The sequence below is a fragment of the Pogoniulus pusillus genome, chromosome 9 (genome assembly GCF_015220805.1).
Source record: "Pogoniulus pusillus isolate bPogPus1 chromosome 9, bPogPus1.pri, whole genome shotgun sequence".
NCBI lineage: Eukaryota > Metazoa > Chordata > Aves > Piciformes > Lybiidae > Pogoniulus > Pogoniulus pusillus.
In genome coordinates this window covers 28,140,419-28,262,024 of record NC_087272.1, presented here as the reverse complement: position 1 = coordinate 28,262,024, position 121,606 = coordinate 28,140,419, and the positions used below count along the sequence as shown (strand labels likewise).

The following is a 121,606-nucleotide window of genomic DNA, read 5'->3' as shown; positions in this document are numbered from 1 at the left end:
CTATGAAGCAGAGACTTTTTCTGCCATTCCAAGCAGCCAATTTTGTATAAGCTACAGTAAAACATCCTGGCAGAGGATCTGCTCAATAAGGCAGATACTCCAAGAAATAGATATTGACTCTGTTAGCAAGTTTTATTATTATTTGTTTTAAATGTCTGCTCCATTTTGGTTTAGTTTGGAAGTATTTATTTTTCATATGCCTGAGGCATAATATTCTAAAAAATATTTTAATCTTGAAAACCAGAAGTTGAGAGAGTCTGTTCATTTGGTGGAAAAATGCCACAGCATAATCTGTTCAAATCAGCAAATTTGGTCACCTGTCTTATTTATAATGTTATGGTTGGGTTTTCTCATTTGTGTTGCAATTGTGGTCTTAACATAAATGGGCCTCTGTGCTGTACAGTCATATGCTGAAAGATTTAAAGATCTGTCTCATGGAGCTTTTAATATCTTATTTGACACTGTCCACATGCAAATTATTTTATGTCTATATATGAAGCTGCATTAAATCAGTTCATTACATAACTGCTTCTATGTTGACCAGTTCTAGCTATTGGTTAGGGTAGGTGGGATTACCAGTTACAGCTTCCCTCTGTTAAATCCTGAATAAAATAATAAGAAGAAACAATAGGTCACTGTTGCCAATTTTGACAGGAAATAATTTTAGCGGTAAATAATGTTTCACATTTACAAATTTGCAGTGTTTCAGCATGTGCAGCTTCCTGGGAGTTTTAAAGGCATTCTCCACTTGCCTTTAAGTATACAAGCAAGGGGTTTCTCTAAGTGTTTGAAATCTGGAAGAATAAGAAATGCCTCGATTATGGTGTTGTGTAGAAGTTGGTAGAACAAGGATAATTTTTTGCCTTTAACTTTCCAATGTATCATTAATTTTCAGCCTGTGAAATTCACAGGCATTTCTACAGTATTATCCTCAAATATTGCTTTAACCCTATGAGGAGAGGCTGAGGGAGCTGGGCTTGTTTAGCCTGGAGAAAAGGAGGCTTAGGGCAGACCTCATTGCTGTCTACAACTACCTGAAGGGAGGCTGTAGCCAGGTGGGGGCTGGTCTCTTCTCCCAGACAACCAGCAATTGAACAAGGGGACACAGTCTCAAGTTGTGCCAGGGAAGGTATAGGCTGGATGCTAGGAGGAAGTTGTTGACAGAGAGAGTGATTTGCCATTGGAATGGGCTGCCCATGGAGGTGGTGGAGTCGCTGTCCCTGGAGGTGTTCAAGAAAAGACTGGCTGAGGCACTTAGTGCCATGGTGTAGTTGACTGGCTAGGGCTGGGTGCTAGGTTGGCCTGGATGATCTTGGAGGTCTCTTCCAACCTGGTTGATTCCATGATTCTATATAATAACTTCAATTTTTGGAACCTTACTAAGTATTTATGATATTTGTTCCTTTTATTTTTCCAGATGACAGATAAGTGTTTTCTAAACCTTGACAGCTGGTAGTTAAAGAAAACAAAAGTGTTGAAATGAAATATAAAATCTCAAAATAATGACAAATGATAAAATTAGGCACAGTGCCATTAAACACTATTTTTTCCTTGTACTTTGTTATTCTCTTACTCATAGAAGTAAATTAATGGAGTAGTGGACAAAAAAGGTGAATAAGCCTTTAAAATCAAAGCTAAGGGGAAAAAAATCATAACATAAAGTTGTTTTACTGAAGTTAATAAACCCCACATTCTGAGACAAATATCCTCAAGCCATTTGTTTAAACAAGCATTAAGTTTAGCAGTACTACACCATAACATGATACTCCAAATTAAACTTTTGCATCTCAAGTGACCTTTACAGCAGTTTTACAGTTCATAAATTTTTTACAATAGTGCTCTGTGGAGTAGTTTTAATAAATCTTGATTGTGCTGTAAATGTTATAGCACATACTTGAAATGGCATTTCCAGTACCAACAAATACAAGTGTGGAATGATCTCCCTATTCCATATGGAGAATTTTCCTTCAGCATTCATGAAATATTGGGGAATATTCCAGTAATGAGAGGGAAAATGTCACAAGTAACCCAGTCCTACTGGAGAAGAAAAACATGACTAATAAACGTAGCTATCAAAGCGGATGAAAAGCATACCAACTCCTCATATACCTATAAGAAAATATTTTTTTTTCTCCCAATTTGCAGAGCTTCTGAACTACTCCAGGATACTTGAATAAAGACAGGATTATGGTTTTAGTTTTCTGTTTTGTTTGCAGACTTGATTTCTTGCCTAAGTGTCAGATCCATACAAGTGTAAACTGTGTGGTCTGTTTAGGTCCCTCTAATACGCTGGGATGTGTGCCTGGTTCAACTAAGTCTGCTTAATCTTATTGATCGGTTTTACATAATTCTTTGTTTTTATGGGGTTCTTCTGTAAGAAGAAACTTTAGTTAAATAGTATACTGAAAGCACTCTGGTAATGTGTTAAGTCATGCATTGATATTAAGTGGATGTGTAGCCTTTCTTTACTCCAGCATTTTATTTGCTTATTGACTCCTAAATATCTTGTAGTTACATTTGATGAAAATTTCATCACCTCTGAGACATCATTTTGAAACAATCTTCTACCTTACCAACTTACCTAAGAGCTTATTTATGTATATCTTTTCTCATTCTTGTATGTAGAATGTAATTTCTTGTTTAAATCTCCAAGAAGCTTTTGTATTGCTCATAATTTTCCTGGGGCTTTTTGTTCATTTTATCTCAGTGCAACTTTTTATCCTCGATATATCCTTTCTTTCTTTTTCTGCCAGACACGAGGACAAAACTGTCCTTCAAAAGAGAAAAACCATTCAGGAATTCTAAATACAGAGAAGTTTAAATAGAGAAAGAGTGGCTTAAGGTGAAGGAACTGGGATGGAGGGGAATGCTGAGGAGGAACAGTAGCCCAGGGGGACCTCTGGGCCACCAGAGAGGGATGGGTTTAAGGTTAGCTTATTGTTTTTCTTACTAAAATTAGCCTGTTCCTTTTCCTCCCATATAGTGTTAAATGCGTTCTCCTCAGATAAATTTAAGCATTTCATAGAACCAACCAGGTTGGAAGAGACCTCCACGATCACCCAGTCCAAATTAGCACCCAGCCCTATCCAGTCATCTAGACCATGGCACTAAGTGCCTTATCCAAGCTTTTCTTGAGCACCTCTAGGGACAGCGACTCCACCACCTCCCTGGACAGCCCATTCCAATGCCAGTCACTCTCTCTGGCAAGAACTTCCTCCTAGCATCCAGCCTGTACTTCCCCTGGCACAACTTGAGACTGTTTCCCCTTGTTCTGTTGGTGGTTGTCTGGGAGAAGAGACCAACCCCCACCTGGCTAAAACCTCCCTTCAGGTAGTTGTAGACAGCAATGAGGTCTGCCCTGAGCCTCGTCTTCTGCAGGCTAAAGTTTTCAACTTGTTTCAACTAACAAGTTTTCAAACGTTCTCTGTAGATGTTGCTGTTGAAAGGAAGCCAGGCTTGAAAGAAAGAAAAAAAACTTCCACATTTCCATGAATGTTAAATTATAGATTTTGAAGTAAGAACTCAAAGCCATAAAAAAGGTAATAAAAAATGCACAAGTTAATGGTGAATTAGTTAAAAGATAATCAGCACCATGTATATTCTGTTCTCTCTCTAAAATAAGCAGAGCCTACAAAGTCTGCAAACATCTCTGCTGCTCTGATGCAGGATGTGACTTTCTGAAAACACAATTACCAGTCTATTAATTTGTTTCATAAACAGCCATCAATACATGCAGTGTTTCACAGAGAAATGAAGACAGTATATTGGATAGACAGATACAATCAAACTGAAATCATGAATGCTAAGGTCTGATATAAATAATTAGTACATAAAACTCATGAGAGAAAAATTATTATAAGTGGTCCTGTAAGAAAATGTATAATGTACTATTAATGAATCTGAGTTACAGACCCATTATTAGTATTGGAGATGTTTTTTAGCAGTAGTTAAATCTTAATCTTCAAAGATAGTTTAATAATGAATGGCAGAGAGCAAAAATGATCTATTCCTCTTGAGGATGGTTATATGCAGATCAAGATATCTGTCTGAGCAATTTAAAGAAGACAGAGGTTAATAGACTTTCCAATTGCCGGAACCTGAGATGAGTAGTTAATCCAAACAGGCAACTCTTTCAACATATGGCATCTATAAATTACACCACAGTATTAGGAGTGGGTGTTGATTTAATATATTGTTCTGATGATTTTGCCTATAATTATGGAATGTGATTTTTCTTCCCCCATCTGATGTAACACTTTACAGTTACCTTGTACACCGTTAAGAACATCTGAAAGGATTATGACCACAGGCAGCAGAACATAATGTTTAACAAAGATGGCAAAATCAATCTATCCTTGATTTGTTTTCTAGCTATTTTTTTGACTCTTAGTGGGAGTCTTTGGTATTTAAAAGTTTCTAGTGCCACATTTTTGCCTTTATGCTGAGTAGAATTTTCAAGTCTGCTATCCTTAGAATTAGCTATATTCATAGAATCATAGAATCATAGAATCAGCCAGGTTGGAAGAGACCTCCAAGATCATCCAGTCCAACCTAGCACCCAGAACTAACCAATCAACTAGACCATGGCACTAAGTGCCTCATCCAGTCTTTTCTTGAAGACCCCCAGGGACGGTGCCTCCACCACCTCCCTGAGCAGCCCATTCCAATGGGAAATCACTCTCTCTGTGAAGAACTTCTTCCTAATATCCAGCCTATACCTACCCTGGCACAACTTGAGACTGTCCCCCCTTGTTCTATTGCTGGTTGCCTGGGAGAAGAGGCCACCCCCCACCTGGCTACAATGCCCCTTCAGGTAGTTGTAGACAGCAATGAGGTCACCCCTGAGCCTCCTCTTCTCCAGGCTAAACAGGCCCAGCTCCCTCAACCTCTCCTCATAGGATTTGTGCTCCAGGCCCCTCACCAGCTTTGTTGCCCTTCTCTGGACATGTTCCAGCACCTCAACGTCTTTCTTGAATTGAGGGGCCCAGAACTGGACACAGTACTCAAGGTGTGGCCTGACCAGTGCTGAGTACAGGGGCAGAATATCCTCCCTTGACCTACTGGCCACACTGTTCCTGATGCAGGCCAGGATACCATTGGCTCTCTTGGCCACCTGGGCACACTGCTGGCTCATCTTCAGCTTACTATCTACCATCACCCCCAGGTCCCTTTTCTCCTGGCTGCTCTCCAGCCATTCAGTCCCCAGCCTATAGTGCTGCTTGGGGTTGTTGTGGCCAAAGTGCAGAACCCTGCACTTGGCCTTGTTAAATCTCATCCCATTGGCCTCTGCCCACCCATCCAGCCTGTCCAGGTCCCTCTGCAGGGCTCTCCTACCTTCCAACAGATCAACACCTGCTCCTAGCTAAATAGAGTTGGATTAATGTTAAGCATCTGATTTATATTTTGTGACACAAAAATTGTCTTGGCTTTGAAGTTAAGTGAAACTTTTAAACTCTTTCAACCTTTATTTTGTTGGTTGTTTAGATGACAGTGGTTCCAGGAAAGCTCAAGTGAGACTGGATTCTGAATGTGCTAAGGAAGTACAGGAAAAAATACTGGAAATTGCTTCTGTCCTGAAACAGGTGAGGCAGAAGTGGGAATGGCAGCATGAAGAGACAAATAATTTACATGAATAGTAAGTATCACTTAAGCTTTCTATTTAATCAAGGCAAAAACTAGCCAAGTTGAGGTTAACTGTTACACCACCACAGTAATCAAGCCTGTTGGCCAGAACCACTGCAGAGCTCAGACTCTGAGACATAGAGATTTGTGCAAATTAGCCATTTCCTTTTGTAAATATTACAATATTAACAGATTATTTTCTTCCAACACTGATTAGTCCTGAATAGAAATTAAAGAATCTCATCTGCACTTTGATATTTGCTTTATTTCCCTGCTTCATCTTTCCCCCTCCATTTCTTTTCTGTGATCTTTTTTCTCGTTTTCTTTCCAAACTATGTTGTGTAATCTCTCCACTCTCTATACTCTTTCAGTTAGTTGTTAGAACTGTTAAGGACTGATCTGTGAGAGGTGAAAAGAACCTAAATGTAGGAAATTCTGAGGTGATGAGGTAGAGTGCTCATAAAAATTGTCTCCTTTGCAGAAACTCAAATGTTTACACATTGATACTCCTAAAACTAGAAAACCCACAAAAAATCAATTCAAACTTGATGAATTGAAAGAGAAGTTGTTTAGCTTTCCATAAAGGAAGTAAGACTACACAACCCTTGTTGCTTAGCCAAAGCAACTTCTGTACATAAATCTGCCAGACTTCAGTACAGAAGCTGCTCTTCAGGGAATGTGAAATTATAGGCTCAAACAAAAGTAGATTCTATATTAGGAAATATTTCTGCCAGCTTTCAATATATAACACGGAATCAGAACTATTCATAAGCCTACTGATACCTTTTTTTCATCTGTGCAATATCCCAGCTGGTCATAAAAAGTGCTATATATGATACCCAAACAGAAGCCTAGTAACGTTTTCAGAATGCTACATTCTATTAGAACCTACTGAGTGGAAAAAGATATGACTGAGAACAAGATATCTGGAACAAAACCACGGTGAAAATGACACTTTTATATGCAGAAAAGAGCCTTACTAGACTTCCTACTGAGAAAATGTCCAGACTTTATATCCCTTTTAAGACACATTCCTACTAAGAAATAAATTCAACTTGCAATAGAAACCGTAGCCTTGCAATACAAACCTTTATGCTTAGTGGCAGTACCAAAAATACGAACCATTTCAAAAGCCATCAATAACAAGCATATGTCTAAGAAATACAGTTCTTGACAGGAAAAAGCAAAATACTTGACTCATTTTGAAAGATCTCTTTTTAGTGAAAAGGCACTAAGATTGTGCTGGAAAGTAGTGCCAGTTTTATGTCATTTATTTGACTGTAAAATATACTCAAAAGGGGAGCTTGTTTATACTGAAAGACAAATGAAGAATTCTTGCTACTTATGGTTATGAACTGTTTCTAAAATTATCCCTGAATTAGGAACATCCATTAAAATGCACATTTTGGAGATGCTAATTTTGCCAGCGTTGTTCTTTGTGCATACCTTTCACACAGTAATGCAAAACCTGAATGATATTGAATACAGTTTTCTATGAGAAACCATGCTGACTGAATACCACCCACAGCTTGGATAGCATCTAGTTAAGTCATCATCTTCTCATTTATAACCATCACTCACAGAACATACATTCCAAAACACATACAAAGATTTATAGCAAAACTAGATCACCTAGAATATGTATTAAATTTAAATATAAGCTACTCTGAGGCTGACTGACAGTCTGGTTTTGCTGCCTAATAATGCAGAACGTGAAATGTGCAGAGTGGCAGGTTTTACCTGGCTAATAATAAATAATTGCTCTACTTCACATGGAAAAATATTTTGGAACAGATTGTATGAACTTATCTTCTTGATGACAAAAATTGGTTTAATCTCCCACCAGCACAGAAATTGTTCAAGGAAGAATCATCTAAGTATTGACAAAATTGTGTCCAAGCACTAAGAAAACAGCTTTCTGAAATATGACAGTGCCAACACAAGAATAGAGAGGAGCCTAGTTTCATGGTTCTTTCTTTTGTCTTGTAGAAAGGATTCAGCATCATAACCTTCTTTAAGAAACTCTATTGCATGGGATTTTTACAACTAATTTTGGCTCTCTAAGTGCAGGAGAGCTTTGCCATATTTATTGTAAAATGTTTTCTTGGGTTATTTTGGTAGCCTTGAGAATTCAGACGATTTAGAATCCTGCAAAGTACAGCGTTTAGGCAAGAATATGTTGTTGCCTTGAATTGAACAGGGGAAAATCCAGCACTAAGTTGTTCTGGTTTTGATGCCTTTGGAATTATTTGTTGCCTTTGTGATTCACTGACCATTCATCTATTCCCATACAAAGGAAATGGAGAGTAGAAGCTGTGTTACCCTCAAAGTCAAGACCTGTCCAAGGAGGGTGAGGAGTTGGGGTAAGTTATTACACTGAATAAATTTTCATTTACATATAAAAAAGAGCTAGGGAAGAAGAGTTTGATACTCATTTGCTTCCCAAAATGCAAAGTGAAATTTAAAGCAAAACAAGAATGACTTGCTCATTAGTCTTTAGAGATAATTAAATATATAGCTAGCAAATGTGATAATTTGTGCAACCCCATTATTTCTCTTAGGAGTAGTATTTGTCACCTTAGTGCTTCTGAAGATGATAGCCCAGCCCTGCACGTAGATCCAAATTGCTACTTAATTTACTGTTTTGTATTCCAATACATATCCTGTGACAGAACACTGATGTGAATGTATAACACCGTGTGATGGATAAAAGAAAAGTTAGTAAAAAGACAAACAAACAAATGAAACAGTGAAAAACCTAAACAGTAAAACAAAAGGATAAAATCTGAACTTCAAAATGAAAAAAAAGAAAAAAAGGGAGAAAATAAAAATTAAAAAAGCTAATAAATTCTAAATAATTGTTTTCTGACTTCTGCTTCTCAGTGAAATGTAGTTTGTAGATGCTCCCTTTCATATGAGGTGCACTGTACCTGGGAAAGCTAGGCCCTGACTCCTCTTTTCCTTACTTTAACAAGGAGATGGGACACCCATGGATGTGAATAGAGAACTCAATTACCTATAATTAATTTAATTTGTGTGTGGATGTTCTGCTAGAGATTGAGGTTACACCACTGTAGGAAATCTGTGTAGTTTTTGACACACATTCCAAAATGCATGCTGTATCCTTCACTGCATCATAAAATTTGCAAAAGCACACTGGAGCTAAACATAAATATTCTATTGCTATGCTTTAACTGGGCACTCTGTATTCATTGTGACATGAGGATAATGCAGCTTTCTGTACATGAAACTGTTCCCAGATTAATTTTGTTTCCTCTTCTCTACTACTGCAACAGATTTCCAAAACTATGTTCCTCCAAGCACAGTCTCCATTCAGAGCCCAGTTTCTGGGAGCTGAGGGTAGACTTGCACTTACTACTCTTTTGGGTTGTTTTAATGCTGAAAAGCTAGCTCTGCTGAAAAAGCTATTATCATGTTAAACGTGATAATAGTGTTCAAATACATAAAAGTTTGCTGCAGAAAGAGAAGGGATAAACTGATTTCCATATCTGGAATACATGTGACAAGAAATAAATTAAAGCAAGGTAGATTAAGGCTGAAATACATTGGGAAATATTCTATCTTTAACGATCATATTGCTTTGGGAGACTGTGGAAGGACAGAGACTGGGTGTTAAGACTGTATCTGTCAAGCATGAACAAGGTGCACTTGATTTTGGCTTGAGGGAAAAAATGGAGTAAGATAATCTCCTAATGCTACTGCCAGTTGTGTTTTCCATTATTCTTGGTGACTAGACACCAGAAAGAAATCATGTGTGATTTATCTGTGTGCCAATGGATACACTGTTTTCTTTCTCTTTCAGTGATCAATTGTTCTAACACAAAGTTCCCAAAACTTTATGCTGTAGCTGGTGATGCTTTGTACAACTAAAAAGCTGTTACAATTTGACATCCAAACTCACTTTGAAACAGCATTTAACCAAGATGTTTGCAACTTCTTTTCTTTTTTTCCAAATTTCTTATATGTATTAGTAAAAACCTTATTTTTCACTTTTTTTCCCCCCTTACTCCCCCACCCCGTGGATGCATGCAATAAATTCCTCATTAGCATGTCAAATTCTACATTTGTTTCCCTTCAGAATTTTAACAAAATAGATTAATTATTCATGAATACTACAAGCACTATAGATAATGGTGTCTTAAGAGACTGATGGTAACAGACATGTACAAGTTGAATACTGTAGCTCATTTGTGACTGACTAGACAAGCTTGACTCGACGTGGGATGAGAGCAGGATGCGCTCTGTTTCCAAATAGGAGTGCAAAGCAATGTCACTCCTTTCATAATGGTTTAGAATTTATAAAAAAGCTTTGAGTCCTTTCCTTCTGATACAAGAAAGACATTTTTCTCATTGATCATTGGTAGAATTAGCATAGCATCATGGTTCCTATGAAAGTAGGTGGCATTTAACTGGATAATTAATTTGCAGAAGGGAGGATCTCGTCCAACAAGCAAATTAAACAAAGAGGGAAACCTAAGTGGTTCAGGAAGGGAGGGAAGGTTGGGAATGAGTAGTAATTCAAATCTGCATGACAAATTCGTGGCAAATGGTGATTGGAGGTCACAGTAACATTGCAGAATACTACATATACAAACTTATATGATCAAAGCATAGTTCCTGAAGTGTTTCCCTAAGGCAACACTCTCAAACAGTGGGAATGTTCCACTTTCTAGATATGTTTGCATGAACAATTCAAGGCAAAGCCATTACTTCAACTCTAAGTCATATTGGTAGTGTTGGAATACCAATGCAAATATTTTATTCCCAAATTCTGATCTTCATTAAAGAAAAAAAAAATCTTTTAGACTTGTGCATGCAGTACAAAATGAGTCATTTATTACTGATGATTTATTCCTAAATCCTAGTATTAAGAAAATATGAACCACATTGTTCTTAATTATAATTGCAGTGCTTGCTGGAAAAAAAAATGTAGCTCTGAAGAAACTTGTGTTTTGCAGCAAAGGAAACTCCTGGGAGGTTGCAGCTGACTTGAAAGATGTCAAGATTATATCATTTCTTTTTCTCATTTGTATATCAGGAAGAAGATATTACTGTTTGTGAGACTCTCGTAGTCATAGTTTGCAAGAGCTGGTTACAGAGTTTTTACCTTGCAAGCCAGATCTCACTATTTAAAATCTGCATCTTGATCTGAGTCAAAAGATTGCTATCCAGAAGGCTTTTTGGGATCTTATGAGTTCAATCTAGCAGAGTGTAAGTCTAAAATTCCTGTAACTGAAGTAATCACAGTGCTTGAAAAGTCATACATTGTACACATTTGATTATTTTCTTCTAATTTCTAATGAACTTAAACAATGGGGGAAAACCAAATAATGTGAAATAAGAAACATTTTTTTTTTGTTTGATAGTATTGTATACTTTCTTTTACCATTGGGAAAATTTCAAATAAGCAGTAATTTTAGGACTTAGAATGGATTAATTTATTTATGTCACAGTAAGACTACATAAAAGTGATGTAATTCAAATTAGAGCCAGTAAAATTGCTCTGGCTAAAAGTAATAACAATTTAAGTGCTCCTTGTTCTTATCTGGTTAGAAAATCGACTTGTATTCTGAAAGAAGGCCTTTTAGATACTTCTAACAGTTAAAACAAACAGACAAAACTCTAGACAGGTGCATGGTTATGGTACTTACAGAATATCAGACAAATGTTCTAGAGAACCAGAATTATTTAAGGAGTGGGCTTCAGACTTTTTGAATCGCCTCTTACTGTCCTTTCAGAATTAGACACCGACAGTGATGTATAAACTTCAGAGGTAAGTCCTTTAGGATGATAACATGAGGAAGGCAGTTCTCACACAATAAGCTTTGAAATAAGCAACATGTAGACACTGATTTGTTTTTGACTATGACCTAAGGTTTTCAGTTAGCATATGACAGGTATCCTTTTTCCATTGTCACTGTGTTAAACTAATCTCTTCACTGTGTACCGCAGCACAGATTTACAGCTGTATGTCTGGCCCTCTATGAATCAAACATAACTGCCACTGGCTCTAAAAAAATCACAGCACTGCTGTTCTAACATGCTGGAAAAAAATCGACCTGCTTATATCAGGAACTGCAAGGGACAATTATTTCTTTATCTTGGTCTATATTTCTGAAGAGCAACATAATGCCTCACTTTGAGAGACAAAAGTTCAACTTCATGGTCAGACAGATCTATTTAAAGGTAGAGCAGAATTAATTGGGGAACAGGACTATATCCACTGTATTTGCACATCACTGGACTGCAAAAGTAAAATTGTGTTGAACAAATATCAATTAGCTGGTAATCCCCATCCAGCAGGGTCTGGGTGAGAATCTGGGATGGGTGTGATGGTAGTGGTGATGGGGACAGTTGTGTGAATGGCTACAGGGAGGTCAAACACCAAACAGCCCCAAACCATGACCAAACTCAAAATTTTCCTTGCATAAACTCTTACTTATTTTCCTTTCCTAAACTTCTCTTAGTTTTTTGCATACTCCATTTCCACCTCCTTCTCTATTACATCCTTATTCTTGCTATTATCCAATAGCAAAGAGAGAATGATGAGAAAAATAAATGTCTGGTAATGTTCTGGGTAAATTATCTGAATAATAGTGGCTGACAGATGTTATGATTATTATCCTAGAGGTCACATTACAATCTGTGCTAAGAACAGGCCACAGTCCCAGTCCTTCTGTTTCTTGTTCTTAGTTTTTAAAGGAAAACACTGAAAAGGTGAGTTTTGACCACAACATGTGATATAAGATACTGATAAATTATACTTATCTGGTGTAACCGCAGGCCTGTCAGTCGGACACTATCACTGCTTCAGCCTGTATGGTAAAAAGAGTAGGACTCTGCAAAGAACTTGAAATTTGCAAATTGAAAGGCATCAGAACAAGATATTAATAGGTGTGAAACAGGATGGCTTACTCTCTGACTCTATCTGTTCACTATTTTTTTTAATTTTTATATTAGATTTGCTTTCTTTGGCATATTTTGTATGTTACATGAAAGTTTTCAAGGCTAATTATGGCTATTCAGAGATCAGATTATACATTACAAAGTGATTTTTTTTCCAGTGAATTATCAGTTATTTTACAATTCTTAAAATGCTGTCCTCTCTGGTGTACACCACCGATTCCTGATGAGAATTCAATATATTAAATGTTGGAATTCAGAGAGCTTTTTATGGATAGCTTTTTTGTTTCGTTGTTTCCATAAGGAACTAGAGAGCAGATACAGTCTTTTTCAGTTTTCTCTCCTTTACTGTTAAGCACCAAGTCTATATTTTGATTTTCTCCTGCATTTGGGGAACCTTATCTTGTTTCCTTTTATGTTCCTGTGCTTTTCTGATCTTACCCCTAAGGGGCTTGAGATGTGCTTTTATTATTCACATTCAGACATGTAATCTTTCCACTTTTTGTTTGACTCTTTGAATTTTCAGGTCACTAAAGACATTCTGATGCTTCTACAATAGTTTTGCTTACTATTCTGCTATTCCTTGTTTTACTTGTGTATAACCTACTACTATGTATTAAATATGTTCTCTTTTGAGAACTCCCAGCAGTGCTGCACTCCCCTTTTAAAGTCTGTTCCCTTCCCTGTAAAGTATCTCCTCTACTCCTGGAACAAGTGAAGTTTCTCTCCACCCTAAGCTGTCACTTTCCTTGAAGGCTAATCCTTTGCCTTCAAATTAATATTACTTCCCATGGCTTTTCTGTAATCTTTCACTATTTTAGTTGCTGAATGTATCTTTAGTTTACATATTCTATCACTTTTGTTACTCAAAACAGGATCTAAACCGGGAGCTTCCTTTGCTCTCCAAACCAAAATTTACCCTGGAATATTCTATGGACTGAATACATCATACACCTTTCCTCTCTTGTTCTTGCCCCTACTATTCCTAAGGAAATTGCAACTCTATTATAGTAATAGTAAGGTACCCCTGTGGTTTAGCTCATCAGCTTTGTAGGATGTCATTTTCATTTGATTTTGACTGTTCTTTAATATAGTTCTTCCCACACACTCCCGTATTGGAGCAGCTGTGCAATAATACTCCAAAGGTTGGTTGCCTACTTGATGCTCTCATGACTATATTAGTGATTCTCCTCTACCTAAATTTAGGTGGGAAAGTAGGCTTTTGAGGGCTTTTTTTGTGTGTGGTTTTTTTTTCTTCCATTTTCCCTCTCTTCACCACTGAGATTTTGTCATTGATCCTTATCATCTGTTTTAAAATCTCCTTCCCTGTGTGTGTTTGAAGCTGTCTTTCTTTTTTCTTTTTATGTGCATGTTAAATTTTTGTCCTTGCCTCCTCTGTGTAAGACCATGCCAGACATCATGACACCTACTTATGCTCCTTAGTCTTGTGAAACACACATCTTGGAGTCATCTGTTTCCACCTACCTCTATGATCCTTATCATGTTGTGCTATCTCCCATTCCACTAGTGCTGTAAGATGCTTGCAGTCTGTTTTGTGCTCCACATGATTCAATATAGCAGTATCATTAGGGTCATCTAAGTAACATAATGAGGTAAAACAGAGTGACACAGATACTTTGCTTGTCTTTTTGAAGAAGTCTTTATTTGTGGGTACAAGCAGGAGCACCTTCCTGAAATGTTGTCTGCACTGTAAGGTACCCAAGGTCAGGACATTCCTGAAGCCTTTTAAGTAATGATTTTTCTTTGCAAATTGTCTTGGTACAGGCACAGGCAAGAAGTGATCTAGGGATAGTGTTCCTATTTTAGAATGTTCCACGTATGAGCACTTTTTCTTTCAAGAAGAGGTAATAATAGAAAACTAAGAATAGAATGAGTCAGACAGAATTAAAATGTAACCTTGACTTTCCTGCCTATTAGCCACTCACAAAATCACACGCTGATTGCACAGATTGCTTAGTATTTTCTGTTGCTTTATTGGAGCCCTTTTTGGGAAGCAGGAGTCATCCTGTCTTTGCTGTTGCAGGGGTGGGCAGCTAACTCCTACCCTGGAAGCATGTGAATAAGAAGAACCTCAGGAGAAAAAATACCTCTGGTGCAGGTAATTACATGATTTGTAATATGCTTTCCTTTCCAGTGTGTATTCAGTTTCTGTTTATTGAAGTATTTGGCCATTGACCTCCTATGGTGATCTGCTTGGAGCAATACAACAAACAACTGTGGAGCAAAGAGTTTAGTTTTTAAATGCATAAATATGCAGCTGTACAATGTCATGGATTTCCTGTGGTTTTTCACCAAGTATATATTTTGAGTATAAAAAATAAGAACTTCTCTTGTATCTAATGCATAGTGCCATGTTTGCTGTCTTCAACTACCTGAAGGGAGGCTGTAGCCAGGTGGGAGTTGGTCACTTCTCCCACGCAACCAGCAACAGAACAAAGGGACACAGTCTCAAGCTGTGCTGGAGGAGGTATAGACTGGATGTTAGGAGGAAGTTCTTCATAGAGAGAGTGATTTGCCATTGGAGTGGGCTGCCCAGGGAGGCAGTGGAGTCGCTGTCCCTGAAGGTGTTCAAAAAGAGACTGAATGAGGCACTTAGTGCCATGGTCTAGTTGATTGGACAAGACTGGGTGCTAGTTTGGACTGGATGATCTTGGAGGTCTCCTCCAACCTGGTTGTATCTGGCAATATTTACATTATTGTGGGTATGTGTTATGCAAGCTGTTAAGAGTATGTCAGTTAATTCTATATTTCCAATTTCATACCCCCACCCTTCTTTTTTTATGTGTAGTCTAATGACACTTTGCTCCAGGCTAAAAATTCTCTTATATTCTCACCACCAAGCAGTTTTATTTTAATTAAAACTTCCATTTAGTTTTTTAATGATTTTATATTGACCATACCAAACTAAAGTTAAGATATTACTTGCTTAGTCTGAGGCTTTTGTAATTTTCTATATATCAATAAAAAAGGTAAAACAAGATAAGAGTTTAAGCTAGCAATTAAAAAGCCCAACACATGTTTTAACATTTTCCATATTTCTGCATTTATCTTGCAGTATTTCCTGCTAATTGACTATTTTGCAGTGAGAATGATATTTCTAATATATATATATGGTGGTGCTATTCATGGTAATTTTGATGATCTCATTTGACTAAGCCTTTCTAGGGCATTTCACAGCTTTCTAAAAGTGTGTTGTGCAGCTAAAGGTGAGCAAGTATATTCAGGAGTTAAACACTGAAATCATCCATTCAGGCCAAGCCCCCACATTTTAGTCACACACTTAAGTCTTTTACAAGAGAGTGTTGACTGTATAATTTATTTCTAATTATCTAGTGCCATGACGGTGGCAGAGCAATCACACTGAGCAGGATCTAGGGCAGGGTTTGCCTGTGTTACTTGACCTGAGTGTTACCTGCTTGCAGAGAAACCTGCTGCTCCCTGAGTGGCAGATTCTGGTTCCAAATTGCTAGTTATTTCTTAGCTCCTTGTGCCTATTTCAATCCGGATGCAGGCAACATTAAGACCATTGTTAGAGGTATTATAAAATCTTCACTGTAATTCCTCTTTAATTAGCATCCTATTATCTTAAATAGCTCCCATAATTTTGTTGCTTTTTTATTTTTTTTTTTCGTTAAAGCTCCTCCATTCTTTCAGTAATACACTTTGTGAAACTGCCTTAGTATTTCACCACTGGTTGGGTCTGCTACAGTTTTTTACTTTGTCTGCTAATAGCTTATTCAAAAGGAAAGAAAAGCACAGTGAGCTCTTGGTAGAGTGCAGTAATATCAGTGTTGGTGTTCTCAGGGTTTTTCTTTCTCTGGAGCACAATGGTTGAACTAAGTCTTGTGATGAAGAGCAAATCTACTGGGCTAATGGCAATAAACTTGCAAACAGTGAGAGACTTGTTCCCTCAAGTTCAACATGTGAATAGGTCTGTGCAACTCTAATTAGGCCCCTGCTTCTGAATAGGTGATTCAATGTGAGATTGGTTATCTGAATGATGGGATTAAGCTTAAAACATAGCATTTATAGGAAAATGCACAGCTCTGCGTTTCTCTTGGCTGAGTAGCATCACAGTGAATCACACTTGGAGTACCTTCAAAGGTGCCTATGTGAGACAGAAAGAGACACAGCTGAAACTTAACATGCGGTCTGTGATGAGTCTCTCATGGCAATGGTGCAGCTAAAGCTTACACTTTATCTTTCAGAAAGATATTTCTTGGTCTTTGAAAAGATGAGCATTATTATGTATCAGTAAAAACAAAAACAGTGCATTATTTCACACGTTGAACTGTCTATTTTGACACCTCTCTCTCACTCCCCTACTCTCAGTTATTTCATGCCCTGCTAAATGTGACTGCAGTGTAGGATGTGCATTTGCGCTTTAAGAGTTGTTTCTCATTTGGATGGGAATGTTTATTTTTAGTAATCTAATCACCTAAAGCAGATACTTTAAGCTCTCATCTTTTATGAGGTTGTAAAACCTGTGGAATACCTTTGGCTAAACCCACCTTTGAAGTTTCACTGCTTCCCAGGGGGAAAACCTAGTTCATGTTTTTCCCCATCGCATTAATATTTGTTCATGTTTTTCCCCATCGCACTAATATTTAATCATTTTAAAGCATTTAAAGATCTTTTCAGGCATTTTGTTTGTGTTATGCTTTCTCACAATACTCATGTTGGCATAGCTGCATAGACAAGCACCACAGATTGTAAGGCCAGGGATGTCTAAGTACAAAAAACCAAGCTGAAGGATACTTTTGGAAATTTTACAGGTATGCAGTAGCAAATACTTCTTACTATTCTGTGAAACAGCATTTCCCATATTCTTCTATTTAGAAGACACAAAGCTATTTGTGCTCTGTGTCAGAATAAAAGTTAATTGATTGTCCTGGGTTTCGTGAAAATTAGGAAGGAGAATGAAATTGCCTGAGTGGCAAGAAGCGATTGGTAAAGACAAAGGAAAACCTGAACCGTTTCAATGCTTCAGGCTGTACGTTCTTCCAGACACGTTGGTGTGCCCTTACTTCTTACTCTTCACACTTTGCTTCATGAACATTTTATTTTATTATGTTTCTACAGAGCCTTCTAGCCATTTTCTTCTGTTCATTGAAAATAATTCAATTACAGTAAATTTCATGGGTTTCTTCCTTCTGCACCAGCAGGCAGGTTAGATGAGATGGTGTGTAACTATTTGCCTAATTTTTCAAAAATCATTAATTCCAAGAACAGAAAATGTTATGATTACCTAACATGGCTGGGTTTGGGGTTTTTTTGTTTGTTAATTGCTCTGGTAGTCTAATTTCTAGCTCCATCCAATAATTCAACATAAAGTGTGATTGAAATCCTGATTGCCTAGCTCCTAATACTTTACAACTTCTTTCTCTGACCAGCCTCAACAGTTTTTAAATGTTATGGTGACAATGGCAATACATACCAGATATAAACCATTTCTCATGCCCTTATGAACCATGGCTTAGCAATTATTAATGTTTTTCAAGATGTGCACTGATTAAAAAATTGATATATATGTTTTATACTCAGCTTTATGAGGAAATTGTTGATGATATTTCAGGAAACAGAAGATTACACAATGACAAATAAAGACAATGTACTAGAGGCATTCCCATGTAAAGTAAAAGCAGTTGGTAATTCAGTTTCCTGAAATAAATACTCTCCTGAAAGTCTCTGTGGCACTACAAAGTTCACTTAGTGTCAGTGTGAATGAGAGGAAAGTTTAAAATACCAGAACAAAGACAGCAATTTATCTTTTCACATTTTGATGAAAATTAAAACTTATTTTAGATACCACTTAAAATATATATATTAAAGCATGCTTGGAAGAGTATAGCTACAAAGATAAATGAAAAGAAAAGTTTATACAAATAGATTTATTTATCTTGATGTTCATAAGCACTATAATTTGTCATCTTTACTGCTGTATTTCTTCAGTATTGTGAGGTAATCCTCTGGGACTTTTCAGTAGAACCTGATGTATGAGCTCCCCTTATCAGATTATAGTAGTGACACTTATTTTGCCACATGAATACATTTTTTGAGTACTTCTCATAATAGAATTGAACACAATGATTGAATATGACTTTCAAAGGTTTCTGCACATATTGTACTGTAAGTTAAGATCAATTAAAGTATTTTTAATGATATATTTGTTGTGAACATCAGCCCATGTAAGCACTAAGTATAGATGTTTTTCCTGTAAGGTTAAAAAAAGTAGTGAAGTATGTAATTTTATTTAAAACCTGTAGGAGATAAAACAGGATAAGATTTATTGATAAGGATAAATTATATATCTATCTTCAAGATATTTTTTTTAATTCATACAACTAATTGTTTCTAATCAGTCACAATTTTTATTTCACAGGATACACTTTGTTAAAATGTTTAATTCATCAATCATATGTCACATAACTAATCAAATGTAATGGACCAACTTGATTTGAAACAGAAGGTATCCTTTGAAACAGGGGGTATTAGATGAAGAATGATCTTCTAATATAGGATGGAATGGACCTAGTGCCACTAGACCATAATTTGATACTGTTTGTTTCTTGGTTCTTCATAAAGATCTGTGGAGCTTCACCTTAAAAGTGAAGATCAACAAGTGACAATACATGATGAAGAGATTCTCAATATGCAACAAGTTCTGTCTTACAGTGAGTGTTTTCACCCTTGCCACTGGCAACATTTAGGGCATGTCTTTATGATTTACCCTACTACATTTTGGATAATATTTTAAGCAAGACTGCCTGGGTTGTTCTACATAGTGTTTTGGAATATGGATAATGCCCCTCTCCCAGAGGTGTGTGATCTGCAGACATCTTTGGCATGTTTGCTTTTTTTCTCAAGACTGATGTTAACATTAAGAGATGTGATTAAAGATTTTTCATAAAGAACATAGAAGAGCATAGAGGTACTACAGCAGATACTGGGAAACTCCAGTAACACAGCCCCCATCAAGCCATCCATGGGAAGCCTTGGCTCTATAGGCCATGGTGACACCCATGCAGAGAGATCAACCTTGCTGCTTCCTGGACTCAAGGAGATGGGGCTGCGGTAGTCTTGCATCTGTTGGGCCAATGGATTTGGTACCTCCTAACAAATATGATTGATTTGTGAGGAAAAAACACTCTTCTCTTTCTGCTTAATGCTTTCCAAGCCCCAGGTACATTTATACTAGCTAGCTGTATAACTGAATACTATCATCTGTGGTTCTTTGGAGCAGACTAGCAGGAATAGCTTTATGTGGCACTTAATTTAAGTGTTGGGTTAATTGTAAGAAGATGTTGTAGCAGGTCTGCTAAATAAGATTCTGACCTTCATTTCACCTATTCCAGATTCAACTCAGAATAAATAAATGTTCCTCTTTTCAGTAACTCTATTCTGAGCCCCAAACAGTTAACTTCAATTGATGCCTTTGTAATACAAGTTAAATCTAAAGAGCTTCTTCAGTTATTCCAGGAGTTAACCAGATGACTAAACAAGGATTATATGACTATGCTGTATTCTTACCTGGAATACAAGCTTGAATGAAATACCATTTCTTAAAAAGTGGAAAGGATGGGGGAAGGATGGCCTACCTGTGTCATTTCCTATTAGATACTGGAAACAAAGATAAGTAAGCACCCCGGAATTGTTTCTTCTGTTTAAGACTAATCAGACAAAGGACACATTCCCTCTCCTCCCCTGCCTTACTTAAGTGGCACTAAACCAGACAAATGCAGGCTCTGTGGCTCAGCAGGTGATAATTGAACCCTTACAGTTTAGAAGTGCTTATGTCCATTTGCCTGGGGTAGTGCTCCATTTCAGAATTAATTTTTTCCCAATTAAAAAAAAATAGCACTACGAGCTAGCCATATAATTTGAAATTACATGTGATGGATGCTGGATGGAATCTGATTAAATATGAAAAACATGAGTTCAGCTGAGGAGTAATAATAGTGAATTGACTGTAAAGCTGAAGTAAAACCCAAGAGGCGTCAAGTGAAAACCATGATGTGTACCTGCAAGTCTGACAAATCAAATATTTTGGACATGTGAGACAATGCCCTGAGTTATACCTGAGCGAAATAATAACAAACAAACAAATAAAAGGCATGCCTATGTTCCTCTATGCCTAGCACTTCTCTCTTCTCTGCTCACATCAACATAGTCTGAATGCTATCTACCTGCTGTTCCTGAAAGTCTTCCTCTCTGTTCCTTTATTACAATAATTAATATTTACTTCTTTTCACTCTTGAATTGTAAATATGAATTGCTACTCCTAATACTATCTCTGTAATGCCACTGAAGAAAGGAAAATTAATATCTATGAGAAGCTGGGTTCTTACAGATACTGTTGATCTATGAAAAGAGTATACAAGCACAACTTTATTATTGGTTTGCACAAAAGTTTTAGTGTGATTACAGTCAAGTTTTGCTTCTGGTGCATCCATATAATTTTTAATCCGATCAGATGTATTTATTTCTTTGATATTAAAAGTTACCCAATCTATTTCAAAGTAGACTGATGAAAAAAACCCCAAACCCTAGTTCTTATTGGGATTACAGTGTAAGTCCCTTGCAAAGTTATTTTGTTATCCCTGTGGACTGGATTTTTTTCCTTCATGCCTCACAGAGGAGAAGAAAGTAATGCAAACTTCTTTTTGTAGCTTTCTGAGAAGATCTGAGCCAACTTCTTTATTTTCTGTTTTCCATTTACAAGATGTTGTTCCTAATTTGTCAGATGTTTGGTAGAATACGTGAGCATGTGCTTGCATATACGAGGTTCTGAATCTAATGAAGTTCATTCAGTGCTTTAGAGAGCAGTTATTCACTCCTTGATTGGAGTTGAAAACCTGAAGCATCATTACATGATTTCTCAAATTGATGCACATAAATCTAGCTCTGCTGTGGTTATTCCATGCCACATGCATAATTTCTGTATGTGCCAATGAGTGTTTTGGACACCTTTATTGAAACAATGTAGGCTACCTCTAGGCTACTATGATACAAAACAGCCTTGTATCCCTTACCAGCAGAAATATTTCTTCTTCACTGTCTCTGTATTTATTTACACAGACTACCTTTCACTGTAATTGACACAACTCCATTTGTTTTTCTTTTTATTTTTCTTTTATCTTTTTCTTTTTGCTTTTCCTGAGTCTAAGATGCAGACTCTTGCCTCTGAAGAGCACCACAAAATCAACTATTAGCCTTATCAAGGAAGCCCCATAGAGCCTTCCCTACTAGCCACTAATAAATGCCAGAGCACAACTTCTGGTCTCACAATTGCCATTACAAATGCACAGAACTGGACAGATCACTTCTGTCACCATCTTTGTCATTTGAAAACTAACATTAAGAAAGACAGATTGATCACTTCTACTCATGCACTAACACTACACAACTAGATTGCATTTCTTAGCTTTAATTAAAGAAGAGTTTATGGAATGATCAAGCCAGTTAGAGAAGCCAAGTGAAGGCTTTGGGGTATGTTGTCAAAAGACTCCTTTATCAGCGTTCAAAGATGACTTTTACTTGAAACTATGCCATGAGTTTGTAAACTCAAAGTCCTTAAGCACAACAGGGTGGGCCAGGTGAGACAAAGCAAAGCATCAGATTGTTTGGAAAAGTGAGCATATTGCTTTTGGGCTACTGTAATAGCAATGTCCTGGAGACATTGTTCACCAGGATCCCAGAGTCACACTGCAGAAATATATGAGAAAAAAACAACCCAAAACAAACCCCAAACACGCTAAAATAAATCTTACTGATTCTTCTCTGGAAGATATTTAGTAAATATCATCCATCGAGATGACCAAAACCAGGGGAAAATGATAGGGTTTGTTTTCAGCAATAGCTTAGGAGATGCCATCTTCATTGCTTTTTTAGTAAGCATTTATAAGAGCATGTGTCAAACATAGTTCTTCAATTTGCAGCAGAAAGCCCAAATTTGGCAGAAAAATTGAATCAAAGAATCAACTAGGTTGGAAGAGATCTCCAAGATCATCCAGTCCAACCTAGCACCCAGCCCTAGCCAGTCAACCAGACCATGGCACTAAGTGCCTCAGCCAGGCTTTGCTTGAACACCTCCAGGGACAGTGATTCTGCCACCTCCCTGGGCAGCCCATTCCAATGGGAAATCACTCTCTCTGGTAAGAAATTCCTCCTAGCATCCAGCCTATGCCTCTTCTGGCACAACTTGAGACTGTGTCCCCTTGTTCTGTTGCTGGTTGCCTGGGAGAAGAGACCAACCCCCACCTGTCTACAGCCTCCCTTCAGGTAGTTGTAGACAGCAGTGAGGTCCCCCCGAGCCTCCTCTTCTGCAGGCTAAACACCCCCAGCTCCCTCAGCCTCTCCTCATAGGTCTGTGCCTCAGACCCCTCACCAGCCTCTGCTGTCTCTGAAGATAGTCCTCTCTCTCTCTCCCTATATATATATATGCATGTGATGATCTTAAGAAAGAACTACTTACTAACCTACTAACTCTTTTGTTAGCTGATCTTAGGTGGTCTTGAATCTTCTATCTTTGCCTGTTATTAGGAGTCAGTAGTAATATGTTCAGCAGGAGTCAATAGACTTGAACCCCAACTCAGCTGAGACATCTCTGGCCTCATTATCGTGTAACACTCATTTAGCTGTTAATGTGGGCAAATATGTTCATTATTTATTGTAGTTCTGACAAGACAGACTAAGGCTCACTTTTTCTCACAAATATTGAAGTCCTTTTAACTCAACCCTTGCTGTGACTTCTCCACTAGTTCGGTGTAGTGAGGTGTTTTGTCATAAGGGGTGTCATTTACAATCTTGTTTTCACACATTTTCCTAGCCATTTCTTTGCTCTCTAAAGAATGATAAAATCTCTGTGTGTTATTTTTTGGTTTTAATAGAATTAATTTTGTTGCCCATGTTTTCAGGAATTTATCATCTAATGGAATTTAGAAAGAATTTAGAGTCTAGAGGGAAACAGATATAATTTGTGAAAGCTCCAATTACACATGTGATTAGAAAGATTTTCTTTTCCACCATGTAAGTATATATTTGTATAATAAGAGAAAAACAAACAAGCAAACAAAAAAAAACCCCCAAACTACTTAAACTTGTGATTCAAGGAAAGGAAAGGAAAAAATATTGTGGGAGAGAGCTGAAGAACTACCTAAACTAATTACTGCGTTAAGGCTTTTAGAGTGATAGCAGAGTTATGTCTTGCAGTTTTAGCAAAGCTACATACATTTGGTGCTATATAGGAAGTTTAAAGTCATGTTTAGAGATGTAAACAGAAAAGGGCTAAGGAAAAGTCATGCTTGTATGGTAAAAATGGTGTACAAACTTAATATTTAATAATTTTTGTTTTCTTTCTTCTAAATAAAGATAGAAATTCTGCAAGGGGAAGGAATGGCATATTGTCACACCAAGATGAAAACAAAACTAAGGTTGTTGTGCCCAGCCTGGGTAGAAAAGAGAACTGCTGCTCCAGAACTATAAAGGACCTGGCAGGCTGTTCTGAAGATGAATGGGATCAGTTATAAGTCAAATTAAAGACTAAGTAAGCACAGTGGCTGTAGTCTGAAGGGAATTTGCTAACACATCAGTTTATCTAGTGATTATGCAGGGGTTTAAACATTTTTGGAAAGAATTGCTATTGTGAAAGTTAATAGAAGATCAGAGACATTTCAGCTGTGATTAACTGAAATTCAAATTAGTCCACTATAGTTTTGCCTGAATTTTATGTTAAAAATGTAGTATCTTTTCATAAAGATAAAAAAGACATTTGATATATAAGTATATGCTGGCATAGTGATTCTTGTGAAATGACACCTAAAATGGGGAAGATTGTCCTTATTAACAGTGAAAAGTATTTGGATTGAGTATCTAGTCATCTTGGGATAAGTCACCTAGAAGCTGGGCTTTTATTTTTGCTGAGAAATCATCTCAGCTAAGCTTTTATTGACCAGGCTTGTTAGCTTGGACATAGCACCAGAGTAAAATTGCTCTGTGCTTCATGAAACAGAAATATCTCACCTTGAGCTGCTAAAGAACAACTGGAGCATTTTTTCAGTCACTTTTTCAAGCATCTCTACTTTGCTGTAGTCAGAGTGAAAACAAAAATAGCACTATTTTTATTTCTTCTATATCAAGGCAATTTATATGAGAAAGCGAGTTTCTCTGAATGAAACTGATAAAACTCAGAGACAATAACATTAAGATAGCTTAATTTTGAAGTGAAGTTGGTTTAATCAGTCTGCCTTTCAGATGTAGGCCTTTATTCCTGATTGCAATGATGTAAATGAAGAGCAGAGAATGTGGTATCAGAATAAAATCAAATTCGTTCTATTCTCCATTGCTATTAACATAAACACAACGACATCATTCTGAAACAAGACATTAAAATATACAACACAGCAGAGAATTGAGTCTGCTGATTTTCCTTACTTTCCAGTGGATCATATTTAGGAGGGAATTTGCTTTAAGCAATATTTCAAAAAGAGTATCAAAAAGAATATCTTTAGATACAAACATACCACGCTGCAAATGATTTGGGTAGCCATCAAAGCTTTCTAATTCAGGTAAAACCAACTATTTCAATACTGTTTTTCAGCAGAGTCTTATTCTTTCCTTTCATCATTAACAGCAATGCTTCTCTGGAGGGAGGTATACAATGAGATTGAAGTGTTTGGAATGCCATTATTTATAGAAATCAGTTTAAGACAATAAGTTTGAGAACTGATTTTTATTTTGTGCTCATGTGTTGAGGAATGGCTAAGAGAGAATGGGCACGGAGGATATATGAAATTGGTGGGTCAGCAGAATGAAGAGATTGCAACATGCTGATGTGACAAAGTGACCAAGGACACTGTCCTTGGGCAAAGTGGTAAACAAGGGGAAAAAGGATGTGTTTCCTGTTGTGAAGAAGGAACACAATACTTGTTTTGAAGGAAAGGAACACACAAGTGCATCCCGTAGAGCTATAGATAAGCAATTGCTGACAGTGGAATACATTAGCTGCTTGCTATAAAAGAACGCTACTGCTCCAATAAAGTTGTCACCTGCTTATAATCCATATTGGATTGGCTGCGGTGTCCATTTCTTTCCTTCTCCCAACAGTGGCGCCCGAACAGGGACTCCTCATTCGAAGGGGTTAACCGAGAACTGGGAGAAGACAGGACCGGTGAGCGGGCACCGGAGCGGCGACGCCGTGGCCGAGAGGGCGGTCGGGGACCCAGCGGGGCCCGGGGGTGAGAAACAGCTCACTCCGTCGCAGAGCGGGAGGCGTGATTAAGGCTGGCCAGCATGGATAAAGAGGTAGCGCTTTCTTTGCTCAGAAGCTTTTTAGAAAAGCGAAAAGTGGACTATAACCTAAGGTTATTGCCCGGCTTGTGTGCCTATGGTTGCACGAAGGGCTATTTTAAAACCGGGGACGCTTACTTTGACGAAACCGAGTGGCGAGCATTCGGGAGTGATCTATGGGATGACGTTATCAGTGATAAGAGGGAGGCTAAGAAGCTCCAAGTGCCCTGGCGAGAGACGATAAATGCAATTAAGAGATACAAGGCAGAGAAGGACCTTGCCGCTGCCGTAACGCTGAAACTTGATAAGCCTCAGTGCCCGGAGGGCCGGCCAGGGGGAGTTCTTCAGCTGCTTGCTCCTGGCCCCCCCTCCGTGGGGCTACCGGTAACGGTTGCCCGAACTGCGGCTGAAGCCGGAGCTCTGTCTTCAGCCGCCACCTCACCACCGCCGTATTCATCAGAATCGCCGGCACAGAGTGAGGAGCCATCCACCTTCCCCACTGCCCCGCCCCGCAATAATCCCTTCCTCACTGAAGCGACCACTCAGACCTCGCTGCAGGGGTCGGTCAGCGGCTCCACTGCCCCGTCCGGCTGCGGCGATCCGGACAGCACCGCGACTGATGGGAGCAGTAGTGATACCAGTGAGAACGAGGGGGTAATGGAAGAAGTGTTTAAAAAACTGTTTAAAAAGCGGCGGCGTAAAGACAGGGCGTGGGCAGTGCGTGCAGGAGAGGAGGAAGCTCGGGAAGAGGAAAGGACAGGAGAGGAGAAAGACTCAGGGACTTCCGTGCACAATCAGCTGCCCCCACCGAAATGCCAGCCGTGGCATCTGATAGCGAGACAAGCTGCAGCCGCGGGCGATATGGAGGCTGCTAATGAGCTGCTCAAGGCGTGGCCAGTAGTGTATCAGCCACAGGCGCGGGGCCAGTTACGGGGGGAGCATGAAGCCTTTGACTGGAAGCTGCTAACGCAGCTCCGGGAGACGGTTAGGCAGTCGGGGCTGCACGGTGAGCCCGCTCGACAAATGTTGCAGTATGTGTTCTCAGCAAGTGGGACATTAGTGCAGGAGGACATAAAGCAAGTAGTGCGAATGATTCTAACCCCGTCCCAGCAGATGCAGTTCACCACTCAGTGGGAGAGGTACTGTCAGATGGCAGCCACGATCCCTCGGGCACAAGGGGACCCCCTGGCAGGAATGACGGCAGAACAATTACTGGGCAAGGGCCGCTATGTAGGGGTACAGGCTCAGCTAGTCCTACCCCCAGCTGTGCTGCAGGAAGCTATGAGACTGGCACAAGTAGCATTGAAGGATGTGAAGGTAGGGACCCATTCTCCCTCTTACCTATCCGTCAAACAGAAGCCAGGTGAGCCCTATAGCAGTTTCCTGGACAGGCTGCATGAAGCCCTTGCACTATCGGGTCACCCTGAACATGTAACAGACACCCTTGGTAGGAAGTTAGCATTTGAGAACGCCCTGCCACGGGTTCGGGAGGTCCTGGTTACTCTGCCGCAAGATGCCTCGGTACAGGACATGTTAGAGCGCGTCCAGCGGCTGGAGAGCGTGGGGGGTCAGTCCGGTCCGGGAGCATACCAAGTGCAGGCTCAGGACCCAGCTACAGTGGGGGCAGGGAACGCCCTGGAGCGGGTGGTAGAGACGCAGGTTGAGAAAGTCCTGGCCGCGCTCGCACCCCTGGTGCAAGCGCCGAGGAGGTTGCCACGGCGACAAGAGCGCTGCTTTCGGTGCGGACAGCCGGGACATTACAAGGACCGCTGCCGAGCTCAGAGCGTCTTCTGTGACCACTGCCGAACTTCAAACCACGCTACGCTAGCATGCCGATCGCCGGGAAACGGGAAGCGGAGCGCGAACGGCCCCCGCGCACCGACACAAGTAGCGGCTCCGGTGACCTACAGCCAGCAACCAGGGGAAGCATCGGCTTGGACCTGGCAACGGCAGTAGACTGTACCCTAGTCGACACACGCCCGACCAGGATTGCCACCACGATAAACGGACCCCTGGTCATTAACGGATGTCAAGTCGGCGCATTGTTATTGGGACGATCTAGTTCTGCAATTAAAGGACTGAGCATTGTTCCTGGCGTCATCGATGCAGACTACACCGGCACTATTGAAATCATGCTGTACACCTTGTTCCCACTTATCCACATACCAGCTGGAAGCCGCATCGCTCAGTTAGTACCGTACCCTCATCTTACCGGTCACCTCCAGCCCCTGACACAGACAGAACGGGCGGCTCAAGGATTTGGCTCTACAGGAACAGCTGCTATGCTGACAATGAACATGAGGCACCGACCAGAAGTCACAGTAACCCTTTCTAATGGAAGGGATGGACTGCAGCTTACCATGCTGATGGACACTGGTGCAGACATCACCATAGTGGCAAGCAGAAACTGGCCCAAGCACTGGCCTTCCACTGCAGGTGTAAAAGGGGTTGAAGGTGTTGGGGGCACAGCCAGTGTGCAACAATCGGTTGAACAGCTCACCTTGACGCTAGATAGCCGAAGTGCCCGCTTGCATATCACCATCATGCACCTGCCACATGGTGTCAATGGCCTCTTGGGCCGAGATGCTCTTTCTCAACTAGGGGTTCGACTAACTAATGAGACCCCTTTTTAGCAGTGGCCACTGTCGAGCGGTCTTTCCCCATACCTTTGACCTGGCTAACCAACGACCCGGTATGGGTGGAACAGTGGCCTCTTAAGAAGGAGAGACTGCAACAAGCCCATCTATTGGTACAAGAACAACTTGCTGCTGGCCACCTGCGGCCATCAACAAGCCCCTGGAACACACCCATCTTCACCATACCAAAAAAGTCTGGAAAATACAGGCTCCTACACGATCTCCGAGCCATCAATGCTCAAATGCAAGCAATGGGGGCACTGCAACCTGGACTGCCAACACCAAGCATGTTGCCAGAGGATTGGCATCTCTTAGTAATTGACCTCAAGGACTGCTTTTTTACCATCGCGTTGCACCCTGACGACATTCAAAGATTCGCCTTTACCCTGCCAGCAATCAATCGCCAAAGCCCAAATGAACGTTATGAATGGACAGTATTGCCACAGGGGATGAAAAATAGTCCCACCTTATGCCAGCTATTTGTGGATCAAGCCTTGCGGCCCCTTCGGCAACAGTGGCCTTCTACATTGATCTATCACTATATGGATGATATTCTCTTCTGTAGAAAGGAACCCTTTGCTGACGCAGATGTGACCACCATTTCCACGATCCTAGCAACTTCTGGCCTTCAAATTGCCCCAGAGAAAGTTCAGAAACAGCCACCATACAAGTACCTTGGGTGGCAAATCACGGACTCGCAGATTCGACCACAGAAGCTTACCTTACATCTTGAAATTTCCACCCTGACTGATATGCAGAAACTCATGGGGGATCTGCAGTGGTTGCGTCCTGTCATTGGGTTCTCCAATGCTGATCTCGAACAGCTGCGACCACTATTAAAAGGAACAGACCCTGCCACTCCAGTAACACTGTCTCCCCAACAAAGCAACCTCCTGCAGAAATTAGCAGCTCTCGTCGCAGACCGATGGGTGAGTCGCTACAATCCAGATCTGCCAGTGGACATTACTATCCTGCCCGCCGAGCACACGTTGCTTGGTGCTGTCACCCAAGCAAAAAACAAAAAGGGGGAGACTACTAGAATCCTGGAATGGCTACACGTACCGCTGCAACCCAAGACTACCCTGCAACGAAAAATCGATCTACTTGCAGAATTAATACAAAGAGGACGAAGACGAACTCTGCAAATAAGTGGCACAGAACCAGCAATCATTCACCTTCCCATTCGGAGAGCAGACCTGGAGCATATGATCACTGAAACCCCAGCCCTGCAACTGGCTCTATTGTCCTCGGGAGCGACTTTGCAGACTGCAGCACTCTCTTCACCCACACTGAAATGGATGGCACAGGGTGAGTGGATCCGTCGCCCACGACGATCCGAGAGACCACTCGAGGGTGCAATAACTGTCTACACAGATGCGGGGAAGAAGACAAAACGAGCTGCAGCAACCTGGAATGAGGATGGAACGTGGCATCATCAGATTTTGCCAGGAGAGCCACAAGATTCCCTGCAAACTCTTGAGTTACTTGCTGTTGTATGGGCAGCGAAGAAGTGGATGCACCATGCGCTGAACATTGTTACTGATTCCCTTTATGTTGCAGGCATCGTACAACGAATCGAGGATGCCTACATTAGGGACGTTGCCAATCTACGATTGGGGGAACTGCTCAGACAGCTACGCAGTGCTCTCCAGCAGCGGTCTGCTGCATACTGTGTCATACACATCAGAAGTCACAAGTGGCAGGATGGTCTGGGGGAGGGAAACGATAGGGCAGACAAACTAGTGTCAGTAGCTGCACCTGTCGATACATTTCAGGCAGCGCGACAGTCACATGACATGTTTCATCAAAACTCTAAGGGGTTACAGAAGCAGTTTAACTTATCAGTAGGAGAAGCTCGAGGAATAGTACAAACATGTCCCATTTGTAGTCACCACGGTCCGGGTTTAGGCACGGGAGTCAATCCAAAGGGATTGGCAGCCCTGCAATTGTGGCAAATGGATGTCACACATGTAGCCGAGTTTGGAAGACTCAAGTATGTTCATGTTTGCATCGATACCTATAGCCACATGATATGGGCAACTGCCCAAGCAGGAGAAAAGGCATTGCATGTTGTTAGGCATCTAACTATTTGCTTTGCAGTGCTAGGAGTGCCACAACAAATCAAAACCGACAATGGCCCTGCATACGCTGGGGAGAGGGTTCGGAGGTTTATGCAGCAGTGGGGTGTGAAGCACATTCGTGGGTTGCCTAACTCCCCAACAGGGCAGGCTGTGGTAGAGCGTGCAAACCAAACGCTGAAAAATTATCTAGAGAAACAAAGACATATAGCCGACATAGGGGAACGGCTAGCCCGCGTGCTCTTTACACTTAACCACCTATGTATCTTTGGGGACAGTCAGGAAACCCCGATGCAACTCCATCAGGCTGGGGTGGGTAAAGAAAAACAGCCTACCATGAGCGTCACCTACCGGGATCCCAAAACAGGGATTTGGATGGGTCCTGCCAAGGTCATTTACTATGGCAGGGGTTATATGTGTGTGCTTACACCAACAGGCCCATTGTGGGTACCTGCGAAATGGACCAGGGTGGCTTTGGATCCCGATCCTGCTGATGCAAACCTCCCCCAGCGTGACACACCTAACGAAGATCAACCAAAGGACCAATATGTGGGTCACGTGGGCCAATCAGACGGGTAACCTGGACTTCTGCCTCAGCATGCAGACGGCGACTGGACCATTTAAAACTTGTTTAGTAGGATCCCCTGGGTTTGACCCCAGAGATTTTAGCAACTATACCACTGGCAGCTGTATCAACTCCAAAACCCCTGCTGAGTGTGCAACCACCCTCTTGCAGGGGCTGAATGTCTTAATGCCTTGGGACCCTCAAGAGCTGCAACTATTGGGCTCCCAAAGGATAGGACATCAAAAAGAGGGGTGGAGCAAGACTTGCTTTGTATTTGGGGACAAGTTTAGGGGTATGAACGTTATGATACATGTAGCCCAAATGCTGGGTGTACTGTCTAAAAGCCCTGAGAAAAATTTCCAATGGACAGACGCGTCACCTGGGCCACCTTATGATGACTTCTTATCTCTTGGTGGGTACTGTGGCACTAGTATTTGTAATGCACACAGTGGATTTCATGCCTATAATTGTAGTACAGGAGCTTATGGGGCCACCAGTGTTCTCTTCAGTAATACTGAGGACATTAGGAAAAGTAACATACCCCTGCTATGGAACAACAAGACAGCCAAGGCCTTACCGCCCAACGTGTTTCTAATATGTGGCGACAGAGCATGGCAGGGGATACCGAGGAATGCCTATGGTGGGCCCTGCTATTTAGGGAGGCTTAGTCTCTTTGCCCCTCACCATCGGGATTGGCTGAACATAACCAAACTGTCGGGCCTGGTAAGGCGGGAGAAACGTTCAATATCCGCGCTAGGTCCAGACTGTAAGGATGATGTAGAGCTTTGGTCTTTCACCGCTAGGGTGTTTGCCTCCCTTTTCGCACCTGGGGTTGCTGCTGCCCGGGCATTGCGACAAATAGATAAGTTGGCATGTTGGTCAGTCAAACAAGCCAATGTAACGACCGACATTTTACAGCAGCTGCTAGTAGATCAGAGTAGCCTTAGACACGCTTTGCTTCAGAACCGCGCCGCTATAGACTTCCTATTGCTTGCCCAGGGCCATGGGTGTGAAGATTTTGAAGGTATGTGTTGCTTTAATCTGTCAGATCATAGTGAGTCAATTCACAAAAAACTGACATGGTTGAAGGAACATACGCAGAAGGTAAAGCAGGAGACGAGCCCCTTTGACGAATGGCTCCAGTCTCTTGCTGGTGGACTCTCACCATGGCTCCTGAGCCTTATTAAGGAAGTGCTTCGCTTGCTAGGAATAGTTCTTCTTGTACTCTTGATTATTAGGATAGCCTACTCATGCATCTTGCGTGGTGTGGAGAAAGCAACCCGGGCACCCATTCTGCTGGCCCAAAGACAAAACGGGGGAATTGTTGAGGAATGGCTAAGAGAGAATGGGCACGGAGGATATATGAAATTGGTGGGTCAGCAGAATGAAGAGATTGCAACATGCTGATGTGACAAAGTGACCAAGGACACTGTCCTTGGGCAAAGTGGTAAACAAGGGGAAAAAGGATGTGTTTCCTGTTGTGAAGAAGGAACACAATACTTGTTTTGAAGGAAAGGAACACACAAGTGCATCCCGTAGAGCTATAGATAAGCAATTGCTGACAGTGGAATACATTAGCTGCTTGCTATAAAAGAACGCTACTGCTCCAATAAAGTTGTCACCTGCTTATAATCCATATTGGATTGGCTGCGGTGTCCATTTCTTTCCTTCTCCCAACACTCATGAGTTATTTTAAGCTTTCAGATTACTTTTGTATCTCTTGTTTCTCAGGCAGTGTAGTGCAAAAAGCTCTTAAAAATAAACTAAGTGAAAATAGAAAAATAAGTTTACATTTCCTCTTTGTTTCTTAGCTCAGACACTGGCAGAACTGTGGACAAAATGACATAAACTGGGATCAATGCATTATGGTATTCTAAGATGACCATCTTAATAATCTGATGTGGAATTCAACCAAAGAAGGCACATCTTAAATAAAATAATACAGGTTTGTCTTAACTCCAAGAATACAGTATTTATTTTAATGCTAGGCACAACCTACAAGTGGTGTACTATGCACTGCAGAAGACACTAGACTCAGTGTCTGAGATTGCTGTCTGTATCATCTTCTTTATTAGTCCAAAATTTGGAAGTTAACCAGCCTGTCTCAGATCTCAGCTAGCCAAGCAAAGCTTAATAAGAATCAGTACATATGATGTTGAACTACAAATTGGGGGGCATAGAAAAATCACTAAATATTCTTTCCTCCTACCAGTGACCAAGTTACTGTGGATCTTCAGCACTCATAATGGCAGAAAATTATGTCACTAGGTTAAATACAGTATTTTGCTGTAACTACAAGAAACAATCATATGAGAGACAAGTATTGATTTTCTGGGGAAAATAGTACCTTTCAGCTATCCTACATTGCCCCCATGCAGGGGAAATTACTGAGTGTAGAAGCCGTGCCTTGTGCTCTGAAGTAGTCTGCACATGAATTAATGCATTGCTGGGACTTTGCCTTGCAGCACAGGGTTTTACATACAGTAGCTCTGAACTCAGTACCGCACAGCTAACAGTAGACTCTGAGGGGACATTGAAGTTAATTTTGTTGTGACTTTCTGTCAAAAATTAAATGTGGATCACATGACAGAACAGTATGTTTTCACAGCCATGTTGTTCAGGAAACCTTTTTGTCTACAGTAAATGTCAAATATATGAATGTTTTGCAGGTAGAAATGAAAAAGGTCACAATTTCCTCACATGTTGCTGTCGTGCATTACAAGGAAGAAAGTCTGCTTAGTGTGGTCATATCACCTACCCCTCAAAAAACCAAGATTAATTCCTCAGCCTGAGCTCCTTGCTTACAAAATTGAACACCATGGTTTAAAACCCGCCTTCCCCTTATAATATTTTTTGTCTTGTTATCTTCACACTGATTTGAAGTAAGTAAAGTCAGTTAACCGGGTTAGTAAAGGCAACAAGAGGTGAAGGGCTTGATGGTGTTTTTGGCACCACACACTACAGTGTCCAAAAGCCACAGCAGAAGACTTGAGTATGCCAGAAACAAGCAGAGCTTTGCTACCAGCAGTTGCAGTTTTAGTGTGGTTGAGTGTCGATTTCTGTTGCTTTGCAAGTCCCATGCATATCTCCAGTATCAAAATTAGAAATATTCTATCAAATGTATGCAACATTCACTTGGCACACACAACACCACGAGTAGGTGGTCTTTCAATCAGAGTGGTTTTGCCAAGTAGCTTTATGTTCATAGCTCCACTGTCTCCAATTACCCTTTCTTCCAGTATTTACATCTGGTGCTACAACATTTTCCCTTTAGCTTTAAAATGCTTTCTAGTAGTTTTAATATGGTGACAGTGGTGAAGCTAGCATGTTCTGGGTTTTCTAGGACATTTTTTCTTCTTCTTTTGTTTTTCTTTCTTAACATTTTTAACCATCCTATCCCTAACTCTTTTCTTTTTCTCGTTACCTAACAGAAAATACAACACTGTTGCATCACATTGTTGTCTTTATTGTCTAAGAGTAATGAGCAGGAATATGAAGTAGTCATAGGTACTTAGACACCAGACAAGTGGAAAACATCTGTGGTGACTTCAGTTGTGTTCAGAATAGCAATTAGTGCATTAAATAAGAAAATATGTTAATTGCAGAGGCCGTAAGTTAAAAAATATAGGCATGTAATAGTATTGTTACAATGTTAAATGCATAACTTTTGTGGTGTGAATTAATCATATGTTATGATGGTATGAATTAATCATTTATTATTTTGGTCATCAATTAATTCTCTTTGCACAGATTGTCAAGTTATTTGCTTCTATTTATGATATTGCTGTTTTGTTAAATACAATGAATAGCCTCACAAAGAAGGACAACAAATCATTCCCAATAGAAATGAAGCAGTTCACCTTACCTCATGAAACTCCACTCTCTAGTCTATAGACCATGTAGACTATATCTTCTACTTTAGTCACTCACTCTAGACTGGTGCCTTTGTGTGTCTAAAGTCAGAATTACTGCTTATAACAGCATTATCTAACCTGAGTTAATTGTTTTTATGGATTTGTCTAAACAAGATAGGAATTGCTATCTGAGACTAAATGAAAGTTCATGACATCAGCATGAAATAGAAGGAAAAATGGAGCTCCAGCAGCTCACAAATATGCTACTGATGCCATTGTTCAGAAAACTAATATGGAAGTCAGGGGCAATTTTCAAATTATCATTGACACAAAGAGACAATCATTCTGAACAGCTGACATAAAATCTTTTGTTACTTTCCTCTCACATGTATCTCTTGCCAAATAAGTGGAAAACTTTAACAAATAACTTTTTCAATTTAAGAAAGATGTTGAGATGCTCGGATGTGTCCAGAGAAGGGTGACAAGGCTTGCAAGGGATCTGGAGCACCAGCCCTAAGAGGGAGTGGCTGAGGGAGCTGGGGTTGTTCACCCTGGATAAGACGAGGCTCAGGGTAGACCTTATTGCTCTCTATAACCACTATAACCTCTATAACCAGGTTGTAGCCAGGTGGGGGTTGGTCTTTTCTCCCAGGCAACCAGTGACAGAATGTGAAGACACAGTCTCAAGCTGCACGAGGGGAGGTTTAGGCAGGACATTAGGAAGAAGTTCTTCACAAAATGAGTCATTTGCCTTTGGAATGGGCAGCCCAGGGAGGTGGTGGAGTCACCCTCCTTGGAAGTGTTTAAAAAGAGACTGGATGAGGCACTTGGTGCCATGGTTTAGTTGATTAGAAAATGTTGTGTGATAGATTTGACTTGATGATCTCAAAGGTCTTTTCCAATCTGATTGATTCTGTGATTCTGTAATAATTAATAACAAAAGCTACCTATTTCCTTTTTTTTGGATCAATTTTATGATAACATCCTATCACTTTTATCTTACCAGAAATATTTTATGAACATATCATAGAGGTCGCATAGCCTTCATACTGTACTTTAAAGGATATATTCTTAAGTTTATTAAATGAGGAAAATTGGTGTGAACATGGAAACTGTTAAAAAAAGAGAGTTTATGAGAGAAGGATATAGATCACATAAATTTGGATCTTATTTGGAGATACAAAGATTATAATCACAGTATCACCAAGGTTGGAAGAGACCTCATAGATCATCAAGTCCAACCCTTTACCACGGAGCTCAAGGCTAGACCATGGAACCAATAATAATGTCCCACTAACCAGGGTAGCCTCTTTTAAATGTCTTTTTTTTTTGTCTGAATTTTTCTTAACCAGAAAAATAATGTTTAACAGCTTTTCAGCCAACTTAGGATAATATTCTTTTTTCTGTTTTAGATTTTACATAAAAAGTAGACAAGTTTATGAGCCAAGAAGGGTATTACTTCCCAAAAGACCAAAGAGAGAGTAGTATTAGTCTACGAAGATTTTATTATTCTTATTATTCAAGATATAGAGATGAAAATACTGACCTTGTAATTTACTGTTCCTGTTATTCAGTTTAAATTAGACAATGAGTTCTTCAGGTACCACTGCCAAGCTATGAAACATAGAGCTTTCAATGTCACTCACAAATATTGAGGAATTAATTGACTCTTAATGGTGTCTTCCTTTGTGTTTTTCATGAAACTTCTAAAATTCTGCTCAGAAAAATCTGTATTTCCCACACAACATATTTTTTCCCCAAAGATTAAGAATCTGTTCCTTCTTTCCCTCTTTATAACCCTGGGGTCACAAACCAAAAGAATGACTCCTATATTTTGGGCAAACTTCCCTTAGATTTCAGAAAGCAATCAATGTCTATGTTATTAGCACAGACTGTTGTACTCTGCTTTTGTTCTACATAAAGTGTGATGCACAAACAAGCAAAGTACAAATTTGCTTTTCTTCTATGAGTTAAACTATCTCTAACATGAACTTAGATTTCTGCTTTCTGCAGGATAAAAGCAATGAGTTATGAAAAGTGAAAATGCAGAGAGAACTATCTTACAAAGCTGTGTAAAATGACATTAGACTATGCCTCAGAAATGACTGTGGCATGTGGATGTTCCTGGGCCATCTTCAAATTACTGCCCTGTAGAGGCTAATTCACACCAAAGAAGGGAAAACTTCTCAGTTGATATTATTAGAAACTTAATTTTCAGTCTGAAGGATATCAAGGACTATGTAGTCTATGCATGAAATCATTGAACTATTCCATTTTATTAGAAATATGCCATTTATTTTAGATTAACTGAAGTTCTCTCTGCATATTAAACTTGAATATATTTCTGTAATGCATTGCTACTACTTTGTGACACTCTAGTGGAAGTAATCAGGTTATGTTAGGATATTTCAGTAACTCAGTTACTCTGCTTTTGGCGTCTAGGCTTGCCGTGATATCTCTGCAAAGCATTGTATTGGATATTATGGCAGTCTATTGCAAAAGAGATGATAATTGCATAAAGAATGCATTTCACTCTGAACTTGGGAACTTACAATATGTTGAACTGGGAGAGAAAGCATATAGATTAAAATGGTTTAGTAGGACCTGTATGACAGTTTTCAAATATACCAGTGAAACTATGCATTAAAAAAAAAATCTCAATTAAAAAAACACATATTTCCTTGAACTAAATTTTTAAAAGCTTGGTGCCATCATCAAACTTGCTGAGGGGTGCACTCAATCCTGTTGTGCATGTCACTGACAAAGATGTTAAACAATACCGATCCCAGTATTGACCACAACGGACTCCACTTGTCACAGGTCTCCATTTGGAGCCAATGATTGTAACTCGTTGAAAGTGGCCATCTAGCCAATTCCTTATCCAATGAGTGGTCCATCCATCAAATCAGTGTCCCTCCAATTTAGGGACCAGGAGGTTGTGTGGGACAATGCCAATCACTGCAAAAGTCCAGGAAGATGACATCATTTGCTCTTTGCTTATCCACCAATGATGTGACACCATTGATTAGTGCCTTTTCAGCTAATGAGGGAATTGACTGTAGGCCTTCTGGTGAAGTCAGGGCTTTTTTTCTAGAGAATGATTTGCACCTTGTCAATGTGAAAGTCTAGGGATCACCAATCTCTACTTTTTCAGTCCATGCTTACTGTTAAGCAGACAAATCTGGGTGTTATTTGTGCATTTATTATAAATAGACTTTATTGCCAACACTTGACTCGTAAATTTATCTATTTAGCTTCAAAACTCCAAGAACAGAGGAAAAAATATCCAGTATTTTAGATTGTCAGAAAAAGATTTCAATTCAGTGCCATGCATGCATCCCAATATTATTTTCTTGCATTTTTTCCCCTTCCACTGATTCAAAGTTTATAAACAGACGTTTATGTTAGGACCAAAGTCTGAGCTTCCTACAATGTAACTTATAGTTATGCATGATATTAGTTAGTATTGAAAGAACATTATGACTGAACATTGTAGTTCAATATGAGTCTGATGCACAGTTCTACTAGACAGATAATAGCTTCTGTAATTTCCATGAAAACTGTACTGTAGAACATTTTTTTTCCCAACAGAAGTATACTTTTATGCATGTGCTGACATTCCTAACATTATCAGGAATTAGTAAAATACTTTATCGTCTTCGGTACTCACTGTGGCTTTGTTGCAAGTGGGCTCCTATTAGTGAAGGAACTGAGTGATGGCTTCTGTCCTATTTTACAGTAAACCAGAATTTCTGAGTCAGTAATGAAATACTGCTGAAAAAAAAAATCAGAGTTAAATTGGTAGTCTTTGATTGCATCAAGTCATACCTAAAGCGTATGTTAGAATGCCGTATACAACATGACTACAAAGGATGCAGTCCCTAACGATAGTTAATGATGCCAAAGAAAATGAGATAGGTCAAATGTAATGCACTTAGATTGTTAAATTCATGTTATTTATGAATTAGAATTAGTGTTCAATTTGCAATATCAAATCCAGATTAACAAGAATTCTTAAATATAAACAGTCTACCAAAAATGTATGGCATATTTTCTTGGATAAATAGTTTTACTACAGCAAGCAGCTCGGTAAAATTTAATATGTAACCTTTTATATATATATATATATATATATAAAAACAAGAAAATAGACTTAATATCAAGAAATTAACTTGAAATTTCAAATTATTGTTATTATTTTAAATTATTATTATTTTACTGTGTTTTTTAATTCATTTAGTGTTTCAAGCTTAACTCATTAATTAAAAAAGATACCTAGTAAGCAGTATGTAACAGTAATCTAATGATGCAGTCATTGCCCCTGCAATACATAATGACTGAGAGTTAACTTCCATGTGAGCAGGTACAGTTAATGACATTAATTTATTAGCCCCAAATTAGTAAAATGTACATTATTCTAATGTTTTATAGAGATTCATGTTCACATACAAATTTCACTAAAATATTGATAGCAAGAAGAATAATTAAAACCCCAAGTTCTCACAGTCAAAGTATTCAGGTACTTTTAAATACAATTCTGAACAGAAATTGCAAAGTTATACTAATCTCCTTGCCCGCTAGTTCTCATTAGCATGATGTATTCCCACTGTTTCTTTTTCTTGGTAACATTCTGACTGTTCAAAGGATGGCAGTGTTTGAGGTATTTGCAGATCTTATTAGATGACAGACCCCTCCACAATGAGAGATATGTGTTAGCCCTGCAACAAGCTACCTCTTATCATATAACGTGAAGTAATTCTTGGTTATCCAAACAGGATGACATTTCTGCCTATCCTATGAGCTCCAAATCTTTCTAGAGACAATAAATTTAATAGCTAGTAAATTTAAGGTAAATTATCATGTACCACTGAGTGCAAAAGAGGTAAAAAATATAGGATAATTTATTTTAAAATTGCTTTGGAAAGGTGCTTTGATTTCTTCTGCATAAAGCATCAGGTGCATATACTAATGTCACGAGAAGCAGTTTAGCAGTCACTTACATGCAACTGAATAAAAAGTATCTAGTCAGACAGAGACCTATGAAAAATTCATCCACTTAGGAGGTACTGATTGGAGGAAAGCTAGGAAATGCTTTTAACTTTTACTGAAAATGGAGTTCAGAGGATCAATAAGAAGAAACTGGATTTTTCAAAATGAAAGTGAGTGATAATTTTTGTGATTGTTGAAGCCAGATTCTGTTCTGCTGAACAAAACTGTGACTGGCTAAGCTGAAGTTACTCTACAGCAAGTCAGTTTTACATTTCAATCATGTAACACTATATATGACATAACATCACACAGGTGTTTATTATGCTGTAAAAATTCAAGGCTTAAAATCACCATTTTTCTCACCTTTAAAACATACTGTTACCTGCATACTTTATTTAATGAATTGAAAATAGCACTGTTTGGGTTTAATGTCGTCTATAATTTTTCACAGGTTCCTTGGAATGTAGACAGTTTAACGGGACCAAAATGTTTCAGGTTTTATTAGCTGAAAAAATGCTTTACTGTGAAAGAGCTTACTGCTGAGAACAGAAAAAAGAAGTTTGTATGCCTGCCCTATAACGTACATGATTAAACATGTTACATCTTAGGAGATAATTAAATGATACTGCATAGAATTTTTTCCAGCACTAAACACAATTGCACATACTCCAAAGTGACAGAACTAAACTTATATACAGGAGATGTAGAAATAGATACAGTACAGAAGTCACTGTTCTTGAACAATATAAATTCTATGAGAAGCAAAATAATCAGAAGATGGTACAATGAGGAATAGAAAGTGTTTACTGCAACATTTGGGTTTGAAGGATATTATGAAAATGGAAGTAATTTTTCAATTATGTTCAGCATCACTGTAGTGCTGAAAGAAAATGCAAAGGTTCTCTTGTAATCAACACAATAAAAAACAATTCTTGGAATAGAAGGAGAAATCACATAAATTATCTTTTGAATCGTGGTGTTTTCAATATGTTTGCAAAAAAAAAAAAAAAAAGAAAAAAAGGTCTGGCTTGAAAAAACCTGTTCAAATAAATCAAACCTATTTCCTCTGGAAATTGTTATATTGTGCAGAGAGGAGTGTTCAATTTACTTTACCGGTTAGTTTGAATGAATGTGGTTTAAATTGGGTATTCCTTTTCTGGTGAGCAGAGAGTAAAAAGATGAATTACTGATTTTCTTTAGTTTCCTATTTGAACAGGAAAAGTAAAATCGTTAAACTGTTTTCAAACTGAACTCCAAATGTTTTCCTTTAAGATGGAAAGATAGAAGGGAGAATGGGGCTTAGTGCCTCACTGGCATTACTATCTATTAACCTGTTCCAGAAGCATTCACATTAACCATGGAAAAGCTATGGAGTAGGCACCTAATAAAGCTAGGTATTTCAGTAGGCAGTATCACATCTAAAAATTAAAATATTATCTAATTAATGCCTGCAGTTAATGAAGAGAAGTGGATAGACAACAAGTCTGTGTTCATCTAGTCGATATTTCACAGCTAGTTTCAGGGAACTCAGAACAAACCTGCAAAATGCATGTCCATTCATTCTGTTATTTCAATAATCCTTTATATTTATAGTGTGCATTCTGTTTTCCTAATATTATTGTTTTCCTTATAAATTCATAGAATCACAGAATCAACCAGGTTGGAAGAGATCTCCAAGATCATCCAGTCTAACCTGAGAAGGTTCCTGCGGTCAGTACACCACTTGTGGTTAATTATACTGCTTGTCTACTCGATGGGCACAAGGAGCTCCTTTTTGCTTATGGCAGAAGGCAATGGTGAATTATGAAAGTCTGTAAGTATTTACTCACAAAGTATTTTTTTCTGACTTGCAGGGCTAGCTCCAGCTTCAGACAGTACCCCGAACACTTTCAGGGAATTCTGTTGGTGTCTTGTCAGCCACTGAGGCTTCTGATTTTTCCCAGACTTCACAGGGTGCTGGGGAAAGGAGGCAGATGATCTCTGGCCTGGTCCTGGGTCCTCTGGATGATCTCTGTACCTCCAGGACTTCCCCTCTTGGCTGGAGAGTTTCAGATGTAGGCAAGATGTCTTGGCAGGTGTGTAGTCTCAGCACAAAATCATGCTGGCTATACAGGCCGATCGTGTGGAGGCATTTAGAGCCTGTTCCTGGTAAACTCGAAGCAGGCAGTTTCCAGGCAGGTCAGGATGCAACAAGGCAGTGAGGTAGAACACTGCCAGAAGCAGAGAGCAATGGCAGCAGGCAGCAGCAGCAGCGAGCACGAATACAATGGCAGAGCATGTTGTATTACCTGCTCAACTCATTTTATCAGTATAGCCCAAGACTAATAAGCCTTTGGGTACAGAATAGTCATTCAGAACGGCAGTTATCCAAGCTTGACCTTATTAGGTGAAACCATAAGCTTACTTCACCCAAGCTTGGGCCTTGCATGAGGCAGGCTTAAGCCAAGAATAGGTTGGACTGGATGATCTTCCAACCTGGTTGATTCTATGATTCTGTAATTCTACGATTCTAAGAATATGTACCTTGTTTACCACAGGATGTAAACAGGAGCAAAACAAGTCTGGGCAAGCCGTGGTCTTTAAACTCAGTGGCTCCAGGTTATTTGTCCTCTTTGCTGTGATTGCTTCTTCCCACAACAGAAGGAGGGAGAGCAGAAAATCTTGTCTGGGCAAGCCAAGACATCTTCAAGCTTGTATTTGGCCTATTCAGGCCTACCACAACAGCATCTGAGAGATCTTTCTAGGAAACTACTGGCCCTGACTTCAGTAGATTTAAAAAAAATATAACTTATTGACCATTTTTAAGCAAATCTTTAGGAGAAAGTAACTAGTGAATTAGTTTAATAGTATTTTTATCATTCTGACTTCCTTCCTCTGCTTTTTTTGATCATTTTGGTACTTCTCTAATATTGTATTTACCTACCTGTAGCTTCTTCAGAGAATATGTTTTCATTATTATGCTTGTGCCAAAAATTCAGAGCCTGACAATGGAAATTTATGTCAGAATAAGCAAAATGGAATAAATCAAGGCTTCATAGCTTATAGAAATGTTAATTATTTAACCTGGACAAAGGTAAAAGGCTGTAAAAGCAATTAAATAGCTCTTGCTAGCCATAATATATTTCCCAGGTCAATAGAGTTGAAGATACAAAGTCTGAGTGAGGAGGAAATGTTCCTTATTTATGCCTAAAGACTTTACAGCTTCTATTTTTTTATAGATACTTTTACCTCTTTAGAAATGCTGTCCAAGAAAACCATACAATTTGATGTCAGTATGTCTGATATAGCCCTTTTGTGCTGACAATCCTCAAATAATTTTGAAAACATATGCCTCCATCATAAGATGCTGGCATCAATAAGCTACACTGCAGACATGGATGGTATTTACTGTCTATATTGGTAGTGAAAATACTGGTCCGGGTTAGAAATGCCCAAGTTTAAATTCAGTCTTCTAGAGAAAAAAGTATAAAAACAAACAAATAAAATCAACAAAATAACTTCTCCTCAAACAAAAAACCAAACCAACCAACCAAACAAAAAAAACCAAAAGAAAAACAACAACCCTCTAACCCCCAGCCAAACCAAATGAAGAGGAATTGGTGGAGCACAGGCCAGCCTAATTCAGACAGAGCAATCAGAGATTAACATTACCAGCTGAACAGTGTATGAGGACTGATCAACACCAACATGCCCTTAAAAAAAGACTGTTGCTATGGTGTTGGGACCACTCCATAATAGAAAATGATAAATAAATCCAGCTCAATTAAGATATGGTGTGGAACTGCTTTTCCCCAGGAACGATAAAGGTCTGGGTTGTGAGTAAGGATTTTGTTTCAGCACCTGAATTCTTTTTTTCTTGCAGGGGACAGCAGCATCAGCTTCTGAAGAACATTAATTCTGCAGATAGTAGATCAAGTTGTAGTGACCTAAACAGTGGGGACTGACCCTTTTGTCCACCAGCTACTGACCTGTGCGGAAAGGAGAAGTGTTGTGAACAGTGGTTGTACAGGGGAGATAGAAATACCTTTTCTCTTTTTCATTGAAAAGCCAGTGTTTTGCTCTTCAGGATTTACATGAGGAGAAGTTAATTCATTTAAGCACGTTTGCAACAACTGCACAGGAATGATAGACCTATCTTTTAAAAAGATTTTCTGTTCTGGAACAGAAAATTTATTAGGCAAGCTAAATACTTTTCCATGTCTGAATGCTGAGCTGAGTTCAACAAGTCATTTAACATAGAAAGATACTGTTTTTTATCTCTGTCTCTGGAGACTAGTAACCTGTGTGAAGGAAATTTGAGTTAAGTGCTATAGAGTTTCCTCTGGCAGAAGCCTTACAACACTGTCATTTTTTCTTTAGCTTTGCGACACAGCATAATCTCTGGAAGTCTCAGAAATAATTTTAACAAACAATGAATTCATTGGTATACTAAAGATAGGAGTTGCATGACTTTGCTTATTCTGCATAGACTTCACACATCCTTCCAGAAACCAGTTTACAAATTTAACCTTCAGTGGTTTGGGCCAATACAAGAAAATATGTTAGATCCAGACTGGATAGGGCTGGGTGCTAGGTTGGACTAGATGATCTTGGAGGTCTCTTCCAACCTGGTTGATTCTATGATTCTATGTTGATTTAGATTCATCATTTTCTAGCACTTCAAAACAGATAATTATATATCTTCTTGATGTCCTCCTTATTAACTGTTGGGTCTTCTGTGTTTCTGACAGTATAAGAGCTATTCTCCTCATTTAAGCTTCTGATTCTGTCTAGACTAAACCTCCATCAACACAGCAAAACAATATCCCCCATCCACGCTAAAAGCCATAATTGTAGAGAGTGAGGGCTATATTGATCTCAACAAATCAAAATGGCATTTCTGACAAGAAAAAAACCATCCCATTTTATACAGCATCAATTTGGGACCAAGTGACCTCTTTTTCTTATATGGATGTTTGTCAGAGTGGCTTTAGACTTCAGCTTTTCCTTTTGAAATAACATGTTACTATATAAAAAAAAAAGTTCCCCTTTCATTTTAATCTGTAACAAAGTTTCTTTGGATCAATACTTAAAAATCTCATTTCATAGGATGAAAAATTAAAGGAGAGAAATACATATCCTTATACAAAATCTCTGCATATGGGAACTGAGAATGTTGGCTCATACAGCTTTGTCAGAAGTGCTTTATCTACTCAGTGGCCTCAAAGCTTTTCTTCATTAAGGAGTCTTGTAAGAACTTACCTTCAACAGCAGAACTGTACAAAGTCTTGCAATAATTTTCCATATGGTAGTTTATGGAAGGCAATTCAATAAAGGGTAGGAACCAACAATTCCACAGGAAGTTAAAGATATACTGCCTACATTGGATGACTAGGACAGAATAACCTTAGTTTTGTTAATAGAGAAGTTGCAATTCTTCAGAGATCTTCCATATTCCAACTGAAGGGCTTATTTTGTGTCTACCAGACAAGGATGGTACTCCTTGACATCGATGAAACAGCTGTAATTATTACATTGATAAAACAACTGTAATTATTCATGGACAAATCTCTCTTTAAAGCAGATTTATTTCATACTTTTGGAATCCCGCAGAAGAAAGAGGAAAAGCAGCATAAAAAGGTGTAACAAAAAGTGAAACAGTTATCTACAGGCAGCATTCAGTTCCCCTCAGTCTAGTAGGAGTTGCCAGGAATATCTTTTCATGTATCACTCACATCAATCCCCCCTGCCTTTTAAAGTGACAAAATCAGATTGAAATGGTGTAGTATTTTCCACTGAAGGCAAAATATTTTTCATGTAATGCCAAATTAATTTTATTGGAGTGTATTCCAAAGCATAGCTCACAACTTGCTTGTTTAGGGTTTTTTTTTGTTCAATTTATATCTGTACTCGCTTTCTCCTAGGCCCCCTTCTAATTGCAACCTTTCCTCATTCTGAAAAGCTTTGGTGTCCAGGAGCCCACTAATAGAAAAGGGAGTGTCTTTCTGAATTGAGTTCAGGGAAGATATGCCAGTGTACCATGCCAGCTGTTTGTTTGGCCCTGCACCTTTTTATTTGGATAAAGAAAAATGATGATTTTTTTTTTTTATCCCTCCTCACAATTTGTTTCCAAATGAGTATCTCACACTCCAAGGTCCATCTGGTGTTTGTTCTGAGTTAATGAGTGTGCTTTAATGCTAATGTCCTTGGGAGGAGGTCTCACGCTGTCATTTTGTAAAGCAGAGCTCCTGTTTTCTCGTGCACTCAAATATCTAACCCACGTGAACTAACGAGTTTAAATAATTTTCTCCCCACCGTGCCCACAGACGTGAATCAGAAGTGCACAGAGAACTTAACGCATATCTACAGTGCAGTCTGGTGATCCAGGTTTAATGACCTCTGTTCAAACAGGCATACAGACTCATTAAGCAGGGGGGACATCTGTTCAGTGCTCAGGCATAGAATGCACTGAAAATATCTCTTTTACCTGTGACTGGTGGTGAGGAACCAGTGTCTTCTTTCTAAGAATGAACAAACCATATTCACAGAAGTATTTTTCTTCAGCCTTAATGTAAGTATTGTAAATATCTTCAAATACAAAATATTTCAAATACAAATTTTTCCCAAATACCTTAAAAAAAAATAAATCTGCTTTTGGATTTTTCAAATATGTAGTTTCTACTTATCCAAGTATATTGGTTTAAGACAATTGGTTTCACTAGGGGGGACAAGAGACACTCATTCCTGCTCACCCTCCTCTCTGGTGGCACAGAGCAATAGAGCAAGCTGGATCACGATGCTGACATCATGCTTACTGTGTGATAGGAAATGAGCTGGCCAGGGCTTATGGGACTTGAAATATATTTGATAGTTTATAAAGTTTCCTCTTCTGGCTGTTTTTGTGTTTCTTCCCCAGTTTCCAGGCTGTAGTTTGGTCCTTTGGTTCCAGTTTTGGTTCGTGCATGGTCTGCAGCCAACACTTTAATTTCTTTCCTGTTTTCTTTTGTGTAATCTGATATCCCTACAATAGAGTAGCAAGTTGTCCTTATGTCAGCTAACAACTCTGCTTCCTGGGATCTTGTTGCCCTGTCATTGTACGCTTGTGAGAGCGGGCTATGTTAACTAAGGGTGTTCACTTACATGCTTTGGTTTTCATTCTAGAAACCTGTCCCTAAGAACCTCCCAGATTATCTGGTTGTGGTACTTTGGGAATTTTCTCCCTGCCCTGAGATTCACCAGACTAACTCAGCTGGCTGGAAGCACTACAGGCTGGGGACAGAGTGGCTGGAGAGGATCCAGGCAGAAAGTGACATGGGAGTACTGGTAGATAGGCTGAACATGAGCCAGCAGTGTGGCCAGGAGAACCAATGTCATACTGGCCTGTATCAGGAACAGTGTGGCCAGTAGGACAAGGGAGGCTATTTTTCTCTTGTATTCAGCGCTGGTCAGGCCACACCTTGAGTACTGTGTCCAGTTCTGGGCTCCTCAATTCAAGAGAGATGTTGAGATGCTGGAATGTGTCCAGAGAAGGGAAACAAAGCTGGTGAGGGGCCTGGAACACAAACCCTATGAGGAGAGGCTGAGGGAGTCTGGAGAAGAGGAGGCTCAAGGAGGACCTCATTGCTGTCTACAACTACCTGAAGGGAGGCTGCAGCCAGGTGGGGGGTGGCCTCTTCTCCCAGGCAACCAGCAACAGAACAAGGGGACACAGTCTCAAGTTGTGCAATCAGGGGAGGTCTAGGCTGGATGTTAGGAGGAAGTTCTTCCCAGAGAGAGTGATTTGCCATTGGAATGGGCTGCCTAGAGAGGTGGTGGAGGCACTGTCCCTAGAGGTGTTCAAGAAGAGTCTGGCTGAGGCACTTAGTGCCATGGTGTAGTTGACTGGCTAGGGCTGGGTGCTAGGTTGGACTGAATGATCTTGGAGGTCTCTTCCAACCTGGTTAACTCTATGATTAAGGATGAAGCTATATTTTACAGCGTAGCACAGATTTACAAGCACATATACACAATATTTACAGATATTTACAATTATATGCAAGTTAGAAGTAATACAGAAGTTTAAAATCCCTCCCAAACAGCCAGACTGCTCAGGAGGATTCCTGACCAACTCTCCCCCTTTCCACCTTGCCCTCATGTGTATAGCAGGGTACAAAACAAGACCAAATATGGTGTCTTTGTGGTAGACTGAGAGGCACCAAGATTTTTGTCTGCTCTTCTGCTTCTTCCACCCGGGAAGAAGGAGGTGTGAGGGGACAAGGTGGGTATTCAGGTCGGTGTTTAGGACATGCAGAGGCATGTCTTGGATATATATATCTTACATATAATTTGGACCTTCCACCACAACTTTCTTACTGGCAGACAAAAGCAAAATAACCATCAGTGTGGTCGAAGAGAAGTGGTAGATTGTGCCTGAGAGTATTGAATGGGCAGCACCTGTTTGATGGAGAGATGATCTGACCACCAGATGAGGTTTAACTGTAGTTCAAGACTAGATGTAAAGTTTTCTGAGATAAATTTATGATCCGTAATTAATTTTTGTGCAAATAACTGATTTTTGAAAAGAGCTGGGATTTGGGCTGGAAACCACCAGTTTGCAGGCCACTATTTGACAGCATAATGAATCCCACAGCTTTGTGGGATAAAAGTTAATAACCTCTCTGGTCACAGGATCTACAGTGCTAGGCATATTTTGCAATTAAAATTTGTTGTCTCTTGATCAGATAGCTAAACTTTGACTTGTCAGGCTTTATTCTGGATAAAACAGTGCCACTTCAGCTGGGACTAAAGCCAGTGTAGTACCTTAAAGTTAATGAAGACATCATGTTGTGTCATGGCCAATTTGATAAATAAGCCCATACTTGGTCCAGGGTGAATGCAAGCCTTTGGGCAAATGGTTTGCTCATGGGCTTGATATGAGCAGCAATGTGACCGCCAGCTGAAACCCATACTTTCAGCAGTGCCTTCATTACAGGGCAAAGGAAAGTAAAAAGGATGCTTTTGCTTGAAAGCCAGATAGAGGGAACTCTGCCTCTGGCTGTCCTACTTGTTTTGCTCTTAGATTGCTTCTGAGAAGTGGGGACCATAAAACATCCCAGTTCACATTTTCCTTCCTTCTTCTTGATCTTATGGAATGTATTTTCCTTTTCAGTTTGAATGACATGATATCTTCTATTTCAACCCCACGTGGCTATATTTTGTGCTATATTAATTTTTACCTAGACAATTTTAATGAAAAAATGGAATACTGTGAATATTTTTCAGACAGTTCTCCACAGAAGGATCCAAGACTATAAGAAGCTTTGGAAAGGAATGTAGTTAATGATTCACTATTACGTAAGCTACTTATCTCAAGAATAATTTGTTTTGATATTTCAGTTACTGCCAGATTTTCTTCTAATAGAATAAAAGATACAGAAGAGAAGCACTTTTACATGATCTTAATTTCTGCAAGTCAAATGTTGCCCTTTTGAAGATATATATGAGATAAAAATTGAATGCTTTAATGTGAATATTGGAAGGTCAATTAAATTATTTCTTGATGTTCTATATAATTTTTTTCCTATATTAATTTAAGGCACTCTGCTTCTTATTGGAAAAGAAGCACCCATTGATTGTAAAAGAAAAAAAACTGTTGCACACTACATATTCTTCATATCACTTAACCTCAGTTCCTATCCTCAAATATTCACTCCACTTAGTCCAAAGCCTTTCAGATTTTGTGGGACACCAATATGGGAATGATCATAAAGATTTATGTAGTGCTGTATTATTATTATAAACAAAAATCTGTCAGTATGAAAAGAGCAATAATTGGGTATAATGCAAGACACCATTCTCCTTTATGCTTTTTATTGTTGCTAAAGTAGCATAAGGAGTAGTTAAGACCATTTGTATATTAGTAGAATTACTCTTAATGGTTCACTCAGTGATAGGTTTGACAGAAAGGTAGCCATGACAACCAGGTCATGCTTTCTCTTAGTTGGTTAAAATAAAACCTGATTTAGTTCTGTGTGTGAGATGAAAAGAATAAAATAAACCCAAAAAAACCCAAACCCACATTCTCTCTTTCTACTAAATCTTCAAATGGAAGCTTGCAGCGAACTGCTGTTTCATTTCAGGCATTAAAAACGCATCTGAACTTTATAACAGTAGGAGCTACACAACTTAGGGAAAATCCTACTGTTTCTTAAAATGTATCCTTTGCCCCTTTCTCATTTTGCATGTGGATCAATGGAAATTCACATTCATTTTTTACTGTTTCAAGTGTTAATATACAGAGCAAGTCATTGACTAGTAGGGAAAGATTATGTACATTATCTTTCTAAATGTACTGCTACATGAAGATATTTATTGGAATCAGACAGATACAGTACATCAAAATCCAATTAAGGTTTGAACCTAAACAAAACTAACATGCTCTTCATGAAAAATGATTAACAGCAATAAACATAAGTTAAAAAAAAAATGAGGTAGAACTTCCAAATCTATGAAAAATGTGATATTAGCAGCTTGTGAGCAATATGCAGAATTTGGCACACTGGAAATGAAAAAAAAAAAAAGGAATTGGAAAGTACAGTTTTAAAGGAACTGGCAATTCATCAGCAGGGCATAGTTAATTTCTTTTTGCCTTAATGCTTACAAGAAGTACTAGGTTCAAATTAGGAGAAGAGGACATCTAATCAATTTTTTTTTCCACAAAGCCTCATGAAGTGAACGAAGCAGTAAGAATAAAATGCCTTTTCTTCATTTGGTAGTACCCCTTTATAGAGAACTGTTGTAGGTTTGTTGGTTTGGGGTATTTTTGTTTGCTGGTAGGTTTGTTTTGTTTTGTTTTGTTTTGTTTTCCTTAAATGAAACACTAAACCTGGAATTTTCATTTCCAGATGTTTCTGTCTCATTTCAGGTGTAACAGTAGAAGAAAACATTGTGTTTGATAAAACAGCAGGTGTATAGACAAAATCAGGATCCAACAGAGTGAAAGAAGAATATTCAGTTAATTCTGCAGTGAGTTAACTCAAATTTTTTCTCAAATTCCTTAGAAAAAATGAAGGAAACTACTACTGCTGACCTCTTCTACTCCTCCCAGTGTAACTTTATATAGAGGAGCAAAGTGACCACAGGTTTAGGTAAGTAAACTACTCCAGTTACTTGCAGGTGCTATTTCTCAGTTAGGATGAAAAGCAATGTTGTGAGTATGTATGTTTAACACAGTACATTTCTGCAATTCAGTCTGCAGCCTGTAAAGACACACCTCTATCAATGTAGCTCCTGGTAACAGTGCAGTGATGGCTCCACAGAGTTCACTATGTGCTGCTCCATGGGTACGTGGCTGAAGTAGCTCCTCTAGGCTAGCTTGAGCATGTCTATGTAACTTGCAGTTGTATTTGTGTATTACAGATGTGTAAAGAAGAGGACAGAAGTGCTAAAGTAAGAGGAAGATATAATTTGTGGCTTAACTTTAAAGAGCTCAGAAGGAAGATGTAGGGACAAGGTACTTTCCATAGGATTTCTTCAGCTGTCTGAGGGAACACAAGAGAAGAAGCTGTACACAAACAGTGTCAGGCAGCAGAGTTCACTTTGTTTTCCAGCATGGAGAACTCATTTATCCTGTGAAACGGAGTCCAACTAAAGTTCCACTTATATTATGTATTGGACAGTTAAGGTTACATGTATGTTAGGTAAAGAATTTATATTCTAAGCTATTATTCATTATTATAAAGTTTATATCTAATATATACATATACAATACAGATTTACATAAAATCAGGAAAAAATGTACACCTTATGTCTATCCTAAAAAGTTCATTGCAAACACAAATCCTTTTCTTAGATACCATAACAAATCTAAGCACAGAATATCCTGGGTACTAAGAACTCAACATGAAGTAAAGAATATTTGTCTGATGACCTATAGTCTCAGATCATTTAGAATCATAGAATCATAGAATCAACCAGGTTGGAAGACACCTCCAAGAACAACCAGTCCAACCTAGCACCCAGCCCTATCCAGTCATCTAGACCGTGGCACTAAGTGCCTCATCCAGGCTTTTCTTGAACACCTCCAGGGACGGTGACTCCACCACCTCCCTGGGAAGCCCATTCCAATGGCAAATCATTCATCCCATGTATTGCACTTTTGGAAGGCTGTCTTACTTGTGTATGCCATGATAAATTAGTAAAGCTAATACATTCTGAGAGCTTGCACTCTGTGGGTGCTTGGAGTGCATGTTTGGGATAGAAGATGCAATAGGACTAAAGAACCTAAATCTTGTATAAAATGTTAAGGTTTCAATATCACAGATAGCCATGCTAAGATGAATTTCCAAGATCACAACATATGTTGCTAGTCACATTTGTCTATGTGAAGATGCCTTAATAAAATCTAGTTTATAGCTTTGCACTTTAAATTTATGCAAAGAAATTCTAGCATAGAGAAACATAGCTAAGTGAATAAACAACAGAAAAGTTACATGATCTTCCACTTTTAAATTCCTTTTCCACTGGCATGAAGTTGCTAAGTAGTATGCCTCAAAGAGTGCTTGATGTGAATATTTCATATTGCTATCTATCTAGCTATGAAACGGGATTAATAGCACTGCATTCTAGAAGAAAATAAGCTCAGGTAACAAAAGTATTTGAAGATGCATTTGTAGTTCATGTTTGTATTTGAATCTCTAATCCTAGTAGTGGTGAAAGTGTTACAATTAAGCACCTTCTTCTGTTTCATAAGGTATCTTTTGATAAAAATTAGGTCATCAGAGCTATTTGAAGTCTGGATTTACGCATTGCATTTTTGTTTCACTGTTGGGTAAATCAACAACCTGTTATGTAATAATCCTTTGAAATCTCAGAAAGATAGAAACTTATTATATACTTGCCACTAATGGCATTAGAAATCAAAGGATACTTTAAAGAAATTGTCATAACAAAGTAATTAAGGATACTTAGCATTAGTGACAGTCAAACCTCCTAAGTATTGTTCTTTGAGCTTGTGTTAGGATGCAGCACCTGACTGGGCGTCTCACGAGACGTGGCTTGCTTCCTGTGATGTTTCCAGCCTTTCTGGATTTTGAAGGGGGCAGTCATACTTCATGTTATTTAAATAACTCTGTCATTAACTGTTTCACAGATCTGTTCACATTTATTATGGTAACCATTCTAATTCTCACCAGCTCATGGAACTACAAAGGCAGATAAAATTGTTATGCTTCTAACAGGTAATAGGTTTTTCAACTCAACCACATTCTCCTATGAGAATGCTGTAGAGCTATCTAATGCATCTTCTGTACACTGCTCTTCAGCTGAACAGCAAGGGAGTACATACTTCACAATAAAAATTTAATGAAGTTTTTCAGCTCTTAGAAGACACTTTACTTACCACTGTGAAACAATCTACACTCACACAAAATGTATTATTCTATTAAGAGTAATACACAGATTTTTAGCCAAAGGCAGCATGACTATGCCTAGTCTTCCTAACATCCTACTGTCTCTGCTGCTGGAACCATGCAGTCTGCATAACGCAGCACTGTCTTTTACTCTTTTAATGACAAAAAGTAAAACTCTCCAGGTATTAACACAGCAATCTTGATAATAGCCAGTGACAAGTGTGGGCTCACAGTTCTTTCATTTTGTATGTAGCCACAAGGGCTTTTTACCAGTCTACCCTTGAAATACTCTAGCTGCGGAATTGTAGGCACTTGTCTCTGACAACATTCAGCTGCTCATGCTTTTTCCTTTTCTTGAAGCTAGTGATCTAAATGAGATAGCATGTTTCTTCATGTCATAACAGTGCATCCTGGCCTGTCACCTACTTCCAGGAAGCATTCCAGAAATTATTTCATTATTTATTTCTTATTGAGACTTCAAGCTAAATTCTATTCAGTCCACTACTTATGAGCTGTTTTTAAGTCCCAGAGAGAGGCTAAGGTAAAGCATTCCTTGAGCTTCCATTCTAGTATTTGAGTTTTGCCAACTTTCTCTCTTTAGGGTCTCAACAGCTATTTCTGTTTATTAAATCAAGCATGTCACAGTCTCATTTTGAACAGCCAAGAGATTATTATAAACATTTCCTCACCAGGAGCAAGAACTATGTATCAGTAAGCAATTGATTGAGAAATTCTGTCCTTTTTTTGGTGACTCACTTTTGTTTAACTAAGCCTTTCCATTTGCTTACATTTATATCTTTAATTCTTGTTAATATATATTCACAATAAAATTCTTAATATTGTATAATACATATTCTAACTTTATATATACTCTCATCCTGTTACTTTTACTCTTTTTTCTTCATCTTAGAATGCAAGTGCTAAAACTTACTGTTTCTGTCTTCAGTTACATTTCTGCAGCATAAATAATGCATCAAACAATTAATCATAGTGCCTTTGAGGAAAACCAGTGTCTGAGAAACACGTTGGTAAGAAGGCATTTCATAAAATATAGGAAAATATGGGACTGCATTCAGGTATAGGAAATTTAGCACTGTATATAACTCCAGAGATGAACCGAAAATGGTTTACTTTCCCTACATGAGAGAAAAGAGTTTGGCTAAATATTAAAGCACAGAATGAGAGGAATACTGCTGTAAATTGCAACTACAGGTGAGATTCACTGCGTCTATGGAAAGTCTTCATCTTTTGGCTCAATGTGAAAAGTTGGATAGGTCAGAAATATCTCTTGCTGGGAAAGTGGCTGCAAAGTCTTAACTGAGCAGCAATCTGTCTCTGTGGGCTGAAATGTTCTATAAAATAAGGGCCCATGTGCAAGCAGATAGATAAGATGCTAGCAGACATCATACAGGAACAGGTAACTAAGTCCTTGAGCCTTTGGTAAAGACATGACCTGTTATGTACTCCAAATACCTTCCTCTGTCCATCTCTCTACTGCTCATCACTCTGCTTTCACACATCTGAGCCTATTTCTCAATGCCTTTGGTATTATTTGTATTTGCAGCTTCCTTCATGCCACTTATGAACAGTGCTAGGGCCACAAGTAAATTCCACCCTAGGACTATTCTTTGTTAACCCCTCTCTAATGCCCTTCTTCCTTCAACACACATAAATTGTCCACATTATACAACTCTGTTCTTCCATAAAATGACATCACTTTTTGTAATAGTGTTATAATGAGGTAACCAATAACATAGGAATTATGGAGTCAATGAAAGGAAAGCAGAAACATAGAAGGCATTGGGTTCAAAGGGAACTCCAGAGGTCATCTAGCCCAAAGCTCCTGTAGTAAGCAGAGACAGCCCCAACTAGGTCAGGATGCTCAGAGCCCTGTTGAGTCTGAATCACAGAATAGCTGAACCACAGAATGTTAGGGGTTGGAAGGGACCTCAAAAAGATCATCCAGTCCAATCCTCCCACCAGAGCAGGATCACCTATGCCAGATCACATGTGAATGCATCCAGGCAGGTCTTGAGTATTTCCAGAGAGGGAAACTCCACACCCTCCCTGGGCAGCCTGTTCCTGTGTTCCATTACCATCACAGTGAAAAAAAAATCCACATATTTCCATGGAGTTTCCTATGCCTCAGCTTCCACTCGTTGCCCCTTGTCCTGTCATTGGGCATCACTGAGCAGAGCCTGATGCCATCCTCTTGGCACTCACCCTTTACATATTTATAAACATGAATGAGATCGCCCCTCAGTCTCCTCCAAAGAGCCCCAGCATCCTCAGCCTCACCTCTTAAGGAAGACATTGCATTCCCTTAATCATTTTTGTGACTCTGAGATGGACTCTTTCAAGCAGCTCCCTACCCTTCCTGAACTGGGGGGTCCAGAACTGGACACAATATTCTAGATGTGGCCTCACCAGGGCACAGTGGAGTGGAAAGAGAACCTCTCTTGACCTACTAACCACAACCCTTCTTATACACTCCAGAATGACATTGGCCTTCCTGGCCATCAGAGCATATTGCTGGCTCATGGTCTACCTTCCATCCACTAGTACCCTGAGGTCCTTTTCTCCTTCACTGCCCTTCAGCAAGTTGGTCACCAACCAATACTGATACTTGGGGTTGTTCTTTCCCAGGTGCAAGACTGCACTTTCCCCTGTTTATGCCTGACTATGAATGTCTTCAGGGGCCTCCACTTCCCTAGGCAATCTGTTTCAGTGTTCCACCACCCTCATCGGAAAGAACTTCCTAATGTCCAATCTAAATCTACCCTGCTGTAATTCAAAACAGTTTCCCCTTCTGCTGTTGCTACAGACCTTTGTAAACAGCCCCTCCCCATCTTTCTTGTAGCCCCCTGTCAGCCCTGGAAGGCTGCTGTAAGGTCTTGACAGAGCCTTCTCTTCTCCAGCCTGAACAATTACAACTGTCACAGCCTGTCTTTGTAGTAGAGGTGCTCCAGCCCTCTAAACATTTTCATGGCCCTCCTCTGAACTTCATCAGGTCCAGATTCATTTTGTGTTGAGGGTCCCAGAGGTGGGGGAAAAAAAAAAAAAAACCCAACAAAAAAGCTCTCTTTCAGTCTAAAAGTGATGATGAGCAAGAGCACTGTGTGTGCATGGACCATGGGTTAACCACGTGCCACTCAGAAAGGCCAGTGGTTATCCTGGAGTGCATTAAAGAGATCATGGTCATCAGGTCAAGGGAGGTAATCCTCCCCTTCTAGTGCACTGTTGTGAGAGCACATATGGTATGCTGTGTCCAGTTCTGGGATACACACTTTCAGAGAGACAAGGAACTAGTGGAGAGAGTCCTGTAGGGGGTTCTGAAGATGATTAGGGGAAAACTGAGAGGGAATCTTATCAGTGCTTACAAAAGATCTAAAGGGCCAGGATCTTTGTGGTGCCCAGTGATAGGACAAGAGGCAATAGGCAGAAACTGGAGCTCAGGACGTTCCATGTGAACATGAGAAAAACTTCTTTAGAGTGACAGAGCACTGGAACAGGCTAACCAGAGAGGTTGTGAAATTTCTTATGGAGATTATAAAACCTTGGCTGGACATGTTCCTGTGCAACTTGTTCTAGACAAACCTGCTTTATCAGGGAGGTTGGACTAGATGATTTCTAGTGGTCTATAACAAACTCTACCACTTTTTATGGTTAAAAGATTCTGATATGGATTTAGAGATGTTCCTTTCTCTCCTCCATCCCAGGAATAGGGAATAATATTTAAACCCATACGTGCTCTTAAACCTTGGTTTTGTCTGTTTTTCATTAGTTTGTATCTGAAGTAAGGTAATTTAGCTGTTACCTTGTCATGGATTTACTGTATCAACCTTTGTCCTTTGATTTTGTACTCAGGAGAACAGCTTCCCTTTTCTTCAACTGAATCTTTGTACATCAATCAATAAATCATAAAATTGTTAGCAAAAGCTCAAGATCTTGGAATGCACTGAATGTGCAGAACAAATTCTAACTTTTTAGAAATAAATTTGGTCTTCATCTTAACACTTTAATTTCCTACTCTTTCTGTAGTCTTTGTGGTAGGCTTTCACAAATATTAGGATAAACACCTTTGTTCATATTCATTTTGGCAGAGCTGGTTAGGATGTGATATCTACCCAGATACTGCTTTGTCAGTGATTTTTGTATCTGCACTTTATCAGAACCTTTTAATTTACAGTTATGAAGGGAATGGCCTAGATTTAATTCATGCTGTTTTTTTTAATCTTTTGCACTTGCCAAAAGAGCTGGAAGGCAATTATTACTGGATGCAAAGACTCTGCTTTCAGATCCTATTTCAACTAATAATTTCAGACCCAGACATCACATAGCTATCTAAAAAGGAAATTAATTGCAAGAAAAAAAATCCCTCATCATTCACTCAAATATTCCTCTGTGTTGCATTCATATACTGTTTGAAATAATTATCTCGATTTTCTCTTGAATTTGGTCCTAACTGGCAACTCAAATTACCTTCATCAGAAAACAGAAAGTAGCCCACATCAGCTTTCTCCTGTGTCCAGTGTCTAAGCTAACTTAGGCCTATCCTTTTTTCTTCTGTTATAATCTACTTTTTCAAATGCTACTCCTAAATGCTATTTAAATACCATGCTGCATCTTTAAGGAAAGTGATTCACTGCAGACAGCAGTGAGATGCAGCAGAACCCGCAGTAGCTGAGGGTATCATGAGTGTCTCTTGCAGCCTCTGTGTGACTTAACTCATCTTGCTTGTGTCTCTGACAGCTCGCTGTCATCTCTGCTGGCATACTCTTGTCTGAAAGCAAATTACCAGTTGGATCTCTTAAAAGGACATCTTGTAATGGTAAACTTATTCAGTGTAATTGGTCATGGAAATCAAAGCCTAAGATAGAAGAATAAATTATTCTGGTTATCCTTTCTATCTTGGCAGACCTTTAGGCAGCAAAATCTAAGACCTACCTAAATGCAGAGACACATCCATGTTTCAGGTATAGCAAGAACCTACCATTACTGCTCAAGAGAAAATTCAGTTGTTTTCTGTTCTCTATATTTCAAGTTGTTTATTAACTCAGCAGATGAGGCAGTAGTCTACACTTTCTTTTCCATTATATTAGTCTTTTTTGGTTGTTGTTTGTTTTTTACCACGTTACATTGCATCTTGGCTAAGAATGTATAGTTTGAATGGCTTTTCCAAGGTGGTTCTTTTAAGAGACCAAAAGTGGCATAGTTCTGCTAACAAGGAAGAGTGACTGTATGGAACTCACTAACATGTATCTCTTCTGTCTAGTTACTGATGAATGAGAACTGAAACAATTTTGTTGAACTGCATGTCACACAACTTTGCAGAATCATTTGTAATAGGTCTGTCTGAAATAAAACTAAGGGCTTTTTCTATATAAAACTATTATTTAACTGATTTTAGTTTTATTTAAGGATCATCTAGTTCCAACCCTCTGCCAGAGGCAGAGACACCTCTCTCAAGAACAGGTTGCTCAAGGCCTCCTCTAACTTGACCTTCAACACTTCCAGTGAATGCTGCAGTATGAACCATGTTGCTTTGGGTTGTCTTTTTGTCATGTCTTGATGCATTAAGAAGCAGCTTTGGTCCTGAATTAATTGAATTATTTAAAAATCTTTTGTTCTAAAGTATAAATTTATTTGAAAACAGATTTGTGAAAGAGGCAACTATTTGTGACTTTTCCTGGAATCATGCTTCAACTACCTGAAGGGATTCTGTAGCCAGGTGGGGATTGGTCTCTTCTCCCACGCATCAAGCAACAGAACAAGGGGACACAGTCTCAAGTTGTGCTGAGGGAGGTATAGGCTGGATGTTAGGAGGAAGTTTTTGCCAAAGAGAGTGATTTGCCATTGGAATGGGCTGCCTAGAGAGGTGGTGGAGTTACCATCCCTGGAAGTGTTGAAGAAGAGACTGGATGAGGCACTTAGTGCCATGGTCTAGTTGATTGGATAGAGCTGAGTGCTAGGTTGGACTGGATGATCTTGGAGGTCTCTTCCAACCTGGTTGATTCTATGGTTCTATGATAAAGAGATCAAGTGTCGAGGTTTCAAGATTGATAGATGAATATCATCAGTCATTTCTGTGGAGGAAAATCTGTTTACATCCATAGATACAAGTCTTATAAAAAAGTTGTTTCTCATTCTTCTCATCAATGAAAGCATAGTGGCATACGCTGAAGTCCAGGGTAAAGAGCTTATTGCATGACATGAATTTCTAGTGGTGCATCTCACTGAAATGTAATGCAACAATATTTTCACTCATATTTACCATTTTGTAAACAACCTGAAATTCATCTGTCCAAATGTAGTTGGAGATGGTTTTTTATAAAGTCATATACAATCTAGATGCAGTTAATGTCTTTTATTGAATCCCTGTGCTGTAAAAAAAAAAAAAAAAAGCATTAATCAATTGTAATTAAGTCACCATATCTTACATAATTTATATATAAGGCATTGTTATTTTGTTGAGGATAATGTGTTCCTTCTTGAATGATAGGTGAAGAATTCAAATATGACAGCATCATGTTTCACTTGCTGAATTTTAACAGATATTGAAACATGTCCAATATTGAAATCCTAACAAAGAAAGTACCTTTATTTGGGGCAGTGTATCAGAATAATTTTAAGCCTCAATCTCTGCTCTGAATAGAAATATTTTTAAACACATTTTCCTAAATGGGCTCAATTCTTTGTAACATATCACTCTGCATCTGTGAGCTTTTATATTCATAGAAGTGTACTGAAATGACACTCAATTTGGTACTATTTTCAGTCATTCTAGAGCTACAAGGAATCCTTGGGCCAGGCAGTTGCTAGATGAGACAAACCCCATACAAACATGGAGATTCTGCTATTAAAAACAGGGGGTTTTGTTGTTGGTTTGGGTTTTTTTTTGTGATGGTGGTGGTGTTTGTTTTTTAATAGGTATTGTGCCTCTGTACTTCAGAGACATTTCAGTAATTTGGTTTAGAAGGATACCAAATTCAGGTAGACTTGTTATCTCTAGGCATGCCAGCTGTGGAGATCCACTGATCCTCTGGTTGTACAAGGTTTTATCAGACTGGCTTAGCCCTGCCAGAAGTCCAGGTCCGGGTCCAGGCTACTTCTGTGCTCAACTTAATAAGTCCTGGTGCTTTAGTACTCAGGTGCAGAGCAAGAGCCCCACTGTGGTTTAAGTGCAGTCACACTGAGTCCAGTAAGGAAAGTGCTGAGACAGAGTTAACAAGCTCAGCTGACCCTGAACTAACTGATTATGGAGAATAAGTAAGTTTGTGCAGTGACCTCCATACCTTTCTCATTTGGGGTCAGGAGTATTTCAGCTCACTGAATAATGAAGAGCTGAACACATGCATGAGGGATTGCTTCTCTGTTGCATTTTTCTTTTAATACTCTAAGTCATATCTTGGAGTTCTTTGTAGAAATCCCAATGCTTGAATTGCCTTTTTCAGATGTTACTTATTTTTTCTTTCTCTCCCTCTTTTCCTTTTCTTTTCACTTGAAAAACTGTGAAAATCCTACATTTCCCATTTAAAAGTGATACTCTGAGTTAGAAATGTGGATACTCATTGCTTGCCTTGATTTACATCTGTTAGTTTTATTTGTGTTAAATGAATTTCCTGCCACTAGTCTCAAGCTGGTGTTTTCAGAGTAACGTGACATTGGCTTCCAACTTCTGAGTTCAAACCTTCACTTGTAAATATAATGCCCTGACATAATTTAATCTCCTCTGCTAACAACCTAATCTGATTTTGCATGAAAGGTCTTTTAGAAAATGCCCAGATTGATTAACCACTTCCAAGTTAGATCAGCATACACACACTGCTGCTCTAATAGGTAGTTTCATAGGTGCTAAGACAGGTGTTGACCACCATCTGACACAGAACAGCAGAGGAAAGAAACTGCAAGTAAAGGGAAAGAGAAGTTTTACTGAAGGAAGGAAAATAACAGAGGAGAATAATAGCTTCTGTCTCTTCAAATTATTGGTAGCATGGATTTGTTGCAGCTAGGCTTTTGCAGCTCTCACAACACATCAGCCTTACCTCAGCAGCTCTAAGTGCCAGCTTACCCCAGCATCACCTCACATCAAACTCTATCTTTCTGCACCGCGCATTTCCCTTTATAGTCCTTACAAAATCTACTACTAGACTTTGGTCTCTAGAAGCTTCTTCTAGATTCAGTTTCTTACCTTTATTCTTTCCCTGTCCCTCAGAGAAACCAGAAACTAGATATAGACATAGAGGAATAAATATTGCAGCTCCTGGCCCTTTTCATTATCCTTCTTTCTTCCCAGTTTTGGAATAGATTTTAAAATGTATTTTTCAGTGACATGCCAGAGCTTCAGTGACGTGCCAGAGCTTCCAATTTTTGGTGTAACAGATAAATTATGTATTGTACCTTCTTCAATGTGTTTACATTTTTGATGTTGAGTTAATAGTCATATATACATGTGCAGGGATGTTTTTAAAGCTGATTCACCTGGTATGTAAATGATAATGTTGAAAATTCTATTACTGTGTCTCAGAATGATTATTGCCATGAGTAATCCAGAGAAAGTTTCCAAAGGCTAACTTAAAATCACCACACCATAAGTAACAGTAAAACTCTTCTCAAATAGAAAGATTTCAAGGCTAAGCTTGTGCATCACAGCTGTAACCTCAGCCTTTGACCCATATATATTTGAGGTAGATACTTCTGTCCTTTGTCCATACTGATTTATAGTTCAAAGCAGAGCTCAAACTCACTATAAATAAAGAAATGAGAAAGTCTCAGAACTTGTGAGTCCAAGATGTTCAACTGAGTAATCAGAGTCTACATGCTAATGTATGCTAATACTGAATTAAAAAAGAAATAATAATCCAAACCTTCTCCTTCTCTTTTAAAGGGAATGTCACAAGGAAATTAGAATCTTTTAACTCAGTTTTGAACTACTACCTTTGATTTTTTTTTTTAATGCTCTAGCAAATAAGCCACTGTCTGATTAAGCCTTTTTAACAATTTCATGTCCAGGACAGGAAACTAGTGTAAGAAATAAGAGCTTTTTTAAAAAAGCAAGTATTTTACATCTATGGTTATTGATTAAAAAAACCCAAACAAACAAACAAACAAAAGAATCCAAAGAATTACCAGAAATTGTGTAAACCATAATGGATTTTTTAAGAATAAGGTAGATCAAATCTGCTTTTTTTTTTTTTTTTTATTATGATAGAGGCACACCTTGAGTCCCGTGTCCAGTTCTGAGCTTCTCAATTCAAGAGAGATGTTGAGGTGCTGGTACGTGTCCAGAGAAGGGTGGCAAAGCTGGTGAGTGGCCTGGAGCAGAGCCCTGTGATGAGAGGCTGAGGGAGCTGGGGGTGTGGAAGAGGCTAAGGGTGCTGGTGGGCCAGCAGCATGTATGTGGACAGGAGAGAGGGCTACCAGACTCATGGGTTATCTTAGAAAGGGAAAGGCCAGGATCATAGGATGTTGGGGGTTGGAAGGGACCCAAAGAGATCATCGAGTCCAACCCCCCTGCCAGAGCAGGACAATTCTATCTAACACAGATCACAGAGGAACACATCCAGACAGGCCTCCTCTCCAGAGAAGGAGACTCCACGACCTCCCTGGGGAGCCTGTTCCAGTGCTCTGTGACCCTCACAGTAAAGAAGTTCCCACTTGTGTTGAGGCGGAACCTCTTTTGCTGCAACTTACACCCATTGCTCCTTGTCCTGTCGCAGGGGGCAAGTGAGGAGAGCCTGTCCCCCTCTCCTGGCCAGCCTTCAGATACTTAGAAACACTTATCAAATTCCCTTTAAGTCTTCTCTTCTCCAGACTAAAAAGCCCTAGCTCCCTCAGCCTCTTCTCATAAGCCATGCCCTCCAGTCCCCTAATCATCCTCCTGGCTGTCTGCTGGACCCTCTCCAGCAGATCCCTGTCCCTCTTAAACTGGGGAGCCCAAAACTGAACACAGTATTCAAGATGAGGTCTCAGCAGGGCAGAGTAGAGGGGGAGGAGAACCTCCCTTGATCTGCTGGACACACTCCTCCTAATACACCCCAGGATCAGGAGTATATCTAAGGAAGGGATTATTTCCCTCTGTGCAGCACTTGGCAGACCAGATCTTAAATATTGCATTCAATTTTGTGCCCTACTGCATCTGTGGTGCATGGTGGGAGAGCAAGAGGCAATGACCAGGAGTTGAACAGGAGTGGGTTAGACTGGATGTAAGGCAAACATTTTCCTCTGTGAGAACAGTCTAGTGATGGATCAGTTTTCCCAAAGTGGCTGTGCAGTTCCCATCCTTGGAGGTTTTCAGACCTGATGTGATAAGGCCTTTAGCAAACTGGTGTGATCCTACCACTTGAACAGGCAGTCAAACAATTCAATCTCTTGAATTTCTTTCCAGTGTGAGTTAGCCTGTGATCCTGAATGTACTGTTGTTACTCAAAGTGTTCAGATTTAATCAATACCATATAGTATTTAAAATCAATTAATAAGCCAAGATCCAAACTACCAGCTCAAATTAATATTCAATGAAGTAAATGCTGGTGCTTTATTAAATATCCAGTCAAAGAAACACTGCAGCAGACTTAGGTCAATAACTTCAGTGGATCAATAAACCTCACTGGGTCAAATTCAGCCCTAAAGTAATTCTATTGATTTTGGGGATTTACCACTGGAAATATTATATCAAGTACATTCTCTCAGCATTCACAGGTTCATAGGGAGTGCAAGACCATCTGTAACTGGAAAAGAGAATAAATTGCTTGTAGGAGAGTTTCTCCCATATCCCAAGCATTTGATGCTGGCCATGAGACCTAAAGCAAATCTCTGTATAGAGAACATGTTTTCATTTTACATAAATAACTGTGGAAGTGTTCCTAATTTTCATAAATCTCTGATTCTTTCATAGTTGTGCTAAAGTTGTAACTTCAATAATATTTTTAAAGAAAGTAATGATACAAGAATAGGTGTAGAGTTACTTTCAATGACCACTGAACACCAGAAGTAGATGTTGCAATTTGATTTATAATTTAGGCTGTGCATTTTAGGGAAATTATTGTATTAAATAAGAAAATAGTCACTTGATTTCCTCACCATTCAGACTTCTACACACATCAGACTACTTGAATTTAAGAAAGAGAATGATTGTATATACTTAATATATAATAATAATAATAGTTATATATTGTCTTGTTAGAATCATAGGATCAACCAGGTTGGAAGAGACCTCCATGATCACCCAGTCCAACCTGTCAGCCAGCCCCGTCCAATCAAATAGACTAAGTGCAACTATGCAACTATGGTTCAGTTCTCCTACATTCAGTTCCAATACAGGGCATTACTAAAACATTTTAGCCAGTTTGACTACTCTGATGACATATATATATGTGTGTGTATATATATATATATATATATTTAAATCTATGATGTCCCCTGTACTCAACACTGGTCAGGCCACACCTCGAGTACTGTGTCCAGTTCTGGGCTCCTCAATTCAAGAGATCTCTCTTGAGGTGCTGGAATGTGACCAGAGAAGAGCGATGAAGATGATGAGAGGCCTGGAGCACAGCCCTGTGAGGTGAGGCTGAGGGAGCTGGGGTTGTTTAGCCTGGAGAAGAGGAAACTCAGGGCTGACCTCATTGCTGTCTATGACTACCTGAAGGGAGGCTGCAGTCAGGTGCAAAAAGCAAAGCTCTACTGATATTCAAGTGCCAAATATTACTTTGAAAGAAAAAAAATATTGGAAATTAGGATTACTTTCCCCATCTCACTGCATCTAAATTAGACAACATAGAGTAGTAGCTCCTCTGCTTTTTGTTCACTCCTCACAAAATCCAATCTTCCTGAAGGCAGAACATAGTTTCACAAAGAAACAGAAAGTCTCATACTCGACTTCATCTACAGCTTTCATAGCTCTCACCAGAAGCTACTGTAGTAGATACGAAATCTTCACAACATGGAGAAGGGAACTCATATGGGCATGGAACCATGACGTGAACAGTAGGCAGACCTTGTTTTGCCACTTCTAAAATCTGCTTGGCTTGTCCTTGATGCAGTTTTGTTACTGATGCTACAGCAATTGACGGGCAGAGATTACTCTGTGTTCACAAACATCCAAATTTTGGTGCCTGGGTAGGGCAAACAAACGAACAAAAGCCACAAAAAAACCCCAACCTCCCAACCCACCAAAACCTCATTAAAAAAAAGATGAAAATCAACAAATAGCTTAAAAGTTCATTTCTGTAACTCTCTTCTGTGTTCATTTCACGTATGGAAGCTGATCTTGCAGGTCTGGCCCTAAATTTTTCATGCTGTTGCCACGACAGCAACACTGTTTCATTGCAGTTTCAGCACAGCCTTCACCAAAGGTTGTAGCATTTTAAGTATGGTAGGCATATATCAAAAAGCCAATTTTAACAAGAGTTCCAGTAAATGTTACCTGAGCTGATTTTTGCTTCATGTGTTCTGAATACAAAACAATTGGGAACTGTGAAGAATTTGCTAACACTGTTGAATTTTTAATGGTAAACACTGCAGCAAGCACCAAATGTTTGGGTTTTGTTTGGGTTTTTTTTTTCCTCTAGGAAACCATTGTTGTTAGAAAAACTGAAGCTGACAGTAAGCAACAAGAGTATACTATTTTTAAGCCACATGGTACTTCAAATAACAGTTCTGTCACACGAAAATGATTTAGATTAAAATGTAAAATAGCTCCATAACATTAGAATACCTTTTTATCCTTTTCATGTTCGTTAACAGCTTTCCACATAATCCTTTTTCTACACACATAGCTTGAATGATCAGAACTTTTAAAGTTAAGTTTTAATATTTTGCTCTAAGGCAATAGATTATACAATAAGATGTTTTATAAGTCATCTCAAAGGAAGAATCCAGGGGTTTCTAACCCAGAAATGCAATTTTTCTTCAGACAATTGTAATTATTTTGCAAACACATTTCTTAGTATTACTCTTAATTATGTTTTTCAGGTTTTCTGTTAGACTGGAGGAAAAAAAATTAGAAGGTAATGTCACTGTCCTATTTTCACCTGGAAGAAAAGCTAACTAATAGAATTCTTTTTACATTGGTGTCTTACAAATAAAATAACTTACAAAACAAATAGCTTTTCTAAAAAGGTATGTTGAATAGGAAATACAAAATGAATTTTCTGCAATGCAAAATTCCCTTCACTAGATAAATTACACCTTGTGCTAGTTTGAGCCTAGCTAGAATGTTTTGGTGAGAAGAACTAGATTACAGGCTGTGAAAGGAAAACAGTGGTCGTGTCTACCTTGCTCATAGGCTTGCTGAGATGTATAAGAACAAGACCATAGATAACCACTCTCATTTCTGCTGCTGGCGAGCTCTGAGCTGCATCTTACTCTCTAACCTCACCATTTTATTTTTTGACTAATCCACTTTGCTTCCTCACCCCCTGGCTGAACCTCCATTCTTCCTTGGGGTGAAGGTGAAGGGGTGGTTGAGAGCCCCTCCTAGGAACTCAGGTTTCTGGGAGGGGAGTTGTGTTTCTGTATTACCTTTTACTTTGTATATTTCTATATATAACTGTATATACTGTAAATTGTGCTAGCTGTGAATATAAGCTTCATTTATGTTTCCAGAGCCAGCTGAGTCTAGTCTGGGTGATTTCCAAAGTTGGGGGGGGGGGGGGGGGGGGGCGGGTAACACCCGAACCATCACACAACTGTAGTCATTCTTTGCTCTGAGTGATTTTGTGATGTTTGTCCAGTGCACTTGAACAATAAATTTTAAATCTGTTCACTCAGAAGTATCTTCATTGTTTGTGTAGTAGCTTTTCATGTTTCCTCTGCTGTTAGCACCCTCATATTCAAGAACCCTGTGTTTTTAAGGGCCAAGCATGATGGATTCCACGCTCATCAGCACTTTTTGTATCTGACTTATCTGACTTCAAATAAATCATTGTCTTTAATCTTATTTTCTACTTAAAATTCTTAGTATTCTTCTGAATTCAAAAATCATGCATTTTAAATTAATTGAGAATTCTTTCTCTAAGGTCTATTAAATTTCACTTGGACTGTTCTGTTGAAATGCGATGCTCAGTGAGACTGTGATGCACCGACTCACATAGATAAATGCTTTTCAATGGGTCTTAAACCATAGAAGGACCAATGGATAAGATCTTATATTACTGTAGAATTTGTTTCATTGTCATTTTCAGACACTTCAAAGAGATTTAATTGCATATTTTCACATGTGATGTGTTTCCAGAGCTGTTCGCAGCCCTAGTATTTGCCCTGTCAAAAATAAAATATAAGCTATGAATATCATTTCATTACTGCTTACTGTCAAGAAAATCAGTGGTACATGACTCCTTTTGACTTCCAAAATATGAAAACGATTTTTTTCCCCTTCTTTTTAAAACCATATCCTTTGTTTCAGTAATATGGATAATGCCTGCATCTGAAATGCTTGCCTAAGAGGTAAAGCATATGAAATCTATCTGAATGCTTTCTTTTTATGAGGCCAGCAGTTACTGAGGTGACATTTTAAATATGGAAGTCTTGTTCTTGTCTTTACTCCAAAGAAAAGGGACAAGAAGTAAGGAATTTACCTTAAAAGCTTATTTGCAACAGCAAGAATTCTGAGGCTGTGTTAAGGGGGAAGGAGAGAGAAGCAAGGACTCAATTTAATCAGCTTGCCTTGTTATTATTTTTTTCTGAGGCCATGAAGAGAATATCTGTTTTCTAATATTTCCATTATCCATTCTGTTATTGTAAGAAGTCAGTAGTGCTAGTAGACAACAAAAGCATTTGGGTAACCTTCTGGTCTACTTTCTTGATACTTGGTCTATTCCAATACTCTTGAAATTTCATTTGTTCCCACTTACCTTTGTCCCTGTTCTACAGTGCTCTAAGGAACAAATCAGACTGACAGCAGTAAGAATGGGGGAGAGGGGAGGTAGGAAATAGTTGGATTATACAAGGCCAGTAGGAGAAGGGAGGTTATTCTTCCTCTGTACTCAACACTGGTCAGGCCACACCTTGAGTACTGTGTCCAGTTCTGGGCCCCTCAATTCAAGAGAGATGTTGAGGTGCTGGAAGGTGTCCAGAGAAGGGCAATGAAGCTGATGAGGGGCCTGGAACACAAACCCTATGGGGAGAGGCTGAAGGAGCTGGGGGTGTTTAGCCTGGAGAAGTGGAGGCTCAGGGGGACCTCATTGATGTCTGCAACTACCTGAAGGGAAATTGTAGCCAGGTGGGGATTGGTCTCTTCTTCCAGACAACCAGCAATAAAATAAGGGGACACAGTCTCAAGTTGTGCTGGGGGAGGTCTAGGCTGGATGTTAGGAGGAAGTTGTTGCCAGAGAGAGTGATTGGCATTGGAATGAGCTGCCCAGGGAGGTGGTGGAGTCACCATCCCTGGAGGTGTTCACGAAAGGACTGGCTGAGGCACTTAGTGCCATGGTGTAGTTGACTGGCTAGGGCTGGATGGTTGGTTGGACTGGATGATCTTGGAGGTCTCTTCCAACCTGGTTGATTGTGTGATTCTATGATGATTCTCCACCTTTCATAGGAGTTCCTCCTTCCTACAAGCTATGGAACATAACCAGCGGTGTTATTTAACAGGAGTCTGCTGTCTGTACACTTTCCCATGGTGACAAAGGCATTCTAAGAGTGCTGCTACTGTAATCTTGAGAAATCTGGGAAGACTGCTTTAAGACTGATTGGTTCTGAGGATTAAATGGTGATTCAAATTCTCAGAACACTGTAAGTATATTCCTATGTTTTTCAAATGCAGAGATGATTATATCTCTCAACATATTAAATATTTGGGTTTTATTTAATGTCCACAAGCTGATACATTTGATATGTTTACTGTATCTCTTAATGATGGAGGGAAGCAAAGGGGAGAAATATTAAACCAATGTACCCACCTTGAGTTCAGTCTAATTTAAGTGATATGATGACAGGAGAAAGAGCAAAAGCCTGTAAATTCAGGTCCTGGCACATTTCAATCAAGTATTTTGGCTCCTCAGTGCATTCTTACGTATGCTTAACTGCTTACAGGGCAGGTACTGATGTGCGCCTTACATACTAGCTGGACAGGTGAGGGTTCTGCAGAGCTGACTTGTGATATCCCTTTTCTATTTTCATCCCTGTCACTCTTTCAAAAGTAAAAGTTGTCACTCTGGAGGCACAAGTTGTCATACAAAGAACAACAGCTTTGCTTTCTTTCTGGTGTTTTCTTCACGAATTTTTAATGCAGTCTTCTGAGAGCTTTATTGTTTATGCAAGTCTGAATTATTATCTCATAATATTGAAACAATTAAACAGAAGACTGTACTTGTGGCAATAATAGGGGGCTTATGAGACAGTTCAGAGGAAATTTGAACCCTTTGAAGGTTAGAGCTAAGAGAAGCTGTTAGTGAAAGCATTATGGGTAGTATAACCTTCAGTAGTCTCTTCTGCTCCTAGACACAGGCAAAATTCTTTCTAAAGTTTGTTCTCTTTGTATATAATGAATTCTGCAGAAACTTGAACGTTTGGATATTTTATAATATCTCAAATGCTAGATCACACATGAGGCACCAATGTTTGAGGTTTCATTAGTTCTGTAAGTATTGCTCTAAGCCAGTGCCTAGCTGCTCATGTTAGCCAGCACCAAGCCTCAAGGTCCGTCTATTTATTTATTTATTTATTTATTTATTAGATTTGCCTGCCAATGCTTTGCTTATCCTCTAGGGCATTACCTCCTTATCAGCAGTAACAACAAAAGGCTATCATTGTATACAGGCCATACTTATCTAAGGAACAGCTGTTTTTTTTCAGGCCAAAGGGTTACATTTTTATCCAATGGAAGCACTGAGCCTTGAGCTGTCTTTGTAAGATAAAGAATTATCATAAGGCAGACTGTTTGACTTGGAGAATTTTTAGAAAATCTGGAATATAGTAATCACTGTAATCTGCAGTACACTGCGTGTCATGACCTGAGGATGTGCCAGAAGGAGCATTTCTCTGTCCAAGAGAGTTCTGTGGATGAGCTGCTGTGAGAATAATCTTCAGATTTAGAAATCTTAGAGTGGTTTTGTGCAGTGGTCCATGCTAGCTGGTGCATTTTTGTAAGAGCTTTGGTCTTCATACCTGAACATTTAAAACTGCCACATTCAGTTGGCAGCCAGTGACTAGAGGTGTTCCCTAAGAATCAGTGCTGAGCCCAGTCCAGTTCAATGTCTTTATTGATGATCTGGATGAGGAGATTGAGTCCAGCATCAGTAAGTTTGCAGATGACACCAAGCTAGGAGCAGGTGTGGATCTCTTGGAGGGTAGGAGAGCCCTGCAGAGGGACCTGGCCAGGCTGGATGGGTGGGCAGAGGCCAATGGGATGAGATTTAACAAGGCCAAGTGCAGGGTTCTGCACTTTGGCCGCAACAACTCCAAGCAGTGCTACAGGCTGGGGACAGAGTGGCTGGAGAGCAGCCAGGAGGAAAGGGACCTGAGGGGTACTGGTAGATAGTAGGCTGAAGATGAGGCAGCAGTGTGCCCAGGTGGCCAAGAGAGCCAATGGCATCCTGGCCTGCATCAGGAACAGTGTGGCCAGCAGGATAAGGGAGGTTATTCTTCCCCTGTACTCAGCACTGGTCAGGCCACACCTTGAGTGCTGTGTCCAATTCTGGGCCCCTCAATTCAAGAGAGATGTTGAGGTGCTGGAAGGTGTCCAGAGAAGGGCAACAAAGCTGGTGAGGGGCCTGGAATACAAACCCTATGAAGAGAGGCTGAAGGATCTGGGGTTGTTTAGCCTGGAGAAGAGGAGGCTCAGGGGTGACCTCATTGCTGTCTACAACTACCTGAAGGGAGACTGTAGCCAGGTGGGGGTTGGTCTCTTCTCCCAGACAGCCAGCAATAGAACAAGGGGACACAGTCTCAAGTTGTGCTGGGGGAGGTATAGGTTGGATGTTAGGAGGAAGTTGTTGCCAGAGAGAGTGATTGGCATTGGAATGGGCTGCCCAGGGAGATGGTGGAGTCACTGTCCCTGGAGGTGTTCAAGAAAAGCCTGGATGAGGCACTTAGTGCCATGGTGTAGATGACTGACTAGGGCTGGGTGCTAGCTTGGACTGGATGATCTTGGAGGTCTCTTCCAACCTGGTTGATTCTGTGATTCTGTGATAAACACTTTGTCTCTGTTAGCAATTACAGGCTATTGGTAATGTGCTGTGAGTGAGAAGTGCCCCACTTATTTCTGATTATTTTCATCAAATTCTGAGCTATGTATTGCCCTGGACTATGGCTCTCGAACCTACATTATGTTGTCAGAGACAGTATTTTGTATGTATTAACTCCTCTTAATAAGTGGTTTGTAAGGTTTGAAAGGTGAAGTGATGTAGAATGAACACTGTATTCTTCTAGGGCTGTGGAACACGTTGCCTAAACCTAGATATGTGTTTCCTAATGACTTATTAATTACAATTCTAATCTCTTACAGCACCCCCTTAGGAGAAATGGAGGTATCAAAATAAAATTTCCCTTTAATTTCCTGAAAGAGAAGGTCCTTGACAGAAATATGTTCTAACAGTTTTCGTGCTAAAGGTGAATGCAAAGGAATAATTCAGTATAAAGATACAAATCCCTGTGCTGACCATTGTTTTCACATGCAACAGGCATATACTGCTATGACCATCTTAAGCACCTCTCACCTTACTCCTCCTCCCTTCTTCAGTTTCTGAGGTAGTTTCAGATTCCTGCCAAAGTAGAGATCATCCTATCATTCCTTTAAGTCCAATAGTACCTCAGTTCTTAAATGGAGGAGTGGAATTTTTGACTGGCAGCGGGAAAAGAAATGGAGAATGAAACTCTTCAGCATTATTCTAACAGTTAATTGAATGAGGCTGCTGGTCTGCCCATCTTCTGCCTGGTGCCAACACAGCTGTTTATGCAGTGAATCGAGTGAAGGAGACTATCTAAGGTCCTAGATCTAACCCTAAATAAAATGTCTGCATCTCTGTACCCCCTGAAGAGACCAGTGTATCTAAGCCACTGTGGCTGTGCAAACATATACAGTGGCACAACATGGGAAGAAACTTGACATTGGCATTGTCCAAGTGACCCAGAAAAAAAGCAACAGTGTAATCTCCTAACAAAGAATAACTCATACAGCCTAAGCCTCAGATTAATGTGTATTCATTCCCATGAGCAGTATTGCTAAATTCAGAAGACTTCAATAAGACTAGCTGCATGAGTAAGCAATTTACAGTGTAGTCCTTGGTTTCTCTGCAGTTTCTTATCTTGAGTTACAGCCTTTATCCTTGTTAACCCAGCAGTCTCACTCCTTGCCTCACAGACTTCTATCTGTGCACTGCTGCCAATCTGTTACTCATTTACATTAGCATAATGAGAAGGGTTGGTTGTTAGGTTTTTTCCATTACTATTATTGTAGAAAAGATTTAGAATGTAGTTAAAAGTTTTTCATCGTATGAAGAACTGAGTCTCAGAGGCTCCCTAATTTTGTTTGCAGTGGAGCATGCTGAGAATCTCTCAGGGTACTCAGCTTCTTAAAAGATTAGATCATTTTGGAATACCATGCATTTGTGTCAGTATTTTATCAGTAATAGAGATTATGCATTAGATTTTGTCTTAGTCTGGTTAACTGCTGTACTGGAGAAGGATATTGCATCTTTATGTCTTTAATAATCTAGAATACAAATTGAATTACACAGTATTAAAATGTACAAAATAAATACAGACACTGAAAATGCAAAGCATTAATACTGTCTGGATGCCTTAGAGCCATGCGATGGACATCATTCATAGATTCATTTAAAGGTCTGCTGGAGATCTGCTCCAGATTCATCTCAGTACTACTCCTTTCCCATCTCATTTGAGGAGCTGCCTGGCTTTCGTTTTTACTCCTTCATCAAGATTATTTGCCAGAAGGTATTGAAGATGTGACAGAGCTGTTACTGATATGTGGTGACCCACCTCAGCCCACTTGCCTAGTGACAGTAGAGCTCAAGCTAAGGTGTGAAGCAACCTGGCCATACAGGGGACACTGAGCATCAAGGCAGAAAAAAGGATATGAGTTTCAGTGCATGAAATCTAGTATTGGTCAATAAGAAGAGACTACAGAGAGCTTTCTGACTCACTCTGAGGAACAGATTGTAGACGAATGACTCATGCAGGCAGCATTGGATGATAAAAAATACCTTGCGGCAGTCATTGCACCCCAATCATAAGAAAGTAGGAATATTTTGTATGTGACAGAGAAGTGGAAAATATTACAATATATTTTGATGAAGGAAAAGAAGCATATCTTACAGAGCAGAAAAATATAGATAGCAGAAAACTGTTGGACGTAGCCAACTCTGAGCTTTTGCCTATCTTAAATCATAGAACGTACAATAAATTGTATATTTAATTTATATTCCACATTGTGTACTAAATTACTTCATTGAGCACTGCAAATAATAGTGACTTCTGTATCAGACAGTACAATTTGATTTATAATGATTGTGAATTTTATTAATATATTTTTTTCTTTGTATGACTCATTTTGAGCTGCACTACTGCCAGCTTATGATGCTGTTTTAAAGGAATCATAGAATCATAGAATCAACCAGGTTGGAAGAGACCTCCAAGATCATCCAGTCCAACCTAGCATCCAGCCCTATCCAATCAACTAGACCATGGCACTAAGTGCCTCATACAGTCTTTTCTTGAAGACCCCCAAGGACGGTGCCTCCACCACCTCCCTGGGCAGCCCATTCCAATGCCAATCACTCTCTCTGTGAAGAACTTCTTCCTAATATCCAGCCTATACCTACCCTGGCACAACTTGAGACTGTGTCCCCTTGTTCTATTGCTGGTTGCCTGGGAGAAGAGGCCACCCCCCACCTGGCTACAATGCCCCTTCAGGTAGTTGTAGACAGTAATAAGATCACCCCTGAGCCTCCTCTTCTCCAGGCTAAACAGGCCCAGCTCCCTCAACCTCTCCTCATAGGATTTGTGCTCCAGGCCCCTCACCAGCTTTGTTGCCCTTCTCTGGACATGTTCCAGCACCTCAACATCTTTCTTGAATTGAGGAGCCCAGAACTGGACACAGTACTCAAGGTGTGGCCTGACCAGTGCTGAGTACAGGGGAAGAATAATCTCCCTTGTCCTACTGGCCACACTGTTCCTGATGCAGGCCAGGATGCCATTGGCTCTGGCTCATCTTCAGCTTACTATCTATCAGTACCCCCAGGTCCCTTTCCTCCTGGCTGCTCTCCAGCCACTCTGTCCCCAGTCTATAGCGCTGCTTGGGGTTGTTTTCATTATCTATTTTAGAGTGTTTGCCACCCAAAATATATGTCTGGAGACATGTAAATTAGTATTTATGTGTAATATGTAAATTAGTATTTATGTGTAATATGTACATTAGATAGAACTGTAAGATAGGTTTTAAATGTGTGAATAGGCACTATGCCATGCCTTTGTTGGGAAGTACTTGCAAGGTTATACAATGCATTGATATAATCAAAGCAAACAGCTTTTCAAAATGGAGCTCAATGAAAAGCAGTTCCATATCAGAATTTTTTTCCTGAAGATAAATAGAGAAAATTGAATGCTATATCATATGCATTATTTAAAGATAAGAAATACTTAATACTATTACTTATAACAGGATGTATCACATTCAGAGCAGGATTTGTGAATGCTTAGCCATGTTAAAACTATTTCCATTGAATGAGTCACAATCAAATGCTTTTGTATATGCCTTAAAAGGTGAGGACTTGCTGATATTGATGCACTAGTTTGAAAGCCATGACATCTACCAAGATGCTGACGTTAGTTCAGGTGGTGAAGTAGTCCAAATAAGCCACAAAATTCTTCATCTTATTAAAGCAAGTTCTCACAGGACTATGTCCTGTCTTTGAAATTTGTGTTAGATATAAACAGATGAATTCAGAATGAATTCAATGCTAGGTGATTGACTGAGTGATGTAAGAATACACAAAAGGATATAGTATTTCTCTTTAGCACCCAAATTACTTCCCAGGACAAGGCCATTTTGGAAAACAAAAACAAACCCACAACTATTTCCTGTATGGATTGCAAGCAATCACAGGAACATGAGGTATGTGGGAGGCACAATGGTACACTGGGGAGCACACCATTAAGGGAACGTTACACTGAGAACAACTAATAGTAAGAGACAAATGAGATTTGTAAGGACTCAGGGTGGGGGGGAAAGAATCTTTGAAGCAGGCAAGATCTTTGTCAGGTCTGAAAAAGAGCCAGAAATTTCTCTTAATTAACACAGTTATGTTAATCACTTGGTCAAATATTGGAAAAGGATGCTCAGCACTTTTCCTGAGGATAGAACCTTCCTGAAGTGTATAAAAATAACATGAAAAATTATTATTATTCAAAACTGATTTTATGACCTATCCATTTCTCACCACTTAAACTTCCAACTCTCTCTTCTTAAACTAGGTCCCAAGAGTGGAGCATACGTTCACTTTATGAGATAGCTGAAAAAATTGTTTTGGAAACAAGTCTTCCTCATTCCTTTGCAGCATGAGAACTTTTGGCCAAGCTTACTTCCTTGCCATGCAATACACAGCATTTTGTTGGTGTGAACAGCCCTGCTAAACCTCTTGAACACCTAGTGAAATATTCTTATGGTCATCTCTGAGGCTTGGCAATTTGGCCACTGAAGAAAGACCTCTACTCCTCATAAGAAGTTTCCAGGTTTTGCTCCTTTGAGAGATGTTTTATCCAAAAGAAAAGAGCACAGTGAGGAACAGAGGCAACTTTACCACCATTCTTCTCAGCCACTGTCTTTTAGCAAAATGGAAGTTGCAGAAATTACCTAAAGAAGTTATGCTATCCATCAGACAGATGAGTGACTCTCTAGAAATTTAACAGGATGAACTGTGCCACTGTGTATGTTCATTCTCAGTAACATTGCAGACACCATATTTTGCTACTCAAGACACCCACAGAGCCCTAAGACAGAGTGACATTTAATTATATCTTCCAGTTATTTCTTTAATATACTTACATAGTTCCCACAGAGCACTTATGCTAACAGAGACAAAATTCTATTACCATATTTCCAAGATAAAATCTTATTTTTAAATGCAAATACTAAGTGCTTTTTTATTTTCTTTGTCAGAATGGAGCAGATATCATTCAATAACATGAAGATATTTTAAATCAGTATTAAAAAGAAAAAAAATTATCAAAGTTGATGCAAAGCTTTAGACATTTCTGTGCCATCTTCATATGATGGCCTTACATCTGAACCCTTGGCTCCTCTGGAAAGATCAGACTCTCTTACTAACAGTATGGGGTTTTATGACATCATTCTCTGATTTTAGTGAGGAAATTAATCTTGAACTGAAGCAATTTTCCCCACAAAAACCTTAAGACCTGTAATTCAGATTTTAAGGAATCAGCATGTTTTATACAAAAGTTTTGTCAAAAAAATCCCTAAGAGTTTCTTGTCATTTCATTCATGATTCAGTAGGTTGCTGCTGTAATAATTCCTTCTGTCCTTTCAGCTTAGCTGTCAGCTTTAAGTGCCCTTGTCATGCCTCTGTAGCTTCCTTACTTGTGAAGTACAGTGAGATTTGCATATCTTTTTGTCATACACTGAGTTCTGCTTAAAAAGACACAGAGGCAATATGCTGCTGTTGGTCTGTGGCTTGTTTACAGGAACCTGCCAAGCCTCTCCCTAAAACAGCAAATTACACACAATTCAAATGTACAAAAAAGCAATGCATTATTTGTTTTTATTGGACTGCAAGTTCCCTCTCTATCAATCTTGCAGTAAGATTACTATGAGATAACTTCCTGAATGCTCCTTTTGCCTACTGGCCTTGGACCAACTCAGCTGGTTACAGGCAAGAAAAATAATTTTAATTCCAAAATACAAATATTTTTCAGAATGTCATCCACTGCCAAAAAAATTATTTTTGCAAAGGTTGGGAAATACTCCATTTTCAGTCTCTGTTACTTCAGGCATTCATTTGAAATAGACTTATTATGGCAGGTCATATTACAATGTCAGGTATTTTAAACTTACTGAAGACTTTTAGTAAGTGGGGGTTTGGGTTAGGGTGTTTTCAGTAATGCCTGCAAGATATTTTATGAATATTATTAATAAACTGCTCACTGCAGTGAGCCATCCTGGAGGTGTTCAAGAAAAGACTGGATAAGGCACGCAGTGCCATGGTCTAGTTGACTGGATAGGGCTGGGTGCTAGGTTGGACTGGATGATCTTGGAGGTTTCTTCCAACCTGGTTGATTCTATGACTCTGTGATCCTATTGGTCTGATGATTTAAATGTGTAACATAATGTGTTTGGTGTAAGCTTTGAAAACTTAATAGAAAACCATCAGCATTCTGGGGAGTAAAAAGGATTGTTCACTTGTCAGTGGGAAGGCAGCCAGAGTCACGATGCCATACCAGTGTGGTTAAAGTCGTGCTCCAGTTTATTGCAGTGATACAGTGACTTATATGGTAACTTGGAAGAGGCGTGCATGGCTGACTTTAAGATTGGCACATTTGGAAGACACAGATAGGCCCAAGGCTGTGTGTAAGACAGAGATAGGTCCAAGGCTTATACAAACAATCATAGATTCAGCCTCCTGTGGCTAGCAGATCCTGCCCCCTTGCAGCTGGACGTGGGGGTCTGTTTCATCACCTTAGTTCCTGCCTCTGGGATGGGCTCAAGGACACTCTTTGCAGCATGGGTTGCTCATGTTTATCGAATCATGTCCTCTGTCAGCAAGAAATCCATCCACATTCACTATTTCAAATGTAAAAGGAAGATCTTTCAGAATGTAAAAAAAGTATATCGCCACTCACTGAAGCCTTGTTATCAAATCATACATTTTAGGTGTAACTGTGATTGCTTTTCATACACGTTAAAATGAATTTTAAATAGAAATGAAAGAAATTGTGCCCTTCTGTAAATTACTTTTATTCCTATTTTGTTCTTACTTATAATCCATAAGAGGAAATGCTAAATGCTTTCAGCTGTCAAATCTTGAACTCTGAGTTCAGAAACACTATGACGAGGCAGTGGGATGCTATTATATGTATAGGAAGTATTATGAATGTCTATGTCAAGAGCCTCAAGTTGCACCAAGGGAGGTTTAGGTTGGATATTAGAAGAAACTTCTTCACTGAAAGTGTTATCAAACAGTGGACTAGGCTCTCCAAGAATATGGCTGAATCAGCATCTCTTGAGATGCTTAAAATATGCAAAAATGTGGTGCTAAGGGACATAGTTTAGCACCAGAGTTAGTAGTTAGATAGTGGTTGGACTTGATGATAGTAAAGGTTTTTTTCCAACAAAAACAATTCTATTATTCTAAGATTCAATGACAGTTAAAATAATCAGTTGAAGTTATTGTTATTGACTGTTCCTAGTACACATTAATGCAGCTGACAAGACCAAAATATTTCACCTTTTGATAACTCCTTTCTCAGTAATGTAGAATCTATCAAAGTAATGAATTAATTAAAATTAAAAAAAAAAGTGATAGATTGCCCTTCAGAAATTGAGACAGAAACTTCTCTAAAACAGATCCTATGTAAACATGGCACTAAAAGGTGCTTTACAGTGACAGTGGTGAAATACTGGAACAGGTTGCTCAGGGATATGTTTGTGGCCCCATCCCTGGAGGCATTCAAGATCATCCTTGATGTGGCCCTGAGCAGCCTGATCTAGTTGGAGGTGTCCCTGCTGACTGCAGAGGGTTAGACAATATGACCTTTGAAGGCCCCTTCCAATTCGATGCAATCTGTCAATCTGTGAGAATATTTACATGTACCCAGTATTGCTCTGGCTTGAAGGAGGCAGTAAACAACAGGATAATATTATTCAGTAATGTAAACTCTTCCTTGTCCTTTGAACCTTTAAAAAAGAGAGACACATAGATGCCTGGTGATAGTTTTAACCTTTAACTTGTCTGTTTTTCTCAGTTGACGACCACATAAAATTAAATTGCACTTTAAAAACTGGATTTCCTAATCTCTAGTTTTATGCATGGCAAAGATACCCAGAGAAAATGGCCAGAGTTTCTCTTTCTAGAACACTTCAATGAATGTAATGAACAGCTTTATACTAAGAGCTAAACAAAACTCAGAGTTTGGGGTTTTCCTCCCTCCCACTGTGGATTCATTTCTGAATCTGTACATGCTGCATATTTAACAGCAGAGTAATTATTAAATTTCAGCAAAATTTATACAGAGTTTTTCCATGTTTCTAGCTCATGATTCTGCAGGCTCAGCCAGTTGTAAGATACAGCAGAGCTGAAAAATTGCTTGCTCCTCCGAAAAAGCCAAAAAAAAAAAAAAAAAGAAGAAATTACATGGATTTATTTTCATTGGGACAAGGCATATGCACTTTCCACATCAGCTTTGCAACCTGGAACGTGGGCAGTAAATAAGCACATTGCAAATATCGACCGACACATGCAGTGAGTAATTACGGCATCAAAGTATCACTGATCTAAGTGGTAAAAAGTTATTGCAGTTAACCCACAGGGCAAAAGGAGCTTTGCCTTTCCATTAACACTGGTTGGTACATTATCTAGTTGCATCTAGGAACATGACCCCAGTTAAATCTGGGATATGTCCCATTTGTTGCAATTCAGCTAAGATATACTGTTCTTTCTGCCAGATTGACCTATCCAGGACCTTTTTGTTATCTGAGGTTTGTCACCTCAGCAGGGACCTTACTGTGGGCTGAGATCACAACTCAGTTTTTCTCCCTTTTGGTCACAGGAGACACAAGAACTCAGCTACAAGGGATAACATTTTCCCACTTGTTTGTCCTTTTTACCAGTAACTTGGAATAACTGTCCTCCTTTTGTTTATGCTGTTGCTTTTCATTGCTTTTCTTTAACACTTTGCTCAATAAACAATTCCTGTAGTTATAACATCAGTTTTCTGTTAGCCAACTGGGGATTTCTTTTGCTGACTCATGAAGATGTTTGAATTTTGAGTTATGGGCACACAACAATTTTGTTTCTTAGCTCTATTTGTTCTCATCATCTGATTCCTTCTTTTTTATCATATCCCTTGAAAGTTAGTCAATGGATTACTTTGATTTTCTTGTCTTTAGTGGACATAAATAGCTTGCTGTTGTAAGAAGTGTGTCCTAACTTCCAAGGAGCTTTGGTACCTTGCATCCAGTTTTCTTCTTTAGTAAGCTGCTCAGTTATCCTCCTGTTTATGCAACAAAATTTAAGCATTACTGCTGCTGCTAAATGAGATGCAAAATGAATATGGAGTTTGAAAGCAGGATTGTAATTCTGTTTTGGGTTCTAGTTTCATACATATTTGCTTTTCTTGGTGAATATATGCCATGTGGATCACAGGATAATCCTGGATTACACTGACCAAATTCCCCTGAATAAATTAGAGAGACATTATGTTAATAATATCTTTTAAAGGTAATGTAAATATAAAAGCTTACTGAATGGTTATTGCTATATGCTTTTACAGGAGAATGCAAAATGTTACCAGCTGGAATAATATATTTGGCAGACATTTGGCCCATGTCTGAATCATCATATAAAGGACATGCACATTAAAAATGAGATTTCTACTGTGGTTTGCTTCAATTTTGATAAGGTAATTAGATTCTTGGGGAGGGTAGGTATTTCTCATATTCAAGCCTACAGCCGAGTTTATTCTGATGCTCACAGATGCATTTATGCTATTTTCCAGACAAATGGCTGTTGATAGTAAAAAAGAAGGGAAAGTTGTTTCTTCCTGCAATGATCTTTTTTCATTGTTGTTGATTTTGAACATGTAGTTTGGAAAAGAGAATGAAAACAACTGAATCATACATAAATCCATATACATACTAAATGGCGTTTTGTGTAATATATGTATTATGTACATCTAATACATATATTAATACATATATAGTACTTTTTGACAATGGGCCTGTACTTTGGTTAATCTGCTTCCAAGTGTGTGAGGTTATTCATGCATATATAAATAAATGGTTATATCTGGAAACAAAGTTTGCTTAGAAACATGAAAAAATCAAGATTGTGTTAAAACAAATGGTGAAAGCCATAAGAAAACAGGAGATAAAAATAGAACACAAGCAAAGCTGTATGTAATTATATTAACTCTATCACTTTCCTGTACTTGCTGGGTCTCTTTCATAGCATTTGTCTCCTGAAAGGTACTTTTTTTACTATCATTTTAGATATAGGAACATTTCTTAGTTTTGCTGATTTTGGCTGGGATACAGTGAACTTTCTTCACAGTGGCTAATAGGAATCTATGTTTTGGTTCTTTCCAGAGAGAGTGATTTGCCATTGGAATGGGCTGCCCAGGGAGGTGGTGGAGTCGCTAACCCTGGAGGTGTTCAAGAAAAGCCTGGCTGAGGCACTTAGTGCCATGGTCTAGTTGACTGGCTAGGGCTGGGTGCTAGGTTGGACTGGATGATCTTGGAGGTCTCTTCTAACCTGGTTGTCTCTATGATTCTATGATTTATTCTGTAAATACCATAGACAATACAGAGATATTTTTGTTATTGCTGAGCACTGCTTACTCAGAGTCAAAGCCTTTTCTGCTTTTCACCCCACCCCACCAGCAAGGAGGTGGTGTGGTAGGCCTAAGCAGGCCAAAATAGGCTTATACATGTCCTGGCTTGCCCAGACATGTTTTTCTGCCCTCCCTCCTTCTACTATGTGGAGAAGCAACCATAGAAAAGAGGACAAAGAACCTGGAGCCACCGAGTCGAAGGACTATGGCTTGCCCAGACTTGTTTACATCCTGTGGTAAACAAGGTACACACACTTAGCTTATGCCTGCCTTGTGCAAGGCCTATGCTTTTCCCAAATTTGGGCAAAGCAAGCCTATGTCTTCATTTAATATGGTCAAGCTTGGCTAACTGCCAAGAGAGTAACACATAACCTCTACTGTCCTGAGTGACCACCTTAACAGAAGGAGCGTAAAGTCACAGATTAAATTAACTCAGTGGACATTTTCTTGGCGTTTGTGGGTATTTTACAGATATTTTACTGGAATGATCCAAAAACTAGGGAGAAGATTGTTGAAAATGTCTCTGCTTAAGGACTAGCAAGGCCTCCATCAGTTGGTGGTAAGCGATTGTTTTTATTTTCATCGCTTGTCTTCCTGGGATTTTAGGTCTTTGTCTTTATTATTCTCCTTTTCACTACAAACATTATTAATGTTCTTATTGTTATTATAGTTTATTTCATTTCCCAAACTGCTCTTATCTCAACCCATGAGCTTTTTCACTTTCACCCTACAATTCTCTTCAACCCATCACACTGTTTTGGGATGTGAGCAAGCTGCTGTGTGGTATGTAGTTGTTAGCTGGGATTATATTACTGACAGTAGCAGTTCTGTAAAACACTCCTATTTATGATTTTATAATTGACTGGATAGGGCTGGGTGCTAGGTTGGACTGGATGATCTTGAAGGTCTCTTCCAAGCTGGTTGATTCTATGATTCTATGTTTTCAAATAAGTATGATACATGTATTTTCAAGGATTTTTTTGGTAACTTCTGTAGAAAACTGGAAGGCACAACACAATCTGTCATTTCAAGTGGTAAAATGAGTAATTCTATTTTTTCAGCCTTTCAACAGTTTTTAAAATGTGCATTATTTATCCTAAAGAATTAAAAATAAGCATAGCATTTTTAAAGACAACCTGTATATATAGAATTGAAACGGCTCTAAAAGCAAATTTAGGAACCTTAAGTGGAGATGTTAGCACATATCCATACTTAGAGAGTTCAATGAATTTTTGGTGACATATTTTCAGTAGATTATTCTAAAATAGCTGATGAATATAACATTTGAAATGAGTTACTATAAATGGGGTTTGGAAACTGCATATGCAGTGGCTGGGTCCAATATGTGCAGCCACAGTGAATGTGCACACAGATGGCCAATTAGAGATGTAGAATCATATCCAAAGACCATGCAAGTCAATAGGAATCTTTGAACTGACCAGTGGGTGCTGCATCAAACATGCAGCTAACTGTTGGAGAGGCAAAGCTAATCCTTCTAGCATACAGATACTACTCAGACACCTTAAACAATTATTCTTAAAGACCGTAAATTTAGCAGTATAGCTTCATATAAACTAAATTACATTTAAAGTTCATTTGGAATCAGTGCTGAGTTAGAAAATCTGGATGCTTCAGACAGGCAGCCTGCATGAAGTTGCTCACTTGGATCAAAGATATCTGGCCTGTGTCCTACTTCAATTCATGAGGATTTTGCTGAAGAGAAGGTACCACATAACAAGTAATCAAAACATTGGTATAATTACTCAATGACAACTTGGAGGGAAATTCTTTCAAAGTAGTGTTTCCTTTAGTGTATTTTATGAAGAAATCTCTAATGGCCTTGGTACATGATGAGCTAAGATCTTTTCAAAGCCCAGATGCAGAATCACAGAATTGTTTTTGTTGCAAGTGAACTTTAAGATGACCAAGGCCGACTGTTAACCCAATACTGCTAGGTCATCACACGTCCCTAAATGCCAAATCTACACATCTCTTAAATATCTTCAGGGGTGGTGACTCTACAACTTCCCTGGGCACCCTGTTACAGATGATTTTAGGGAAGATTTTTTTCCTAATATCCAACCTAAGCCTTCCCTGGAGCAACTTGAAGCTGTTTCGTCTTGTTCCTTGGACAACAGGCTGACCCTCACCCCTCTACAATCTCTTTTCAGGTAGGTGTAGAGAGTGATAAGGTCTCACCTCATCCTCACTCCAGTGAGACTGCTACTGAGTCAGCCACCCTAGTCTCCTCTGTGGCTCCTCATAGGACTTGTGATCTAGAGTAAATGTGTGGAACTGAGTAACAATGAGAAAGTTCCCTCTGATAAGGTATGTCAGAAACTGCCTTTTCCAATGTGCTTTATTGCAGTGCAGAAGTTAATCTTTCTGAGAAACTTAGCAGCACTCCAGTAGAGAAAAATCAGCATATGGAGGTGTATGGAAGTTTTAGTCAACAGCTGCTTAAGAAATTCTCAGAACCCCAAGAGGCATCAAATTTGGCATGAGAAGGAGGGGAATAAACAACTCAGTTTTTGGTAAAAAGTAAATAGCACATTGAACAATTTAAATTATAGAATTATTTTTCCATTTAGAATATAATCAAATATATATTTTTTTTCCTGGAAAAGTAAATTCACTTTATTAATTTTTCATTTTTTTCTGATATTATAAGACAAAATTATATCTCATGACTACATACAAATTATGTCCACACAGATAATATCAGGAGCAGAATTAGCATGATTAGAGTACTTGTACAAGGGATAACATTTTCCTACTTGTCTGTCCTTTTTACCAGTAAATTGGAATAAATCTTTTGTTTATTCTGTTGCTTTTCATTGCTTTTCTTTAGCACTTTGCTCAATAAACAATTCCTGTAGTTATAAAATGAGTTTTTTTGTTAGCCAACTGAGGATTTCTTGCTGTTCAAAAGTTTGGAAGAAATTGGTTTTGAACCACGTAAATTCCAGATAAAATAGTGCACATTCAACAAAATGGGTGAAATGTAACATCTATATAATATAACATCTATATAATATAACATCTATATAATGTAACATCTATATAATAGGAAATGTATGTTTACATTTTGGTTATTAGAATCATAGACTCAACCAGGTTGGAAGAGACCTCCAAGATCATCCAGTCCAACCTAACACCCAGCCCTATCCAGTCATCTAGACCATGGCACTAAGTGCCTCATCCAGGTTTTTCTTGAACTCCTCCAGGGATGGTGATTCCACGACCTCCCTGGGCAGCCCATTCCAATGCCAATCACTCTCTCTGGCAACAACTTCCTCCTAACATCCAGCCTATACTTCCCCTGGTACAACTTGAGACTGTGTTCCCTTGTTCTATTGCTGGTTGTCTGGGAGAAGAGACCAACTCCCACCTGGCTACAACCTCCCTTCAGGTAGTTGTAGACAGCAATGAGGTCACCCTTGAGCCTCCTCTTCTCCAGGCTAAACACCCCCAGCTTCCTCAGCCTCTCTTCACAGGGTTTGTGTTCCAGGGCTGTCACCAGCTTTGTTGCCCTTCTCTGGACACGTTCCAGCACCTCAACATCTCTCTTGAATTGAGGAGCCCAGAACTGGACACAGTACTGAAGGTGTGGCCTGACCAGTTAGGAAACACTAAGCACAGAGGTAGCTTGAAGGGTGCCACATAATAGCCTAGAGTTAAAACATGCATGCAGATTTTCCTGCCAGATCATAGAATCATAGAACCAACCAGGCTGGAAGAGACCTCCAAGATCATCCAGTCCAACCTATCACTCAGCCCTATCCAGATGAGGCCAGGCTTTGCTTAACTGTCCTGTCTGCAAAGTTCCCCAGAATGAATGTTGGTAATTTTCTTCTTCACATTTCCCCTGTATACTCCCAAATAAATGGAATATTTTTACTGCTGTAATTATCCATATTTTTTTCACAACTACTAAGGAGTTTTGCTTAAGATGTGCAAGAGCTCAAAATTAAATTTAAATAAATGTGATTTTTTTATAACTTTGGCAGACAACCCCAACATAACAAACCAAGTGCCCATGTTTTGCAAAGTTATATTTTACCTTATGTTTACATCTCCAAACCTGTTCCTCCAATGACTAACCTAGTGAAATAGTAAGGAATTATTTTCAATTGAATTAACAGAAACAGTCAGGATCTATTCTTTCCTGTGACATGAGATGTTTTAGGTGTGCCTTTGCAGCTTTACAGTGGTATATTTTTCTGTATGCCTCTGCAGCTTTACGATGCTACCTATGAGAAGGGGAAAAATAATTGAAATATCTGAAATGCACTCATTAAGTCTCTCCTTTAACAATATCTCTTACTCCCTTTCCTGTAAGTTGTAAAAATACTGTTATGAAGAAAATGTTAAACTTGCTGGTCTATATTAAAGATGATAAAAGTCATTCTTCTTTTTTTTTTTTTTTTTTTTTAATACAGAAAGAGACAAATAACAGATGAGCAGAAAATCTTAGGGTTTTGAGCTTTGTTTCTTTGAATCCAAAAAGGTTTTCTTGTAACAAAGATAAATGACAGAAACTGGACAGCTCACCTCTGTCACGGCCTCAAAGCAGCATTGTAGGAGAGGTTGCCTTTAAAGATGACTTATGACCGTGATAAAGTCATGTCAGCCTAGTTAAAGAAGAGACAGAGACAAGAAATAGAAATGAGAAGGGATTATGCATGGAAATCAGATGTACAGGAGAGGCTAACGGGAGGACCATAAGCTTCAGTCAGTGCTAAAGCCGAGAGTTTAGCCTTAAGCAGTGTTAGCAAGGACAGTGCAGTTCTCCAAAGGTGGAGAATCTACACATTTGTTTGCACTACAAAAATGAGAGATCTTAAATGGATTAATCAGATGGAAGTTGAAATTTGACATAATTTTGAGAGTACTGAGTTTATGGCCACTCAGATCAGTGTGTCTGGTTTCTAAATGATAAAGAACTGTTAATAACAGTCTAACATTTTGGTTTTGACTACATTTTGATGTTTTGTTTCTGCCCAAAGGTGAATTTAGCCATTTATGAAGGAAAGGTTATTTAGCATGGATGATATGAGAGACCACTCCAGATATTATTAATAAGAGACATAAAAAATAATGAAGTTTGTGTTGTGAACCTCCATACTTTCTTTACATAAAACTGTCAGAATGCTTTCCTAAAATATTCTGGCTCTGTGAAATTTTGCATGTGGATTCTGCAGATTCAAAGACAAGCTGCAGTTTTCTCTAGCACCAAGACTAACTTGATCAGTGAAACTCTCAAGTGCTGTTAAGAATCTAAATATATTTGTACTGAACTTTGGGCATGGGATTGTATTTAGCCTCTAATCGTTTCTTCTCTTTGCAGCTTCCCAGCACATATCTTGTGTAGAGTCTAGTGAGAACTCTATCGAGATTCTTATACTTAGTTATTCTGCAAGTGAAAACCCCTTTTCACTAATGAACATGCCTCATTTATATTAAAAACACTCTGATCTCAATTCTGAGTTAACCATTCATTCTGAAGAGAAATCTAAAAGCAAAGTCTTTCAGTTTTATTTAAGGGGAGTTAGGGGGATAGGACAAAGGAGCACAATCAGTTAGTGGGCTTATTCCATCTGATCCGATGTAGCTTACTGTAAGTGCAGTCCTCATGCTCTCTGTATATAAAACACATTTCCTAGGGGAGATTACTTTGAAGAGAGAAAACAATGGGGGTAGAATAGATGGCCAGACTGGAGTTTATAACTTAAGTGAGAGAAATCCTAGACCATTCTCCCTTGGAAGGCCACAGACTAGCTTGAGTCCCTTTCTGTAGCACCTCTCACAGGAAACCTGCATTATAAGCTCCTCTAAAATGCTTTCCTGCTTCAGACAGGCTTTAGACTGCTCTTCGACATCCACTTTCAGACATGGCTTAAGTAAAGGTAACAACACTAGCAAAGTGCAGATGGCAGTTCCTACATCTTCCTTGAGAAGGTCTACAATGAGATTAAAAAAGCCCCAAACCATTGTATTTTAAAAACCCAAACCAAAAGCAGAACAAGGTAAAAAACTCAACCCAAACAAAACAGTGAAACTGGAGGCAAGAGCAGAGAGATGGGTGCAGAGGAGAAAATGGACAGTGTTTTGCAAAGATAAAGGTGAAAATGGTAGTAGAAAGAAGAGGAATCATACAAAGCTTTAGGACAATTGAAATTTATGTAAAAATTGGGTAAGAAATGAAAAGAAAAAGAATTTCAGAGATCTGATAGAAGAGTCAGTAAGACAGATACAGGCTGAATGTCTAAAATAAAACAAGAAGAATCTACTAGATGTACAGACACATTATAGGATAAGCCAAATTTACTAAAATCAAAAGGGTATGTGAAAGGAGGAAGATAAGAAGGGAGCATTACTTTAAATGGAAATAAAAATCAAGATTTGATAAAGTCAAATGGTCTTATACTGAAAAAAAAAATTAGAATGCCAAGAATGCCAACTTGCTTTTTGCATTTTGAACTCTTAATAGACTGAACTATTTGCTACATTATTAAGTTGCCTGCCAAACTCTTTGAACGAGATGGAAAGCTGAAGACTGAAAAGAAAGTGAATGTATCTGAAAATATAAATATTGCTGATGACTTGCCAGTTATACATAGTAGTGTATTTCTAATACATTTGGGATTGTTTTGTCTTTTCACGAGTGGTCTGCAGTATTGTTACCATGCTATTTCTGTTCACAGAAATGGTCTTCTAATGAGGTATGACTTAAAAACCAGCATGAATCCTCTTTAGCTGTAAAGCTCTTCTCAGTAGTTCCTATTCCAGTCAGTTAACATCTAGGTCTTAAGCAGCAAACTAGCCTCGTGTAACTTTTCTGTTCTACTCTAATAATTTCTCTATGTGTTGATACATTTCAATAAGATGTGACAAAAGAGTAAGGGCTATGGAGCTGTGCAGCTTCTTCTACGTTTTGTTGAGAGGCAAGGGCCACAAAAGGGCAAGGCTATGTCTGATGCCATCATTATTAACAGCAGGAAGTTTCAAGTCTCCACAAATCCAAGCTTCATTACATTTGCAATACATTTCTAGAAATGTGCATCATAAATATAGAATGATAGGATTTTTGTGACAGGTGAATCAGTATTCTTGATAAAATAGGGATCTGTGGCCACACGCTGCCTTTCACTAAAATCTTTTATACTATTTTTTGGGGAAACAGTTTGAACAGTGTTATTAGGTCAAGAAGGTACTAATTCTACTAATGTATCTTCTCTAATTACAGTGAAGTTTATACCTCCCTTATTCATGCTGTGTCTGAACAGTAGAGTGCAGAATTGAATGTCTGCAAGCGTTTCTGGAGAAGACCACTTACAAGTGCAGCTATCTGCATAGTTCCTTCAAAGAATCATATAGGCTGGAAAGGACCTCTGAGATCATCAAGTCCAGGCACTTCACCCACTCTACAAAGTCTCTCACTAAGCACAAGAAAGGGAAGTTGTGGGTTTGTTTTTTTTTTTAATATATGTAGTCTATACATGTTAACTTTACTCTGTTTCACCATTTTGTAATGCTGTTTTGGTTGATATGTAAACCATCCAGATTTAAGGCAGACATAGTAGATAATGATATGATCTATTTGTCAATCTAAAGTACGTGCTCAGGTAGCAAAGCCCATTTAAAGACATAGATCCTTCTGGAAACATGCAATTCACTCAGTGCTCTGAATTAGGCAGGAGTTTCCCGTAACTGTCTAATTAACATCACATCATGAAATGTGTGCAAGCTCTTCACTAAAATTTTGCAATGTGTCTTCCTTCTGAGATTCTAGGGAACGTAAGTCTCTAAAGCTGCAAGTATTTTATCCTGAGAAAATAAACCATAACTACTGTGATGGAGAACAAAACAAGTAGTTCAATTTAGATTAATCTAACAACTTTTAACCCTGCTTTTTATCCTGTAACTTTTTAGGGTCACTCATATCTGTAAGAGGGTGTTTATTTATTCAGAATATTAAGCTTTCAAAGCTCTCAAATATCTGGTTCATGAATTACAGACAACACAGCATCAAAGAAAAGGGAAAAAGCAGCAAGTCTTTGGAAGGAAGGCTTTACATTTTGAATTTTAAAATAGACTCCCCAAACAAGTGTGCTTTATCACCACAAAAATATTTTATCCCTATGTTTATTTCACACAGTAAGTTATCAGCTCTATCAGCAGAATTGGATGCAGATGAAGAAATGAGGGAGAGAAATAGAGTAAAAGAGTTGAGAGATCAGAAGTATATTTAAAATAAAGTATTACCTCAAATAGTGTGAGATGAATAATACAGGTATTCTCAGATTTAGTGTTTGTATTAAGGAAGTGAATACTGACAAGATATTTCTTATTATACCTAAAGGCTAGAAATCAGATTAATCACAAGCTTATAAATATTCTATGATTGTGCTGCATTTTAAGATTACACTACAGTATGCTTCAGTGTCCCTCAGAGTATTTTAGTAGTATACATCAGTATCATTGATTAGACATGCTCTTCTCAGGCTAGGCTTAAGAACGACTGCTGTGTCTTCATGCAGTGCTTTCATATGTGTGGAAGGGATCATTTAGATACACGCTGGTGCTGCAGTGCAAATATTTAAATAGACTGATAGCAGACTGTAAAATAGTAAGTTAAAGATTCTTTTTTTTCCTTGGGTCAAGTCTATTAAAGATGACTCTATTAATAAAAACCAAGCAAATACTGATGTAGTAAAAAATAGAGCAGTAGTTGCTTTGCTTTTATCATACAGTAGCACTGGGCAATTGATGTGATTATGTTTTACTGAAACTACTCCTGTCCTGCACCAGCTCTGTTTAGCCATCATGCAAATGAGTATAAAATCTGAATTGGAGTAATCCAACCAAAGTCAGGGATGTCAAGAATGTATGTGGTAGCAAACAAACAGTTCATAGTGGAATGAGACAGAAACATGAAAGTAAGTTTAAAAGGCACTCATTCATGCAGAAAGTTCTATTAAAGTGGCATGTAACTATATGGTGACTCAAGTTGTTGCAGGTCTGAAGACTGACTGGTAGAAATACATTCTTTTTAGTATACAACTGCCTCAAATCAGTTATCTTGATGAAGAAAAAGAGTATTAAGTATCTTGTTAAAGTAACCAAAAGATCAGGTGGAAGGCAAAGAAAATAGTGGCAATGATATGAGGGAGTTGGCATAAGGCTGTAAATCTGTAAGTGATGGAAAACTGGAAAGAAAACATAAAAGCAAACTGATTTGGTAATGAAGAAATAAAGATTAAATCTACCATGTCACCTGCACTGTTTAAGATAGTTCCCATAAAAGATATCTATCTATCTATCTATCTATCTATCTATCTATCTATCTATCTATCTATCTCTCTGTCACCTGGAATATATAAAGAATGGCGTGGGAAATAACAAAATGCAACAATCTATATTTGATGTGTCTTGGTGAATTTTTCAAATGCATTTACCTATTTAGATGGTTAGTTTTGTTTGGTTTTCTTCCACTTCAGGTCACGACAACTTAGAAGGGTAGGGCAGGTCATGAGTTCAGGGAGCTGTACCTGGCTTGCAATCCCATTGGCAGTCACTGCAGCGTGAGTGTTCTGAGCAGATTTCTTTGGAGGTGCTCTAGGAAATGCACCTTTGCTCTGTCTCCTTCTCAAAACCAAAAGCAAACCAACCTGCGCATTCCATTGGAGAATGCTCACATGGAGTCTTGCATCGACTCAATGTATGAGGGAAGTTAAGGGTTTTTTTGAGCTTTGTTTTGTTTTGTAGACCTTCACAATACCCGTACTCATTGCCAGAGAAATCTTCTGCATCTGTGGGCTCTGATGCAGAAAGGCTGAATCTTCAGTATATTCTTTCAACTTTTTTTTGGTTCCAGTGCTCATTCTCTCCGTCTTTTAATTGGCTGTGTCAGTATGGTGCAGCTATTTTCTTTCCCATCTCTGAAAGTCCAAAAATGTCAAGAGCAACACACTACCTTAAAGGGTAATGGCTTAGGACAGACCTGTTGCCTCTAACACATATTAAAAGGGTTGCAGAAGATGATCCAGTTTATGAGTGTGAGAGGATGTTGGCAGGGGTATTGTCCTTATGGAACTGGTGCCCTTGGAGATCCATCTTCTTGACTTGAACCCCATTGTGTCTGTCTGCCTTCAGACAAGACATGCCATCCCCAGGATCTCCAGGCACCCTGAAAACTGCTAAGGGCTTGATGATGGGAGAGAATTTTGCAGTTCTGCTTTGCTTTAGGAAATACAATGGGTTAAAAAGAAAACCACAGTACATTTCTTATAGTCACATATGGCATCAGTCAGAACACATTCTGAGTGCCTTTAAGAAATTTATTTATAACAAGAGCTGGATATGAGTTTTCCACTGGAATTTACCAACAGAAAATGTAGCTTCTGGAAAAAATATTTCTGTGAGAAGCTTTTAATATGCCAAAAAAAGATATTATCCTTTCAAAAATTCACACATTTATTTTTTCTTTGAGTCAAATGTAGAATTTCAATTTAGAACAAAGACTTCACACAGTGGCTGTAACTTTCTCAAAGTACATGGATTTCTTTAAGAGGCAAGTTACCCCTCTGGTCCCATCCTTCATACAGGTCAGCATCCCTGCAGTGCTTCATCTTCCTTAATGTCACTTATAGTGCAAAGTTTGATAGGCATATTGTCTCACAGGGTCAGGAGAGGTGCAGGTGGTCTGGCTCTAAAGAGCCTTTTGCACATTAGGTGCACCACAGGAGAACAAAATCTCATTTCTTAAGTGGTTAACATCACAGTGCTTCAGACCATTCCAACAAATCAGAATGAAACACTGCAGTTTGGGAATGTCAAAATACTAATTTTCAAAACTGCAATGAACAGTCTGGATCATATGGAACACTAAAATATGAATCTTGTTTGTTTTTTTTTCCTCTATGTAACAGTTCAAACTTGCACTAATTCAGAGTGAAAATTAAATGTTTGTCATTGGGATTTACTTTGAGTTTAAATTACAGTTTTAATTAGCTTTCATTTGTGGTCATTTACTATTATTCATCCTGATAATCTTGTATGAGAATAAACTGAACTTCCATGTGATGGAAATGAAAATAACCATTAAAATATATGTGAAATGATTCTGGTTATGACACAAGCTTTTACATTTCTTCCTGGGATTTAGTTTCATGCCCAAATCAAGAAACTAAAGAAAAAAACCCCCATAACATAGCTAATAGATTACAGAGGAAGAAAAAAAATCCCAATTCCTCATCATTGTAATTAACATAAAAAACACAGGTTATACACAAATACAGACATTCTGTGGAACATTAGCTTGCTTGTTCCTGATTCTTTTGAGTTCTGAATATTATATTTATTTATCCTCTAGAGGTATTCAGAGAAATTAGAAAGGATTAGAATCAATGAGGAAACAAAAGAAAATTAAATGTTAAAAAAGGAAAGGAAATGTTGCCACAATGAGTCAAAATTAGTACTGTAGCAATTTATTTCATTTTTGTGTTCAAGATTGTTGTTTTTATGTGACTGCTGTTGTGCTTGCTTCTCTTTCCATTTATGCTATGTGATATATTCACTTTAAAACGTATTTTAAGTCCTAGATTATATTTCAAAACATGGTTTCCAGGTTTACATTAAATGAAGGTATATGAGATGCTGTGAAGTTTGTATTGTATTTTTCAGCAAAACAGGGATGCTGTTTCCTGCACAGATCCCAAGCAGCCAGCAAGTCTTATGTATTAAGACAAATTCTTTCCAAGCTTGTAAATTCCAGTAGATGTTAGTGAATAAATCAGCTAGCAAAAATGTATTTTACTAGTGCTTAAATTACCTGCAATAAAGGTTAAATAGTATGTTTTAATTATTTCAAAGACTAAATTCTGCACTAGTTCTAAGATTTTTTTTCCAGAAATGCTGCCAAAAGAAATGTATAGATCTAGATCAAAACTCACCTTCTTATTACTACATGAACTCCACAAAGTATATTTTCTCATAGCTTAGTTATTGAAAGATATTCCAGTATATTCTAGTCTCTACTTGTAGGTATTGTCTAACCTTTTCCCAGAGAGTATCTCTACTTAGAGAGATTGGTGCCCAGGGGACAAGGCACAGAGATTGTATAGTGTTCCTGATATAATAGAGGAGAAATTTAATTAACACACACCTGCTGTATGTAGTCTGCAAAATTTAATTATATGAAGTGGCAGCTTCTTACAGCTATTGTCTTTATTTTTAATTGGGTAAAGCATAATAATTCAAACCTGTCCACTATCCTTTAATGTTCAGAGCTCACCATTTGTCACAGGCAGGTGACAATTGTCACAGCATGAAGCCACTAAGGAGCTTCACTTAGACCTTCTGTTTTAAGAAGCTTTTCAGTTCTTAAGGTACACACAGGCTAAAGTGATGTCCATGTCTTGAAACAGGATGAATAAAAAGGCTCTTTGAGTATTCTGAACATGTCATCAGCAACTTCCAGAAAAGAAATTCAAGTATTATTTCATTATTTGATTTTTCCCTTCATAACACCACAGACTTTTCTTATTGTCTATTTTATTACCTGAAGGTCTGATGTCTCTGATTTATAGAACAAGCAATATAAAACTAATCTTGCTTTTAACTCTTTTTGTGTTAAAAGCTGTTCTTGACTAAGTACAGAGTGGCAAGAGGTAAGGAATGCATGTGATAAACTGCAATTTCACAAATAGGTCAGATGCTGAATTAAAAACTTTTAAAGCACAAAGATAAGACCTAGACAAAGACTGGATAGGACTTACAGTCTCTTCCTTCTTGATCAGTGATTTTCCTACTCAACAATCTTTGAAGTATTATCCATTGTCACATTATGTTTATCTGGTATCACGGGAGACTAGAAAAAAAATAGTAAGGGATGTATAATGGAAGGGGGTAGAAAAGGAAATACCAAGGCAACCCTAAATAATTTGGTCCAACTTATCTTAATGCAATTCAGAATACATTAATATAATTCATATTCAGTTGTATAAGCACCCATTCAACAGTTTATGTACCACTGAAACTAACTGATAGGGATTTAAATAGCAAACATTTATATCTGGTACAAATTATAGAAGAGAAAAATACAGCTTAGTAATGGTAATGAATTAATGAAGTGTAAATGAATTATCAAGACATTGCATAAACAATGTTAATGAGGCAGAGTACAGCTTGCTGCAATACTGGCTTTAGGTGGAGTCCAAGTGTATTTTGCAGTAGCAAATCAACTGTAACTCCACTCCAGCATGCACATCTAGATAAACCTTAGGTGATAATTAGTAAGGGCTACTTTGCTCAGTCTTAATACCTGCCAGGGAAAGTAATAAGAAAATAACTCCTCCCCAGTTCCCCCATACCTTGACATTAGTGGTGTAACTCTCTAAAGCAGATGTATACTTAAAAAAAAAAAAAATTTAAGAAAAAAACCCAAAGCCAAAACCAGGCAAACAATCATCCTTAACATTAAAACAAATAATGACAGTTTCATATTGTTACTAGTGCCAGATAAGGATCAAATGCCATGTTCTTGCTTTTCCCACCTCTCATTTTCCCAATCCTGTACCCTAAGTTAGTCTTGTATGCTTCCCTGTACAGAGATGCAATGAGACAGTGCCTGTTTTCTTTTATAGAATACATCTGTAGCATTTTCCATCCCACACATAACTGAAGTCTCTTCTAGGTGACAGTTTATCCACTGCAGGAACCTGTGCAAAAGTTGCTAGATTCTTTTGTTACTCAGCTTTCCTTTGCTTAGTAATCCACGCACAATGCAATGTTGGACTCACTGGACACACCAGCCAGTGTGAGCCAAAGGCTAGATCTTGTCATTCAAAGCAGCTAGCAGTTGATTTTACAATTCTATCTAGAGTCATTCACCAGCTAATATGATTAGATTTAAATTTACTTCTTGATTTAAGATGCTCTGATACTGTGAAAATCTCAGACTAATCTAGTCTCTAAAGATCCTTCAATGAGATGAACAGATAATAATGTACTGAAGTGGAAATGGAACAATACGCTCTTAATTAAATCCGAACAAGCTCAGCTGTCTAGAAAAAAAATCCTTTCTGAAGTATACTATTTAGTGATTTATCCTTTTTTTTCTGTACAGTGGCATTAGCCTAATCCAGAATTATTCTTTATGTGGTTATTACTTCTGTTCAATTACTTCTCTACAGGCAAAAATCTGTCAGTTTCAGGAAAGGCACCCAGAGAAATCTCACAGCAACCCTTACATGATGTAAAGAGCAATGCCTTTATCACTAGTCAAGACAAGGCAAATACAAAAAGTGGAAAATAAAATGCAGTGCAAGAGGAGATGTTAATCCATGCCCAAAGATCTACAAGGGTTAATTGACACACGCTGGAAAGACCAGTTGGAAGCATGAGGCTGTATGGAGGGGTTAAACCAATTTATTGGCTGTGGAAGGGTCTAGCTGTGGAAGGCTTGTAAGTATGTGAGAAAAGTCAGCCTTTTCTTTTGCACTACTGTTTCAATATACAATCTCTCTTTTAATCTCCAGAAAACAAAGAAATAAACAAACCAGACTGACTTCTTTACCCCTAGTATAGTTTGCTTTCCATTGTAGGTCCTGAACTGAGAGGCAAATATTGAGTTTTGTGGATCAGAGAAACTGCACTCAGAATGTGGCTGTTGGTATCAGTCATTCTGTGCGCAAGCAGCGGTGTTAGCAGGTTTTTAATAGAAGATGGTAAACTGAACACTGTACATGAAAGTAAAGTAGTTACAGACCAATACAGATGAGCAAAACTCATGATGGAGAGCATAGTAGGAATAAAGATTAAGTAGAATTTGACCCACAGTCCAAATGATGGACAAAAGCGTAGAAATTTTAATAGCTGATGCCATTTGAAAGGGTTTATTTAATTCCTTACAACACTAAATATCCATGCTTTTCCAAAACTCTATCTTAATTTATAGCTTAGTCTATCCTAATAAAACCAGAATCCTTAAACAGTTATTTTCTTTTATCATGAGAAAACCTTCATATGCCCCTATTATCAGTGATAGGGAATTTCATTTCCTGTGCTGGTCAGAAATCTCTGTTTTTTCCTACAGCTGATAACCTGAAACCATTCTTCTCATTACAAGAAGCTTCTTCCTCTGGTCTGTGAGACTTTTTGCCTGACTTCACTTGTCATGAAATTATGGTGATTTTTTTGATAGAAGATGCTCTTTGTTTCCTGGACATATTTGGTACACTGCTTTCACAGAATTGCTTCTGTAAAAGTGTCTTTAATATTTCAGTTTTCACAAAAACCGGATCCACAGCTCCCATCTGTGCAGCTTATTAAAATACTCACCCTTCTGTACTTTATCTAGGAAAGAAAAAAAATAAAAGGAGACTTTGAACTTTTCAGATTTTTTTTTTTTTTTATATTCGAGGGCCTGTGTTTGCAAAATACCATAAGTTATTCCTGTATATTAAAAAAAAATTAGAACTGTCTCCCCTCTGTCAATATATTGATATTTCACCCTATACTTTGTATATTTTAATGCCTTACAGAATGTGATGAGAGAGTAATCTTCTGAAAGATATCATTTTTCCTGCTATATAATAATGCATTTAAGCATAAGACTGATGCAAGCAAGAAAAGGGTTTGAGAAAAGTCGTAATAAACTACCAGTTCAAGTAATGAAAATTATTTTTTCCTGAAACAGAGGAAAAACAACATAGAAACATTTTCTCAGAGTGGTAATTCCTTGTGTGATCTCTCCATAGAAACCATATATATGTAAAATCTCTTCTATTCAGAGCAGATTTAGTCACTGAAGACCACAGTTTAAAACAAACATATGTTTTGAAATTGATTATTTGGTAGTTAGGACTGAAAATCTTATGTTCATTGGAAATAGCTAATATTATTTTAACTACCATCATAATCAATTTTTTTCTGGGTCCTTATTATCTGTTGAAAGTGTTTCATAGAGAGGAATAGTTTTATGGACAACATGCATCTGTTACTTAATACTGAGAGGGACTTGATCTCAGAGGTCATTTCTAACCTCAATGGTTCTATGATTCTGTAAGCTCATGTCTCTGGAGTTTCAGAATCCTCATTTTAGCCTCTTCAAATGATGAGAAATCAGTCAGAGAACTCTGTATTCTAATTTGAGTTCTTTAACTAGTTGAACACTAAATCAAATTTTGTTGGTAATGATACTCAGTTATCTAAGAAAGAATAATTTAGCTAAATAGTGTTGACTGCCTCATTTATCATAGGTGTTGTAATGGTGAATGCTGCAGTTATGGCTAGTTTGTGAACATGGACTTTATGGCCTACACTGTGGAGTGGAACAATTCAAAATGTGTTCCTTCTTGTTAATATGTTCCACAGAGAATAACTCATGCAGCTCAGTTATAGATAACAAATTTTAAAATGTCATATAAAAAGTTGTTTTCATTATGCAGTTTATTTCACTAGCAATTTTAGGAGTCTCTTTTTCCTTTGTTGGTGAAGAAATGTGAACTGGTTTTGCTTCAGATATTGCCAGGATGAATTTTGCATTTATTCTGAAATATAAATAAATACATAGAATCATAGAATGTCAGGGGCTGGAAGGGACCTCGAAAGATCTTCTAGTCCAGCCCCCCTGCCAGAGCAGGATCACCTAGAGCAGATCACAGTGGAACACATCCAGACACTTCTTGAGTATCTCCAGAGAGGGAGATTCCACAACCTCCCTGTGCAGTGTGTTCCACTGCTCTGTCACCTTCGCAGTGAAAAAATTCTTCCTCGGGTTCACATGGAACTTCCTATGCTTCAACTTCCACCCATTGCCCCTTGTCCTGTCACTGGGCATCACTGAGAAGAGGCTGGCTCCATCCTCCTGGCACTCACCTCTTACATGTTTATAAACATGAATGAGGACACCCCTTAGTCTTCTCCTCTTCAAGCTAAAAAGCCTCAGTCTCTCCTCATAAGGAAGATGTTCGACTTCCTTAATCATTTTTGTGGCTCTGTGCCATGTGAGTTTTGCCTTCTAAAATAAAGCATATCAGATATTCCAGATTTGCCATTTAAAGAAAAAAAAACCTTGATCTTCTCAGGGATGTTTGAAATAGTCAGTTAATTTGCCACTAATCTGTCATTTGATGTTCCTAATCAGCCTGAACTTCCATTTCAACTTGAAGTGTCCACAGCTATCTTTGTTAATCGAACTTAGTTCCATAACTGAGTATTCATGATAATTGAATAAATCTTTGGTATCAAAGCCCGGGACATAGAAAGCAATTCTATAGTCTAGCACTGAAGAAAAGTAGTAAGAAAACCAGGAAGGGCTCTATTCTACAGTAAGCAGCTCTTCTAAAGACATCTTCCCATCCTGGTGCATCTCTGTGTGTGAATTACTCCAGCTGTAGCTAAACTAAGAATTAAATAATGACCATCACAGGAGGTCCTTACCTCTCACATTCATTGAAGAGAGGGGCTGGAATAATGACTACTTGACAATGTACAGCAATGGTGTCAAGCCATGTGTATATAGATGAGGCAGAATCTCTGGTTCTAGATAAGTTATTTAGATTTCACTGCACAAGTCAAATACTGTATGTGGAGCTTTTAATTCATGGTGTCCTTTAAAGATCAGTCTCACTTTAAAACTTGGGGTAGAATTTTTTCTTGTCCCCTTACATAAATAGCTCTAGTGAACAGGAAATAAAAAGATCAATGTTTATAGCATCTGCTTTCTTTAGACACTGTATTTTCAACTACCATGAAGTTGCAGCTTCCTTTTAACTTATCACTTTGATAAAGCTATAAAATGATCTATAAGGGGATAAAACTTGGCAATTCCTTGAGTGCATCCATAAAGATCTATGTGGGTAATGAGATTACAGAATCACAGAAATATTGCAGTTGGAAAAGACCCCCAGGATTATCAAGTCCAACTGTTTTCCCTACTCTACAAAGTTCACCCTTAAACCATGTCCTCGGATACCACGTCCAAATGACCTTTGAACACATCCAGGGTTGGTGACTCAACTCCCTCCCTGGGCAGCCTATTCCAATGCCTGACCACTCTTTCTGTGAAAAAGATGAGTGTTTGCAAGATACTAGCACCAGCTCCCGAGAGCCAGGCTGTTGTATTATCTCTTTTGCTCACTGATTGCCAGCGTTGCATCCCCAGAGTAACAACTGTAACACCAATGTGGTTAGATAATTGTTCTCCAGATGAACTTTATTGCTGTGACACAGTGACTTATATGCTAACTTGGAAGAGGCGTGCATAGCTAGCTTAGTTAAGATTGGTACATGTGGAAGGCACAAATTGGCTTAAGGTTATGTGAGGTACAGATAGGTTAAACTTATATAAACAACTTGTAGGGTCAGCCTTCTGTGGCCAGCAGGCCCTGCCTTCTCGCAGCTGCATATGGGGGGCTGTTATTCACCGCCTTAGTTCCTGCCTCCGGGATGGACTCAAGGACACTTTGCAGCATGGATTGCTCATTGTTTATCACTTCATGTCCTCTGTTAGCAAGAAATCCATCCACAACTGATAGTGACTCTTCTCACAGAAGACAAATTAATTTCTTCTTAAGTCTTAAGTTCTTTATGGATAATACAGGTACAAGCTAAACACTGATGATCTTGTTTAGTTTCATTTTCCTTCTATAATGCCATATTCTGAAGTCCTGCTTCTTGGTAAATTCATTAGAATGCTTCAAGAAATGTGGTTTTGGTGAGTAACTGAAATGGTGAAGTCATGAAGTATTTGACTGAAAAGGCTACTGAAAGTGCCAACTGGGTTTTTTTACTAATTATTACAGAAGGAAGAAAGAAGGCATGCAAGAAAAATTAAGAAGGCATATAGTATTGAACTGCTGGGAGGGCGTTTTACTGTAAAATGAATGAATGATTGAAGCAAGCATGTAAATAAAGTCCTCTCTAACATTATATAGCTGGCAGAACACCTCACATGATGAATTAATTTGCAGCCATCTAAATGATGATATTGCTGATAATGACTGTAGTGAAGGGTGTAGGGTATGTATAAAGCTACAGCCTACATCAATGAATTTGAAAAACTGCTACATATTAAAATGTAACCTATATATTGCTCTTTGAACCTCTTCCACATCAAGTCAGTCCTTCTCATGTAGAGCAATTTTATTTAGATAACATAAACATTACTTAATTTTAGGACTGACAAATTTTCAAGGCTTTGGTTTTGCTTCCTGTTTTTACCCAGATTAAGTTCAAAATGACAGCGCTGCCTTCTGAAAGTCAGTAAGATTTCATTTAAATGTGTACCAAAAAAATTAATTTCATTGTAGCAGCAGATTAATTTTAGCTGAATATTTAGACAATTGGTCACAAATAATTCTGATTTCTTTGAGCTGTTGAGAAAAAAAACCAGCTTTTTCTCCCCCAGTCTACTTGCAAGAAAATAGAAATTTTTATTAACATATTAGTCATTATTTTTTTTCATTAAAATTAACAAGGTCATCATGGATTTTGTAATGTATGTTCATAGGTTTATCACTTCATTGCATTTTATAGAAAGCTAGGCCATCTTTGTAATTTCCTTTTTCATTTTTCCTTTATTAAAGAGTATGTAGAACTGTATGGATATCATAACATTCAACATTTTTTGTATTCTTTTAGCAAAGAAAATCTGGAGATGTTTTGCTTTCCTTTTTCGTTATACTATATCCCCCTTTTGTCAACTATCTACAATGTATTGAATTCAGTCTCTTATTAATTACTATGGTTTATAACTGGATGTATATTTGATCAAAGGAGAGTTCCTGATTCCTTTTTGCTCCTTTTAATCTCCCTAGTAAAATGGCCATATATTTACTTTTTAAGTATTTTTTCCCCTAATACTTTAAAGCTTCTTCCTTGTGGTCTTGCTTTTATCCTCACTCTGTTCCATTGCTTTTTAATTCTTTTCTGTTTTGACCTTTGTCATCTCTCTTTTCACGTTTCTCCCATGTTCCAGTCTGAGAGACTCACTGTGACTTTGTTCTTGGGAAAAAAAAAGTTGTTAGTCTTTGTAATGACCTAGTTGGTTTCCTCTTTTCTTTTAAAAGGATAGAAAGGGGTGCTTCACTTCATTGAGTAACTTGGTTTAAGGAGTCCAATTTGTAAACAAAGGAGAGTTTCACTTATTTTCCCCTACGTGTTGCTGAGGATATTTTTCTGAAGACGTTCTGAGCTCTGGTTTGTTCTATTAAAAATTCTCAAATCTATACTGTGATGGTTTGGGTGTTGCCTGCCCCCCCCCACTTTGGAAATCACCCAGACTAGACTCACCTGGCTCTGGAAATTGAATGAAGCTTATATTTATAGCTTAGCACAATATACAAGCAGATATTTACAGTATATACAGTTATATACAGAAATATACAAGGTAAAAATACAGAAACACAACAGCCCTCCCAGAAACCTGAGTTGCCAGGAGGGGCTCCCAATCACCCTTCCACATTCTCCCACCCCTCTCAAGCTTACCCCAGTCCCAAGGAAGAATGGAAGTTCGGCCAGGGGGTTAGGAAGCAAAGTGGATTAATCCGAGAGACGGCAGAGAGGCTAGAGAGAGAGAAATGCAGCTCAGAACTCCTAGGCAGAAGTTCCTTATCTATGTTTGGATTCTTGTTCTTATACATCTCATCAAGCCTATGAATGAAGTAGATATCACCTTTGTTTGTCTTTCACAGCCTGTAATCTAGTTCATCCCACCAAAACATTCTAGCTAGCTTCAAACTAGCACATATGCATAGGGAGGATGTAAGTACAATTATACCAGATCAGTGCACTTTTAGTTCATGTTCTATTACCAAAGTAGTTGCTATTTTAAAGTACATTCACCATCCTTCCAGTTATATTATTTGATTTTATTAATTTATACCACTGACTAGTAGGCTACAGTGTTTTCATTCAAAGATGTAAATGTTCACTGGTATGTGGCTATTGCACATGTGCAAGACTGTTCAAATAATGAACTTCTAGCGTTGTATTGGTTATCTGTATTGATTTTGCAGATAACTGCCTGCATTTTAGTGACTTATCTTTGAAAACTGAGCTTCTCACTGACTCAGAAAACTTGGAAATGCTATAAAGGCAGAGGAGGATTTTCTAAATAAAAACTTCAGGTAATATCTAGGTGATTATTTGTTTCGTAAGATTTCATATACTTGCAACAGAGGAGTGGGAATGCTTTATTTTGTTTAGTGTGATCTTTAGACTAGTATATAACACTTTTATAATACAGAAAACAGATACTTACCTCTAAAATGGCTGTATAATAATAGTAATGAAGAATTAGTCAGTATCTTTGTTCTTAAGCTTTATATAGCACATTGGTTTGGATTAGAACAAACACTCTCTGCCATAAGTAACATTTACCAGAAGCTACTAAAACCTCACACATCTATGCAAAAAAAAAAAAAAAAATCCAACAACCTAATGGAAAAGATGTTTTCCAGAAGCACAAGTGATTATTTGTACTGTGGTTTGATTTGGGTAGCCTGTAAGAAGGGTATTAAACAAGGCCTGTCCACAGAAAATCTGGATTTCTAACAAATTTTAAAGCTGAACGTCCATATGCCAACTCACTAATGACTCCTGAAAAGTTTAAACATAGGAAACTGTAACTCTATTCACTGTAGAAAAGAGCCTTTTCTTTTTTTCCTGAACATGCAGGATTTATTTAATGGATGTCAAGTTATAATGTTCACAGGGAAATAACATGAACACCATTATTTGAAAAGGTGGATTTGCCTAAAACAAGGGAAAAAAAGAAAAATCTATCCAACTTGTTCTTCCAGAGATCCTGCTGGAATAGAGCTGATATAAAAGCCTAAAAATACTAGGGAAAAAAAATCTCCTTCAGGTTTCCATTTATGCATGTTGGGTAAAAGCCAGTACTAAAGGCAATGGAGCTATTATTACAGAGCTGGAGTTGGCCCAGATATCTGTCCTGTTTATCCACGTGAAAGCCCATTAAGCTTATGCTGCTCGCAATGACAGAAACGGAGGCCAAAATGTTCTTCTTTTTGTGGAACTTGAACGTAAAAGTTGTCTGTTGTATCATGTAGGGATACAGCCTATTCAGATAAGACCTATACTGGGTCTATGTTAGCATGACAGAGCAGGAAATTTATAATTCCTTCTTTAATTTTGTAAATAATAAGTCAATTTTATAATTAACTTTAGTAACGTTATGGGGTTGCAGCTGAATGGATACATGTGTAGGGCATAATGGTTGGCTTAAATCACAAACATGTCAGAGTTACAACATGGTCAGGAACAGTGTGGCCAGTAGGACAAGGGAGGTTATTCTTCCCTCAGCACTGGTTAAGCTACACCTTGAGTACTGTGTCCAGTTCTGGGCTCCTTAATTCAAGAGAGATGTTGAGATGCTGGAATGTGTCCAGGGAAGGGCAATGAAGCTGGTGAGGGGCCTGGAACACAAACCATATGAGGAGAGGCTGAGAGATCTGGGGCTGGAGAAGAGGAGGCTCAGGGCAGACCTCATTGCTGTCTACAACTACCTGAAGGGAGGTTGTAGCCAGGCAGGTGTTGGTCTCTTCTCCCAGGCAACCAGCAACAGAACAAGGGGACCTCAAGTTGTGCAATCAGGGGAGGTCTAGGCTGGATGTTAGGAGGAAGTTCTTCACAGAGAGAGTGATTTGCCATTGGAATGGGCTGCCCAGGGAGGTGGTGGAGTTGCCATCCCTGGAGGTGTTCAAGAAAAGACTGGATGAGACACTTAGTGCCATGGTCTAGTTGATTGGCTAGGGCTGGGTGCTAGGTTGGACTGGATGATCTTGGAGGTCTCTTCCAACCTGTTTGATTCTATGATTCTACACTCCTTTAAAGTATACAGAAAGAATTCAGAGGAAAGTGACAGGATAATGAAAAAAAATATTATGTTAGCAACTTCTTTAATTTTAGTTTGCTTGAGAGAATAGGATTTTATGAATGACAGCCATGTAGAATGAGTTTATGTTCCTTAAGTGAGGTCAGAGCTTAGGCAGAAATCTAGCAGTGTAGACTAGAGAAAAACTAAGATCCTTGAGCTTGTTTGCAAAATATTTGAAGTGCTGAATTATTGGTAAAAGAACAAATTAAGTTGCTGACATTCTGATTTAGAAAAGATAATGGAAACTGCACAGTTACAATGACATATTTAGAAAAGGAAAATTAATTTCTATCACTTCTATGTACTGCTATATGGTAGGGGAAGAATCCAGAACCTCTCTGTTCAATCAACACTGATTATACAAACTTTGATTACAAAAAAAAAAAACCCACAATATATTATTCCTATCTGTACAAAGTCTACCAAACCTCTGTTTTGTCTGACCAGGTTAGAATTAACTGCTTCTTGTTAAAGAAAACATTTTGAAGCTTGCTAATTTGAAACAAGACAAGGCTTTAAAGTATGAATAAAATCCACCAATAGGATGTTGTTTCTTTTCCTACCTTTATGAATATAGACCCAGACAGAGGATAGGTATCTGTGGTTGTCATGAATTGAGTTGAACCTGCTGCTGTTATTCATACCATGCTGCAGTCACACCAGCTTCAAAATATGAAAGTGCGAACTGGAGCAAAATGTTATGGGGCTTAATTGCAACACAGGAGGCTTCCTTTTCCAGTGGCTGCTCCTGAGTTGGGGACAAGGAGGGATGGGAGGTAGTATTGTGGCTTTGGCTTTTGGCTTGCTTGCTTCTGCTTTCTTCTGCTTTTTGCCATGCTTTATCTGCAAAATTATGCCTCTCGTACTATATTTATCTGATTTTGAGCAGTGAACTCTATCCTTCTTGCACCATTTGTTGTTGTTGTTGTTGTTGTTGTCTCAATCCTGAGTTTTTGTGTGTTCCTTTCCCCTCACTTCTGTGTTGGGAAAATAGACAGGTTAACCTGGTGGTTCAGCTTGACCTGTTCTGATTTAAACCACTATAGTGGTAAAATTTCTTTCGATGGGAAGTCCTTCTTTACCATTATATAGTTTTGCCGTGAACAGATTTCTGCAAGAAGTCTTTCCTGACTCACTGGAAGAAAATTCCTGGTTTGTTCCTGGAGCTGGAACTGGCAGAGTACAGACTGCTGTGGCAGAACTCCCTGAGAGGACACATCTTCCAGTAATGTAGACAAGACTGATGATCTCTGTTGACTTGCTATTGAGAGCATCTGCTCTCACATCAGGGGCTTCTCATTACCTGTCCCCGAGCAGGCCAGTAAACATTTTCAGAGGAAAGGAATCTGGGGACAAAAATAATGCCCCTGAAATGAAGCCATTAAGAATAGATAGTAGTAATAACAGTAGATTTCAAGGAGATTACCAAGATGAAACTTATTTATAAAAGAGAATATACCTCAGGCTCTTTTAATCTGGAACAGAAGTTTTCTCTTTCCTCTCTCCCTCTCCCCTTCAGAAATATCCTTCAGGGCAAGCAAATACTTTAGCATTAGGAAAGTTCCAACATTGTTCAACACTGTAAACAATCCTGTTCATGTTGCTTGAGAATCAATTCAAGGATGATTCTTCTCTGACAAAATGCTACCAGTGCCTCCTGGGCATTCTACATCCTCATCCTCACACTTTTGTTATCTGCTGAGACCTCACTACAGAAACTGGCACGAAGAACAGGAGCTCTAGGTGCAGGTAATGTGAGCTCTGCTAAAAGAATTTTCAATTTTCCCTTCAGTATTTTTCTGCTAACAAATTGCTTTCCAGTGCAATATTCAGCTAATGCATTTGTTTCATAGGGTAGCTTTCTGAACGGTGCGAGACTTGAACACATTCACAAATGTTTAGTTGACTCAGAGCAACATCCGTATCTTCTAAGAGCACTCTGAGAATTCTTTCTTATAATTTGAAGTTTTCTGTATAGCAGTATCTTTCACAAAAATCTTGGGAGACTGTCATTTGTGACATTTTCCTAGTTTAAACTATTTCTGTATATTGCTACTCTGCATCTGCACTGTGAAAATAATCCATTGCAGGTTTTGAAATGCTGATCCTTTGTGGAATAGGTTTGCATCTGACAATAGTGGTTATTTGCATCTGACAGTAGTGGTTACTCATTCTTTCAAAAGCATTACATCTGACTCTGAGTCATTGTCTTATATATGATTCCTAACATTTCCCAATGCTTTTTATTGACCTTTAATTATAAGATTATCAACAGCTATTTACAGGGCAGATTGTAATGCTCTAGTCTCTGAGAACATACAGTACCATAGCTCCAAGCATACCTTGGTAAAATCAAGCACTGACTACTTTTTATCTTTAACTTATCATTTCTAATGGGATAAAAAGAACCTAAAATACTGAGCAATGTATTCAAATTGGCTTAAGATTTGAAGAACCTGTTGTTCATGTTTGAACTTCTCTCCCTTTTTCAAATCAGTGTCAGGTTTTGTTCTAGATGCTTAAGAAAATCTGGACAGTACTTGTTGCATTTTGTAGTTAGCATCTATTAAGCCTACCTTTTCTTAGAGTCTCATAAGTGTATTTGAATCGTTAAAGGTTAAATATTCAGTTCATTAAAGTGGATAGATAGAATTGTATCAAGCCTTTGACCAGATCTTTCCTACTCCTATATGAAATAAAACCTGGCTTCTGCCAAGGTTTTTTAATAGAAAACAATGTATAAAAATGTTTTATTAATTTCATTTTTTTTCATGTTCTGTTCTTCAACTGTTATCTCTTCCTATATTTGTGTCAATTTAATTTTTATGCACTGATATGTAGTCAAAAGTGATTTTAAAAAATGAATGATTGACTTAATTTTCCATTTTTAATTCACATTTTTCATCTTTTTTCTTTTCTTGCTACAATTAATTTTTATTTCTTTCTTTTTTTTTTTTTTTTTTTTTTTTTTTTCCAGACCACATATGACCCTGAATTAAGGATATCAGGTATGGATTTTGGCTGTTAGTCAAAACACTAAGATCCTTTTCCTGTGCTTTTTTTTGTTGTTGTTTTATTTTGTTTGATTTTTTTGTTTGCTTTTTAAATAAATCAAGCAAACACTGATAGAATATTTTCATTTAAAGTTCTTGCAAAGGTATGGCATGGTGTGCAATAATGTCAGAGCAGCTCACTGTTTACAGAGAACCTATCATTCAGAGTGGTTTCAGTGCGGTTTCAACACTTCAGTGGTGTTGAATAACAAATTGGGATGACAATCAGTGTGGTTGGAATACAAGTTTTAGCCCAAATGCTTCTGATTACAGAAGCTTCCTGTTCTCACAACAACTGCAGAGGAAACACAATTCCACTGCAGACCAAATTAGAAGACACTGAGTATCACACACGGAATCTCAATTACAAAATTGTTTCTATTTGGAAAACTCTGAACACTTTCATTCTACTTTTTTCCTTAAAGAAAAAAAAAGACTCTAGAGCTTTTAGATGGTTTGATAATTATTTGTATGGAAAGCACAGAAGTTGTTAAAAAAGCATTTCTTCAGATACATGCACAAATTGAGGTGATTGCAAATCCTACATATCGAAAGAAACCCAAATCACCAAGTAAATACGTGTGTGTGTGTATGTATACATGCACATGGATATATGTGATATACCTGATCTAGGGTAGGGTGTTCCTGCCCATGGCAGGGGGGTTGGAAGTAGACAATCTTTGTGGTCCCTTCCAACACTGACTAATTCTATGATTCTATGATTCTATATATACATATACATACATATATGCGTGCCAAGAGGCATTTAAGCATTTACTCACAGATTATTATTGTTACCCTCATGGGGGCTAGGCACAGTCCAGATAGTGCCCAAATGCTTTCAGGGGACTCTCTCTTGTTTCCCCCAACTTCTGGGGAAAGGACTCAGGCAATCTCTGACTTGTTCTCCTGGCTTCCTCTGGATGACCTGTGTATATGTCCAGGAATTCTAGGCAGGACCTTCAGGTGCAGAGGCAGATGTGGTGCAGTCTCAGCACGATGTCACGCTGGCCACACAGGCTGATCGCATGCAGACATCCAGGGTCTGCTCCTGGTAACTGGCAGCAGTGGAGTTTAGCAGGCAAGCAATAAGGCAGTGTGCAATGGCAGCAGGGCTGGGCACAGCAGAGAGAGCAGGGCAAAGAGCAGGGAAGCAAAGCAGGGAAGCAAAGGCAGGTTGTTCACCTGCATATCTCCTTTTACCAATGTGGGCCGAGATTAATTGCCCTTTGGACACAAGAACAGCCAACCAGGATGGCAGTTAGCCAAACCTTACCATATCAGGCAGTGTCCACAGGCCTGGCTCCCCCAAACAGGGGAAGAGCACAGGCCTTGCACCTGGTAGGCCATAAGCTAGGGGCGTGGGCTCGCACAACCGCGTTACGCAACCTGGGCCCTGGGCAGGCCAGACTTTATGGTGCCAGGCCCTTTGTGTCCCTTCGTGTCCATTTGATAGGCAAACATGTATAAGCCCACTTTGGGCCTATGGGCCCTCCACAACACGTGAGGAGAAACTCCTTTAGAGTGAGGGTGACAGAGCACTGGAACAGGCTGTCCAGAGAGGTTGTGGCATCTCCTTTGCTGGAGATTTTCAAACCCCCCCAAATGCATTCCTATGTGAACTATCTTAGGGGATCCTGCCTTGGCAGGGGGATTGGACCCGATGCTTATCTGGAGGTCCCTTCCAACCTGCAAGGTTCTGTGATTCTGTATGCGTTACAAACATTGAAGAATTTTGTAACAATATCTCAAGAAACCGAACTAAACACAGTTCTCATTATTTTGGCAAGGCTATATCTCAAGAGGAAATTTTGTTCTAACGATTAGTCACAGTTGCACTGCTAACTAATTCTGCCTAAACAGAGCACACAATCTAGAAAGCCTTCTGGCCATCAAGTTTTCTGACAAGCCAGTTCATAGCTTGCATAACCAGTCATTAATAAGTTTTGTGAACTTAAGTTTCTTTTATATAACAAAACTTTTTAAAGCATCTTACAGAAGCTGTTTGAGTGTGATACCCTTAGAAATTACTTGAAAGTTTTAATTTACTTAGTAAGTAGGAATAATGATACATTGCAACAAAGAAAAAAAAATCCCAGAGAACTTCCTCTCAAAACAGGATTGTATCAGGCTGAATAGTAGCCCACAACACCTGCTGTCCCCCACAGCAAACTGCTGGCTAAGCTGTCAGCCCGCGGCTTGGATGGTAACACTCTGTGCTGGGTTAGGAACTGGCTGGAGGGCCGGACCCAGAGAGTGGTGGTGAATGGTGCCACATCCAGCTGGTGGCTGTCACCAGTGGTGTCCCTCAGGGATCTGTGCTGGGCCCCATCCTCTTTAACATCTTCATAGATGATCTGGATGAGGGCATCGAGTCAGTCATCAGCAAGTTTGCAGATGACACTAAGCTGGGGGCAGATGTGACTGAGTTGGAGGGCAGAAGGGCTCTGCAGCGGGACCTTGACCGCCTGGACAGATGGGCAGAGGCCAATGGGATGGCATTCAATAGCTCCAAGTGCAGGGTGCTGCACTTTGGCCACAACAACCCCATGCAGAGATACAGGCTGGGGTCGGAGTGGCTGGAGAGCAGCCAGACAGAGAGGGATCTGGGGGTACTGATTGATACCCGCCTGAACATGAGCCAGCAGTGTGCCCAGGTGGCCAAGAGAGCCAGTGGCATCCTGGCCTGCACCAGGAATGGTGTGGTCAGCAGGAGCAGGGAGGTCATTCTGCCCCTGTACTCTGCACTGGTCAGACCACACCTCGAGTACTGCGTTCAGTTCTGGGCCCCCCAGTTTAGGAAGGACACTGAGATGCTTGAGCGTGTCCAGAGAAGGGCGACGAGGCTGGTGAGAGGCCTCGAGCACAAGCCCTATGAGGAGAGGCTGAGGGAGCTGGGATTGTTTAGCCTGGAGAAGAGGAGGCTCAGGGGTGACCTTATTGCTGTCTACAACTACCTGAAGGGTGGTTGTGGCCAGGAGGAGGTTGCTCTCTTCTCTCAGGTGGCCAGCACCAGAACAAGAGGACACAGCCTCAGGCTGCGCCAGGGGAAATTTAGGCTGGAGGTGAGGAGAAAGTTCTTCACTGAGAGAGTCATTGGGCACTGGAATGGGCTGCCCGGGGAGGTGGTGGAGTCGTCATCCCTGGGGCAGTTCAAGGCAAGGTTGGATGTGGCACTTGGTGCCATGGTCTAGCCTTGGGCACTGTGGTAAAGGGTTGGACTTGATGATCTGTGAGGTCTCTTCCAACCTTGGTGATACTGTGTGATACTGTGATACAAAGATCTGTAGGGAATTCCTTGTTCGGAATATTTTAAAGCTTACAAGCCATCAAAGAGAAAACCACTTCGAGAGTATCTTGGATTCCTATTGGATTGGATCATTACTGTCATACTATTAGGAGGAATCTCTTTTACTTTTTTTGGTCTAGAAAATAAATGGAGGTATAACTGGATGCCAGAAACAATTTTCTCAGCATAAATGCCTAGTTCTTCAAGCAACTGAATTAATGAAGCCTGCTATCTGTATCCTGGGAAGACTGATTGAAAGGTCACACTGATTTTGTTACAGTTTTCTCTGTGTGCACTCTCTGGTCTCTATCAAAATAAAAATTCATGCTGTTGCTCTTACATTTCTGAAGGTACCAGGAAAAGCCACTCTCAAAAGCTCTCTCTGTAACACCTTGCTGCTCCTATTCATTTCACTTGCAGGACTGTTAACTCAATTTGGTCTCTGTTTCTGTGCAAGGTTTGCCTGAGCCAGTGGGTCCAAAACTGTTCGGAAGATTTCATTAAGCTCATTTCCATAGACACCAAGGCTAAGAAAGAATGCATCTTTTCACAAAGCAGGTAAAGTCATGTGCTTACATTGATACCTTACTGTATACAATCAGATGGGAACAGGGAAACTAAACTAAATGAAAGTGAAGCCTAAAACGGTTACAGCTAGTCAAGATTTGCCTATATAGTGAGCTGTTTTAAACAGCAAGGTGTTAGTAGAGAAATATTACAACTTTTGACCAGCAACCATTTATTTTATGTGCATATTCAGCAATGTTGCTCTTTGCCATACTTACAAATCCTCATACAGGGAGTTTCAGATTTTGCTATACACAGGTATTTTTTGAGAGTGCCTTATGCTTGGTCGTATGGATTGGTGAATAGCCTTGCACAGGTGTCTAGTGAAAGGGGCAGATTGACTTCTGGAAACTGTCTGTAATTGGTTTTGCACTTACTTGTTACAATACATCAATAACTGATTTTTAGAACCATAGAATCAGTCAGGGTTGGATGGGACCATGAGGATCATCTAGCTTCAACCCCCCTGCCATGGGCAGGGACATCCTACCCTAGATCAGGCTGGCCAGAGCCCCATCTATTCTGGCCTTAAACACCCCCATGGGCAACCCATTCCAGGCTCTCACCACTCTCATGGTAAAGAACTTCCTCCTCATATCCAGCCTGAACCTACCATCTCCAGCTTCACTCCATTTCCCCTAGTCCTGTCACTCCCTGATATGCTGAAAAGTCCTTCCCCAGCTTTTCTGTAGGCCCCCTTCAGATACTGAAAGGCCACAATAAGATCACCTGGGAGCCTACTCTTCTCCAGACTGAACAGCCCCAACTCTTTCAGTCTGCCCTCATAGGAGAGGTGCTCCAGCCCTCCGATCATCCCAGTGGCCCTTCTCTGGCCACACTCCAGCACATCCACATCCTTCTTGTAATGGGGGGTCCAGAACTGTACACAGTACTACAGGTGGAGGTCTCACCAGTGTGGAGTAGAGGGGAAGAATCATCTTTATTTTTGTATAGATTCAGTATATGCATAATCTCCCAGCTCCACAGCTGCCTTTGGGAAGAGATAAAGCACAACTACTGAGTCACTATGGGATGAAGTACTACTGTTAGTTTTTGCAAAATGTAGTATATATAAAAGTATTTCAAACAGTAGTTGAATGTAATTTTACTCTGTAGTACATATGGGTCCTTATAGCTCTTCCTAAATAAATACTCTAGGTGAGTTCATCAAAAGAAAACAGTATTGCCTGGCAGGATATTTAGAAGGGAAGCGAGGGGTTCACAAGGTTGCATAAATGTTATTCTTACCATGGTGCCAATTTCAAGGCTGCTGCTAAAGCAACCCCAATGGTTTTCTCACTTGCTTTTACTTATTATGAAGGGCCCAGAAGGAGAAAAGTCAAAACTGTGCTATGCAGTCCCATATCCAGAAACAAAATAAATGGGACAAAAGGATCACCATAACACATGGAAGTTTTCCTGAAGATGTATATGTTTCCACATTTCTAGATGTATGTTTAGTCACATTTTTTTCATCAGGATTGTAAAAGGACTGCAATACATGGGGTAATCTGCATATAGGAAATGACCTGGTGCTCCTAGAAATTCTTAAGTGCATTCTGAAAAATGGCAAAATTTACAGCACCACTTGATAATGATATTATTTATCTGCCTGCAAATACATTTGTTTTGTATAGTGTTTGTACTGACAAAGTGTAAGCCTAGTAATAGCGACTAAGGTAGCATGAATGGAGAATGAAGAGAAGGTTTGGGTATGGGGGGCATCAGAAGGGACATGCAGCAGAGACAGTGGTTCATCACTGGCGTTCACATTAGCATATCATCAAGATCCCAACACATTTACCTGTAGTTGCACAGTAGAGAAGGACCTGCAGGAAAAAAAAACAGTGAACAAACACTGATGATTCACAGAACTGGGATACAAGTCATTGTCAGCTCCAAAATTGCACACTTGCACATGGTTGTCAGCTTATGAATAGCCTGGGTAAGTAGCACCTGGCCCCCCTTGTCCTCCAGGGTCAAAGCCCTAACAGCTGGAGGAAAGCACTGCAGAATCCAATGGCTATCTGGATGCTTGGCATACATCCACACTCTGCTACCTGACAGCTGGACAGATTTATTAAACATCACACTTTTCTGCTGCTTGTAACTGTGAGAAAGAAATGAAAAGTATCTGTATTATTTTAATTTTTACTTTTAATAAAACCATCTTCCCTTTCTGTAAAGACCCTATTGGTACTGGCTGGATTGCTGATCTAATGTTGAAGCAGCACGCATCATGAGCACCCTTCTTTGTTTTGTCTTTATTTGCCTCTTTTTTTTTTTTTTCCTTTTTTTTTTTTTTTTTCTTTTTGGAGAGATGATCTACTGCTCTGACAAGAAACTCCTTGTGGTAACAAATATAGTAATGTTTCAGTTCACTCAGACTGGAACCCTGGCATTAGAAGTAAAGTCACCATCTAAGTCTGTTGCCAAGTCACGGTCTCTGCCCAAAATAAGACAAGACTTATCTGGCAGTGTGTCTTGCTTACTGGGAAGAAAACACATGAAAAAACCTTTATTTTTCCAGAGACTTCTAGCACTTTCACTCAGCTTGAGTGTGTACAACTGGTTTTATTTTACTAAGGCTAAATGTGACTAACTGATAACATTTTCAGGAGCTGCTTAGCTTACATAAATTTCTTTTCTATTTGTGATTTCTTTTTATATATATTTATGCATACATGAAATCAATGGCATATCTGAATTCTTTCCAATGTAGTTTAATACTTTTCTAGACTTCAGGAGCTATTGCAGTTTTTCACATTCAAGTTTGGCTAAACTTATCAATCACAAACTAATTCTTTATTTTTAGGAAACAAAAAAAGGATCTATTACTTGTTATTTATAATGCATTTAAACTACTATAGACTGGAAATTTCCAGGCATTCTGGAAATTACCCCTCCAACTGATTGCAAACCTCCATCTCTTGGTTCAAAACCATGATTGTTATCTTCTGGCTTTGAATGAAACATTCAGGAAGTGTTTATTGTTTGTGGCAATCCATGCTGTAGCTGACTTTGCTGTTTCTGTCATCCAACCCTGCTAACAAATAATGCTATTGTCTGAAAGAAATAAAGACAAGATAAAACATCTCTTGTTATCTCATGTCCCACTGTGGGACTTTAGGGCAATAAAGTCATTATACCTTGCAAAGCTATGAATCAGTTCAACAAGCAAGTTCCACTTAAATTGCTGATTATGTTTGTTGTAACAGCATTGGTCATCTGTTTTATTTTTTTTTCTGTAAACAAGTGCATAGCTCCAGCTCAGGATTTTCATGCCTCCACTTTTGTTGCACTGCTTATTCTCTGAAATACAAATACAGGAGTTTTAATTCTTTACATGTATGAAATACTTTTATTTATTTTTTAGGTGGTGAGATTGAGGATAATAGCATCATATCAACATTGCTTTCAGCACTTTGGGATGCAAGATTGTGAAAGACAGGTAAAGATTTTGTTATAGCCCTCAGGTTCTCTTCTAATTTTCTCTGCACAGACAAAGCCACAGAAAAGCCTAGCGTTAAGTGGTTTTTCTCGGTTTGCTTGTTGTATCCTTTCACTCTGTATCCTTCTCTGTGCAGTGAACATATGGTCTCCTTCCTGTGATTGCTTGTCAGTGCACCACCAGTGAATAGAATTGCCAGATACTATATTCAGTGTCTGATTCTGCACAGCCAAATTCCACATGCAAATTCTACATTCCACTCTACTTTTTCTACCGGTTCTTCCAGATACCTGCACAGCTGTTACACACACAGTGGTATGTCATTTGTACTGCTCTCGTCTGTATATGAATTAAGTGACTCTTGACCACATCACAATGCATCTGATGATCACTGTTGACTATTTGTCAAAGTGTATACATGTGATTCCTACATCTATGTTTCAATGCTAGTAACTGAGCAGTGAATATAAATGTATAATCCACCAGAATAAGAAGGACATTATAGATGTACAAGGATATTAGAGATATATAATTCTCCCAGTGTGAGAATGACACAGAACTGCAGGAGCAGGTCCAGAGGAGGGTCAAGAAGATGACCAGAGGTCTGGAGCACCTACCCTATGGGGACAGGCTGCAAGAGTTGGGTCTGTTTGGCCTTGAGAAAAGAAGGCTCCAGAGAGACATTATAGCAGCCTTCGAGTACCTGAAGGGAGCCTAAAAGAAAGCTGAGGAAGGGACTTTTTACAAGGACTTGTGATAGGAGAATAAATAGATTTTAGCATAAGGAGGGTAGATTTTAATTGGATATTATATAGACATTATTTACAGGATGGATGGTGAGTCACTGGAACAGGCTGCCCAGGGAGGTTGTGCATACCTACCCTCTGGAGCTGTTCAAGACAGGTTGGATGAAGGCTTGAGCAACCTGGTCTAGTGTAAGGTGTCCCTGCCTGTGGCAGGAGAGTTGGAATTAGATGGTATTTAAGGTCTTTTCCAGCCCAAACCATTCTATGATTCCATGATTCTATAATATATTTATATTTATAACCATATGTATTAAAACATAACGGTGTGTTTTCTCAGTTTCACTGAAACAGAAGTGACTGTTTACATTTGAACTGAAAGTTGAGCAGACTTGCAGCTCTTTCCTTCTCTTTTAAACTCCTTTAATTTGAAATTTCTGATCTCCTTCCCCAGAACATTTCAAACTGTGAGTGTTCGGGAGTCAGCTAGGGAAGGGAGGGGAAAGGAAGACAGCAGATTGCTTCCTGAAAGCTGTATGAAGTCGTTGTAAAGGCCCTGAATGTGCTCCATTCTAACTATGATAACAAACTATGCATGCCCTTGTTGGCCATGGAAACAGAAAATGCATGAGCTTTACCTGTGCAGTGGTTGTACCAACTTTTTGCTAACATATGGTGGTAACTCATGGGTATTAGATGTTCTTCTGAGTCATGGAACTGCTGCCAAGTTGCTACGTCATTGATGCAAGATGATCTCAGGGGTCCTTTCCAGCCTGGATGATTCTATGACTCTTTAAAGAAGACAGGACTCCCAGTTAAGAGTAGCTTGGAAAAGCCAGAGGAGTTTGGGAAAAGCCAGTAGGTTACTGGCTTTCCCAAGTTTATTCTATCTCCTGTGAAGTTTTATGTTTATGTGATGGATTTTTCAAGATAAAAATAATTGGCTAGTTAGTACTCATGTCTCTGAAGTATGTTATAAGTGGACTGAAGTGATACATGAAAAAAATAATTGAATTTCCAATTAAGGAGAATAAAAGCTAATGGGAGCTTTGGAAAACAAAAACATGAGTACACTTTAGCATAACATAAAGTAATTCCAAAGTGAATGCTTAGCAAATGCTGGATTTTATGGGATTCGGAGCAGAGGTAGTTCTTAAACACCATTTGGAAGAAAGATGAGCAAACTAACATAAAGACAGGCATTGGAAAAAAAATCTTGTGAGAGAAATAGGTATGTGGAAACTCATGGCTAAGACTGAAATTGTGAGTGCTGTTGGTACATTTGTGTGAAGGCTAACATCTTCCAGCACCAGAGCGGCACATTGTTATTTTGGCACTTACAGAAACAGTTTGATTGAAAGTAATTTGTGAATGATTTATAAATCTGCTTTGATTAACCAAATTAGTCTTGATGGGCTTTTCGTCCTAAAAATATGAAACTGCAAAACTTGCTAGTTTTGACATGCTTGCTGTTACAGCCCTCTCAGGGAAGCTTTTCAGGGAAACATCGTTCTGACAAGGTAACATTATACTCTTAATATACTGAAAACTGATGAGATTTTCATTAATTCAAACACACATTCTCTTAATGTTCCTTTGGCTTTGAACTCTGTTCCTTTGGCTTTGAACTCTGTGTTTTGTTCTTATCAGTTCACTGGGTATACTGACTCTAGTAATAGTACTGCAATTTACAGGAGATCTATGACAGTGTGTGTGTATATGTATATTCCTTCTCAGATACATAACTTATTTTGCTAGTAATGGCACCTCTAATTATAGAGAAGGACACAGGTCTTGCTAAAAATATACGATCTAGCTCTGTGTTAACCCATATGTCTGTGATTTGACAGCCATATTTGCAGAGATGAATAGGAACTGTTACTTTCAAGGCTAGAGTAACCTGACTACCTGGTTAACCAGGGATGTAATGTTTTTTGTACTAGAAGTAGCCTGCACAGATAACTCTGTATGTCGCTGTGCTGGGCGATGCAGACATGACCCTTGAAAGTGCTACTATCTTGATGACACAGAAAACTTAGACAGGGAAAAAGCCTGAATGACATGCTATCTGGTTTCCTTTTACGGCCCCAGGCATCAGCAGAGTTGGGTTTTTATCTGCTTCCCCTTATCAGTTCAGGTTTTTTTCGCTGAAGTTTTTGCACTCTTGAGCAGAAACAATAGCCATCACAGTGCTGCAAAACGGAGCAACATAGGCTGACTCTGCTTAAGAATCAGAAAGAGTTTGATCACAACCCTGAAAGAAGCATGTGAGTGATAGTACATAGGGGCTCATTTGTCATCGTGCTGCCTGATGGACCTACGGAGCCAACCGCCGCGGCTCAAAAGAGAGCTGCACTGTGTCACATGAATGTGTTGCCCTGTGCTGGCAAAGCACTGCAGAGCTTTTTGTACTACACTCTGCCATTTGATGTAGACATCCTCTGTGTGTCTCATGTAACAGCACTGTGTCACTACTTTGATAACAATGCCTGTAGTTATTATTCTTTCTCTGTTAGGAATATATTTCCCCTTTTTCCTATCTCTTTTTAATGAGAAAGAAAGCAGATATGCTTGAGAGTCTATAAACTTGAAGTGGCAGTTAATAAAAGGAAAATACAAACAAAACAGGAGAGCTGATGAAAGAATGCACAAAGGGGAATAAGAATTTCCAGAACTTAACATCTTCTAGTTTCAGATCAGGCTGCTGCTTGTCACCATTTTCTGTCCTGCACTATTAAACAATCAAGAGTAACATCCCATTGTCAGTTTATTCCACAGGCATTTTGAGACATGAAGCATTTGAAATCAGGTGGTCAAAATCAGCACCTTGAGGTAGAAAACGTCCCAGAGCCCCAATCATTTGCTCTAACAGGGCAGCTTCAAATTAAATACATTTGAGCAAAAGGTGCTGCAACACTGTGCAATGTCGGCACATAGAGAAGCTGACAGCTATAGGATTATCATCTAGGGAGCACTCACTGATAACCTTCCCTTGCTCTGATGCTAAGGAAATCAGATCATTTACAAAATGGATTTGCTACTTGAGTTATTTAGACTAAACCCAACTAACTAATGTTAGTTGAGTTGCTGTAAAGGTAGCATGGCAGGCTGAATAGATGCATCCATGAGGGAGAAGGAAGCATATAGATGCTTTCAAAATGGTTTACATGTATGTTGGAAAAAAAAAGAAAGAAAAGGAGATAAATTTAAATGTTCATTTTGTCCCTATCAGAGGAATTTGTGTTTTATGTTCCAAAGTAATGTTTTGGGAAGAGATTAGACAGGAGTCAGGAGTACCTTCAGTATTTCTGCTGAGGACTGTGCAATATGAACACCATATACTGTGCTGTCATCCTGCAGATCTGACCTGTGAAGAACAAGTCTTGTAGAGCCGCAGGAGCCACACAGGCAGCAGGATAAGTATGACCTGGTACAAATTCAGAGAAAGATGATTCTCTCTACCTCTGTCTGAATGTGATTAACTTTTGCCTATTTCTCATGGATGATTCTATTTTATATCCCAAATACCTGCATACAATAATTTAATCTGAGAAGAAGGGTTTGGGTGGGGTTTTTTTTTGTTTCTTTGGGTTTTTTTCTTCTACTCTATTAGGTTTAGGAAGATAGAGATTAGATACTGGCATGAGAAAATTGCACTTAATCAAAAATCTCTCGCTTTTCTGAAGGAGAGAGGTTTCTCTTTATTTTAGTTTTTGCAGATTGATTCAATGAGATGTAATGCTGGCATACGATCCAACACATTGGCTTTTGGAGATTGCACTTAATCAAAAGTCTCTCACTTGTCTGAAGGAGAAATACGTTCCTTTTTCTCCTTTTTTCCTTTAAGTTCCAGATTGAGTCAGCAGGCAGATGTAATGCTGACATATGATCCAACACACACAAGGCAATCGTGGAGAAAGGGTAAACAGACTTCATTAGGAATATCACAATGGTGTCAAACTAGGATATGTTCTCCATCTGCACTATGCTCTGTATCAGTAAAATATGTGAATAGTTCCTCTTCACTTTCTGGTTGGCCCTGAGATATACAAGTAGGCCAGAACAGATGAAGAACCTACGGACTTCGATGCCTGGTAAAAGCCTTAAGGTGTCATTGTGAAGCCCATGCCTTGTCCTTGTGCTCCTGCGGATGCAGGACCTGTCTGACCATGCTGCAGCTTCCTTGAGGCTCTTTTCTAGAGACCTGGTGACTTGAGAGGAGCATAGAAGATGGCTGGCTCCTGAAGCCAGGTGGAATTTACTTTTATGTTAGTGACAATGCCAGTAACCACATGTGGTCTGAGATATCTTTTCTAAAATGATCAACACATCATTCTCACTAAAGCTTTTGAATATGCTTAAATTCTTATAACCAGTGGATTTACCTTGAGATGACACAGATTTATCAGGTGTTTCACTTGTGTATGTGCTTAAAAAAAGCTGTGGAACTCTCTTTCCAGGTTTAGTGGAGCCAGCACCTCTAAGCTTCCTACTTGCTATATAGAGGCATTTATGTGACACTTATTACCATCCTTATGGCAAGATGCAGGCAATTTACAGCTCCCTGGAAGCTACCATAAATTGTTACTCAGTAGTCATGGCACTAACTGTGCCATAGTTGTATCTAAGCTACTTTTTTTGGCATGACTTTGGGTTTTGGGGGTTGGGTTTTGTTAGTGTGTGGATTTTTTAAATTTTTTAAAGATCTTGGTCTTCAGTGACTGATCTCCTCTGTGATTCTCTTCACTGGCTGTTTAATTAATTTTCCAACATAAGAGAGCAGAGAGAAACACACATTTAATTATGTGACTGTCACTTAATATCATCTTCATTTTGAATTTTGAAATTTGAAGTGGGAATTACGTAGTTTTTGAAAAGGCTAATAAAAGTTCCTATCTTATATATTCTAAGTTAATCTAGTCCTGAAATAAAGTGCCAAATAGCCTCTACAATTGTTAATGAATAACTAGTGGTTGTACAGATGTGTTTTTAACTTGAATAAAAAGATTTTTTCCCCATTTGCAGTTATTGCAATATCCATCCTGCTTCAAAAGTTATTTTAAAAGATAGTATATGGTGAAACAAAAGAAACCCCAACACTTGATTTAAGATATTAAGGAAGGGTTGCATGATATCATTAACTAAATATCTCTGTGTATGAAATAATTTTTTCCTGCATCAAAATATTTTAATGCAGTTGCTTTAAGGCACATCTAACAAAACCTGAAAACTTCATCAAAGAAATAAGATTTTAAAAACTGGTTATTATTAGACTATTTTTACAGCATTTATTTCACGTAAAAGGGGATTTGTGTGTTCATTTGATATCACCTTATGTCACAATTTGCAAAATGTTATCTATAAATTCACAGCTTCAACCAGCCTATTCTGTGTCTTATGTACAAAAGTACTTGTTCTGCAGCAGCAAAAAGCTATGAAAACAAGTGTTGCATGACCAGAATACATTTGAAGGAGGATGGTCTTTGTGTTGCGCCAGATATATTGGTCGGTAAGAGATAAACATCCCAAGTGTGACTGTAGCATAGGCGCTTTTTGAAGTTATGCTTTATCTGCAGTACACTTTCACAAGTAAACAACTATCTATCTAGAAAAGCTCAGCTCTCTTGATTAAAATACTTTGTACAGCGTAAGCCCATCTTAGATACAAGAGAACCAAAGTAATGTGATTTTATGAATACAGATTCATATATCCTGGTTCTGGTTCTTATG

General features: G+C 38.9%; 1 protein-coding gene and 2 long non-coding RNA genes across 6 annotated transcripts; all 3 read left to right on the top strand.

The window, feature by feature from the left end:
- The first annotated feature begins 5,495 nt into the window (after positions 1-5,495).
- LOC135178472 (uncharacterized) lies at positions 5,496-14,662 on the top strand. 2 transcript variants are annotated; one of them, XR_010303558.1, is made up of 5 exons: positions 5,496-5,635; positions 7,919-7,985; positions 10,682-10,854; positions 11,382-11,416; positions 14,591-14,662. It is a non-coding gene; the product is annotated as an uncharacterized LOC135178472 (long non-coding RNA). The 2 variants fall into 2 exon arrangements; XR_010303559.1 differs by lacking the exon at positions 11,382-11,416 and having other exon boundaries at positions 14,591-14,661.
- A 16,735-nt stretch (positions 14,663-31,397) lies between these two features.
- Positions 31,398-32,724, top strand: LOC135178471 (uncharacterized). Its single transcript, XM_064149395.1, has one exon. The coding sequence runs from the start codon at positions 31,428-31,430 to the stop codon at positions 32,538-32,540; it is 1,113 nt and encodes a 370-aa protein (XP_064005465.1). The 5' UTR covers positions 31,398-31,427; the 3' UTR covers positions 32,541-32,724.
- Positions 32,725-41,650: 8,926 nt separating this feature from the next.
- On the top strand, positions 41,651-97,022 carry LOC135178470 (uncharacterized). 3 transcript variants are annotated; one of them, XR_010303557.1, is made up of 6 exons: positions 41,651-41,789; positions 50,995-51,081; positions 79,566-79,775; positions 80,806-80,934; positions 82,336-82,423; positions 84,036-84,119. It is a non-coding gene; the product is annotated as an uncharacterized LOC135178470 (long non-coding RNA). The 3 variants fall into 3 exon arrangements; XR_010303555.1 differs by lacking the exons at positions 41,651-41,789; positions 50,995-51,081; positions 84,036-84,119 and adding exons at positions 69,012-69,075; positions 96,965-97,022; XR_010303556.1 differs by lacking the exons at positions 41,651-41,789; positions 50,995-51,081 and adding an exon at positions 69,012-69,075.
- Positions 97,023-121,606: the final 24,584 nt, after the last annotated feature.

What these genes read in the sequence shown, in the direction of transcription:
- LOC135178471 (XM_064149395.1), top strand. Translation starts at nt 31,428, where the DNA reads ATGAACGTTATGATACATGTAGCCCAAATGCTGGGTGTACTGTCTAAA.